This window comes from Ambystoma mexicanum, chromosome 2q (assembly GCF_040938575.1).
Source record: "Ambystoma mexicanum isolate Mex_15411 chromosome 2q, UKY_AmexF1_1, whole genome shotgun sequence".
In the NCBI taxonomy this organism is placed as follows: Eukaryota; Metazoa; Chordata; class Amphibia; order Caudata; family Ambystomatidae; genus Ambystoma; species Ambystoma mexicanum.
Genome location: NC_090924.1, coordinates 165,114,342 through 165,258,520, shown reverse-complemented (window position 1 = coordinate 165,258,520; position 144,179 = coordinate 165,114,342).

Here is a 144,179-nt window from a genome sequence, read left to right as displayed (position 1 = left end):
ACACCTTGCAAACACTACAGAAAGAAAGACTGAACTCAATCAAAGAGGAGATTAACCACTCTATAGAATAGGAATGTTCTAGACCTCCTTACCACTATGGAAGTAGGTGTCTATGCCTTCGTACCAGAAAAGGATTCACATACCGACAGCGTAACAAATGCTATTGCCGCCCTGCATACATTGCACACTACTGGTATCGTGTAATGTTTTCCTGGGTGCTCTCTCAGCTGAACCGACATTTTAAAATTGTGTTTCCCATCCTTGTTGTTTTACACGTAAGCCTCTGAATTCTACAAGTAGTTTTAGGATATTTAAAGGGGGTTGGGAGGAAGAAAGCACAAGCACTCATGTTGTCACATACACTAGGATCTTACAATGCCACTGTCCTCTCGATACATGCTTATGCACAAACACACCTGTGGAATGGCGAGAAATAAATACATATGGTTGCAATGGGTAGACCCATTGGCCCCCCGGTACCTGTTGTACCCCTATTCTGACCCTTCAAATAATACCCAACACTGGGTAGATTGTAATGCAGATGGAGAGTGCAGTTTTATGACATGTATTCCAGAGGAATATGCAGCACGTGGAGGATGCTTGAAGGGAGTGTGCCAGGTATGGATGCCAAAATATGCCTATAGAATGATGGCTGCAGGCTTATTGGTTAGTAAACTAACCAGAGGGGGGAATGTGATGATGCAAATGGGGCAAATGTCACAACATGCAATGCCCCCCACATTCTCAAAACGCAAACGTAAAAACAAGATAACCAAGCTCACTTAAATGAATGATTTTAGGCCTTTTTTTCTGAACGGGGTTCAATAGGCCTGAGTACAAGCAACACACTCAGACAAGTACAGTAGGGACACGTGTATGTTGTTTTTAAAATTTAAACACAAGTAGAAAATAATTAGTTTGCAACATTATAGGTAGTTGTAATGTGACTAATTAGGCAATATGGGCTGGATCATATTTTAGTAAACTAAACATTTTTTTTTCATTGAAATTTAGCAGAAATCAATCTACTTTTTTCAATTTATAAAAATACATTTCATAAATTCATACTATGATACAGAAAGGAAACATCTAAATTATTTACAAACATAAAACCTTTAACTATTTACACAAATAAAATAAAATAAATTAAATAATATCAGTAACATCAGATCTATCAAAAAAGTGGGGAAAGTCAAATTCACTACACGCTCAGTCACTCGCTGTGAAATAGTTAACTGATGTACATTATATCTCGGTTAAAAGTTTATCAGAATTCTGTAACAGATGTTTTTTTTTTTTTGACATTTCATAACCAGATCGCACACTATCCATTTCCATCTTCTAAAAAAAGAGTAGTAAGAAAATTCACTGAGGCTATAGTTAGGCTCATATTGGCAGAGTTAAGAAGGAAAACCCATCTAAGTTCAGGCTGCACATTTGCAACTACAGCCATTTGCTTCTCATACAATTTGTTTCTCTGGGGAATCAGTGAAGCACATTCTATAATTAGATGTTTTAACTTTTCTTTTTGTGCTAGATCACTGCAGAATCTACAGAAATTCTCTGTCACACCAATTTGTTTATGTTGGGCCAAGACATCTCGGGTGAGCCATAAGTTAAATCGCATTCTAACAATTGCCATGCGTATTTATGGTGAGGGGGCTTAGTCAGATAAGATTCAACAACCCCCATTCTCTTTTCAACATAGCATTTGTTATTAAAGTGCTTATATTGCAGGCATAATGAACGAGTGTGAATCCAATCTTGGAGGAAGATTTTCTTTTTAGCTCTTACAGGATTCATTATAAGGGTTTCCAAGTTAACATCTGCCATAGCCAGAACTTGATAAACATATTTAGTCCATTTCTGGATGAACACATGATTCGAAGTAAACAAATAGGACGCTAACACAGAAAGAATTGACACTTCATTGGTATTTACAAAACATTTACGCAGTAGAGCACAAAGTTGCCAATGGTATTTCGCCCTTAGGGATATAAGACCCAACTCATATCTCAAACATGAACCAGGAGTGGATTGTGGTACATTGAGAATCTGTCTCCAGAATTTAGCTTCTAGTTTATTCAAACATTGCGTAGAAGTGATGGCTCTTGACTCTAACCCATACAACAATGAAGGAGAAACTTTTTTTTGCCAAAAGATGAGCGCCGGATGAATGGAGAATTTGCCATATTTATAAAGTATTATTTTAGTTTGAGATATGGCTGATGTTAATTTGTCTTGCAAAGTGTGTATATGCATTGAGGCAGAAGTGTTGCCTTCAGCTGGTAAACCCAGGTATCTATAATGAGATACAACATCTAAGGTGATGTCTTTGACCCTCCACACACATTTATTTCTATGAGTTAGTTTGGGGGTGTATACTGCTATTTGTGACTTTTTTTAACATTCATTGACAGTTTGTTTTCATCAAAATAAACAGTAAGTACAGATAGTAGCTTTTGAAACCTTATCGGGGTCTTAGAGATAAGAACAAGATCCTCAGCATAACATAATACTTGTATTGCAATCAAATTCATTTTTGGAGAGTCTGATGCAATAAGGGAGAAGATGTCTCTTACATCAAGAATGAAGAAATTAAAGAGGGCCGAAGCCAGGATACAACCCTGCTTCAGCACTCTTGAAGTTCCTATTACAGCAGACAACAATCCCATAAAGGTCAAACGAACCTGTATGGAGGTTGAGCAATGCAACATGAAGATGATGGTCCTCATTACGACCCTGGCGGAGAGGGTTTACGCCAGCGTAAATCATGGCGTACCCTTCCGCCTTACTACGAGATTCCGTAGCGCCATGGAGCCTTTTACGCCTGATTTTTCCGGGCGGAAAAATCCATGGCGCTACGGGACCTTGTTGTTAATTACGCCACCGTAATTTACGGTGGCGTAATTAACTCCTTCCCCACTCCCATTATACCCTATGGGGCAAAAATGGGAATGGGGAAGGGCAAAATGGGGATTGGGGATTTACCGCCCCGCCAAGGTCGGAATGGGGCGGTAAATCCGCCAACCCCCATGGCGGTGCTGGCAGCTTTCCGCCATGCTCCATGGTGCAAATTGCACCATGATCTCCGTCAGGGTCGTAATGAGGGCCAGATGTCAATCAGACCCTAGGGACATTGGGCTTTGATCAATTTCTCAATTAGTTTCACTCTTGAGACAGAGTCAAATGCTGCATTTAAATCAATACATGCAAAGAACAATGATGTATTTGTATTTTTTGCTTGTTCTTTTAAAGCATTAAGTATCATTAGCAGTCTCAAGACCTGGAACAAAGCCTTCTGATTTTGATCGCGAGAGTTGGATGATTGTGTCCATTTATTAAAATCTCTTAAGACTAAACAATTAAAGATTTTGCCCGGAGAGTCCAAAAGAGCTATCGGTCGATAATTTGATGGTGTTCCACTATCGCCCTTTTTAAAGATTGGTACTATAAGTGAAGTACGCCATGTGTCTGGAATTTTCTGTGAGGTAAGGATTTGTTGAAAAATATTATTGAGTATGGTTGCCCAATGTTTGTGATGCTGTTTTAGCATGTGATTTGTGATTCCGTCGGGTCCTGCAGCCCGTGAGGAAGATGATTTCATAATGAGTTCCTCTTTTATGGTCTCCGAGCATTCCAAGTTCCACGAGGATGTAGATTGGGCTTTGTAGTGAAACAAATCAAAGGATTTGTCCCTATATAAAGCTGTAAAGTGTGTAATCCACTCATTTTCAGATACTCCGTTTAATTGTGACTGGAATTGTTTATGATTTGAATTTGCATTTAACAATTGCCAGATTTGAGTAGCTTTTTTAATAGATGTTGCCACCAAGAAAGCTTCACCATCTTGCTGGAACAGTTTACCTTTATAAGATCTAGCCCAAGTTCTAAAACGAGATTTGTTGACCTTACACGCTTTGACCCTCTGAATCAATGGTAGATGGTTAATAGCTCACAATTCTCTACAATATGCTTTCTTTGCCTGTTGCATATGCAGGTCAAATGTATGATTGTGTTTACTCCAAGTGATTGTTATACAATGACAATGCATCTACATAGGATTGTGATTTGACATGATCTTAACTGCTTATTCAATGTTTCGTTTAAAGATAGCAGAGACTTCGGAGTCCACTTGAAGCGAGTTGTAGCATTGTTTATACTTAGAGCTTGAGACATCCACAAGCGCTTTTGTGGATCATCAGGGCTATTCCTAGGCCAAGTTTGTATTAACATGTGGTGATCACTTAAAGACTGCGTTATTATTTTGAAACTTGTTGACTGCATGAATTGCGCATCAGATACATAAATGTAATCAATCGTACTTGATGATACACCTCTCTGCCAGGTAACATGAGATGGTATGTCACCAGGTAGAGAGCCATTGGCCATTCTCATGCCAAGATGGTTCATGAAGCTGTTCCATTTATTTATTTCTTGGGTTTTCTTCCCACTGGTTGTTTTAATGCAATGGAGATTAAGATCTCCAGCTAGGATGATGGATGTAATTCCATTCGTTTTTGCAATCAATTCAAATAACATAGACAAGTGTCTTAAGAAAAGGCCATCTGAAATTGCTGCAGGGTTTCTATATAAATTAATAAAAGCCAGGTCTTGGGCGTCAAGTGTGATTTTAACGAGTTGGATATAGCTGTTCGGACTAATCCATGGATGTAATTTAATAGCTGAACTAGATTTAACAGATACTAAGAGGCCCGCCATAGGGCGACCCTTCTACGCTAATATCGCTGGAATGAAGGCTATGGGCCTCATTACACGGATGGCGGTATTAGCACATGGACCAAGGTGCTAATAGCACCTAATAGCTAATAGCACCTTGGTCCATGCCGGTAAAATACCGGCACCGCCTTGGTGGAAGGGGGAATTACCGCCCCATTCCAAGGTTGGCGGGGCGGTAATTCCCCCTTCCACCACTGCCCTTCCCCATTCCCATTTTTGCCCCATAGGGTGTAATTGGAATGGGGAAGGTGCTAATTACGGCACCGCAATTTTGCGGTGCCATATTTACCACCAAGGTCCCTTAGCGGGTTGGTTTTTAACGCCTGCAAAAAGCAGGCGTTAAAGCACCAACCCGCTAAGGGACCTCGTAGTAAGGCGGTAATGGTTAACGGTCACCGTTACCATTAACGGTGACCGTTAACCATTGCCGCCATCCGTGTAATGAGGCCCTATGTCATGATTATCCCATGTAGGAGGAGTGGTCATCCGAGTTTCCTGAAGGATTAATATGTCCGCTTCAGAGAGATTGATGTTTTGTTCCCATTGTAAATGGCTATTACCCCTCGTATTCCAGCTTACAAGTGTAAGAGAACTTGATTGTTTTTCGGAAACTCCTTGCTGCAATGATGGTTATGCTTGGGCATTGATAGGATGACCATTGATCATTTTTTGGTCCAAGGCGAAGTAAGTGCAATGACACTCAGTTATGCAGCAATTTTTAGACATTTGTGTCTCAGACGATGTTTCATAGTTCTTTCTTTTGGGATCTTGAGCCGAAAGGAAGCCCATTCTAAAAAATTTCATTTTTGCTCACCATAACGTGTTCATCACTAGACCAGATTCCATCCATAACCGAACTATGGATAAATTCACATCACAAATGAATTCCACTTGGTCAATGTCCGCTGATGTCAGGTCTTCTAGTTCAGGGATATCATAAAAAATATTGAGAACACTGCTCTTGATAGTTCATATTGTTGTTGAGGGGCTGCTCGACATTTCAATATTAGCGTATGGTGATTGGCAAAGACATTTTTTAGGATCTGGATTCTGCTGTTTACTATTGGAGCCTTCTGTCGTACGTTGGCTTTTGTGTTGAGGGTTTTTTGCAAATTGGGGGTTATTTGTCTTAATGCAAAATCATTGGACGAGACATTGCTGTTTGTATGTGTAATTCTGGGCTCTAGATTTCTTAATTGAGCGCTCTGATTCAGCGCCAGGTTATGCTGCGCGAAGTAATTTTCAATAGCTGTCTTCATGATCTTGTTTTGTTCATTCGTCGTGTGCGATGACTTTCCTTCGTTAAGTATAACTTGCTGGGAGTTTGTTGAAGAAAATTGACTCGGTTGTTCCATGATCACCTGCCGCTTTAATTTCGGCTGCATTTCACTTACTTTAGAATCTTGTGGAATTGCAAAAGAAGCTTTCGGACCAGTCTCATTTACAGGAACTGCTGCATTTATTTCAATTGCGCGTTTTAAAAGATATGCATCAACCACAGCTTTGATTGCATCATTCTGGGTATGCATTTGTTTTGGGTTCAATGCTTGCTGCGGAATCCCCGGCTGAGGCACGATGGCCACTGCATTTGAGGATTTCTCGCAGGGACCTTGTGGATTTGATTGATTGCAGGGATCAGGTATATCGTCTTCCAATGCGATAACAAGTTGGTTCAGAGGAGAGTGGTTCGTCGGGAGACAGGACAGGTTTTCAGTTTGTTTTGGGGGAACTTGATTTTTATGCAATTGTCCATCCACCTCAGTTTGTTTACAAGTTTTTTTCATGGATTTGGTTAAATCAATTGCGAGAGGACGAGATGGAGGATTATTAGCCTTCGCTGTTTTGTTACTTGGTTGATAGGGTTTGGTGATGAGGTGCCTTGCTTTACCTTTAGCACGCGGGCGTTTACTAAAGACGTCATGGGCGACCTTATTTACTTGCTGCTTAACCATTGTTGGATTATTGTCCACACTTAACCACGATGAGTTAGGATATGGTCAAAAGAAGGTAGAATTTGCACTGGTCTTGTTAAGATCGCTGATGGTATCAACACATTTGGAATTGCCCTAGTGATTTCATTTCCCACTGATACATCCTGTAAGGGCAAAAATCTTTGATGAGGATGTATTTTTATCCATGTTGTAATTTGATCAATCTTTTCCGATTGTATATTGATTTTTAACTCAAGCGACTCAGTAAAAGTAAACTTTGGATTGTTGAGTTTACCGCCACCAATGTATTTCAAGTAGACCAATATTTGAAGTTGTTGTCACTTTTTCTCTAGAGGAGGCTCGATGTCTGGGAGTTGGAAGAATAAATGAAGCTGCTAGAGAAATAGAGGAGTCTATTGAACATTGTTGATGGTAGTGCAGGTTGTAGAGTGCAAAATTATTCCTCGAGTGCTTGCATGAATTGAGACCGCAGAGAACACTTCTTCATTGCTCTCGGAATCTGAAATGTCCTCAATTTGATCTAATTGCGGTCGCAATTGTTTGTCTTTTTCAGAGATCTTAAGAACTTGTAACATTATGTTATCAGATACTGGAAGCTCCTCACGATTTTGGGATTCTTCGTGATTTGTTGGCAAGCTCTTGGGGGAGCTAGACTGTGCTAGAGTATCAATAGATCCTTGAGCTGTGGCTTTTGATGAATTTTTTAATTCTTCTTGGCTCGTTAAAGCTGCTTTGGCGGAGCCAGACAGAAGTATGGAAGGGTGACGGCTTGAGCCGAATAGTTTGGTGAATTTTCAAACCCTTCCTGATTCATTGTTGTTGCGTAAAGAGAGCCGATCTGTAAGGCAGAAAGAGTGGTTTCCTGAGGCGTAATTTTCAGTGGAGGACATAACTGTCTAATGTCCTTGCTCGAGGTAGGTGTTTTCACTCGATTTTTGACTTGAGGCATGAGTGTGATAGATGTACATGAAGACATTCTTTTTGATTTATCTTTTGCTTTGCTCAAGTCAACACGCAACGGGGTGCCTATTTGAATAACTGAATTAGGCATATTTGACTTAAGGGTATACGGTTGATGAGCAACAAAAAGAACCCTCAAATAATTAAGCTAAACTTCTACCTTAATAATTGAATGAGGCAAACACAGAACAATAATGCAACAGAGATAGAGATAACTTACAACTGTAAGAGCATATAACTATCACCCCTAGAGGACATCACATGGTACGTTAATTATCTAAGAGCAAGAGTTCTCAGCCTCAGTTCTAAGCGGCAAAGCGGGACTTGAGGGACATGCTCCAGGTTAAATAGGTACCGCCTCCAAATACAGGTGAACAAGCCTTGTGGGCAATGAAGTTCGCTTTCAAAGGGAGTCCAAACGTCCCTGGAGATTCAAATCAATCAGTTAGGAAAATATCCTGTGTTTATTTCAGTTTAGGTTGCATATAATATTTATTTATGAAATGATACTCATCACAAGATACCCTTGTACCATATGTGATTATGCCAAAGTGCCAACAACAATCTATTTGGGCACATGCATATGTGTCACCCAATTAAAGGCTTTCTCAAGGCAAATATCCCATGATCATCCCAAAATAATATTACATAAATGAATTTAAACATATGTCATCAAATATGTTGTTTTAGAATCCAATAAGCATTTTCACATACCTAATCAATATGTAATTGTCCAATGTCAATCATTCCCCATATTTGTATCGGGCTGAGAAACACAGGTGTCCAGGTGTGTTATAAAGGCCATATATCATATCATATCCACAAGAAGGAGCAAGGGGAAAAAATAAGGAAGACAAAAGGAGCCCACATTAAAATTGGATCTACAATCATAGATTTAGTAGAATAGATATTGTATCAGAATAAATATTGACTGACTTATCAATGAAACTGTTTTCGTCCTCAGGAAGCAAACAATGACTGCTGCATATCTGTTCAATTACATCTAAAAGCAAAAGGAATGTATTGATTATACTGCTATCTCACCCAAATTACTCCTGTTAGAATTTCTTGGTGGTTGAAAAGAAATTACGAAAATTGTACCTTTGTGGTCATCATATTCCATAGCTTTAAAATATTTTTTATAATTATCCTGCAGAACAAAGTTGTATACATAGATATGCATATCTAAGTGGGGCCATTGTAATGAGTATCACCTGGGTGTTATTTCATTTAAGTTGAAGAAATAACCTAATAATAATGCATTTATTACTGACCTTTCATGATAATTTAGCATTGCTTCTGCTCTTTTAAGATTGCAACATTTCCACAAGAGCTCAGAACCACCGACATTGTGAAAGCATATTAATACCTATTATGCAATGACATCACATGTTGTTAACCTTGTGACATCACAGTAAACAAAAACTGTACTGATTACATTGAGCGCTATGATTACTCATTCTTTCACATAAAGTCCTGGGTTTTCATTATGACTTTATTTTTGGGTGAAATCCGTTGTAATGGATGGCGGTGCCTGAATTAGGTCTTTCAAGGGTGCCTAATTATTTGATAACTTTACCATATTTTGAGATTATCAATCTTACCTATCATAAAGTACTGTTCAATTCCAAATGGATATTTATTCCAATGGATAACAAAAACATCTCTGACATTCAATATCATACATATGCCTCTTAGCTATTTTCACGTTGGCTAATTCTCTTACCTATTGGCTTCTACATAGGTGTATTATGTATGGGTCTATCAACATCACTCATAGATGAGGTTACAATTAGAGGGAAATCCAAGTTATCCATTAAAAGGATTCCCTTTGTGTACATTGAACACTTTACAGTCATTTTCATAGTTATTGAAATATATACATAGTAGTTAAAAGTTTGCAAATTCAAGACAAAAAGACATTTCATAATCCCAAATGAATCCCTCTGTGGTTGTTCATAATCACTCCTGTTCAATGATGTACATATATGTTTTGATTATTTGTCAGCACAATTGATTATATCATCCTGTTACAGTTTACATGAAACCCTGATGTGTATGTATATTCATCTACATATATAAATGCCAATGGTGGATCACATTCCTTTCAGTGAAATCCATAGATTTTATACAATAGTTCACTTTGTGTGCATTATATACTTCTTTAGTAATTTAGCATGCTGTGATGACATGAATAAAATATTCATCTTTATATTTGTAAAGAAGGAGTTGAATCTCATGAGCTCAATTGAGTCCCTCTGTGGTAGTTCTTAGATTACAAATAGTGTTGGCTCCCTCCTGGCGCAGAATGTTTTCTCGATCTCCCAACCGCAAAACCATCTGGATGTGCTTGATTCCAAAGAATTTCAGATGCATCATCTTGTCCATCGAGTGTTCTTTAAAGCAATGTTTAGCCAGAGGTGTTTTCCAGTTTAATGTGATTAGACTGTTGAGGTGGTAATTCTCACTTTGAGTTCTCTAATGCTGCTACCCACATATAATGTATTGCAAATGCATACAATAATCTAAATGACAAATGTAGTTCAACAGTTTATGAACTGATGAATATTAAGCATTTTGCCATTCTTGGTGACATACGACTGTATATGCACATTTCTAAAAACCTTTTATAGGAGGACCAGTGATGCTATTAGTTTGTACTATTGTTTTCTTATTATCCATAAACCTCAGACTAAATTGAGTTCTATGCGTAAACTTTGGTTTACACAAAAGTTGCATGGTCCAAAATATATTGTTGCAAATCAGAATCTAGTTGCAAAAGGTGCCAATGTTTTCTAAATGATTTCTTGGATTACTTGATTGCCACTGGTGTGCTGTGTGATCATTCTGACCTTGTCTGAATTGGAATCCGTTTTGTGGTTTTTTTTCGCTATGCATAGCTCTATTCATTTTTTACTTGCAACTTTCCCCATGGCTTCTTTAATTGATTGCATTGGATACCCTCGTGCAGCAAATCTGTACTGTATACTCTCACATTCCTGCATTAACATAGAACTGTTGCTACAGATTCTTCTTGCCCTTCTGAAATCACCAATCAGGAGGTTTTTAATAGTACTCTTAAGATGACAAATTTCAGCATTCAAGGTAGTATTGACCTTTTTGCGACATATTTGAGTGTGTATCTTATTGTTTTCAATGTAAATTCAAAGATCCCATTCTTTACTTTTTTCTAGAGTGAATTGTAACCCAAACATATTGCCATTCACGTAACTGTAATATTCATCTAATTCAGTTTCATTCCTTTTCCAAATAATGCCCCCATGGTTTGCCTCTAATTTGTTGGTACAGCTTGTCAATAAAAACAAATACATTATGTTTCAAAATAAATGCTAAACATTGCTTCAGCATTTCAACAAGCAAATAAAAAGAAGCCAAGACATTTTAATAAATGCAATCAATGGTTTTAAGTGCCAAATCATGTTGGATGGACATTGATAAAGCCTAAGTGCTCAAATCATGGAAAAAGACCTATCAATCCCCGCAAATTCTGCCTCAAAGGTTTTTCTGTGCGATCTGCGCATTCATGGAATTGTTCACGGAAAGTAACCATATACGCAATACGTGACCGGACTGTCCACAACACGTCCCCACACAAACCACACAGCCTTTGCGCTTACCTATACCCAACCATCCAACACATTGATGCCCCATTAATTTGTGTGCACTTAAGTTACGATCAGCACCACTCAACATACTATCAGCATCACTCAATTTACGATCAGCATGATGCAACTTGCATGCCTTCTGTAAATTACAATCAGTATCACTCAAGTTACGATCAGCATCACTCGACTTTCACTCAGCATTACTCAACGTGCATGCCCTCTGTAAGTTATGATCAGTTCCAATCGGTGCTGATCATAACTCAAAGAGGGCATGCAAGTTCAGTGATGCTGAGTGTAAATCGAGTGATGCTGATTATAAGTTGAGTGATGCTGATCATAATTTACAGAGGGCAAGCAAGTTAAGAGTGCTCGTAACTTGCATGCACCCCTGCAATTGTACGTACCGTCAACCGTATGACCTGCGTTTTGCATGCTCGTTTTTTCCTATGGGCCTTTAGACTTTATGCCTAATATCATGTGGCGCATGGATCCTGGGGTTTGCATGTAATTTTTCACAATGCAACATTCGGGGTTCAAATCCAAAAATACGGTTGTATTTGTGTTGGCATGAGAGTCTGATTGCTTGCCCGTGCACCGTCCCTCAACATGCCCACATTTATGTGTGTTCTTCCGGCCTACACTCTGCTTGGAGTCTCACGCAAGGCGCTCGTCCACTTGCAGAGAAGTCCCTGGTCTGCGTGAAATCCACACAAGTCCTAGAAAAGTCCCATGCATTTGGAGCCATGAAATAGGGATTTACGCGCAGATTCGCATGCACATCACTTATTTTCCACTCAAATATGTCCATGAATCACAGCCTTAATTTCCATAGTTGCTAGTATGTAGTCAATAAGCCACTCAGTTTTGTTCAGACTTTCTAGGACATGCATCGTGTGCCGGATGGTTCTGTTTGTAAATTGCCAGCCTTAAAACTATGTCAATATATTTGGATAGGTTTCCATGGCCCACACAATCCCGTTAACTATCGGTCTCACTTCAGGTAAGTCCGTATAGTCCTTAGTGTATCTTGGGCAAAAAGTAGATTTTTGGTACTCTCGGTTTTTCATTGATTAAGAAGGATTTCTCTTAATCAGTCATTCATTGTTTGCTATGCCATTTGCAAATAATACATGTCAAATTCTTAATTGTGTCAAAAATGAAATGCTGTTTAAACTCTTTATAAAAGCCTGGGGGTAAAAAGATTTTCAGTAGCCATTCCAACGTAGTCTATTTTATTCATAACAACAATATTGCCAACCGTATCTGCTTCCTCGATTATAATGTCATTATAGGACGATATCCTCTTAATGGCCTGTTGTTCCTGAATTGAAACATTTGTATGTCTTCTCTCATGAAGTAGAGATTCAGAGTCCATAGTTTTTTTCAATGTCTTTTTTCACAGCTTTATGAAAGGCATCAATACAATTGCCCTGTTGAATCTGACACTGTAGGTAGTTGTGCCACATTCAGGGAGTCAGGTTGCAGTGTACACCGAGAAGATCATTAGGTTGTATCATATACTCAGAAGATCACCCAGAAATAAAGGTTACTGAATGCACTGAGAAGATAACTCAGTGATAAATACATGAAGATATAGTATACCTGTTGAATTATAAGTGTAGCATTGAACACTGGTTCTGACATGTTGCAGCAAATGTCTTATGTGAAATGTCCCAAAATGTTATTTTAGAGCTGCCGCACCACAGTGCTAACATTTGTTCAACTTTTATCAAAATCCTTTTCTCATTGAAAGTATGAGGCAGCAAAGGTTACAATAGAAGGGAGTACAAGATAGTGCTCCACGGAGAATCCAGGAGATATCGTTCCCATGACACAAGAACAGGTATATAGCAAATATTTGTGATCCAAACAGTAATTGAATAAACACATAGAAGCCTTGACCGCCAGCTGCATGTGCCCTAAAACAAAATATTGCCAAAACACCAAAATAAGTTGTATACACAGTAGCTCCTATGGCCAATCACTTCCACTACACTGTGTGTTAAATACAGCAAAAGAGAAAGAAATATCCCTGGCATACAGAGCCCCACAGAGACTGTTATTCATCCCGTGACCCTATTAAAAGATCACGCACCTGTGTTGGCAGCGAGTATTAAGATAACAGTTGCAAATTAGAATATTCAAGGTTAGGGAAGCTGTCTGGAACAAATGAGACCCTGGCATGGGAAATGAGATTGGAGTAACTTTTGTTTGTGGAAACAGAGGTTTGATCGCTCTATTCACAGCAACAGTACATTAAATAATAATTAGACTGTCTAGGATGATTGCAACATTCAAGGCCACCTTAATTCTTATCACTGCCAGTATGAAGTGTGTCAACCAACCAGATTGTGTGGTAGAGAAATTATGTAATGATGACTATGTTTGAGGCGTTGAACGAGGGTGGGGTTGTAGATAATGGCGTAGCCAATAGTAGACTCCAATTTATAGGGATCTATAATGGACCTTATTAGCGCAGCCAATTGTTATGTTAGAAAATGTCACGTGTGTTATTTTTATAACTATGCAAAAAGTGAGTTTTCACATTTTATAACCCTCTGCCCAATGTGGGCTTGTTGAGATTTTTTGTACATTGCTTATCTCCCGGCCGAGACTTTGTTTTTTAATAAAGTGAATAACAGTGTTTTTTGTTGTTGCACTTAGCACGCTTCCTTATTGTTGTTCATAGACTGGTTTGGCCTGCATTAATGCAGGTGCATGACAAGAGAAGGACTGTTTACTGGTTCTCTCTTTGCTAACGAGTTGTGATTCAAGCCAGTTGGTTGATTTGCTGCGAGAGGAGCGTGTGTCACCAGAATGTGGAGCTTAGCCGTCAGGTACGCTGATGTGCTACTTCTGACTGCTTTATAGATGATACATGCAGTCTTGAACAATATCCTGGCTTGGAGTGGAAGCCAATGTAGTTCGTGTAGGATGGGGGCAATTCGGTCACATTTTTGTGTTTCCATAATGTGATGTGCTGCAGCATGGTGGACTGCTTTTAGGGAAGCCAAGTGAGCAGCTGGGAGCCCTGTCAGGAGAACATTTCCCTCATCAATGTGCAAGACCACATGGGCATGCACTATGGTTCAGAATTCATGTGGCAGAATGATGGGTTTCATTTTTTGAAGGGTAGGGATTCTGTGCCAGGCTATTTGGGCCTTCTTGGCTATGTGTTTCTGGAAGGACAGAATGCTGTCAATGATGAACCTTAAGGATTTTGCTATGTCGTGCATCAAATCCTTCTAGGTGCATATCATTGAGCCATTGTTGGACACATTGTTTTTTAGCGGGCAGACCAATGAGAACAAATTCAGTCTTGGATGTGTTTAGTTTGAGGTAGGCAGTCGACATCCAGGACTGGCTGCTGGCTATGTAATCACAGAGACAAGTGATGTCCTGCATACTATTTACTCTCATGTACTGAGTATCGTCTGCATATTGGTGGATGGCTATATTGGGATCTATGAGGAGAGTGCCCAGAGGCTGCATGTAAAGGTTAAAAAATACTGGTGAGAGGATGGAACCTTGGGTGATTCTGCAGTAGACCTGGAGTCAGTTAGAATGCAACAAGTTCATCTGGACAACCTGATGCCTGCCTTAGAGGTAGGAGGTAAACCAATTCAGTACAGAACCAGAGAAGCCTATCCTGTCAGCAATGAGGGAGAGAAGGATGTGGTGGTCAAAGGTGTTGAATACAGCTGATAGGTAAAGGAGGACGAGGAGGAACGAGTCACCCTTATTCATGATTTGGAGAGCAGCATCCACAATCCTGGATGGTGGCTGTCTCTATGCAACACTTTGGGCGGGATCCTAACTGCTACACATTTATGACTGAGCTGTTCAATGATTTTGGGGAATAGTTGTGTAGCAAGTTCCAAGATTTTGCCAACAAATGGGAGGTTCATAATGGGCCTATAGTTGGCCAGGTCGTCTGGATATAGGGTTGTTTTTTTTTTTCAAAATAGGTTGTATGAGGCCGGTCTTGAGGGTGTCTGGGAATGATCCATCTGTGAGAGAGGCATAAAGGATGCTGAGGAGCGCATTGAGCACCAGGCCCATCAATTGTTTGATGATGGAGGCCAGAATCATATCATCAGAGTAAGAAGTAGTTTGGAGGGAGGCCATTATTTTTAAGAAAAATCCAAAAAGCAAGCTAGGCAGAAAAGGTAGGCATAGCTTGTATTTCCAGCCAGCTTGGAGGAATTCAAGAGGGAAACTGGCATAATACTCCTTTCCCAAAAATGTGGCACCCCAAAAAAATAAACCTTAGGGTTTTTGTTGGATTTTACAAAAAGAGTTTTACACGAAAAGGGCCAGTGCCATAAATGTAGTTAGTTACATTAAAACTGATTTTCCGAATGGGGCATCCTCCAACCTTGGACTGCATGGGTTTAAAGCACAGTTCAGGACAATCCTGCGGTCTAACCCACATCACACTAACCACCACTGCTTGCAGATGTTTCCTTATGTGCAATACAACCTGATCAGGCACCTAGTGTCCACCTGAACCATATTCAATTTCTCAAGCAGCTAAGCATGGCTTTGGTTGACAATCAGGAAGATGATACTGGGTGGACTTGCGCCTCAGAAAGCGTCTTACATAATTCCAGCATGACCTTTCGGGCCCTCATTTGTGTGACAACAAATCAAAATGTTCACTGCGCCACACTCCCTAAAACTTGGCTTCATTCACTACATTATTACTCAGTAATGGCTGCAATGTCTACTCTGGCTGTTCCATGCGTATGTCTGCAGCTGATCATAAATTAAATATCATCAACTATGACAATAATACCGGTTTCCCCAAACTGTCCTTCCTTTCCTTCGCTCTCTGATGCAGTAAATAAATGCAATTTACAGAGCAACAAAATTTCAAATAAAATAAAATAAAAATTCTGATGCTTTGTCTACCTCATTATTGCTCTTTAAATGTCATACACGGCATTGTCAATTCAAAGGAGGAAAGTAGTTGCGTGAACTGTTATTGTGAATGCGATGTTCTTTCGGCATTAGCATAGGCTCTGACAATTCATGAGAGCTGAAGCCTTTCATCCCCGACACAAAAAGGTTGGGATGCTAGCGGCCATGACTTTAGCTGCTCTATGAGGTAGGCTATGACTGTTGAATTTCCCAATCCTCATAGTAAAAACACATCAATACATTTCCTATGTTAAGTTAAATTTTTACAGAACATTTGATAGAACTTTGCTTGCCAGATAGCATATTCCTAGCATGCTTTGTTCCCAAATATATATTACTAAAGATTGCTCTCATCTACAGACCAAACTATTGCATGGTTTAACACCAAAGTTTCTCACGCCTAAGTCTCATTACAAGTTGGGCGGTGTGTGTCAAATGCAGTGGTATTACTGTATACCGCTGCAATACCACAACACCCAACTATACGTTTGGGGGAAAGTTAGAGGATTCACCACCAGATACGAGCTGGAGATAAATCCACCAACTTTCCGCCCAATTTCAGAGGAAAAACCGTTGCAGAATTATAGCTGTGGTAATTCATCCAAAATCCCCCTTTGAGTCCAATAGACTCAAATAAATGGGAACTAACACTGCCTAACGCCACTTGTAATTCAGTAGTAATAGCGCCGGACCACGTGGCAGCAATGGTAATACCATTTGGTGGTTAGCTGGGCGGATTTACTGTCCAGATACCATCAAACTCGTAATGAGACCCACTCGTGTCTCATCCGACAGGTGTGCTTTAACACATTTTGTGAAAATGGGTCTAGTAGTTTCTGTAAAAGTACTCTGAAGTGGCCAAACATAGTAACCATATCTATGCTGAAGCTCAAACAGGGCTGAAAAATGGTTGTTTTGCCTATATTTTGGATTCAGATAATGGGAGGAAAACAGTTTGCTAATCATCATATAGTAGTCCTTTGGATTATGTCCAGACCCCCTGTAGAACAAGCACATGACTCAGAAGGTTAAATCAGGCCCTTTTCAAGAAGATACAATTGCAAAGAGTGCCCAAGGTATTCCGTTAGCAGGGTACATCAAGTTCATATGGACCCGGGGGGATGGGGCTGTGCACATTTTTGCACCCCTCAATACATTTAGAGTAATATTTGATCAATAAAAAAAAAAAGTTTAGAGATACACTTATTAGATACACCCTATCTGACTAGGCCAAAGAAAGACTTACTAAGAGGTGGATACAATGTAAAGTTATATTCTGAAGTGACTTGAAGGTTTATAACAAGACTGGCTGAGCTCTGCAGGTCTGCAGCGGCTTAAACTGAAACTGGATTTAAAATTACCAAAAATCGAAATGTGTAAATAAACTGAGGGACAGACTTGTGACTGCCACATAGCTTGTCACTGTTAAAATGTCATAGTTTTGAACTTAGAATAAGCATTCTAGCTGCATATGTAAAAATTGTCTTGATTTAAACTGGGGAACAAAAAGTGACATTTTATCTGAAACCTGGCTTAATGAAACTGAATTCTGCCCACCAGCTACCCCCGACAGGAGTTGAGACTTGCACAACAGCTGTGTTCCCAGGCCTAGCTGCCTTTTGCTGCTCCCACCAAAAGGGATATGACACTTCTCTGATTGAATTACCTGGGCTCTGCAGGAAATTGAACAAAGCCCTGTCCTGACTCAGGCAAATGTTTTATTGGGGGTGTCATAAAAATGGCTTCCTCTTGGCAGAAACTGGGAGGGGGAGAAACTGGAGCCAGAGGATGAGCTTGAAGAAAGTGGACAGACTGTTTTCTGTACCATGTGACCTGAAAAGACACACCCCTGTAGCCAGAATATGGTTTTAGAAAAAGATGAATAACTCATAGTACGGACTTGTCATAATTATTTAAATGATACCATAATTCTTGTGATTTTTCTGCCCACATTTTAAGAGGTTATTAGAACCGGTGGCATGATCTGGGGGCAAACTAGCAGTTAAGAGGGTATTACTTAAAATGTCTGCATGTGAAAAGTCTGATACTTCATCAATTAATGCCTGCATGCCTTGCACACATTTGGGTAAATTTGAGTAAGAATATGATATTGGTAACCCGACCAAAAGCGCAAAAAGTTTCCATTTCTCAATGCAAGCTCTCAGGAAGAGCAGATTTGGGACAGAGACTACCTCATGTGATAAGTAATATGTACATGCAATGAAAAACCACTATGTATTTGAGAAATGTGCATTTTGAATCAAATATAGATTTGTGGGCAAACTGACCAGGGGAGGATCCTCTGACCATAAAACCTACAGCATCACTCTGACTCACAGTTCCTTCCCCAATCATGGGAGAGGGGAGAATTGGGCCAATGACAAGTTGAAAGAGGGGCTGGCTAGTGATGCTGCACACACACCCACTTTCAAAACACATAAAAGCAGACAGTCAGGACAGATAGAGAGATTCAATTCCATTTGCTGCAACGCGCTCTGCCGGACCACACAACATCCAGAAGATACTAGATTCAACACTTAGACTTTAAAACTCCAAAGAACTTGATTCAGAACTCAAAGCAAGGGCCTAAACCCACAAACTGAGAACTCTTCTCAGTGGGTTAGGGTTCCTGGGATCCGGCTAAAGGCCATGACCACCTTCAAAGTACACCAAAGTACACTAATAGCCAAAATCAAAAGCTGTCACCCATTAATATACACACAATATGTGTTGTCGGGTGTCCTGACCCACGTTTGAGCTATCATGCTGCAACATTTGGTGCTGTGGGCTTAGAAAATCCAAGATGGCCAAAAAGCCCACAAGTGCGCCAGAATCCAGGAGAACCACGCAGTTTGTGCGCACACCAAAATGGTTACCTCACTTGCCACCCACCAGTGTAAAGAAAGATCTTTGTTAACAAAATCCACTGTTATTGATGTCAAAAAGTTGCTGAAATCGTGGCTCACCGGACCACTTTAAAGATTCAACCCTTTTGTGGGGTTCCACATAACCATTTTACTGTAAGGAGCCCCATCAAAACAATGTTAAGCAAGGATTTACTACCATGTAAGAACCATTCCTGTTTGGAATGCATTAATCCAAGAAAAATCCCAAAAATGGTTGCATTACCAGTACTCACCACTATCAGAAAGCCGGCGTTTTAAAACAACACCAGACATTTGTGTAAAACTGAATAAATGAACCCAAAGCATGCCAAATAAAGACTTACTAAGAGGTGGATATAATGTAAAGTTATATTCTGAAGTGACTTGAAGGTTTATAACAAGACTGGCTGAGCTCTGTGAGACTACCTCATGTGATAGGTAATATGTACATGCAATGACAAACCACTATGTATTTGAGAAATGTGCATTTTGAATCAAATATAGATTTGTGGGCAACTGACCAGGGGAGGATCCTCTGACCCATAAAACCTACAGCATCACTCTGACTCACAGTTCCTGCCCCAATCATGGGAGAGGGGAGAATTGGGCCAATGACAAGTTGAAAGAGGGGCTGGCTAGTGATGCTGCACACACACCCACTTTCAAAACACATAAAAGCAGACAGTCAGGACAGATAGAGAGATTCAATTCCATTTGCTGCAACGCGCTCTGTCGGACCACACAACATCCAGAAGATACTAGATTCAACATTTAGACTTTAAAACTCCAAAGAACTTGATTCAGAACTCAAAGCAAGGGCCTAAACCCACAAACTGAGAACTCTTCTCAGTGGGCCTCAGCATCCAGCAAACCTAACAGCGATAGCAGCATCCAGGAGCCATGCAGATCAGCGCTGGGTTCAGTGATCATTAAACAATCATGGGGTGGTGATTCGTTGTCACATTGAACTTTTAAAATTTCAAATCTGAAAAACGACCTTTACCATATCGCTCATATCTCCGTGACCGTTTGTCTTAGAAACTTGGTTTAACTTTCCACTGAAAGCTTATAATCTCATCTTTTCAACAAGCCTAGAACCGACTTCCTACTCCCTATACTTTCTCCGTAATCACGATTCTCGCACTCGCGAATTTTACTGCGATTTGCGATTTGGTTAAAAACCCAGCCACGTGTGAAAACAGCAGCTTCCTTGCTTTCCTTGCTAAAAATTTGTTTGCCTCTTAAGAACCATCCCTGAATCATTGCTAGAGTGAGCCTGGACTAACATTAACTAGATACCACTCACCCTGAACCTCTAGAGGGAATTAAAAGCATTTTAGCATATTTTTCACTTCATTGCCAGCACATATAAAAGCATTTTAGCATATTTTTCACTTCATTGCCAGCACATATAAAAGCATTTTGGGCCTGTGTTTGAAACTTCTGTAGTCTAAGCTTGCTGGGGGGGGGGAATTGAACTGAATTCTATTTGATTGCATCCCTAAGAACTGTGTCATCTTCATCTCCTTACAATGCATAAAAGGGGGGGTGAATTGTCCAAGAAAGTGATTACATCGTTTTGTTGAAATCATATTGAGTATTTCTGTACTGCAATTTCATTCCACCTTGCATCCATTTGAAACCATAAAAGTATTGTTGCTATCTTATCCATCCTATAACCACTCATCATTGATTATAAAGAAGTGTGCTAGTGCCGGACTATCCATTATTGAGTACTGCTCAGATTAAGTGTGATATTCAATTATTAATTTATTATAAAGTGTGATATATATATCTATTGTTTAAATTATCAAATAAACCTTTTAAACTTGCAAAACAGAACTACTTCGTGGCTCAGTGGGGCCAGGGGGATTCCAAGAGAGGGGTGTTATATAGGGGTAGTCATCCAGAACGCATGAACTGGACGTAAAGATATATCAATAAGGGTTTCCATTCAGAATCCCAGACTAGGCATTGACTTAGCTGTAGTGTTGAATTGAATCCTCTTACAAATTGGGGGCTCGGGCCGGACGTTTGGGTTAGATCTATCACTTGTGCAGATTAATACAGTGTGCCAGCTGACCAGATACACATATCCGGTCGGATCACCACGCTGTGTTACGCTCCTCAAAGGAACGCTCTAAGAAAAAGGTCTGTTCTGCAAAAATAAAATACTAATTTCTGTAAGTCAGGACAGAGACCAATCTCTAGAATGACGACCTTAGTAGACATGAAAATAGCCAGAGAGCACTTCTTACATAAGTTATTTGTGAGAGGTGAGTGGACTCACCAGGACCGCATGGTCTGGTTGCAGGCCATCACGCAACAAGTCACTGAAACAGGATCAGATACATGGAGAGATCAGGGTCCCCTACATGTGGCCCTGAGTGAACTATACATGGCTCCTAAAGCTAAGGATGAACAAGACAAGATGGTTAGGATAGCGGCATACCTGTACCTATATATGGGAGACATGCAGGATAAATGTACGGAAAGCCAAGATCTGGCGAACAAGCGACAGATGGCCTTAGAGAAGGTCCAATCTGACCTGGTCTCTTCTGAGCAGAGGCTGCAGGGGAGCCAGGAGTCAGAAAATGATAGTAGGCAGTATATCATTAAAATAAAAGAGGACATGGATATACTGCAACAGGAAAAGACAGACCAGGATACCAGAATTCTGGCTTTGCAGAAGGAACGCCAAGACAGTTTGGACTCCCTACTGCAGAGCCAGAAAAAGATGGAGCAACAGATCAATTTCAACAGGGCATGCACAGAGCAGGTAGCCACCCTGCAAATCCAACTAGACAGAGAGAAAGAGGAGAGCAATAAACTGATCCTGAAAGACCTGGATACCCAGGCAGAGTTTGATCAGGAGCGCCAGAAAGCTGGTGCCTTCCAAAGGCAAAGGGACGACCTGGCGTCACAAATTCAAGCTCTTGGTCAGGAAAGGGACACCTTAGGCCAGGAAGTCTGCCACTTAAGGAGAAAAATGGAAGAAAATCACCTGGCCCACCAGGGACTGGGTGACCTCCAAAAAGAACACCAGGACTTGCTAGAGCACACCAGGAGGGTGGAGGAGGCTCTGGCAAGACAGGAGCAGGCCAATAGGGACACAGCTCAGGAGGTAACCCTCCTGCAGCAAAGACTGGCCCAGTGCTCCAGGACCAATCAGGAAACGCAGAGAGAGAATGAGGCTCTCTGCCAGCACAATGATAGGCTCCAACAACAGGTAGCGATACAGGAGAGACTGATAGAGTCTAGTAAGGCCTTAACTGAGGAACTGAAGGCGCAGGCTCTTGCATTGCAACAGGGAGCAGGGGCGGATAGAGACCAGGTTCGCTGGGAAAGGGAAACTCCTGAGCATAACCTCAGGAGCCCTAGTACCAGAGGCCTTTATCTCTCTCAGTCCCTGGACTCTGCCACCCCCATGTCCCCTGGCGCGCATGAGCACCGGGCCACAGGGATGGCAGATTACTATCCAGCCAGAAGCATGGGGCTCATAGGCCAGTACCTCCCAGGAATGGATGGGCGGGCATCCGGGTATGGGCACCTAAGCACAGTGCAATTTAGTGGGGAACCCCAGGAGAATAGGCCCATTAAGGGCATCCTGAAAACTTCTGCCCAGTTAGGTCAGTGGGGGGGTACCCATCAAATCCTGGCAGCAAAGAGGAATCTGAAGACTCCTCTGAACGGCGCAGGACACAGGAGACCAGGTCCCCACATTCTGCCAGCCATTCCCAGGCTCGCAGAATCCGGGAAAACCTGGAAGATCAGACAGGAACCTCTGGGAGCAGTGCCTCTGAGTCAGAGGATGAATGGACCAGAGTTACCCGAACCAAAAAGGCCAATAAGGCAAAAAGGGCCTTGCTTAAGGACCCATTGAAGCAAATAAAGGCAATAAGGAGTGTTATCACGCCTTATCATAAGAACGCCAAGTATTCCGTATGGGAACACTTGGAGCTCTATGAGCAAATGATGGAGACTTTCCATTTGAAGGACAGCAGTAGCCGCATCCAGTACGTCAAATGGACATTCTCACCAGAATACTCCAGTTTATTTGCGGGGCTGGAGGACCAAAATCATTTAAGATGGTCCACCTATAAGGCGGCCATCTTGAAACATTTTTCTGTTCACAGAAATCCTCAAGAGGCTCGCAAGGCAGCCTACAATTTGCAATGTGGGGAGGATCAGGCCCCACAAGAATTTGTGCAAGAACTGAAACGTGCCTTTGCGCAGACCACCAGAAGGGTGCGCACAGACAGCAGAGAATTTGTTAATACTTTTTTCCATGCCTTGTCCAAATACATAATGACCCAGCTCGTGAGAGATTTTCATGAGAAAAGATCTTTAGAATGGGTCATTGAACAAGCCACCCGCATCTACGAGGTGCAGAAACCGGTGGAAAACAAAAACCAGCCCAAAAACCCCAAAACCAACAGCACCCCTGCTGCTGCCAAGGTGGCAGAGGTAAAGGGAGCCCCCGTTTTGGATTTGGAGATCGGGGGGCCTAAAAACCTACCTGCACCTAATAATGCTAGGCCCAGAAGGTCCTCCGGCCAGTCACAGACAGGGAGCCAAGGAGGCAGCCCCACAAATGGGGTCCCTCGCTCTCCTGATTATGTAAGTCCCCGTTACAAAGGAAATCGACCCATTCTGGGTTATGTGTGGACTCCTCCAGCCCAAGGGGGGGGATCCAGCCAAGCACCTAACCCAGGGAACTTCCCTCCTAACTTCCCACCGGAGGGCAGAAATTCTCCAAATCCTGGGCAGAACTTTTTCCCCAGGTATCCACCCAATTTCCAGCCCCAAAATCATCCATCCTTCTTTCCCCAATTCCCTGAGCCCAGACAACCTAATCCGGGAGAGGGGAGGCCAAGGGTGGAGGGGTACCAAAATCTTCCCAACCCGGGGTACTACCAGAGAAGGGATAGCTACCCTTCCCGGGATCAGCCCAGGGGAGAAAATAGAGCCCCGTATCAGCCTGAGCGGGTTTCCCAGTTAGAGCGCCAGGTCCAAAATATGGCACGGGATCTGGGTCACATACTGAGGGCTCAACAGAACCCTCAGATGAGCGTGCCACCGCAGAATGCCCCAAACTCTGGACCTGGTACTCCAGAACAATGACGGGGGCAGCACCCCGATAACACACCGGTTCCTAGGGAGGAGGCACAAGGGGAAGGGGGGTGTAAAGCCTTGGAGGAAGCTTCCTTCCCAACTTGTAAACAGCCCCTGGAAAACCAGGAACCGGAAACAAAATCTCCTGCCCCTGAAAGCCTGCCTCCCAAGGAGCAGAGGGGGGGTAGGAGAAACAAAGGACCCAAACAGACCCACTTTGTGGAGGAGGTACAGGTCTTCCAATTTGAGGGAGAGGGATCCTCAGAGGATCCTGGGGAAAGGACCTCTCCTTCAGAGATGGGGGAACTCCTCCCAAGGAAATATGGGTCCCAAGGGATGCCAATTCAGACTGGGGAGATATGGAGACTGAGCTACCGCCGCCCATCATCTCATCCCAGAACCCACAATACCAAAATCCCCTGGTTCAAACCCATCCTGATGACTGCCTCCAAAAAGGGGGGGGCGGCCCAGAACCGGAACCAGGGGAACCCACAATGGCTCTGATCTCCAGTTGCCAACTTTTTCTTTAAGATTCCCAAGACTCTCCACAGAATTCTGCCCAAATCTCTTCTCTAGCAATGTCCAAAACCAGAAAGTTAGCCCACCAGTTGTCCAGAAATGTGCATTATCTGTGCCCCCTTGAGGAGAAGGAGGGAAGATATTATGCCCCGGTACAAGTACAGGGGCAGGGTACGATTTCAGCGCTGGTGGACACGGTATCTCAAGCTACCCTTCTGTCCAGAAGGGCCTTTGACGAACTGAATGCAGGAAGGGGAGAGAATTACCAAATTCCTCTCACCTCTCTTCCTGGACAACTGCAGAACTTTGACGGGAAGGAAATTCCCGTAGAGGGGACTGCAGACTTGGACATTAAGATCGGGCGACACAAGGTGAAACACCCGGTCATAGTAGTGACTCCAGAGGGCACCCCTTGTTTACTGGGGAATGACCTCCTGAGGAGGTTGTCACCCTTAATAGATTGCGGAAACAAGGTCCTCTGGACCCAGACTAGCCGACCAATAAAATTAAAACAGAGTGTCAACCATGTTAGTTTAAACGGCACATGCCACATGGTTGAACAAAAATCTGACCAAGTAAAATTTCACTTCCAGAACAACCAAACTCCCGACGTGACAGTAATAGCAGTAGGACAACAGACTGGTGATGGGGGGTCCTCTCTATTTCTGAAAATCAACCTTCCTTCCAGTTTAAAGAGGTACTCCACGCTGGAAGGAAACACTTTAAAATTCTTTACTAATCCACAATCAGAAACTCCCACTACTATAGTCCAGAAAGATGTGAAATCAGCTCAGAGCCTGGCTGATATTCAGCAAATTGGAGAGCAGTTGTTCATCCCTGTTCAGTTAAATGATTGGAAGGACTCTGTTCTCGCTCGAGTGTGTGTGAACAACGGTAAGAGCTTCATCAGCGAAGCCATGTTCCGCCAACTCCCAAAAGATCCAGCCATTCCCACATTCAAACTGATAGACAAATGGGAAATGGACCTGGAAGCACCCAATTCCAAACATCTCCTGCCAAGCAGGTGTATGCTCAAAATCTCCATTGGCAACAAGAGCATAGTCCACAATTGTTGGGTCGTGCGAGACGTCACTGCCGCTTTTTACTTAGGCAGTGACATTCTCAATCGCTTTGCCATTAGTTTGGACCTAATAAACTTCAAAGCTTGGTCCCGATTAGCGGATAATCCCATGGGCTTTGATGATCCAGAAAAAGCATTTAGGTCAGCTCAATTGCTACCTTATGCAGTTGAAATTCAGATCAAAGAGGAAGTCACCATCCCAGAAAGGACCCGACAATTCTCCCTGGAAGTGAAAGCTAAAAGAGGACAACATTTGCAAAACCCTGATGCTTACATTCATCTAAACGCTTCTCTCCAACAGCAAGGGTTGGGGGTAAACCCAACTCCATTAGTCAACATAGAACATGACACCATTCTAATAGAGGTGGATAACAGCGACTTAAAGAGTATTACTCTAGCCGCAGGCACCATTGTTGGAATGGCGGTTGATGACCGACATTTTTCCATCGATTTAGGTAATGAACTGTTAGGGCCAATCCCCAAGGACTGCTTTGACAGTGACAGTGATGACAATACAACAACAGACAGGATTTTTACCCGGCATGGGGGGAACTTCCTGGTGTACACTTCTTGCCCTTATGGTAAGGAAGATGTGACTTGTGACTTCAGGAGGGATGAGGTGATTTTCCAGGTCCATGAGGGCTGCCTTTCCCACCTGAAGCCTCCAGTCCAAATCAGCACTCTGACCAGGGACTTCTCCACCCAGCTGGAGGAGGCCGCTGAGATAGCCAAACCAGAAGTCTTTCCAGGCTTCAGGCCGATGGTGGAAGAGAGAGTCAACCTAGCTGATGCCTGTGTGACTCTGGAACAAAAGCAAAAGTTGAAACAAGTTTTCTTGGATTTCCAAGATCTCTTTGCGGTAGACTCATATGACTGTGGCCGCACCGACATCCACACAACAACAATCCCCACGGACCCTGGCATGACTCCAGTGTTTGTGAAGCAATATTGTTTGCCTCTCGCATCCATGGAGTCCCTTACTGAAATAATTAAGAACCTTGAGTCCCGGGGAATAATCCGTCCAGTTCACAGCACCTTCAATAATCCTGTGCTGGGAATATTGAAGCCAAACGGCCAGTGGAGACTCTGCACCGACCTCAGGGAGCTCAACAAACGGGTCCATACTTCCCGATGGCCTCTGCCCTACATTGACCAAGGGCTGGCTCAGATCCAGGGGTCACAGGTATTCACTGCAATAGACCTGACCAATGGATACTGGACTGTGCCTGTCAGTAGGGAGGACCAATACAAGCTGGCTTTTACCTTTGGGGGCCAGCAGTACACATGGACCCGGACTCCCTTCGGATACCTCAACTCCGGCAATGAATTCAACATTTTCCTACACAAGGCCATGCCCGACCTGGGTGCAGGGGTAACCTGGCTTATGTAGATGATGTCCTCATCAAAAGTTCATCTGTGGAGGAACACATAGCGGAGATCCGTTATGTTCTGACGCAGTTGAGGGCCGCCGGAGCAAAACTTTCCTTTCAGAAAGCACAGTGGTGTAGAACCCGTGTTAATTTCTTGGGGCATGAGATTACTCCTCAGGGTCTCTGTCCCCAGGAAAAGAAGGTGGAAGCACTCCAAAAACTGAAAGACCCCACAACTCTGCGGGAACTAAGGAGCCTCCTTGGACTGACTAATTACAGCAGAAAGTTCATTGAGGGCTACGCAGAGATCACCAGACCCCTGATTCATCTCCTGAAGGGGGGGGTCAAGTGGGAATGGGATCCAGAACAAGCCAAGGCGGTAAAACAACTCAAGAGAAGCCTCTCACAAGCGCCTTGCCTAGATTACCCTGTCAGAAACAAAGAGTTCTTCCTGGAGACAGGGTTCTCTAATACGTGCTTGACGGCAGTATTATACCAAAAGCATGACAAGGTCAATAAAGTAATCTCCTATGCGAGCAAAACTTTATCCTCTGTGGAGGAAAAATTCAACGATTGTGAGAAGGCACTCCTGGCAACGGTGTGGGCATTGAAGAATTACCGCCCGTTTATCCATGGGGAACACATCATAGTGGAGACTCCACACCAGCCTCTGCAATATCTCCAAAGTGACAGAATCCGAGCCGGGAATGTGAGTAATTCCCGAATTACTTCCTGGATTCTGTCAATGCAAGGCTTTCCTGTGGAGGTCAGATATGGCCAAAACAAGAAGAGTCCCCTCGCGCAAGGTCTGGCTGACTTGTATGATTGTGCCAGAGAAAACTGTCTCGAGGACGAAAGTCTAAAGATCAAGGACAACATGGAGGCATACCTTAATTCCCCACACAAAGTCTTTGAAGAAGACAAGTGTGAGGGAATGCCCACTGTCTATGTGGATGGATGCTCTTACCATGTTGACCACGACGGGGAGAAAGAACTGGTGGCTGGCGTAGGGAATGCATGGGTGAAGGAGTTTCCAGAACCCTCCGCTGGATACAAAATTGGTCCCCGAAGTAGTCAGGTGGCAGAATTGATGGCTGTGCATCAAGCCATCCTCACTGCTGTCCAACATCAACTCCACGAACTGGTCATAATCACAGATTCTGATTATGTACGGAACGGGTTCGTGGAGCACCTGGTTAATTGGAAAACCAGAGGCATGTTATGTGCTAACAACAAACCCTTGAAACATGGGAAGTTGATCCAAAACATTGACGATCTGGTCACCTCGAATGAGATGACCATCTATTGGAAAAAGATCAAGGGTCATTCCAAAGTAGAGGGACCAGACAAAACTGGGAATGACTTAGCTGATCAGCTGGCCAAAACCGGGGCCATCCAAGGGGATCTAATAGAAATAGAGTCCCTGTTGGGGGAAATCCAGGTCACTGCTATCACTAGGTCCCAGACAAATGCTCACAGTGATCTTTCAACTGCCCAATGGAGCAAGGAGACCCCTGATGCTGATTTGATTACAGCTCAGAAGGGGGATCCAATTATTGGTAAGTTTTACCAACACCTTGAGGACCCTGAGAACTTTTCCCTGACGGATACCGATTACATTGGGAAAGAGGACCTAAGAGTGTTGATGAAATGTCCAAAAATGTTCCGGATCCAAGACGGTTTGCTGGTAAGGAAATCCAAAGCTGGCCACGATCAGTGGGTGGTTCCTACCTCATTCCGAAGCCTGATGTTAAGTCACGCCCATGATGCGGCCACCGCCGGTCATAGGGGGTTTCACACAACACTGGAGATCTTAAGAGAGGTTGCCTACTGGCCACACATGGGCCAGGACCTCAACCAATATTTGAAGGGTTGTCTTGTGTGTGCACAATTTCAGCCAACATCCCTCACACACCGGGCGCCTCTCCAAAAGAGGGGGATGACACTGCCATGGTCAGATTTGCAAATCGACTTTGTAGGCCCTGTGATTCGCTCGACTAGAGGAAACAAGTACATGTTGACCGTTACATGCTTGTTTACCAAGTGGGTGGAATGTCTCCCAGCCCCAAATTGCAAGGCAGAAACAGCAGCTGCCCTGATGATTAACCACATCTTTTCCCGTTTTGGTCTACCTCAAAGGATTGAGTCAGACATGGTAGCCACTTCACCAGTGAAGTAATGACAAAGATGTGGGAGATACTGGGGGTCAAGAGAAAGCTACACATTGCTTACAGGCCAGCTTCTTCTGGGGCAGTAGAGAGATATAACCGAACCATTGTGAGCATATTAAAGAAGTTTGTGGCAGATTCTGGGCCAAGTTGGGATATCCGATTACCTCTGGTCCTAATGGCCATCAGATCAACCCCTTCATCTGCAACCAAAATGTCACCATTTGAGTTGATGACTGGACGCAAGATGGTGCTTCCTCAGCATTTGCTCTACAGAACCCAAGAGCAAACGTTGATAAATGCCTCCACAACTCATGAGTATGTGGAGAATTTAAGGAAACACCTTCAACATGCTTTTGCCTATGCTCAGCGGAATCTAGAAAGATCAGCTGAGAGTATGAAGACCCACTATAACCTGAAAACTTCCAGGAAGGAATATCAGGTGGGGGACCGGGTCTATTTATACAATTTCCAAAGGAACCAGGCCAAACAGCGAAAATTTTTGCCTACATGGAAGGGACCCTTTGAGATTATAGACAAAATCTCGCCTGTGGTCTACAAGATCCGCATCCCCAAAGGCGGTTTGGCAGAGGGGGAAGACAAGTGGGTCCACATTAACCAGTTGAAGTGTTGCCATCCCAGGCACACTCTGCAACAACTGGAGGAATCCTCTGGAATCCTAGAGGGTACTGTTTCAGATTAATTCAATTCCAACCCTAAAAAATCCTACATATAGCCTATCAAATTCTGTGTTTCTCAAGTTTATGTGTTCCTGTCTCTTAATTTAAAAAAAAAAAAAAAAATGTGCATGTTCATATCGGTTGAGTTCTAAAATATATATGCCACCCCACTATATCAATGGTGGGGGAGAAATGTCCATGAATAGGTATTGCCGCTCTTCCTTTGTCGTCCTAGGAGAAAGAAAACCTTGAGACTGGCCAAGGAAGAAGATCCGGAGACCAGGAGCAGAGACGCAAGGGGCCCAGGGTACCGCCCAATATTCCCATCAGGACCGGCGAGGAGAACCGATCGATCAGTACCGGATGGAGGAAAAGATGCTGAACTGTGCCATTTGCAGAATTGGAAGAAGATTATGCGGACAGACCAGTGCGTGGGTCAAAACCCTTGTGCACCCGACTCCCCATTGACTCAAATTCAAAGGGCAGTCACGTGGGGGGATTTGTCGGGTGTCCTGACCCACGTTTGAGCTATCATGCTGCAACATTTGGTGCTGTGGGCTTAGAAAATCCAAGATGGCCAAAAAGCCCACAAGTGCGCCAGAATCCAGGAGAACCACGCAGTTTGTGCGCACCCCAAAATGGTTACCTCACTTGCCACCCACCAGTGTAAAGAAAGATCTTTGTTAACAAAATCCACTGTTATTGATGTCAAAAAGTTGCTGAAATCGTGGCTCACCGGACCACTTTAAAGATTCAACCCTTTTGTGGGGTTCCACATAACCATTTTACTGTAAGGAGCCCCATCAAAACAATGTTAAGCAAGGATTTACTACCATGTAAGAACCATTCCTGTTTGGAATGCATTAATCCAAGAAAAATCCCAAAAATGGTTGCATTACCAGTACTCACCACTATCAGAAAGCCGGCGTTTTAAAACAACACCAGACATTTGTGTAAAACTGAATAAATGAACCCAAAGCAGGCCAAAGAAAGACTTACTAAGAGGTGGATACAATGTAAAGTTATATTCTGAAGTGACTTGAAGGTTTATAACAAGACTGGCTGAGCTCTGCAGGTCTGCAGCGGCTTAAACTGAAACTGGATTTAAAATTACCAAAAATCGAAATGTGTAAATAAACTGAGGGACAGACTTGTGACTGCCACATAGCTTGTCACTGTTAAAATGTCATAGTTGTGAACTTAGAATCAGCATTCTAGCTGCATATGTAAAAATTGTCTTGATTTAAACTAGGGAACAAAAAGTGACATTTTATCTGAAACCTGGCTTAATGAAACTGAATTCTGCCCACCAGCTACCCCCGACAGGAGTTGAGACTTGCACAACAGCTGTGTTCCCAGGCCTAGCTGCCTTTTGCTGCTCCCACCAAAAGGGATATGACACTTCTCTGATTGAATTACCTGGGCTCTGCAGGAAATTGAACAAAGCCCTGTCCTGACTCAGGCAAATGTTTTATTGGGGGTGTCATAAAAATGGCTTCCTCTTGGCAGAAACTGGGAGGGGGAGAAACTGGAGACAGAGGCTGAGCTTGAAGAAAGTGGAAAGACTGGTTTCTGTACCATGTGACCTGAAAAGACACACCCCTGTAGCCATAATATGGTTTTAGAAAAAGATGAATAACTCATAGTACGGACTTGTCATAATTATTTAAATGATACCATAATTCTTGTGATTTTTCTGCCCACATTTTAAGAGGTTTTTAGAACCGGTGGAATGATCTGGGGGCAAACTAGCAGTTAAGAGGGTATTACTTAAAATGTCTGCATGTGAAAATTCTGATACTTCATCAATTAATGCCTGCATGCCTTGCACACATTTGGGTAAATTTGAGTAAGAATACGATATTGGTAACCCGACCAAAAGCGCAAAAAGTTGCCATTTCTCAATGCAAGCTCTCAGGAAGAGCAGATTTGGGACAGAGACTACCTCATGTGATAGGTAATATGTACATGCAATGACAAACCACTATGTATTTGAGAAATGTGCATTTTGAATCAAATATAGATTTGTGGGCAAACTGACCAGGGGAGGATCCTCTGACCCATAAAACCTACAGCATCACTCTGACTCACAGTTCCTTCCCCAATCATGGGAGAGGGGAGAATTGGGCCAATGACAAGTTGAAAGAGGGGCTGGCTAGTGATGCTGCACACACACCCACTTTCAAAACACATAAAAGCAGACAGTCAGGACAGATAGAGAGATTCAATTCCATTTGCTGCAACGCGCTCTGCCGGACCACACAACATCCAGAAGATACTAGATTCAACATTTAGACTTTAAAACTCCAAAGAACTTGATTCAGAACTCAAAGCAAGGGCCTAAACCCACAAACTGAGAACTCTTCTCAGTGGGCCTCAGCATCCAGCAAACCTAACAGCGATAGCAGCATCCAGGAGCCGTGCAGATCAGCGCTGGGTCCAGAGAAAGCTGTGCAGAAAGATCCAGAAGCAGTGCTGTACCCAGAGAAAGCAGAGCAGTATCCAGAACCAGAGGCAGAGCAGAGCTGACCCAGACCGCTGTTCGCAGAACCAGAGAGCTGACCCAGACCGCTGTGCGCAGAAACCGTCCGTGGCGAGTGAAGAAAACCTGTTGACCAGATCCGTGGCGAGGCCCATTTATTTCAAAAATATATTGTGAGTACCTAGCAGAACTGTGCAGAACCAATCTCTTAGTTAAAATAATATAATTCAATCTATTTTAATCTAACCAGAACTGTCTCCTAACTGTCACCTGTCATTTGCAAAGCTGTCACCTGTCATTTCTAGTTGCTAGCTGTAACTTGTCACTTTGAACTTTTAAAATTTCAAATCTGAAATACGACCTTTACCATATCGCTCATATCTCCGTGACCGTTTGTCTTAGAAACTTGGTTTAACTTTCCTCTGAAAGCTTAGAATCTCATCTTTTCAACAAGCCTATATACTTTCTCCGTAATCACGATTCTCGCACTCGCGAATTTTACCGCGATTTGGTTAAAAACCCAGCCACGTGTGAAAACAGCAGCTTCCTTGCTTTCCTTGCTAAAAATTCGTTTCCTCTTAAGAACCATCCCTGAATCATTGCTAGAGTGAGCCTGGACTAATATTAACTAGATACCACTCACCCTGAACCTCTAGAGGGAATTAAAAGCATTTTAGCATATTTTTCACTTCATTGCCAGCACATATAAAAGCATTTTGGGCCTGTGTTTCAAACTTCTGTAGTCTAAGCTTGCTGGGGGGGGGGAATTGAACTGAATTCTATTTGATTGCATTCCTAAGAACTGTGTCATCTTCATCTCCTTACAGTGCATAAAAGGGGGGGTGAATTGTCCAAGAAAGTGATTACATCGTTTTGTTGAAATCATATTGAGTATTTCTGTACTGCAATTTCATTCCACCTTGCATCCATTTGAAACCATAAAAGTATTGTTGCTATCTTATCCATCCTATAACCACTCATCATTGATTATAAAGAAGTGTGCTAGTGCCGGACTATCCATTATTGAGTACTGCTCAGATTAAGTGTGATATTCAATTATTAATTTATTATAAAGTGTGATATATATATCTATTGTTTAAATTATCAAATAAACCTTTTAAACTTGCAAAACAGAACTACTTCGTGGCTCAGTGGGATCAGGGGGATTCCAAGAGAGGGGTGTTATATAGGGGTAGTCATCCAGAACGCATGAACTGGACGTAAAGATATATCAATAAGGGTTTCCATTCAGAATGCCAGACTAGGCATTGACTTAGCTGTAGTGTTGAATTGAATCCTCTTACAGTGTACATATGTCTTCAAGTGACATTTACAAATGCAGTTCATTTGACCTTCCCCATAGAAGAAAGTGTGCAAGACAAAATAGCATTGGACTTGAAAAAGTAATGACCACCAGCAAAATAACCTGAGATAGGAAATGTTTCCAATATATATGCTGGCAAAGAATACAAGGTGCTCACCTTTTAAACCCAGCAAACTCTCGTGAAATATTCCCTGGTAAACAAAATCCCAATACGAAACAAGTGCTTGTGGTCATGTGAGTAAGCGTCAGCACTGGGAACATGACAACCTGTGTAGATTCTGGTAGCCAAATACTTGAGCAAGCTTGCCAGCTTCAAAAAACCCCAAGAGGTTGTGTCTGCCCATTGAAGAAAAGTTACACTGTCCACCCACATGTGTCCTTTACTTGTGCCCTGAAAAGAAGTCACAATTAGGGGAACATAACTTCCCAGTGTCCAGAATTGTAAACTCTCTTGTCACATAGTGGCAAATACTCATGACTTACTTGCCCTCTCATCATTTCTGGTCCGCACCCCCATGCCTGGCTTTCAACAATACTCATCTTGAAAATTAAACAATCCATAGTGTTACTCAAATATATCCTTATAGAACTGTGTTAGGCAAAAAGTGTACAATTGTGGCATTATTCTGCCCATCTTGACTGGGAGACTACAATACCAGAATGCAGTTCAGAAAGCAACAAAATAAATTGTCTCTGCATGCAAAACCTTCAAGAACTGACAGTAGCATGGTTAAAAAAAATTGTATGCGGATGTCGTGTGTTATGAAATATTTAAACTAGGAAAATACATGGCATTCGGGGCAGTGGACTGTCTTCCATCCATGCAGTAACCGGGACCGTCCCTGCTTAACTTCAAAGCGAGGAAGGATCCAGCCCCCTCAGGCAATGCTGCTTTAAGGCGTCTTGTACGTTAGATACACGCTAGATACAGTTATTAGACGACATGGCATGAGTGGCCTGACCCTTTCCTTGCTTTGAAGCTAAGCAGGTTTGTTCTTGGTTAATGCATGGATGAGAAACCCACCCACTGAAGCTGTAAACATATCTTTTTTTCAAAATATGGATAAAAGATTGCAGGCTTTGAGAACTCACAATGTTTTTAGTCAATAAGCAGTGAGATTAAATTATTTGCTGAGGATCACACACTTTGGTTAAGCATCATGCTGCAAGCCCCTTGTTTTATGGCCGCTCTCTTGGTGAGTGTTAACTGCATTTAAGCAGCACATAAAAGGGAAAGAAATGACCAGCTGCAAAAATAACATATGCCCAGGTACCTTTGCCCCCATATTGAAATTCAAAAGCTGGCACCCATGAATATATGCACAGTAAGTGAACATGTATCTTAAAGTGAAATATACAAATATAGTAAAATAGACCCACACCTTAGACAAACGTGTGCAATACAAAATAGCATTTTAATTCTACAGAAGTAATGAACACCAGAAGAATAACTGTTTTGATACATCGTACAACCCCAACTAACCGCATTTAAGTATCACATAAAATGGAAAGAAAATGACCAGCTGCAAAAATAACATATTCCCAGGTACCTTTGCCACCATAGTGAAAATCAAAAGCTGACACCCATGAATATATGCGCAGTAAGTGAACATGTATCTTAAAGTGAAATATACAAATGTAGCAAAATAGACCTACTCCTTAGACAAACGCGTGCAAGACAAAATAGCATTGGAATACTAATAAAAGTAGTGAACACCAGAAAAATAACCTGAGAGAGGAAATTTTCCAATAAATATGCTGGCAAAGTATAAAAGGTGCTCACCTTTTAAACCCAGCAATTTGTGGTGAAATATTCCATGGGAAACAAAATCCCAATACGAAACAAGTGTTTTTGGTCTTGTGGGTAAGCATCTTAACGTGGAACATGACAACCTGAGTAAAATACTGGTATCCAAATACTTGATCATGCTTGTCACCATAAAAAAAAAACAAGGTGTTGCTTCTGCCCTCTGAAACAAAATGACCATGTTCACCCACATGTGTCCTATATTGGTGCCCTGAAAAGCAGACACAATCAGTTGAAAGTAACTACACCAGTGTCCAGAAAGTTAAGCTCTCTTGCCACATTGTGGGCAAATACTCATTACTTACCCATTTCTGGCTGTCGACAATACTGTGCTTTATAAAGATAACTTGAAAAATACACATACCATAGTGTCACTCACATATATAAATCCTTATCGAGCTACGTTAGGCAAAATGTGTAGAATTGTGGCATTATTCCCCTCATCTTGACTGTGAAAATACAAATACCATCATGCAATTCAGCAAAAGGCAAACAAATGGTCTTTGAGTGCAAAGCTTTCAAGGACTGACAGTAACACGGTTTTAAAAAAGTTAATGCATATACCATGTCTTATGAGATATTCAAAACTAAGAAAACACACGGCATTCGGGACTGTTGACTGTCTCCCATTCATTCAGTAACCGGGACTGGACCTGCTTAGTTTGAAATCGAGGAAGGATCCAGCCGCCTTAGGCAATGTTTCTCTATGTGGTGTTATAAGGTAGGCTCAATTATTAGGCAACATGGCCTTAGGGGCTGATCCCTTACTCATTTTGAATGTAAGCAGGGTCTGTTCCAGTGACTGAAGGGTTGGGAAACTCACTGTTGCTGTAAACATATTGATTGTTTTAATTATTGACTTAGAGACTACAAATACCAAAATGCAATTCAGCAAATGGCAAACAATTGGCTTTCAGTGCAAAACTTTCAATGACTAGCTGTAGCAAAATAAAGATTTAGATGCCCATTAGATTGCTCATCCATGCAAAGGCCAGCCACCTCAGGCCATGGTGTTTGATAAGTGAGGCAAAGTTACAAGACTGTTTATAGCAACACGGCCTGAGGGGGCGGACCTTTCCTCACATTGAAGCTAAGCAGAGTAAAGAGCACAAGCTGGCTGTATCTAGTCACCATGCAATTCATTTTTGAGACCGGCCCTGTGATTGGATACGCATTTGGACCTGAGTGAATGCAGCAACTGTGTGAACCATTCAATTGAAGTTTGATGAAACCCTCCTTGCTCCAAGCATGTTTTCTTCCAATATATTTGAATGGAACATTTTCGTTTTTTGTCGTTCGTAAAGTCGAGAGCAGATTAACATTATAAGGCACTTCAATCACAGTTAAGCACATGTGGAGAACTTTGCCCCAGCATTTTCTGCTTATCCGAGGCACTGGAAAAATTACCCTGTGGGACATTCACCCAGCTTTTACCAATATATCAGTTCAGCAACGTTATTAAGCCTTTAGTTGACTGCTTACTACTTAGCAGGAGATATGTGCTCATGTTTTATATATTTACTTATGCAAAGCATATTTAGGCATTTTAGTTTCTAGACTGCTGCAGCTACACACCATATGTCTCAAACCTTAGAATGATAATGCATTTGCCTGTGAGACACATTTTTGGTTTGGCGTTAGTGTGAAGACATTGTATAATTCATAATACTGGATGTTTTAACAGACTGCAAAATTTCTAATTTCAAATCTGAAACTGAGCAAAAAGGCTTGCTATTGTGTGAAGGATTTCCCCCTCACACTCTGCGCACAAAAATCCATACCGAATGAAATGTTATTGCATCCACTAATATTGCATGTGGGAATATATTGCTTTTCCTCATGGAGTCCTATTAGATACCAACATGGCAATAGCTGAAGGGTCCTTGTAACCCAGAATAATGTGAACCTTCTGCATTATCACATGCCTAACACATGCAGTAATGTTAGATGAGTTTGGCGCTTGGTCCCAGGTAAATACTGCCCAACTCATAATGATGCACACCATATTTTGATGCACAACCCCTTCAGATTATACCTGTGACCTCCTAAAGCCTGATACCTGTGCTGCCTTCATAGTTATTGCTCACATGTATGCATTCTCTTTGCAAGCCATTGGTTAGAAAGTGCAGCCAAGAGATATTGGAGCAGGGCTGATACAATGAGTTGTAGTTGAATTTGAACTTGGGACAGGATCATTGTCGTCCTGTACTCTCAGGAGAACACAGGAGAAACACATGCATTTACGTACTGTATTACAGAAAGTGGAATGGGTGGGAACCTTTTAAAAGACAAAGGGAGCCTCTCAATGCCAAACAGCAGTACACTAGGCAGGGGTACGGGTAGTAAAGAAAAAATTATTCTTGTGTATGCCTAGTCTTAACAATTCCAGCAGGCCTTTTTTCAAACATCCCATTTACTTTCTTTGAGAATGAGGATATAAGCGTTCTACTCATGGACTGGAGATGCATACTTTGATTGGCAAATAGTACTGTGCTTTAGCACCTTAAAGCGTCTCTTGTGCTAGCTAGAATTGCCATTAAAGATCTCAGACCAAATAACCAGACAGACTCATAGAATATGCCAAAGTACTACTTTATTCTCAATTAAATATAGCAGGGTCAACTGGCAGACATTGGATGGATGCTTATACACTCACACACAAACTCCATTACACAGAGGTCTTAAACCTCAATATGCATCATCTATGACGTCATCCTACTTGGCAAACCATAAAACATTTTTCCGGAAGGGATTGGGTAGGGGAACATGTATACTTGTAGAATGTATTCAAGTTAGTACTTCATTGGCTGTCTATTGTCTGTGAAGCACACCTCGAACTACCTATAAATATGTATAATACTGATTATAGTAAACAAAATAACAGCAGATTGGTCTATGCAACATTATAGCAGGTTGCCCCTTAGACCCACTCATTGGTTGGCATTCTCACCCAATTCTGGACTTTTGGACCGGCTAGCAGCAGGGAAGGAAACCGAAACCCAGGTGCTTGAATCACGTCAGATTTTCGTCACTTTCTCCATTAGTCCATCATCTCTTATCAGTCCGGCCATGAACCAAAGTTTCCCACCTGTACTTGACCTGCTCTCTATTCTGGGACATTCAAGGGAATGTGAGCACATCACTATATTCATCGAGGGCTTAATTAATAGCCCTTGTTTTCGATGTCTGAGTCACATGTGAAGAGACCACGAATATGTCAACTTCAGCCTTTTTTTTACTGCGAATTTATTTAATTATAATGAATGTCATTGCCCTTCTTGCAATCTAGAGACTTGCTCACTCTACCTTCTATAGACTTTATACACTTATAATTGTCCAATACTTGTCTCCTGCAGATGTTTTTGTCTTCTTTAATCTAAGAGAAATAGTTCTCATTTATGGATTATCTGCCTGCCAGCCTTTGTGCTTTGCAGATATTTCTTAAAAATAATATCCCTGGTCCAAAATCAACATAGAGTCCTCTTTGTTTTGCACAAAAAGCTGTTATTCCAGCATCTCCTGACTCTGCAACCCCGATCTGTTTCTAAGGAAGCTGTAATGTATCTTAATACAAACTGGCATCCATTTTCCATTTATGGCCATCCTAGCCATGTTATATCTTCCTCTATAGCAACCTTCTATGTATCTTGTGTACCTTGCATTACTGTGTATTTACACTTATTGGTCAGCAAGTAACTTTGTCTGCTTTTGCATTCATGATTACTTTATTGTTTTGTACATATTTCTCTTATCACTTTAGTTACAGCATCTTGCTTCTGTATTTTCAAATTGTTTCAGTATGTCCAGGTATACATTCTTTTGCCATCACTCTGCCCTCATCAGAGTTCACTCAGTGATCCATGATATGATATGGCATTTGTAACGCGCCTATACACAAGCGTTTCAAGTGTTTCAAGGCGTGTGCTGACATCCTTCCACATGGCATCGTTCCACACTTTCAGTGCAAGGTTACATTTGATACTGTTGTCTGAGTGCATATCGACTCTCGTACACTCAATGTAGTATAGCCATAACACATGGGATCCCCTACAGGGCCCTTCTCCTGCCATTACAGTATGATGATGGTGAGGGGCGGCGGGAAAATGCATCCAACTGATCCTCTACAGTACCATTTGTACTGTTCATCCGTGCTATGACAGAATGATGAGACAAGGCACAACTGCAGCCATTTCTCCAAAGACTCTCCTACCAGTAAGCATGAACAACTTAAGCAAGCCCTTTTCTTGCAGGCCCTGTATGTATCACCACAGTGATACCCTTGGATAGCTGCCATCTGAGAATTTCTCTGGCTGTCAATCACAGTACTCACCAATGTCATGTAGATCACTGTTATAAATCATGTCTTGTGCCAAAGCATCCATTGTGAGGTCTATCAAGCTGGACAGATGCAAAGCATTTGTATCATGCTTACATCTGTCACACCAGCATGATCTAATTGATTGGAGCACCTCGCTGACGTTCTCAAACAACACTCAAACTAAACCACATAGGACAATTTCCTGAAATGCACCCTTTGCTCCATGTATAGAGAGTCCAGGCAGTACATAACCTGAAGGCAAGGAACATTGCAAGGTCACACCAGTGGCAGATGTGAGTGATACAATGACAAGTAAAATGTCCACTGCCAAGACTAATAGGTAAACTAATTGGAGGAGGAAAGGAAAACACTAACACTGGATAACATCTGACATCTTCCCGAAATGCACACTTTGGTCCATGTACAGAGACTCGAGCCAGTAAAACAACAGGCAGGCAAAGAACATTGCAAGGTCACACCAGTGGCAGATGTGAGTGATACAGTGACAAGTTAAAAAGCCACTGCCAAAACAAATACGTAAAGTTATGCGAGCAGGAATGGAAAATAATAACACTGAACCAGCTATGTCACCTTCCCAAAATGCACTCTTTGGTACCATGCACCAGTAACACAACAGGCATACAAGGAACACTTTGAGGTAAAATGACCACTGCCAAGCGTATTACGTAAAGTTATTGGAGCAGGAAAGGAAAACACTAAAACTGAGACACACATGACACCATCCTGAAATGTACTCTTTGGTACTTGTACATCATCTCCAGCCATTAACACAAAAGGCAGCCAAGGAACATTTTGAGGTCACACCAGTGGCAGATGTGTGTGCTACAGTCACAAGTAAAATGGCCACTGTCAAAACAAATAGGTAAAGTTATGGGAGCAGAAAGGAAAACACTAAAATGGAACCACATATGGCACCTTCCCAAAATGCACTCTTTTGTCCAAGTACAGAGACTCCAGCCAGTAACACAACGGGCAGACAAGGAAAGCTTTAAGGTCACACCAGTGGCAGATGTGAGTGATACAGTGGCAATTAAAATGACCACTCCCAAAACGAATATGTAAATGCATGGAAGCAGGAAAGAAAAACAGTAAAACTGAACCACATATAACACCTTCCTGAAATGCACTCTTTGGTACTTGTACATAATCTCCGGCAAGTAACACAACAGGCAGCCAAGGAACAGTGCAAGGTCACACCAAGGGCGGATGTGAGGGATGCAGTGGCAAATAAAATAACCACTGCCAAAATTAATAGGTATAGTTATAGTTATGGAAGCAGGAAAGGAAAACACTAAAACTGAACAACACATGAGACCTTCCTGAAATGCCCTCTTTGGTACACCCACAGAATCTCCAGACAGTAACACAACAGGCAGGCAAGGAACACAGCAAGTTCACACCACTGGTGGATGTGAGAAATACAGTGGTAAGTCAAATGACCACTGCCAAAACTAATAAAGTTATGGGATCAGGAGAGGAAAACACTAAAACTGAACCGCATATACGACCTTCTCGAAATGCACTCTTTGGTACATGAACAGAATCTCCAGACAGTTACACAGCAGGCAGGCAAGAAACACTGCAAGATCATACCAGTGCCAGATGTGAGCAATACAGTGACAAATAAAATGTCCAATTCCAAAACGAATACGTAAATTAATTGGAGCAGCAAAGGAAAACACATCATCACATTTCCCAAGAAAACAATGGGCTTCATTACGAGTTTGGCAGTGGCGGGAAATATTGTTGGCAAAATGTCTGTAACAGATTTACTGTCAATGTATGTCCAGTTTATCGTACATTGGAATTATGTTTGGCAGTAAAGTGTAGGGATGATCTCCAGCATACGGGAGGCACCAGCTTCCCTGTCCTAGCCTCTAAACTAGGGAACACCCTCTCTGCTACCATCAGAGCCCAAGACTCTTTCAACACCTTTAAGACCAAAACCAAATCTTGGCTCTTTGACCAGCAATAAGACATGCTCGACATCTCTGTCCTACATACTCCTGTCCGCTTCCTTTGATACCATTTCTGGCCCACTACCTCTGTTACTAATTCAGCACACCCCAGGATACGTCCTCTGTTACTCCTAGATGCACTGTAAACTATGTAATATATGTAATTAGTATGACTGTAAATATGCTGTTACTGTAAATTCTGTAATGTAATCCCTCTGTCTGTATTTTTTTCTTGCAACCTTGTACAAATTGCACCCTGATGCCCCCGGGCCTGATGGATTGCGCGTTATAAATAAACAAATACAAATACAAATACAATTCTGTAATACTGCCAAACCCATTAACCGTTATGGAGTGTGGTAAGCATGCAGTAACCACGTGGTAACATAAAGGGGCCACATGATTCTGAATCATGCAGACTCTTCTATTATTCCCCATTTTGGAGTCCATAGGGCATTATTGCATTCTGCACGAGTACATGGGCCTTACATGGGTCTTACTGCTGCATGCTTTTACGAGGAGGACATTTCCTGCACATAAAGCAACCAACTAGAAAGAAGATTTGGTAATGCAACATGAAGTTTGGCTGAAGCATTCAGGAATGTTGCATAGGTCTACTTCCACACTTTCCAAAAATGTTGGCATTATTCATTTTATTTTTGCATTTATAGCACTGCACCAAATCGTCAGACATCAGGGCGCTAGCATCTGGCAGAGCCGCGTCTCATGGTACGGGGGCACTACATCAGATATACAGGAACAAAGAGGTTGCAGGTTGTAATATCAGGCAAACATTGGTAAGGGTGTATGTACACTCTGGAAAAGGCACGCCTCGTGGTGTGGGGGGCTACATACGGGGCACATGTAAGTATAATAGACAACATAGGTAAGGGTGCAAGCTCTGGAAAAGCCACGCCTCATGGTAGGGGGGGCGACATTAGGGGTACAGGTGAGCATAACAGACATCATTGGTACAGTGAGGAATCGTGTACAGCAGCACAAGGGTGCATAGTTAAAGTAGGTCCATTTAGACAAGTTAGGTATAGTGTACAGCTCAGGGCTGCAGAGTTAAAGCAGGAACATTTAGACACGTTAAGTAACAAGTCCAGGAACAATGCAAGGCAGAATTATTGGGGCCGTGGGAAGCAATGTGGGCAAAACAGATAAGGTGGTGTCAGCAGAATTTCAACCTGAGTGTGAGTATGCACCCAATCCAATAACATTACAGGGCAGGGCACTGGAGGCGAGTGAAACAGAAATGGGCAGCCCAGGTAAACTAGAGATAACAAACATCCTTACCGTGCTCCCATAGCATCGCAAGGAATGGCATTAGAAGTACGCAAGACCGCGATGGGCACAGACACGAACGCCAGCATTACAGTGAGCGGAAGCGCATACTTCAATACCATGGCAGGGTGCTGGGGCCTGAGGAGCAGCAGCGAGCAAGGCATACGGAATGCGGCCAGCAGTACTACATGACACTGCGAAGTTGTGAGCAACATATGCGAAAGCTGCCGATTTCGGGTACAGGCAAATGAGGAGAGCTGGCATTGATTTTATAGACAATACACGTGTCCGAAATGCCTAGCAGCGGGGTGTATAGCAGGCTTTACCCCGGCAGAATGACTGCTCTTGGGAAACACCAAAACATGCCCATGGAGTTCTCTGGACTCTAAAAGTGTGAAAGGCAGGCTGAAGACATATCTTTTTAACCTTCTGCCAGACTTATCCGCTCTCTGCCCTATCCTTCTGCTCCCTGTCTCCGATCTCTGCTCTGCTTGAATTGTCTGTTCGTCTCGTTCTTGTTTCCTGTGCATGTTCTGAGGCCTGCGGGCATGTGGCACGTCTTACACAAATGGTAAATAAATACATAATAAATACATAAATACATAGACAACTCTGCTGTTACCCCGCTTGTGAATGGCTCCCTGTCTCTGGCGTGTGGCACGGCTTACAAAAAGGGTAAATAAATAAATAATAAACAAATAAATACATAGTTAACTCTGCTGTTACCCCGCTGGTGATTTTGCAGTAATTCCTCCAGACTGAGTGGCATAGCGGTAAACACGTATGGTGGTAATTCATTCCCAATTACCAGCAAACTCATAATGAGGCCCATTGCTACTTTGTGCTTAAGGTCGAGCTCCTCTTGAAACTCATTTCATGCAGTTCTCAGACTGTACATACATACATATATCAGAGCATCTTTGCAATAAAGATGTTTTCTTTTGAAGAGAGTTGCCTTCGATTGTGAACGGCTGCTCCCATTCAGCTGCCCTCTCTCTTTCCCTGAAATGAGCCGTTTATTGCAGCTCTGATTGCTGTTTGCCACATGCTAGGCTCTCTGGGATGAAATTCACATGTCTTCTGCAGCTTGGTTTCGTTCCCATATCACCTCTGTCATGTTGTCTATTAACTACTTCAAACGCGGTGCAAGGGTTCTTGATGTTCCGTGCTCCTTTTAGATCTTCTGCGCGCACCCCTCCCCCACCCCACTGTTGATATACTCTTAATTCCCCTGTTTACAAATCTTGTATTCGTTCCATGCAGCATTTCTTAACTCAGATGCCTTTTATGCAGCGCACTTGCCTAAAGTGTTTGTTTATTTTCCAGTACTGTCCAGCTGTTCTTCCTCCAAATGACCTGCATACATTCTCTCAAATGGTAGTACCAAGTCTGCATTCCATTTTCTGATATTTTCTGGTCAGAGCGAGCCTTCCATTAGTTTGACATTTTGAATCCCAAATGTATCTATTCTGCAGGCTGCAGAGCCCAGGTAGAAGCAATGCCCCTTGCACTTCAATAACCCTTCCCTTATCACTGTGTTGTTGTAAGCTTGGACGCGGCAGGGGCGCTGCGTGCCCTGACCGCGCGCACATTGGCACACCACACTTGCAGACCGACATACATAGTGGGGTCTAGAAACATCACTGCACCAGATAAATGCGCGAGCTGACGCTACAAGCACCATCACACGCTTATCTCGACCCCTGAGTGTATATAGCTTGATGGGCTCCTGTTTGCCGACCGTGGACCGGTAGAGGGCCAGGACAAGCAGCCACTGCAGCTCTTCCCTGGTCCTATGCCCTCAGTAGCAATCCTAGGAGGCCACCCATCTCCTATCTCAGACAAGCTGGGGAAACTCCTGGTTGGAGCACCTTGAGCACCAGAAGATCAGGAGTGCCCAGAGCTGGCCCACCAAGGTAGGATACAACAATTACCATCTCTATAGGTGCAGTGACCACATTTGTGATACCATTAAGAGCAGTGCTTTGAGCGGTGTTGTAAATTGAGGGGTTGCTCTTTTTAGTGCTTGGGCCATGCCCCCAACAAGTACCCCCCACATCCCTTGCATTCAAGGTGCTGTGGTTAAAGAATTGCCTGCAGGGGTTGCTTCCCCACCCAGGCAACCCTTTAACCACACGGCTCCTTGAATGCAATGGGCTGCCTGCTGCTTGAAGTGGATTCCCAAAAGATCCACCACGCAGTTAATGGGCTTTCTGCTGCAGGTTAGCGCTCTATTCAGAAACAAAAGGAGGGGCTGGCCAACCCAGCACTCCTCCTGTTTCTGAATAAGAGACATCATGCAGCAGTTTTAGCCGAAGCACTGCTCAGTTACACGGCTGACTTCAGGTGTCAAAATTTTGGATTAGAAAAAAGAAAAGGTGATGCTTTTTCTTTTTTCTAATCCAAAATGGTTACACATGTAGGCAGCCGTGTAGCCATGCAGCGCTCGGCTAAACAACTGCCTGAGAGGTCAGTCTGGCTGAGGCTAGTTGGGGTGAGCCTCAGCAGCGCCCCTGCTCAGGAGCACATCTCAGAGACGGCCTGACTAGCCCCGGCCCACTTGATGCACTGATTAAGAGGTATCATGTTTGGGCAACATTGCAGAAAGCATGTATAGTGGACTCCTGTGGAATCCAGCTGCTTTTACCAGGTTGCAATTTCAAGTGGACCCCATAGTGATAAATTGGTTTTCTGCCAGCATACGTTTTCACGCTGGTGGAAAAACTGACTGATTTGTGAGGTTGAGCTGGAAAGGCAGGCGGGAATGTAAAACCCGGCCTGCTCCCAAGCTCTGCCTGACAAATGCATGAAAAGCATTCAGGCTATTGAATATTGCAGTAGCATTTTTGCTGGCATTTTTACTGATCTGCCGGACTTGGAACATGACCGCCATAGCTGTGCAGGTTGTCTCCCTTGACTACACGCAGTCACGCTTAGTTGGCAGACGGCTAGCCAGCCGCTCCAGAAAACCGTCAATCCGGGTGTTCACTGCTCTTGTCAGTGGCCCCGTCAGTACTTCTTTAGTATCTTAGTTGTCTGCACAGTTCCCTAATGGAGTACATTCATGGCATCAGCCTAAAAGTGTGCTACAGTGCATGCTTCTGTTGCTGTGACGTATTAGAGTAAAGGACATACCTCCCTACCCATCTGCCTGCTCTCTACTGAATGTCTGCTCTGTCCGGAATGGTAGGTGGGGAAGTGAATCATCCCTTGGTGAAATGTCGTGTCCCTTTGCTTCCTCTCTTAAATACCCCCAGGCCTCCTCCCTCTCTTCCCACTTCCTTGAAAGAGGAGGAGTTTGGCTTGGGGAGGCGAGTGCGGTTGAGATGACTTATTAAGGCATAGTGGTAGAGAGACTAAGGTTGGGATTTGAGAACATAGTCTACTGTGGCAGTCATATAGTTCTCGTGGGTGGGAGTGAGAAAACAACTACCAGGTCCCTTTCCCCTGACGAGATAGTGGCAGCACTGCATGCATTTGCCTTCAACCAGCTGATTGCACTGGCTAAATCTGCCAAGGTGTGCAGATCAGCATTTCACATGTTAGATGAAGATTTCTTTGCAGAAGACTCTGTCTATTTGTAGGTGCCCTTGGTCCCCTATTGAACCAGCGTCAGTGCTATGCTAGCCATGTCTGACTGCTTCTTTTGGGGGTTATATATTTTCTTCTTTTCGTCTTTCTTTGTGCTTGTTTTTCTTGCTGACAAACGATGCACTGTTGTTATTGTGGGAATCGTACCATAATGTCACCACGATTGTAGCATCATTACAAAAATTGCAGCGGAGTGCAGTGCGAAAATCCCAACCCGTATAACTGCGCACAAGCAGAGTGGAGGTTGTGGGGGTGTTCTCCGCTTAGAATTATGGTAAGTAGGGGGATAAGATATATTTTTTAAAAAGGACCCCGTGGTCGACAGCACCACCCCACCTAAGCGGGAAGAGCTGACGCCACAGGGGTATAAGGATGTCGGTGGCGCACACAGGAATGCGCCGCAGTAAAGGTAAGAAGGAAAGGGGGATTGTGGAAGGAGGAAGGCGCAGGTGGGCAGAAGTACTCTATCTGATCACTGCACTGCGCCTTAATTGCAGTCGCCATTTTTGTCATCGGAATTACGGGTGGCACAGTGATCACATAGATTCGTTATTTTGCATCATATCTATTGTACCCATCTCCCTACGTAACCACAAGTTTATGTACGCTGCTTGAGCTTACTTTACATAAGTAGCCATCTCACATGCGATTATAATGAATTAAATGACAGAGAATGCTTTAATAACAACACTTTTATAGCACAAAATATCACATTTTCTTTTGTTTTTTATTTTGTGGGATGCTCCTACCAAATTCCCTGTTTCCCTATGCTTTTACACCCACCCAAACCCACTCCCAAACCAATTTTAAACACTTACCCCACTAGTCATATACATTTTAAACTAACATTCGATATGTTTTCGTTGTTATTGTTTCTTTATTAAAGGTATTCTTTATTTTGTATTCGTTATAATCACTGCATACCGTATCCACCAATATTTTGATGACCTCTTTTTATGTTTCTTTCTTAATGTCACTGAAAACCTGACATTTATCATTTATCATTTGCACTTCAAAGTAGGATTTATTGTGTAGTAGTCCCACCCACTTGAATTGATTTAGACAGTTTTACTGTTGTTGTGTACCTAGTGTCCGGTTTTGTCTTCTATGTGCCACTTATGCCTCTATATGTTCCTCTTATATGTTTGACGTCCCTTCTTTTCTTCCAAGACCATTGTGTATGCCCCCCTGTTTTCCTATGCCCAAATTGAGTACATGTTACAGCCCTGTCACAATATGTTGCCTGATCCTTCGTGTTCAATGTACTATGAACCACGTAAATATACATGCAGTGTACTTTCTACCTTGTGCACATGCTTTGCTTAGGATGGCCTTCTGGAATGTAGAATATGCTATGCCCCTAAAGCCCACTTTCTCAATTAAAATATGAAGCATGTCCTTAGATGAACATTTGATATAGAGTATGCCACTGGTGTTTTCAGAATTTTACAAAACGTTTTATCTGCATATCGACACAGAAGCCATTTTGAAGACGTTGATAGGTTCTATGAGCTATTTATCGAGTATGTATGGTTAACCACTGCATTGGGGCTGGGCTTGGCCAATAACGGCAGACAGGCCCGAGCTGTCATAGGTCTGAGCGAAGCTTTGGAGCTGTTACTGGCCAAGCTAGCCCCCAATACAGTGATCAATGTTCTAAGCATCTCTGGGCCCCCTCCCAAGGGCTGATATTGTTTTCTTTTAAGGAAATCAGGCCTGCATCTACAGTGCAAGCCTGAATTCCCCTTTCAACATTTGTTTAAAAAAAAAAATAATAACATTCCTGTCACATAGCATGGAAAAGGAAGTAAGTCCCATTTCTATGTTTGTGATGGTCATTTCAGGAGGATGAGTGGGGCATAAGAGGAGAGTGGTATAAGAGGAGAGAGAGGAAGGGAGCACTGGGGGGGAGGAACAAATCGAGGATGAGGGAGGTTGGGCCAGAGCCGGCGAAGGGAAATGAGAGGAGGCGAGAGACAACATGGCAGATTGGGGAGAAGCGTTATAGGCCAGGGTGGAATGCAGGATTTTACCAGCTAATCCAGACTGTGTTCCAGCCAATGGGTTTGAGATGTCCCTCTCCTCATAGTGCTAATATAAATACACCAAATGATAACCAGGACACTTTCTTAGAAGAGTTAATTCAGAGAATATAAATCCTAATTTATGATCAGATTGTTATGCAGGAGACTTTAGCGTGTCCTGAGAAGCAAGCCTAGACAGATCCAAGACTAACATTGAAAAAAATTATGGCAAGTAGGTCCCTGTATTTTGCCATATGAGATAGCCTGGTTCACTTATCTGGTGACACAACAATCCACACTTGATAGTCAAGTAGACAACAGCACTCCCTTCCCCCTCCCCTCCTGTGTCCCACCTGTCATTAATGCATGAAATTGGATCCAATAGAGGGTTTCCTGGCATTTCATAGCACAGAGTCATTTGTTGACTAAGGAATAACTGAACCACACACCCAAATATCCTACACCATGTTGGTACTTAGATATTCTCCAGGGGGATGTTCTTACCCCTGATTCCTTGCTTTTGTGTTTCACCCCTAGGGGGCAGAAGTGCATCAGAGATCCATACATCAATCTCTCAAAGGAAGTTTTCCTTGGCAAAATACAGGTCCTGAAGAAGATGATCCAAGTCATTAGCATCATTGAAACCGGTCGACCACCTAGTACATGAGTTATCTCGTGCGCAAAGACAATGCCCATTATAATTAGTCTTGGACATGTCCAGCAACAATAATAGTGTGACTAGAGAGTCATATTAGCTGAGACAAAGGCTGCGCTCTCTGCTGAGAGACACTTTTATATCGCTGAACACACTAAATAGGCTTATATTGACTGATGTTGCCTCCCAATATTGGTAATTAAAATATAGGAAGAAATCCAGTTGTAAGGACAACACACAGCCACTAAGATCGAGGCAGATATAAGTACAACATGTCTCTTTTTAATTGCTTTTCATAGCCTATACAGCTGTGCATAGTTTTTACCTTCATTTTGGTATGTTTTATCTGTATGGTATGATTGAAGTTTAGATAGGGTCAGTCTCTCCCCTATCCACTGTTAGATAGGCGATACATCACTGTCAGTCTAGCGAGAAAAGGCGCTGGTTAAGCAGGGACTGGGTGTTCTTCTTATTAGGGAGAGCATGTATGTGTGTCAGATTGGTACTCAGATACCGTATGAATGAGAGTCTTCGTTTAATAATCTTTCCATGACCGTTCATCTGTGATAGCTAGTTCTCTATTTATACATTTATATAAGTAGAGATACAGATGTTTTTAAATATATAGAAGAAACTGAAAAACTATGCATGCTAAAAAAAGGGGAGTAAGTAGTAGTTATCGAATCACAGATTTTATAAAATTGGTCAATACTCACAATGCCTTGAATCAGATTTCATAATAGAAATACACATTTGTCATCCCAAGAATATCTGTACATTATTAAACATTATTGGGGGACTTCAGAAAATACATTGATGTTTGGCCAATAGAATGAATAAAAAAATGTCAAGTCTTCAGATTTCCTACATCAGCCAAGGGCAACATGGGATTGGTGCTGTTTAGAATGATGAAATAATTGCTACTTTTCATCACTTTCAGAAAAAGCTGTGATCAGATATTTTATAAATAGATAACTTTCTGGTACAAATACCCTTTTCACTATTAAGTGAAACATCGTTCACATCTCTCATAATTCCTTTTTATGTGGAGGAGATTTGATGTTCAGTGAAACAACAGCAAAGTCACATATTGATCTATGCACTTTTGCCTAAGGAATCAGGACTTGGTGAATGCATTATTATTTTGCTGCAAATGTTGTCCCCGTTCAAGTCTATGGACATTTCAAAAGGTGTTTGATTCCCCCTACAACTTTTCCCACCTTAGGCATAATTGCACCAAACTTTGCAAGAAAAATTAAAGTCAGGTCTATATTCTTTTCAGAATATTCATGCAGATCCATCGAACGGCGCCAAAATGATAAGCTGCACAAAATATGCTATTCAATGACAATGACCCCCCTACAACTTTGCCCCCCTTGATGAAACTAAACCAAACTTTAAAAACGTATTCTAAGTCAAGTATATGTTGTTTTTGCCAAGATTTGTGCAGATTGGTCAAACAACACCAAAGTTATATACCGCCCAAAAAATGTTCCTAAACTACACTGACTCCCCTACAACTTTGCCTCTACCATGATGAAATCACACCAAACGCAGCAACAAAAAAAAAAACCTCAAGGCTAGGTCTATATATTTTGTCACAACATTTTGTGTGGATTTGAAAAATGCCACCAAAGTAATACGCTCTTGCTGTCTCTGAAATGTATGAAGTATATTCACTGAAAACTCTTTTAGTTTAAAAACCGTTAAGATGAACAATACATTGCAACAAAACCTTTGAAATTCACTGAAAAAAGGTATTTAAAGAGAAGGTCAGGTGAATATTTACCGTAGCAAAACCCTTGAAATTCAGCAGACAATTCAGGCAAACCCACCAATGACAACACTGGAGAAATCACTAATTGCATCACATATAGTATCACTGATTACATTACAGACATGATATCACTCATTATGTATGTGAACATATGTTTGGGTCACTCTCTTGATACATATGTTATTTCATTATACCTAATAACTATAAGAACATGACATAAAACAGTAGACTGGTACACATGTATCACATGAGTAGTTGTGGAGCATTCATTTGTATTATTTATTAAAAGATGACGTTGAAAACATAAATATATAATATTTTAGAACTAGCTTTAATTTTGTTTAATATCAAGCAATTAAAATAGTCCATTCCATAGAATGTACCTGATTGTACTTCAGATATTTGTACGATAATGGAATATGCATATAGAGTAATACAAGAAATGATAATTAGAATAAATAGAAATAGAAAGATCTTGAATCCTGAGTATTAGGGAAATGCTAAATGTACAGATTTACATTTTCTTTACATACAAATAGTATATACACATATTGTTTTCTAAATGTGAACTGTCAAAAGCACACACGTGAAACAATGTACATGCACCTATGTTCTTATGGTGCCTGGAAACACTTTTTGATGTATTTAGCACTATACACATGCTCAATAAATACATGCAAATAAATTATGTGACATATTATAAGAATTCTAAGCATGGCAATTCCAAATACATATATACAAAAGTAACGAAGCTTAGAAATTGAAGATGTGCTTTCAGACATGTAATTGGATTTATATTACACTCAGTTATTTCTTTTCTAAATTAGTATGTTGTATTCCATTCTAACAGATGGCATGCCAAAGGACATGCATCTGTACATACTACACTGTTTATTGTCTACTCATTTTTGTATGTCCTGTGAGAAACCTGAGGGTATTCTCACTCCTCCACCCTGTGGATAAACTGCGCAGGTGGCCAGGGAAAGGCCGTCACTGTTGATCTCAACCCTGGGTGTGGAGAAACGAGGGAGGATACCATGGGTGGAGGGTCTTTGGGGACTGGGAGTGGGATAACCTTGGGCAAGACATAGTATCCCCTTTCCCTACTATCATTTATGGGACAATGTAAGCCAGTCCCCATCATTTCCCCACACTTTTGACCCTTGACAGTACTGGGAAGAAGAAGAGGCGACTAAGAGCAACGAAGACTGTGCTCTTTTACCACTCTAGTACTGGGATGGGAAAAGATGCCTGCTAAGAGGAGTGACGGTCAGGCAAGTCCTCTTAATGGTGGTCAGGCAAGGCTGATTGATCATTCACACCTGCAGCCTGTTAAAGTGCTGCAGGTGTATGAATGGAGCCCAACCCAGTGGAAAAGAGAGACAACAGGAGAAGGGCCTGGAGATCAGTGCATGCAATAGAGAACCCTACAGTGTGGTGAGGGAAGGTGGTACTCCCTGGAGCATAGTGAGACTTGTGAAAGGAGTCGTACTGGAAAGCTGTCCATTCCCTCTCTACTCAATATGCTCATTGACTTGTCATGGATGACCACCCCAGGAGTGTCTGAGGGGCAGGAAATGGAGCCGTGACACTAAAGGAGGAAGGCTGTGTGATACATGCTGCAACACACACTTTTAAAGTGACCAGTGAGTTTCTGGGTATTGAGAAACCCGGTGTGCGTGTGTGGGTGAACTTCAGCATTTCCTGACCTAAATACTTTGTATCGAAGTGGTCGTGTCTGGCAAGAAGCATGTTTGCTAAGGTCTCCGAACAACAAACTATTCAATCACAGTGAAACAACTTTATTTGTCAATTATCAAAGAAAGAGGAATACTTTGAATTGAGTGGTCACGTGTGGTTAGAAACACATTTTTACGAAAGTCTCTGATCATTCAATCAGTCAATTAAAGCGAAACAAACAATTACATTTGTGAATTATCAAGCAAAGGGGACTATCTTGTCTCAGAGTGGTCATCTGTGGCAAGAAACACGTTTTCGAAGGTCTCCGAGCAGTGAACCATTTAATTAAAACAAGGAACACTACTTTTGAATTATAAATCGGGGGAAAATTAACCCTAAGCAAGAGATATAATTATTGAATGCCGAACAGAAGTAACACTTTTTAACCATTACAGAATGAACACCTTTGGAACCAAAAGAGGGGAAAAGACACTTTAAATTTAAGCCAACCATTATATTAAACAATACACAGTATTCTGACATATAATGTGACTTTACAGATTACACAAACAAGAGATACTGAATCCTGATTAGCAGTGGAATGTTTATCTTATATGCAAGCTGCAAATTATCTGAACACATTTTCAAATCAACATTATCTGAACTATGCAGACAAAGATATTTTGTGTTTTTTTTTAACTGTGCCTCTTGAAACTTTGGGAAGGGAATGCTGAGTCCTAACAGAGAACATTTATTCGCAAGGTTGTTTGAAATGTGTTACTTGGAAATTGGGGAAGTGCACCCCGAGTCGTAACTTGGGGAAAGAAAACCCCGAGACCTGAATAGAACTATTGCATCTTAACTATAAGAAAGGGAGTTTTGAGACATTGCTTTTGGAGACTGTTTTATACTTGGGGAAGTGTGCTGGAAGAAAGCTGTGAGTAGGAAGAAGCTCAGGACTTTGTGCTAAACACTGTTTTCTTTTTGGTTGCTGACATCCCTACACATTGTATAATTAGTTGTGAGGGCAAGAATAGCGTTTGGACACAGACAGATTGAACTCTTTGACTGAGACTTTCCTTAGTTTTATTTGGTAGCGAAATCCCACCTTAGTATAGGGAAAGTTAGGCCTTCTTCCATCTTGACATTTAAGTTAATAAAACTGATTGTAAACCATATGCTAAATTTAAAGAAATAACAGCAGAATAAAATGTACTTTGAAAATATGTATATATTTTATGTAAAAGAAAATAGTCTTAAATTTGAAAATGGGGTTAGGGTAATCAGTGCTTCAATCAGTCAAGTCATATATGTTATGTCTGATGTCATCAGTGATGTCATCACTGATGCAATCAGTGATGTCATATATGATGAAGTAATGCCACCAGTGTTATCATCAGTGATGTAATCTCTGATGCCATTAGTGTGGTCATACGCTGCACAACAGGGAGCATGTATTTAAGGTGGATTTCCCTGAATTGGCTGATGAATTTTTAAGAGATTTGCCACAGTAAATGTTCACCTTAACATCTCTTTAAATACGTTTTTTTTCAGGAGAAATATAGTTTTATCTCTCTCTACCATTTAAAAGTAGGAATACCCATTTACATATCAGCTTCGGGTGACCAACCGCAACTTCCTTTTACATACAAAAAGAGGTCAGGGCGCCCCTCTGCAAGACAAAACACAGCATGATAACCTGTTCTGTGGGAATGGACCCACTCAGAGTCCGCAGCCACATGTTTTAGCTCACTGTACCTTTCACACAGAAGGAATATCTATTTGCCTATCAGTCTATTTTCCCACCCACTTGAGCAGTCCTGCACCAGAATGCTATGGCAATACTCCTTTGAACAAGACTAACAAAAGCAACCCAGACATGTTTCGGCCTAGTCAGGCCTCATCAGTGTGGTGGAGCTGTGTCTCTCTGAGCATAGTGAGCAAGGGGTCCACGTCTGGATAACCCTGGGTAACCTATGGTGACCAACCCGAAGTTCATTTCACATACAAAAAATGTGGTCATGGCACTCCTCTGAAAGAAAGAACAGGGCATGATAACCTGTTCTATGGGAATGTACCCACTCAGAGTCTGCAGCCACATGTTTTAGCTCACTGTACCTTTCACAAAGGAGGGATATAATTTGCATATCAGTCTTTAGCCCACCCACTTGAGCAGTCCAGCACCGAAATGCTATGGCAATCCTCCTTTGAACAAGAGTACCAACAGCAACCCCAGACACGTGTTTTGGCCTAGTCAGGCCTCATCAGCGAGGTGGAACTGAGCCTCTCCAAGAACAGTGAACGAGGGGTCCACGTCTGGATAACCCTAGGTAATTTAGGGTGACCAACCCCAAGATCCTTTTACATAAAAAAGTGATCAGGGCACCCCTCTGCAAGAAAGAACACGGCATGATAACCTGTTCCATGGGAATGTACCCACTCAGAGTCCATTTTAGCTCAGTGTACCTTTCACAAAGAAGGAATATCCATTTGCATATCAGTCTTTATCCCGCCCACTTGAGCAGTCCAGCACCAAAATGCTATAGCAATCCTCCTTTGAACAAGAGTAGGTGGCGTTGTGGAATGAGGGACTTGGCTCAAAAGGAATTACCTACTTTCACATTTTAGGTCAAACCTTTTTAAACCCACCATAACTTTCTTGGCGTTGTGAAAACATTGCCAAATGCTCCAACCACAAGACGGTTGGGACTATACTGCACTGATGATCCCTACAAAGGGTGACACCAGGTATGTAGTTAGCCTGGCAACCTTGCAAATGTCTGTTGTGGGTTGATGAAGCTATGTATGAAGTTGGACTTCTCTCTTAGACAAAGACAATTTCCTGGAGAAAAAGTCAATTTGAGCCAAGTCACACATTCCCCAATGCCACCTAGTAGCCATCGCTGGAAGTTCAAATCTAGTTCTGAGCCACAATGGCAAGGCATTGTGGTATGCAAATTAGCTCAATTGGACATATCTATGTATATATATATTCAGTAAAAACAACTTTGTTAAAGGGACGTTATGGTTAAGTTGCGCTACTAAAAACCTATGAAATTCAGTAAAAAAACTTTGTTAAAGGGACAGGGTCCCGATTGGCTGCACGATCCATTATGATGATGTTATGGTTCAAAGTAAAACCGAAAAAAAACCCCTGAAATTTCGCCAGTTATCGTAAGCTAAGCAACCATAACTCGCGCCACCGTGAACTGCTAACACTAACACCCAGGACATCAAAGATGACATCACAAATGTCATTGATGGGGGAGAAAGGGCGCGGGTGTTGGCGTCCCATTTTTTTTTTTTATTCCAATGCTCAGGAGGGCCAACGTACTCGGAGGGGAGGCCACGTCCCCTCCCTACTTCCACACCACATTATCCCCGCAGGGCAGGAAGCCCGCCGGGGAGAAAGGGCGCGGGTGTTGGTGTCCCGCAGAGGTGTTTGCGGACCCGCGGTGGTGCACTGGACTGTGATCTTGAGGCGGCGCAAGGTGAAGAGGGAGGCCCTGCCCGGTCTGGCTCGGCCTGTGGGAAGAGGGTGAAGTAAGTGCAGGCGAGGGACTGTATGAGCAGCTGTTTGCCTGTTGGTCTTGGACAAAAGGGGTGAAATACTGGTGTTTGCTAAGCCCGCAATGTCACTTCTCAAGTCCCTGAGAACTCTGAAAGCCCACGGCCCACCAAGGAAACCCCCCCTCCCTCACCAGTGATCGCGCCTTCCCCCTCCCTTCATTTTGTTCAGTGGTTGACCCAAACCCAAACGAAAAGTCCTGGTCGTGAACAGGTTTTGTCCCCAGGATCAGAAGGGAGCGCCAGTCAAAGCCCTCATCCCGGATATGCAAAAATCTGTCCTGGCACATGGGGGTGAGCCACTTTCATGTTCCCCCCAACTCCCACTAGAGAAGAAAGATGGGGGCTGTCGGCTGCCACAGGGGAACAGTATAGTCAAGGTAACAAGGGTCCATTACCCTCCAAACATGGCAGTTTGGCCGATCCTTGTGAAGGAGGGGGTTGCACCTCTAAGCCTCAGAAGACCCAGGCTATCATAGGCCACAACGGAAGAAGACATCTTGGCCCGTTGTCATATCCATCTACTGCAGCTGTGCTCGCTCCCCTTGTCCCCACCTTGAGTTTCAGTCCCCCCAAGGTGTTTTCTGTCCCGGGAAATCTCAGTCCTGGAACGGAGATGCCAGAGCCAAATGAGGGAGACAATGCAGGAATCAGAGCACTAGTCAGAAGCTATCCCTTAGTAAGCTCCACTTCTGCAAGCTACATCGCAGCTTCCACACGGTCATCAGGCTCTAACATTGGTGCCAGTCCGGGAAAGACTCTTTCTAGCTATGCTCTGGCCAGCCCAATTGTGTGGGGCAGCCCATTTATTGACGATGACCTTGTGTGCAATCTCCCCCTGGGCAACAGAAGTTTCGGGAGTGTGCCTATGCCCACACTGTGTCCACTGGCTAGCCCCTTCTCCACCTATCCCCACTTAGGGCTTCCAAGAAACCAAAATGTGAAACCTCCCCGGCTATAGGGCCGGTTGTTAACCCCCCAGTTGAGGTGGATCTGTCATTCAGAGGGTGTAAGTGCAACCAAGTCTTGGCGGAGTTCGCTGCTATTAGAAATGTGCTTACAGCCCTAATAGCCATTCAGGGGAGGGAGCAAAGTGTGGGGAGTCCTTTCCCATTCCGATTGTTTGTAAGAGTCACTCAGACTCTTCTTTGGCACACCCTAAGAACCAAGACCCTCTGAGTCCCGAGATTATAGCTCCAATATCTTCTTTGCCCTAGCCTGTTGTCTGGGATTGTACATTCGGCCATTGGAAAAGACCGCAGGGCAGAGGGCACCAAGCATAGTGATCTCAGTGGGGTGGCGGACTATGCCCCACGTCCAGTAGGTCTAAAAAGCCCCAATCTTGGGGGAAGATCGCCTGTGGTCCACGGCAGAGATGCAGTCCATCTCAGCCTCCAATTCAAGGCCAGCCTGGTCGAGCTACAGTGTATCTTCACGGGGTCCCAAAAATGGAAAGGAAAATGCTGGAGTCCAGGGAGTCTCTAGTAAACAAAAGTGTACACTGGCTACGATCCGTGAGAGGATGTTCCTTTGTGTCCAGGGAAACATTGGTGGGCTGTGGGAGATTGGCCAATTTGGGCAAGAGTTCGGAGGACACAGTGGAACTGGCCTTTTGGGACTGGAGTCTGGCAAGCAGCATCCTGGGTCAATGAGGGGGATGGGGGGACGACAGGGAGCGGAATCCTAATCAGTCCACACCGATATTTAGGTTCCAAATCCCCCTTGAGGCCAGTCAGGCGGACCTACTCCCTGTCTGGGGCAAACCTCATTCCCCTGGGCCGTGACCGGACAGACTTTTTGGGGGTCAAGCCCAGACAAGGGGAGTTACCCAGAGGGTGATGGGCTCTTTTGATGTATCCTTTTTCTTTCCCTAAGTAATTCTTTGCTGTACTATTCCACTATATGGTCTATTGATTGTAATTGCTTTTTGTGTGATGTTTTTGCTTTGTGTTTGATGGATTTTTTTTTTATCTGAATAAACTTGTTGACTGATATATATATTTATATATGTATATATATTACATGGCCACGGTAGTGGCCATGTAGTTATGGTTAAGTTGGTGTTTCCATAGGAAGAACACTTTTTGGGCGGCTTATAACTTTGCTCCCCCTGGACGAATCCTCACCAAACTTTGCAAAAAAAGTATAAGGCCCACTCTGAATTTTTTTGCAATGTTTGGTGAGGATTCGTCTAGGGGGGGAAAGTTATAGGGGGAGTCCCAAAACTTTGGTTTTTTCCCATAGACCTAATGGGAAAAAAACTTTGCTCACGCCTACAACCCAAACCGCTGGACGGATTTACACCAAATTTGCGGCAGGAGTGGTGGTTTGGTCCCGAAAGTGTGCTTTGCTTTATTTGGTGTAAGTCCGTCCAGTAGTTTTTTAAAAAATGACAAAAATGTAAGTGAAAAAAATTAGTGATATCTGTGTTCGCTTCACGGACACACTTCCCTGTGCGCTCCGCGGACAGGACGGTGATTGAGTAAGCAGCATGCGTGATGTCCGAGGACATCTGACGTGCTCTCTAATTGGATGCGGTGAAAGCGTGCAGGGCGTCTGGCTTCAGAGACGCCCGCCATCTTTGTTCCTCGCATGAGAGGCTTTGTCAGCAGGAGCGGGATCTGCCGCCTGCACAGTAAGTCTTTCGTGTCTGTCTCCTATTCCTCCCACCCCCGCTCATGCCCCGTGTGTCCTTCTTGTCCCCCCCACCCCCACTCATGCTCCGTGTCTCCCCTGTTCCTCCAGCCCCCCGCTCACGCCATCGGCACACGGTGGCCAGCGGAGGGCCGAGGAGCAAGATCTGCCACCTGCACACGAATGCCGTGTGTCTCTCTCCCCCCACCCCCCGCTCATGCCCCGTGTGTCTCTCTCCCTCCCCCACCCCCTGCCCCGTGTGTCTCTCTCCCTCCCACCCACACCCGCTCATGCCCCGTGTGTCTCGACCCCTCCCGCCCACCCCCCACTCATGCCCCATATGTCTCTCCCCCTTCCGCCCACCCCCCGCTCATGCCCCGTGTGTCTCTCTCCCTCCCCCCACACCCGCTCATGCACCGTGTGTCTCTCCCCTCCCGCACAACCCCGCGCTCATGCCCCGTGTGTCTCTCTCCCTCCCCCCCACCCCCCTCTCATGCCCCGTGTGTCTCTCTCCCTCCCCCCACCCCCCGCTCATGCCCCGTGTGTCTCTCTCCCTGCCAACCCCCGCTCATGCCCCGTGTGTCTCTCTCCCTCCCGCCACACCCCGCTCATGCCACGTGTGTCTCTCACCCTCCACCCCACCCCCAGCTCATGCCCCGTGTGTCTCTCCCCCTCCCGCCCACCCCCCGCTCATGCCCCATGTGTCTCTCACCCTCCCGCCCACCCCCCGCTCACGCCCCGTGTTTCTCTCCCCCTCCCACCCACCCCCGCTCATGCCCCGTGTGTCTCTCCCCCTCCCGCCCACCCCCTGCTCATGCCCCATGTGTCTCTCCCCCTCCCGCCCACCCCCGCTCATGCCCCGTGTGTCTCTCTCACTCCCCCCACCCCCGCTCATGCCCCGTGTGTCTCTCCCCTCCCGCCCAAACCCCCGCTCATGCCCCGTGTGTCTCTCTCCCTCCCCCCAACCCCCCGCTCATGCCCGTGTGTCTCTCTCCCTCCCCCCACCCCTGCTCATGCCCCGTGTGTCTCTCTCCCACCCCCCCACCCCTCCCGCTCATGCCCCGTGTGTCTCTCTCCCTCCCACCACCCCCCGCTCATGCCCCGTGTGTCTCTCTCCCTCCCCCCACCCCCACTCATGCCCCGTGTGTCTCTCTCCCTCCCCCCACCCCCTGCTCATGCCCCGTGTGTCTCTCTCCCCCCACCCCCAGCTCATGCCCCGTGTGTCTCTCCCCCTCCCTCCCACCCCCCGCTCATGCCCTGTGTGTCTCTCCCCCTCCTGCCCGCCCCCCGCTCATGCCCCATGCGTCTCTCCCCCTCCCGCCCACCCCCCGCTCATGCCCTGTGTGTCTCTTTCCCTCCCCCCCACCCCCGCTCATGCCCCGCGTGTGTCTCTCCCCTCCCCACACCCCCGCTCATGCCCTGTGTGTCTCTCCCCCTCCCGCCCACCCCCGCTCATGCCCCGTGTGTCTCTCCCCCTGCCGCCCACCCCCTGCTCAAGCCCCGTGTGTCTCTCTCCCTCCCACCACCCCCCGCTCATGCTTTGTGTGTCTCTCTCCCTCCCCCCACACCCACTCATGCCCCGTGTGTCACTCCCCCTCCTGCCCACCCACAGCTCATGCCCCGTCTGACTCTCCCCCTATCCCGCTGACCCCCCGCTTATGCCCCGTGTGTCTCTCTGCCTCCCCCCACACACGCTCATGCCCCGTGTGTCTCTCTCCCTCCCCCCACTCCTGCTCATGCCCCGTGTGTTTCTCCCCCTCCCGCCCACCCCTCGCTCATGCCCTGTGTGTCTCTCGACCTCCCCCCCAACCCTGCCACGCCCCGTGTGTCTCTCCCCCTCCCGCCCACCCCCACTCCTGCCCCGTGTGTCTCTCTCCCTCCCGCCACCCCCCGCTCATGCCCCGTGTGTCTCTCTCCCTCTTTCCCTCCCGCTCATGCCCCATGTGTCTATCCCTCCCTCCCGCCCACCCCCCGCTCATTCCCCATGTGTCTATCCTTCCCGCCGCCCACCCCCCCGCTCATGCCCTGTGTGTCCATCCCTCCCGCTGCCCACCCCCCGCTCATGCCCCGTGTCTCTATCCCTCCCCCCGCTCATGCCCCCTGTGTCTCTCCCCCTCCCGCCCACCCCCCGCTCATGCCCCATGTGTCTCTCTCCCTCCTGCCCCCTCCTGCTCATGCCCTGTGTCTCCCCTGTTCCCCTCCACCCCCGCTCATGACCTGTCTCCCCTGTCACCCCCACCCCCCACTCATGCCCTGTGTCTCCCTTGTGTGTACCCCCCACCCCCAGAACATGCCAAGTGTCTCCCATGTGTTAACCCCACACACCCTGCTCATGCCCCGTGTCTCCCTTGTGTTACCCCCCACCCATGCCCTGTCTCCCCTGTTACCCCCCACCACCCGCTCGGCCCTGTGTCTCCCTTGTGTTACCCCCCTTCCCCTGCTCATGCCCCGTTTCTCCCTCCTTTCCCCCCACCCCCGCTCATGCCCCATGTGTCTCTCCCCTACCCCCCACCCCCTGCTCATGCCCCGTGTCTCTCTCCCCTTCCTCCCACCCCCGCTCATGCCCCGTGTCTCTCTCCCCTTCCCCCCACCCTCCGCTCATGCCATGTGTCTCTCTCCCCTTCCCCCACCCCCTGCTCATGCCCTGTGTGTCTCTCCCCTTCCCCCACCCCGGCTCATGCCCTGTGTCTCCCTCCTTTTCCGCTCACTGCCCGCTCATGCCCCGTGTCTCTCCCCTTCCCCCCACCCCCTGCTCATGCCCCGTGTGTCTCTCTCCTTCCCCCCACCCCCGTACAAGCCCCATGTGTCTCCCCTGTTCCCCCCACCCCCCACTCATGCCCTGTGTGTGCACCCTGTTCCCCCACCCCTGCTCATGCCCTGTGTGTGCCCTGTTCCCCCACCCTCGCGCATGCCCCGGTGCGCCCTGTTCCCCCCACCCCCGCTCATGCCCTGTGTCTCCCTCGTGTTCCCCCCATCCCCCGCTCATTCCCCGTGTCTCCCTTGTGTACCCCATCACTCCCCGCTCATGCCCTGTGTGTCTCCTGTTGCCCCCACCCCCGCTCATGCCCCGTGTCTCCCTCGTGTTCCCCCAACCCCCACTCATGCCCTGTGTCTCCCTCGTGTTCCTCCCACCCCCGCTCATGTCCCGTGTCTCCCTCCTTTCCCCCCACCCTTGCTCATGCCCTGTGTCTCTCCCCTTCCCCCACCCCCCGCTCATGCCCTGTGTGTTTCTCCGCTTCCCCCACCCCCGCTCCTGCCCCGTGTGTCTCTCCCCTTCCCCCGCTCAAGCCCCGTGTCTAACTCCCCTTCCCCCCACCCCCGCTCATGCCCCGTGTCTCTCTCCCCTACCCCCCACCCCCCGCTCTTGCCCCGTGTCTCTCTCCCCTTCCCACCACCCCTGTTCATGCCCCGTGTCTCTCTCCCCCTATTTGGGAGGCTTATAACTTCGCTCCCCCTGGACGAATCCTCACCAAACTTTGCAGAAAAATATATGGCCCACTCTGATTTTTTTTGCAAAGTTTGGTGAGGATTCATCTAGGGGGGGAAAAGTTATAGGGGGGGGTCCCAAAACTTTTGTTTTTTCCCATAGACCTAATGGGAAAAAAACTTTGCTCACGCCTACAGCCCAAACCGCTGGACGGATTTACACCAAATTTGCAGCAGGAGTGGCGGTATGGTCCCGAAAGTGTGCTTTGCTTTATTTGGTGTAAGTCCGTCCAGTAGTTTTTAAAAAAATGACAAAAATGTAAGTGAAAAAAATTAGTGATATCTGTGTTCGCTTCACGGACACACTTCCCTGTTCGCTCCGCGGACAGGGCGGTGATTGTGCAAGCAGCTTGCGTGATGTCCGCTTCAGAAACGCCCGCCATCTTTGTTCCTCGCATGAGAGGCTTTGTCAGCAGGAGCGGGATCTGCCGCCTGCACAGTAAGTCTTTCGTGTCTGTCTCCTGTTCCTCCCACCCCCGCTCATGCCCCGTGTGTCCTTCTTGTCACCCCCACCCCCACTCATGCTCCGTGTCTCCTCTGTTCCTCCAGCCCCCCGCTCACGCCATCGGCACACGGTGGCCAGCGGAGTGCCGAGGAGCGAGATCTGCCACCTGCACACGAATGCCGTGTGTCTCTCTCCCCCCACCCCCCGCTCATGCCCCATGTGTCTCTCTCCCTCCCCCACCCCCTGCCCATGCCCCGTGTGTCTCTCTCGCCCTCCCACCCACCCCCGCTCATGCCCCGTGTGTCTCTCCCCCTCCCGCCCACCCCCCGCTCATGCCCCATGTGTCTCTCCCCCTTCCGCCCACCCCCCGCTCATGCCCCGTGTGTCTCGCTCCCTCTCCCCCACCACCGCTCATGCCCCGTGTGTCTCTCCCCTCCCGCCCAAACCCCCGCTCATGCCCTGTGTGTCTCTCTCCCTCCCCCCCACCTCCCGCTCATGCCCTGTGTGTCTCTCTCCCTCCCCCAACCACCCGCTCATGCCCCGTGTCTCTATCCCTCCCCCCGCTCATGCCCCCTGTGTCTCTCCCCCTCCCGCCCACCCCCAGCTCATGCCCCATGTGTCTCTCTCCCTCCCGCTCATGCCCCGTGTGTCTATCCCTCCCTCCCGCCCACCCCCGCTCATGCCCCGTGTCCCTATCCCTCCCGCCACACACCCCCTGCTCATGCCCCGTGTCCCTATCCCTCCCGCCGCCCACCACCCGCTCATGCCCCGTGTGTCTCTCTCCCCCCACTCATGTCCCGTGTGTCTCTCCCCCTCCCGTCAACCCCCGCTCATGCCCCATGTATCTCTCTCCCCCGCTCATGTCCCGTGTGTCTATCACTCCCTCCCGCAACCCCCCGCTCATGATGTCCCGTGTCTCTATCCCTCCCGCCGCCCACCTCCCGCTCATGCCCTCTGTCTCTATCACTCCCGCCACCCACCCCCGCTCATGCCCCGTGTCCCTATCCCTCCCGCCGCCCACCCCCCGCTCATTCCCTGTGTCTCTATCCCTCCCGCCGCACACCCCCCGGTCATGCCCCGTGTGTCTTTCCCTCCCGCCGCCCAACCCCCGCTCATACCCTGTGCCTCTATCCCTCCCGCCGCCCACCCCCACACATGCCCCATGTGTCTATCCCTCCCGCCGGCCACCCCCCACTCATGCCCTGTGTCTCTATCCCTCCTGCCGCCCACCCCCCGCTCATGCCCTGTGTCTCCCTACTGTTCCCCCCACCCCTCGCTCATGCCCCGTGTCTCTCTCCACTTCCCTCCCACCTCCCGCTCATGCCCCGTGTCTCCCCTGTTCCCCCCCACCCCCGCTCATGACCTGTCTCCCCTGTTACCCCCACCCCCGCTCATGCCCCGTGTCTTTCTCCCCTTCCCCCCACCCTCCGCTCATGCCCTGTGTCTCTCTCCCCTTCCCCCACCCCCTGCCCTGTGTGTCTCTCCCCTTCCCCCCACCCCAGCTCATGCCCCGTGTCTCCCTCCTTTTCCCCTCACCCCCCGCTCATGCCCCGTGTCTCTCCCCTTCCCCCCAACACCGCTCATGCCCCGTGTCTCTCTCCCCTTCCCCCCATCCCCCGCTCATGCCCGTGTGTCTCTCCCCTTCAACCTACCCCCCGCTCATGCCCTGTGTGTCTCTCCCCCTTCCCCCCACCCCCCGCTCATGCCCCGTGTGTCTCTCCCCTTCCCCCACCCTCGTACAAGCCCTGTGTGTCTCCCCTGTTTCCCCCCACCCCCCACTCATGCCCTATGTGTGCACCCTGTTCCCCCACCCCCGCTCATGCCCTGTGTGTGCCCTGTTCCCCCACCCTCGCTCATGCCCTGGTACGCCCTGTTTCCTCCCACCCCCGCTCATGCCCTGTGTCTCCCTCGTGTTCCCCCCACCCCCCACTCATTCCCCGTGTCTCCCTCATGTTCCCCCAACCCCCACTCATGCCCCGTGTCTCCCTCGTGTTCCCCCCACCCCCCGCTCATGTCCCATGTCTCCCTCCTTTTCCCCCTTCCCCGCTCATGCCCTGTGTCTCTCCCCTTCCCCCCACCCCCGTTCATGCCCCGTGTGTCTCTTCCCTTCCCCCCACCCCCCGCTCATGCCCCGTGTGTCTCTCCCCTTCCCCCGCTCATGCCCCGTGCCTCTCTCCCCTTCCCCCTTCCCCCGCTCATGCCCCGTGTCTCTCTCCCCTGCCCCCCACCCCCGCTCTTGCCCCGTGTCTCTCTCCCCTTCCCACCACCCCTGCCCATGCCCCGTGTCTCTCTCCCCTTCCCTGCCACCCCCCTCTCATACCCCATGTCTCTCTCACCTTCCCCCACCCCCGCTCATGCCCTGTGTGTCTCTCCACTTTACCCCCACCCCACGCTCATGCCCCGTGTCTCCCTCCTTTCCCCCCACCCCCTGCTCATGCCCCGTGTGTCTCTCCCCTCCCCACCCACCCCTGCTCAAGCCCTGTGTCTCTCTCCCCTTCCCCTCACCCCCCGCTCATGCCCCGTGTGTCTCTCCCCTTCCCCCCACCCCCGCTCATGCCCCGTGTGTCTCTCCCCTTCCCCCCACCCCCCGCTCATGCCCCGTGTGTCTCTCGCGTTCCCCCCTCCCCCCGCTCATGGCCTGTGTGTCTCTCCCCCTCCCAGCCACCCCCTGCTCATGCCCCATGTGTCTCTCTCCCTCCCGCTCATGCCCCGTGTGTCTATCCATCCCTCCCGCCCACCCCCCGATCATGTCCCGTGTCTCTATCGCTCCCGCCGCCCACCCCCAGCTCATGCCCCGTGTCTCTATCCCTCCCGCCACCCACCCCCGCTCATGCCCCGTGTCCCTATCCCTCCCGCCGCCCACCCCCCGCTCATGCCCCGTGTCTCTATCCCTCCCGCCGCACACCCCCCGCTCATGCCCCGTGTGTCTTTCACTCCCGCCGCCCACCCCCCGCTCATACCCTGTGGCTCCATCCCTCCCGCCGCCCACCCCCGCTCCTGCCCCGTGTGTCTTTCCCTCCCGGCGCCCACCCCCCACTCATGCCCCATGTCTCTATCCCTCCCGCCGCCCACCCCCGCTCATGCCCCATGTCTCTATCCCTCCCGCCGCCCACCCCCTGCTCATGCCCCGTGTCTCCCTACTGTTCCCCCCAACCCCTCGCTCATGCCCCGTGTGTCTCTCCCGTTCCCCTTTCCCCCCGCTCATGCCCTGTGTGTCTATCCATCCCGCCGCACACCCCCCGCTCATGCCCCGTGTGTCTTTCCCTCCCGCCGCCCACCCCCCGCTCATGCCCCGTCTCCCTACTGTTCCCCCCATCCCCCGCTCATGCCCCGTGTGTCTCTCCCGTTCCCCAGTCCCCCCGCTCATGCCCCGTGTGTCTCTCCCCCTCCCGCCCACCCCCTGCTCATGCCCCATGTGTCTCTCTCCCTCCCGCTCATGCCCCGTGTGTCTATCCCTGATTCCCGCCCACCCCCGATCATGCCCCGTGTCTCTATCGCACCGCCGCCTACCCCCGCTTGCTCCTTGTCCCTCCCCCCGCCCCCACCCCCCGCTCATGCCCCGTTCCCTATCCTCCCACCCGCCCACCCCCCGCTCATGCCCCTGACTCTATCCCTCCCGCCGCACACCCCCCGCTCATGCCCCGTGTGTCTTTCCCTCCCGCCGCCCACCCCCCGCTCATACCCTGTGTCTCTATCCTTCCCGCCGCCCACCCCTGCTCATGCCCCGTGTGTCTATCCCTCCCGCCGCCCACCCCCCACTCATGCCCCGTGTCTCTATCCCTCCCGCCGCCCACCCCCTGCTCATGCCCCGTGTCTCCCTACTGTTCCCCCCACCCTTCGCTCATGCCCCGTGTCTCTCTCCACTTCCCACCCACCCCCCGCTCATGCCCCGTGTCTCCCCTGTTCCCCTCCACCCCCACTCATGACCTGTCTCCCCTGTTACCCCCACCCCCCGCTCATGCCCCGTGTCTCCCTTGTGTGTACCCCCCACCCCAGCACATGCCCTGTGTCTCCCTTGTGTTCCTCCCCACCCCCCGCTCATGCCCCGTGTCTCCCTTGTGTTACCCCCCACCCATGCCCTGTCTCCCCTGTTACCCCCCACCACCCGCTCATGCCCTGTGTCTCCCTTGTGTTACCCCCTTCCCCTGCTCATGCCCTGTTTCTCTCTCCTTTCCCCCCACCCCCTGCTCATGCCCCATGTGTCTCTCCCCTACCCCCCACCCCCCGCTCATGCCCTGTGTCTCTCCCCTTCCCCCACCCCCTGCTCATGCCCCGTGTCTCTCTCCCCTTCCCCCCACCCTCTGCTCATGCCCTGTGTCTCTCTCCCCTTCCCCCACCCCCTGCTCATGCCCTGTGTGTCTCTCCCCTTCCCCCCACCCCGGCTCATGCCCTGTGTCTGCCTCCTTTCCCCCCACCCCCCGCTCATGCCCCGTGTCTCTCCCCTTCACCCCCAACCCCGCTCATGCCCCGTGTCTCTCTCCCCTTCCCCCCACCCCCCGCTCATGCCCCGTGTGTCTCTCCCCTTCCCCCCACCCTTGTACATGCCCCGTGTGGCTCCCCTGTTCCCCCCACCCCCCACTCATGCCCTGTGTGTGCGCCCTGTTCCCCCCACCCCCGCTCATTCTCTATGTCTCCCTCGTATTCCCCCCAGCCCCCGCTCATTCCCCATGTCTCCCTCATGTACCCCCTCACCCCCCGCTCATGCCCTGTGTGTCTCCTGTTGCCCCCACCCCGCTCATTCCCTGTGTCTCCCTCGTGTTCCCCCAACCCCCACTCATGCCCCGTGTCTCCCTCATGTTCCTCCCACCCCCCACTCATGCCTTGTCTCCATCGTGTACCCCCTCACCCCCCGCTCATGCCCCATGTGTCTCCTGTTGCCCCCACCCCCCGCTCATGTCCCGTGTGTCTCTTGTTGCCCCCACTCCCCGCTCATGCCGCGTGTCTCCCTTGTGTTGCCCCCACCCCCGCTCATGTCCCGTGTCTCCCTCCTTTCCCCCCACCCCCGCTCTTGCCCTGTGTCTCTCCCCTTCCCCCCCCACCCCGCTCATGCCCCGTGTGTCTCTCCCCTTCCCCCCACCCCCGTTCATGCCCCGTGTGTCTCTCCCCTTCCCCCGCTCATGCCCTGTGTCTCTCTCCCCTTCCCCCCACCCCTGCTCATGCCCCGTGTCTCTCTCCCCTACCCCCCACCCCCAGCTCTTACCCCGTGTCTCTCTCCCATTCCCCCCACCCCTGCTCATGCCCCGTGTCTCTCTCCCCTTCCCCCCACCCCCGCTCATGCCCCATGTCTCTCTCCCCTTCCCCCACCCCCGCTCATGCCCTGTGTGTCTCTACCCTTCCCCCCACCCCACGCTCATGCCCCGTGTCTCTCTCCCCTTACTCCCCGCTCATGCCCCGTGTGTCTCTCCCCTTCCCCCCACCCCCCGCTCATGCCCCGTGTGTCTCTCCCCTCCCCCCACCCCCCGCTCATGCCCCGTGTTTCTCTCTCCCCCCAACCCCTGCTCATGCCCACAGGGGTGGGGGAGAGGGAGAGAGACACACAGGGCACGTGTGTCCATCCCTCCCGCCGCCCACCCCCCCGCTCATTCCCCGTGTCTCTATCCCTCCCCCCGCTCATGCCCCCTGTGTCTCTCCCCCTCCCGCCCACCCCCTGCTCATGCCCCATGTGTCTCTCTCCCTCACGCTCATGCCCTGTGTGTCTATCCCTCCGTCCCGCCCACCCCCACTCATGCCCCGTGTCTCTATCCCTCCCGCCACCCACCCCCTGCTCATGCCCCGTGTCCCTATCTCTCCCGCCGCCCACCCCCCGCTCATGCCCCGTGTGTCTCTCTCCCCCCGCTCATGTCCCGTGTGTCTCTCCCAATCCCGCCAACACCCCGCTCATGCCCCATGTGTCTCTCTCCCCCCGCTCATGTCCCGTGTGTCTATCCCACCCTCCCGCCCACCCCCAATCATGTCCCGTGTCTCTATCCCTCCCGCCGCCCACCTCCCGCTCATGCCCCGTGTCTCTATCCCTCCCGCCACCCACCCCCCGCTCATGCCCCGTGTCCCTATCCCTCCCGCCGCCCACCCCCGCTCATGCCCTGTGTCTCTATCCCTCCCGCCGCACACCCCCCGGTCATGCCCCGTGTGTCTGTCCCTCCCGCCGCCCACCCCCCGCTCATACCCTGTGTCTCTATACCTCCCGCCGCCCACCCCCGCCAATGCCCCATGTGTCTATCCCTCCCGCCACCCACCCCCCGCTCATGCCCCGTGTCTCTATCCCTCCCGCCGCCCACACCCCGCTCATGCCCTGTGTATCTATCCCTCCCGCCGCCCACCCCCCGCTCATGCCCCGTGTCTCTCTCCCCTTCCCCCGACCCCCGCTCATGCCCCATGTCTCTCTCCCCTTCCCCCACCCCCGCTCATGCCCCGTGTGTCTCTCCCCTTCCCCCCACCCCCCGCTCATGCCCCATGTGTCTCTCCCCTCCCGCCCAACCCCCCGCTCATGCCCCGTGTGACTCTCTCCCTCCCCCCACCCCCCGCTCATGCCCCGTGTGTCTCTCTCCCCCCAACCCCTGCTCATGCCCACGGGGGTGGGGGAGAGGGAGAGAGACACACAGGGCACATGTGTCCATCCCTCCCGCCGCCCACCCCCCCGCTCATGCCCCGTGTCTCTATCCCTCCCCCGCTCATGCCCCCTGTGTCTCTCCCCCTCCCGCCCACCCCCCGCTCATGCCACATGTGTCTCTCTCCCTCCCGCTCATGCCCCGTGTGTCTATTCCTCCCTCCCGCCCACCCCCACTCATGCCCCGTGTCTCTATCCCTCCCGCCACCCACCCCCTGCTCATGCCCCGTGTCCCTATCCCTCCCGCTGCCCACCCCCCGCTCATGCCCCGTGTGTCTCTCTCCCCCCGCTCATGTCCCGTGTGTCTCTCCCCCTCCCGCCAACCCCCCGCTCATGCCCCATGTGTCTCTCTCCCCCCGCACATGTCCCGTGTGTCTATCCCTCCCTCCCGCCCACCCCCCCTCATGTCCCGTGTCTCTATCCCTCCCGCCGCCCTCCTCCCGCTCATGCCCCGTGTCTCTATCCCTCCCACCACCCACCCCCCGCTCATGCCCCGTGTCCCTATCCCTCTCGCCTCCCACCCCCCGCTCATGCCCTGTGTCTATATCCCTCCCGCCGCCCACCCCCGCCCATGCCCCATGTGTCTATCCCTCCCGCCACCCACCCCCCGCTCATGCCCCGTGTCTCTATCCCTCCCGCCGCCCACACCCCGCTCATGCCCTGTGTATCTATCCCTCCCGCCGCCCACCCCCCGCTCATGCCCCGTGTCTCTCTCCCCTTCCCCCGACCCCCGCTCATGCCCCATGTCTCTCTCCCCTTCCCCCACCCCCGCTCATGCCCCGTGTGTCTCTCCCCTTCCCCCCACCCCCCGCTCATGCCCCATGTGTCTCTCCCCTCCCGCCCAACCCCCCGCTCATGCCCCGTGTGACTCTCTCCCTCCCCCCACCCCCCGCTCATGCCCCGTGTGTCTCTCTCCCCCCAACCCCTGCTCATGCCCACGGGGGTGGGGGAGAGGGAGAGAGACACACAGGGCACATGTGTCCATCCCTCCCGCCGCCCACCCCCCCGCTCATGCCCCGTGTCTCTATCCCTCCCCCGCTCATGCCCCCTGTGTCTCTCCCCCTCCCGCCCACCCCCCGCTCATGCCACATGTGTCTCTCTCCCTCCCGCTCATGCCCCGTGTGTCTATTCCTCCCTCCCGCCCACCCCCACTCATGCCCCGTGTCTCTATCCCTCCCGCCACCCACCCCCTGCTCATGCCCCGTGTCCCTATCCCTCCCGCTGCCCACCCCCCGCTCATGCCCCGTGTGTCTCTCTCCCCCCGCTCATGTCCCGTGTGTCTCTCCCCCTCCCGCCAACCCCCCGCTCATGCCCCATGTGTCTCTCTCCCCCCGCACATGTCCCGTGTGTCTATCCCTCCCTCCCGCCCACCCCCCCTCATGTCCCGTGTCTCTATCCCTCCCGCCGCCCTCCTCCCGCTCATGCCCCGTGTCTCTATCCCTCCCACCACCCACCCCCCGCTCATGCCCCGTGTCCCTATCCCTCCCGCCTCCCACCCCCCGCTCATGCCCTGTGTCTATATCCCTCCCGCCGCACACCCCCCAGTCATGCCCCGTGTGTCTTTCCCTCCCGCCGCCCACCCCCCGCTCATACCCTGTGTCTCTATCCCTCCCGCCGCCCACCCCCGCCCATGCCCCATGTGTCTATCCCTCCCGCCGCCCACCCCCCGCTCATGCCCCGGGTCTCTATCCCTCCCGCCGCCCACCCCCCGCTCATGCCCTGTGTCTCTATCCCTCCCGCCGCCCACCCCCCACTCATGCCCCGTGTCTCCCTACTGTTCCCCCCACCCCTCGCTCATGCCCCCTGTCTCTCTCGACTTCCCTCCCACCCCCCGCTCATGCCCCGTGTCTCCTTTGTTCCCCCTCACCCCCGCTCATGACCTCTCTCCCCTTCCCCCCACCCTCCGCTCATGCCCTGTGTCTCTCTGCCCTTCCCCCACCCCCTGTCCTGTGTGTCTCTCCCCTTCCCCCCACCCCAGATCATGCCCCGTGTCTCCCTCCTTTTCCCCTCACCCCCCGCTCATGCCCTGTGTCTCTCCCCTTCCCCCCAACCCCGCTCATGCCCCGTGTCTCTCTCCCCTTCCCCCCATCCCCCGCTCATGCCCTGTGTGTCTCTCACCTTCCCCCCCACCCCCCGCTCATGCCCTGTGTGTCTCTCCCCTTCCCTCCACCCCCGTACAAGCCCCGTGTGTCTCCCCTGTTCCCCCCCACCCCCCACTCATGCCCTATGTGTGCGCCCTGTTCCCCCACCCCCCCTCATGCCCTGTGTGTCTCCTGTTCCCCCACCCTCGCTCATGCCCTGGTGTGCCCTGTTCCCCCCACCCCCGCACATGCCCTGTGTCTCCCTCGTGTTCCCCCCACCCCCGCTCATTCCCCGTGTCTCCCTTGTGTACCCCCTCACTCCTCGCTCATGCCCTGTGTGTCTCCTGTTGCCCCCACCCCCGCTCATGCCCCGTGTCTCCCTCATGTTCCCCCAACCCCCACTCATGCCCCGTGTCTCCCTCGTGTTCCCCCCAACCCCGCTCATGTCCCGTGTCTCCCTCCTTTCCCCCCACCCCCGCTCATGCCCTGTGTCTCTCCCCTTCCCCCCACCCCCCGTTCATGCCCCGTGTGTCTCTCCCCTTCCCCCCACCCCCGCTCATGCCCCGTGTGTCTCTCCCCTTCCCCCGCTCATGCCCCGTGTCTCTCTCCCCTTCCCCCACACCCCGCTCATGCCCCGTGTCTCTCTCCCCTACCCCCCACCCCCGCTCTTGCCCCGTGTCTCTCTCCCCTACCCCCCACCCCCGCTCTTGCCCCGTGTCTCTCTCCCCTTCCCACCACCCCTGCCCATGCCCCGTGTCTCTCTCCCCTTCCCTCCCACCCCCCTCTCATACCCCATGTCTCTCTCACCTTCCCCCACCCCCGCTCATGCCCTGTGTGTCTCTCCACTTTACCCCCACCCTATGCTCATGCCCCGTGTCTCCCTCCTTTCCCCCCACCCCCTGCTCATGCCCCGTGTGTCTCTCCCCTTCCCCCACACCCCCGCTCAAGCCCCGTGTCTCTCTCCCCTTCTCCCCACCCCCCGCTCATGCCCCGTGTGTCTCTCCCCTTCCCCCCACCCCCCGCTCAAGCCCCGTGTGTCTCTCCCCTTCCCCCCACCCCCCGCTCATGCCCCGTGTGTCTCTCCCATTCCCCCCTCCCCCCGCTCATGGCCTGTGTGTCTCTCCCCCTCACACCCACCCCCTGCTCATGCCCCATGTGTCTCTCCCTCCCGCTCATGCCCCGTGTGTCTATCCCTCCCTCCCGCCCACCCCCCGATCATGTCCCGTGTCTCTATCACTCCCGCCGCCCATCCCCCGCTCATGCCCTGTGTCTCTATCCCTCCCGCCGCCCACCCCCCGTTCATGCCCCGTGTCCCTATCCCTCCCGCCGCCCACCCCCGCTCATGCCCCGTGTGTCTATCCCTCCCGCCGCACACCCCCCGCTCATGCCCCGTGTGTCTTTCCCTCACGCCCCCCACCCCCCGCTCATACCCTGTGTCTCCATCCCTCCCGCCGCCCACCCCCGCTCATGCCCCGTGTGTCTTTCCCTCCCGGCGCCCACCCCCCACTCATGCCCCGTGTCTCCCTACTGTTCCCCCAACCCCTCGCTCATGCCCCGTGTGTCTCTCCCATTCCCCCTTCCTCCTGCTCATGCCCCGTGTGTCTATCCCTCCCGCCGCCCACCCCCGCTCATGCCCCATGTCTTTATCCCTCCTGCCGCCCACCCCCCGCTCATGCCCCGTGTCTCCATACTGTTCCCCCAACCCCTCGCTCATGTCCCGTGTGTCTCTCCCGTTCCCCCTTCCTCCCGCTCATGCCCTGTGTGTCTATCCCTCCCGCCGCACACCCCCCGCTCATGCCCCGTGTGTATTTCCCTCCCGCCGCCCACCCCCCGCTCATACCCTGTGTCTCTATCCCTCCCGCCACCCACCCCGCTAATGCCCCGTGTGTCTTTCCCTCCCGGCGCCCACCCCTCACTCATACCCTGTGTCTCCATCCCTCCCGCCGCCCACCCCCGCTCATGCCCAGTGTGTCTTTCCCTCCCGACGCCCATCCCCCACTCATGCCCCGTGTCTCTATCCCTCCCGCCGCCCACCCCCCGTTCATGCCCCGTGTCTCCCTACTGTTCCCCCCACCCCTCGCTCATGCCCCGTGTGTCTCTCCCGTTCCCCCTTCCCCCCGCTCATGCCCGTGTGTCTCTCCCCCTCCCGCCAACCCCCCGCTCATGCCCCGTGTCTCTATCCCTCCCGCCGCCCACCCCCCGCTCATGTCCCGTGTCTCCCTACTGTTCCCCCATCCCCCGCTCATGCCCCGTGTGTCTCTCCCGTTCCCCCGTCCCCCCGCTCATGCCCCGTGTGTCTCTCCCCCTCCCGCCCACCCCCTGCTCATGCCCCATGTGTCTCTCTCCCTCCCGCTCATGCCCCGTGTGTCTATCCCTGATTCACGCCCACCCCCCGATCATGTCCCGTGTCTCTATCGCTCCCGCCGCCCACCCCCCGCTCATGCCCCGTGTGTCTCTCCCCCCCCGCTCATGTCCCGTGTGTCTCTCCCCCTCCCGCCAACCCCCACTCATGCCCCATGTGTCTCTCTCCCCCCGCTAATGTCCCGTGTGTCTATCCCTCCCTCCCGCCCACCCCCCGCTCATGTCCGTGTCTCTATCCCTCCCGCCGCCCACCTCCCGCTCATGCCCCGTGTGTCTCTCTCCCCCCGCTCATGTCCCGTGTGTCTCACCCCCTCCCGCCCACCCCCCGCTCATGTCCCGTGTCTCTATCCCTCCCGCCGCCCACCTCCCGCTCATGCCCCGTGTCTCTATCCCTCCCGCCACCCACCCCCCGTGTCCCTATCCCTCCCGCCGCACCCCCCCGGTCATGCCCCGTGTGTCTCTCTCCCCCCCGCTCATGTCCCGTGTGTCTCTCCCCCTCCCGCCCACCCCCCGCTCATGTCCCGTGTCTCTATCCCTCCCGCCGCCCACCTCCCGCTCATGCCCCGTGTCTCTATCCCTCCCGCCACCCACCCCCCGCTCATGCCCCGTGTCCCTATCCCTCCCGCCGCACCCCCCCCGGTCATGCCCCGTGTGTCTTTCCCTCCCGCCGCCCACCCCCCGCTCATACCCTGTGTCTCTATCCCTCCCGCCGCCCATGCCCCATGTGTCTATCCCTCCCGCCGCCCACCACCCGCTCATGCCCCGTGTCTCTATCCCTCCCGCCGCCCAACCCCGCTCATGCCCCGTGTCTCTATCCCTCCCGCCGCCCACACCCCGCTCATGCCCCGTGTCTCCCTACTGTTCCCCCCACCCCTCGCTCATGCCCCGTGTCTCTCTCCACTTCCCTCCCACCCCCCGCTCATGCCCCGTGTCTCCCCTGTTCCCCCCCAACCCCGCTCATGCCCCGTGTCTCTCTCCCCTTCCCCCCATCCCCCGCTCATGCCCGGTGTGTCTCTCCCCTTCCCCTCCACCCCCCGCTCATGCCCTGTGTGTCTCTCCCCTTCCCCCCACCCCCCGCTCATGCCCCGTGACTCTCTCCCCTTCCCCCCACCCTCCGCTCATGCCCTGTGTCTCTCTGCCCTTCCCCCACCCCCTGCCCTGTGTGTCTCTCCCCTTCCCCCACCCCAGCTCATGCCCCGTGTCTCCCTCCTTTTCCCCTCACCCCCCGCTCATGCCCCGTGTCTCTCCCCTTCCCCCCCAACCCCGCTCATGCCCCGTGTCTCTCTCCCCTTCCCCCCATCCCCCGCTCATGCCCCGTGTGTCTCTCACCTTATCCCCCCACCCCCCGCTCATGCCCTGTGTGTCTCTCCCCTTCCCCCCACCCCCGTACAAGCCCCGTGTGTCTCCCCTGTTCCCCCCCACCCCCCACTCATGCCCTATGTGTGCGCCCTGTTCCCCCACCCCCGCTCATGCCCTGTGTGTGCCCTGTTCCCCCACCCTCGCTCATGCCCTGGTGCGCCCTGTTCCCCCCACCCCCGCTCATGCCCTGTGTCTCCCTCGTGTTTCCCCCCACCCCGCTCATTCCCCGTGTCTCCCTTGTGTACCCCCTCACTCCCCGCTCATGCCCTGTGTGTCTCCTGTTGCCCCCACCCCCGCTCATGCCCCGTGTCTCCCTCATGTTCCCCCAACCCCCACTCATGCCCCGTGTCTCCCTCGTGTTCCCCCCAACCCCGCTCATGTCCCGTGTCTCTCCCCTTCCCCCCACCCCCTGTTCATGCCCCGTGTGTCTCTCCCCTTCCCCCACCCCCGCTCATGCCCCGTGTGTCTCTCCCCTTCCCCCGCTCATGCCCCGTGTCTCTCTCCCCTTCCCCCGCACCCCCGCTCATGCCCCGTGTCTCTCTCCCCTACCCCCCACCCCCCGCTCTTGCCCCGTGTCTCTCTCCCCTTCCCACCACCCCAGCCCATGCCCCTTGTCTCTCTCCCCTTCCCTCCCACCCCCCTCTCATACCCCATGTCTCTCTCACCTTCCCCCACCCCCGCTCATGCCCTGTGTGTCTCTCCACTTTACCCCCACCCTATGCTCATGCCCCGTGTCTCCCTCCTTTCCCCCCACCCCCTGCTCATGCCCCGTGTGTCTCTCCACTTCCCCCACACCCCCGCTCAAGCCCCGTGTCTCTCTCCCCTTCCCCCCACCCCCCGCTCATGCCCCGTGTGTCTCTCCCCTTCCCCCCACCCCCCGCTCATGCCCCGTGTGTCTCTCCCCTTCCCCCCACTCCCTGCTCATGCCCCGTGTGTCTCTCCCGTTCCCCCCTCCCCCCGCTCATGGCCTGTGTGTCTCTCCCCCTCCCACCCACCCCCTGCTCATGCCCCATGTGTCTCTCTCCCTCCCGCTCATGCCCCGTGTGTCTATCCCTCCCTCCCGCCCACCCCCGATCATGTCCCGTGTCTCTATCGCTCCCGCCGCCCATCCCCCGCTCATGCCCTGTGTCTCTATCCCTCCCGCCGCCCACCCCCCATTCATGCCCTGTGTCCCTATCCCTCCCGCCGCCCACCCCCCGCTCATGCCCCGTGTGTCTATCCCTCCCGCCGCACACCCCCCGCTCATGCCCCGTGTGTCTTTCCCTCACGCCCCCCACCCCCCGCTCATACCCTGTGTCTCCATCCCTCCCGCCGCCCACCCCCGCTCATGCCCCGTGTGTCTTTCCCTCCCGGCGCCCACCCCCCACTCATGCCCCGTGTCTCCCTACTGTTCCCCCAACCCCTCGCTCATGCCCCGTGTGTCTCTCCCATTCCCCCTTCCTCCCGCTCATGCCCCGTGTGTCTATCCCTCCCGCCGCCCACCCCCACTCATGCCCCATGTCTTTATCCCTCCCGCCGCCCACCCCCCGCTCATGCCCCGTGTCTCCCTACTGTTCCCCCAACCCCTCGCTCATGTCCCGTGTGTCTCTCCCGTTCCCCCTTCCTCCCGCTCATGCCCCGTGTGTCTATCCCTCCCACCGCACACCCCCCGCTCATGCCCCGTGTGTATTTCCCTCCCGCCGCCCACCCCCCGCTCATAACCTGTGTCTCTATCCCTCCCGCCACCCACCCCCGCTAATGCCCCATGTGTCTTTCCCTCCCGGCGCCCATCGCCCACTCATGCCCCGTGTCTCTATCCCTCCCGCCGCCCACCCCCCGTTCATGCCCTGTGTCTCCCTACTGTTCCCCCCACCCCTCGCTCATGCCCCGTGTGTCTCTCCCGTTCCCCCTTCCCCCCGCTCATGCCCCGTGTGTCTCTCCCCCTCCCGCCAACCCCCCGCTCATGCCCCGTGTCCCTATCCCTCCCGCCGCCCACCCCCCGCTCATGTCCCGTGTCTCCCTACTGTTCCCCCATCCCCCGCTCATGCCCCGTGTGTCTCTCCCGTTCCCCCGTCCCCCCGCTCATGCCCCGTGTGTCTCTCCCCCTCCCGCCCATGCCCCGTGTGTCTATCCCTGATGCCCACCCACCCCCCGATCATGTCCCGTGTCTCTATCGCTCCCGCTGCCCACCCCCCGCTCATGCTCCGTGTGTCTCTCTCCCCCCGCTCATGTCCCGTGTGTCTCTCCCCCTCCCGCCAACCCCCCACTCATGCCCCATGTGTCTCTCTCCCCCCGCTAATGTCCCGTGTGTCTATCCCTCCCTCCCGCCCACCCCCCGCTCATGTCCCGTGTCTCTATCCCTCCCACCGCCCACCTCCCGCTCATGCCCCGTGTCTCTATCCCTCCCGCCACCCACCCCCCGCTCATGCCCCGTGTCCCTATCCCTCCCGCCGCACCCCCCCGGTCATGCCCCGTGTGTCTTTCCCTCCCGCCGCCCACCCCCCGCTCATACCCTGTGTCTCTATCCCTCCCGCCGCCCACCCCCGCCCATGCCCCATGTGTCTATCCCTCCCGCCGCCCACCCCCGCTCATGCCCCGTGTCTCTATCCCTCCCGCCGGCCACCCCCGCTCATGCCCCGTGTCTCTATCCCTCCCGCCGCCCACACCCCGTTCATGCCCCGTGTCTCCCTACTGTTCCCCCCACCCCTCGCTCATGCCCCGTGTCTCTCTCCACTTCCCTCCCACCCCCCGCTCATGCCCCGTGTCTCCCCTGTTCCCCCCCAACCCCGCTCATGCCCCGTGTCTCTCTCCCCTTCCCCCCATCCCCCGCTCATGCCCGGTGTGTCTCTCCCCTTCCCCTCCACCCCCCGCTCATGCCCTGTGTGTCGCTCCCCTTCCCCCACCCCCCGCTCATGCCCCGTGTGTCTCTCCCCTTCCCCCCACCCCCGTACAAGCCCCGTGTGTCTCCCCTGTTCCCCCCCACCCCCCACTCATGCCCTATGTGTGCGCCCTGTTCCCCCACCCCCGCTCATGCCCTGTGTGTGCCCTGTTCCCCCACCCTCGCTCATGCCCTGGTGCGCCCTGTTCCCCCCACCCCCGCTCATGCCCTGTGTCTCCCTCGTGTTCCCCCCACCCCCCGCTCATTCCCCGTGTCTCCCTTGTGTACCCCCTCACTCCCCGCTCATGCCCTGTGTGTCTCCTGTTGCCCCCACCCCCGCTCATGCCCCGTGTCTCCCTCATGTTCCCCCAACCCCCACTCATGCCCCGTGTCTCCCTCGTGTTCCTCCCACCCCCCGCTCATGTCCCGTGTCTCCCTCCTTTCCCCCCACCCCCGCTCATGCCCTGTGTCTCTCCCCTTCCCCCACCCCCCGTTCATGCCCCGTGTGTCTCTCCCCTTCCCCCCACCCCCTGCTCATGCCCCGTGTGTCTCTCCCCTTCCCCCGCTCATGCCCCGTGTCTCTCTCCCCTTCCCCCACACCCCCGCTCATGCCCCGTATCTCTCTCCCCTACCCCGCACCCCCCGCTCTTGCCCCGTGTCTCTTTCCCCTTCCCACCACCCCTGCCCATGCCCCGTGTCTCTCTCCCCTTCCCTCCCACCCCCTGCTCATGCCCCGTGAGTCTCTCCACTTCCCCCCCACCCCCGCTCAACCCCCGTGTCTCTCTCCCCTTCCCCCCACCCCCGCTCATGCCCCGTGTGTCTCTCCCCTTCCCCCACCCCCCGCTCATGCCCCGTGTGTCTCTCCCCTTCCCCCCACCCCCCGATCATGCCCCGTGTGTCTCTCCCGTTCCCCCCTCCCCCCGCTCATGGCCTGTGTGTCTCTCCCTCCCTCCCGCACACCCCCCGTGTCTCTATCGCTCCCGCCACCCATCCCCCGCTCATGCCCTGTGTCTCTATCCCTCCCGCCGCCCACCCCCCGCTCATGCCCCGTGTCCCTATCCCTCCCGCCGCCCACCCCCCGCTCATGCCCCGTGTCTCTATCCCTCCCGCTGCACACCCCCCGCTCATGCCCCGTGTGTCTTTCCCTCCCGCCGCCCACCCCCCGCTCATACCCTGTGTCACCATCCCTCCCGCCGCCCACCCCCGCTCATGCCCCGTGTGTCTTTCCCTCCCGGCGCCCACCCCCCACTCATACCCTGTGTCTCTATTCCTCCCGCCGCCCACCCCCGCTAATGCCCCGTGTGTCTTTCCCTCCCGGCGCCCATCCCCCACTCATACCCTGTGTCTCTATCCCTCCCGCCGCCCACCCCCGCTAATGCCCCGTGTGTCTTTCCCTCCCGGCGCCCATCCCCCACTCATACCCTGTGTCTCCATCCCTCCTGCCGCCCACCCCCGCTCATGCCCCGTGTGTCTTTCCCTCCCGGCGCCCATCCCCCACTCATGCCCCGTGTCTCTATCCCTCACGCCGCCCACCCCCGCTCATGCCCCATGTCTCTATCCCTCCCGCCGCCCACCCCCCGCTCATGCCCCGTGTCTCCCTACTGTTCCCCCCACCCCTCGCTCATGCCCCGTGTGTCTCTCCATTCCCCCTTCCTCCCGCTCATGCCCCGTGTGTCTCTCCCCCTAACGCCCACCCCCCGCTCATGCCCAGTGTCTCTATCCCTCCTGCCGCCCACCCCCGCTCATGTCTCGTGTCTCCCTACTGTTCCCCCATCCCCCGCTCATGCCCCGTGTGTCTCTCCCTTTCCCCCGTCCCCCCGCTCATGCCCCGTGTGTCTCTCCCCCTCCCGCCCACCCCCTGCTCATGCCCCATGTGTCTCTCTCCCTCCCGCTCATGCCCCGTGTGTCTATCCCTGATTCCCGCCCATCCCCCGATCATGTCCCGTGTCTCTATCGCTCCCGCCGCCCACCCCCGCTCATGCCCCGTGTCTCTATCCCTCCCGCTGCACACCCCCCGCTCATGCCCCGTGTGTCTTTCCCTCCCGCCGCCCACCCCCCGCTCATACCCCGTGTCTCTATCTTTCCCGCCGCCCACCCCCGCTCATGCCCTGTGTGTCTATCCCTCCCGCCGCCCAACCCCACTCATGCCCCTTGTCTCTATCCCTACCGCCGCCCACCCCCCGCTCATGCCCCGTGTCTCCCTACTGTTCCCCCCACCCCTCGCTCATGCCCCATGTGTCTCTCCCGTTCCCCCTTCCTCCCGCTCATGCCCCGTGTGTCTATCCCTCCCGCCGCACACCCCCCGCTCATGCCCCGTGTGTCTTTCCCTCCCGCCGCCCACCCCCCGCTCATACCCTGTGTCTCTATCCCTCCCGCCGCCCACCCCCGCTAATGCCCCGTGTGTCTTTCCCTCCCGGCGCCCATCCCCCACTCATACCCTGTGTCTCCATCCCTCCTGCCGCCCACCCCCGCTCATGCCCCGTGTGTCTTTCCCTCCCGGTGCCCATCCCCCACTCATGCCCCGTGTCTCTATCCCTCACGCCGCCCACCCCCGCTCATGCCGCATGTCTCTATCCCTCCCGCCGCCCACCCCCCGCTCATGCCCTGTGTCTCCCTACTGTTCCCCCCACCCCTCGCTCATGCCCCGTGTGTCTCTCCCGTTCCCCCTTCCCCCCGCTCATGCCCCGTGTGTCTCTCCCCCTCCCGCCCACACCCCACTCATGCCCCGTGTCTCTATCCCTCCCGCCGCCCACCCCCCGCTCATGTCCCGTGTCTCCCTACTGTTCCCCCATCCCCCGCTCATGCCCGTGTGTCTCTCCCGTTCCCCCGTCCCCCCGCTCATGCCCCGTGTGTCTCTCCCCCTCCTGCTCATGCCCCGTGTGTCTATCCCTGATTCCCGCCCCCCCCGATCATGTCCCGTGTCTCTATCGCTCCCGCCGCCCACCCCCGCTCATGCCCCGTGTCTCTATCCCTCCCGCTGCACACCCCCCGCTCATGCCCCATGTGTCTTTCCCTCCCGCCGCCCACCCCCCGCTCATACCCCGTGTCTCTATCCTTCCCGCCGCCCACCCCCGCTCATGCCCCGTGTGTCTATCCCTCATGCCGCCCACCCCCCACTCATGCCCCGTGTCTCTATCCCTACCGCCGCCCACCCCCCGCTCTTGCCCCGTGTCTCCTTACTGTTCCCCCCACCCCTCGCTCATGCCCCGTGTCTCTCTCCACTTCCCCCCCACCCCCCGCTCATGCCCCGTGTCTCCCCTGTTCCCCTCCACCCCCGCTCATGACCTGTCTCCCCTGTTACCCCCACCCCCCACTCATGCCCCGTGTCTCCCTTGTGTGTACCCCCCACCCCCAGCACATGCCCCGTGTCTCCCTTGTGTTACCCCCCACCCATGCCCCGTCTCCCCTGTTACCCCCACCACCCGCTCATGCCCTGTGTCTCCCTTGTGTTACCCCCTTCTCCTGCTCATGCCCCGTTTCTCCCTCCTTTCCCCCCACCCCCTGCTCATGCCCCATGTGTCTCTCCCCTACCCCCCACCCCCGCTCATGCCCCGCGTCTCTCTCCCCTTCCCCCCACCCCTGCTCATGCCCCGTGTCTCTCTCCCCTTCCCCCCACCCTCCGCTCATGCCCTGTGTCTCTCTCCCCTTCCCCCACCCCCTGCTCATGCCCTGTGTGTCTCTCCCCTTCCCCCCACCCCGGCTCATGCCCTGTCTGCCTCCTTTCCCCCCACCCCCCGCTCATGCCCCGTGTCTCTCCCCTTCACCCCCAACCCCGCTCATGCCCCGTGTCTCTCTCCCCTTCCCCCCACCCCCCGCTCAAGCCCCGTGTGTCTCTCCCCTTCCCCCCACCCTTGTACACGCCCCGTGTGTCTCCCCTGTTCACCCCCACCCCCCACTCATGCCCTGTGTGTGCGCCCTGTTCCCCCACCCCCGCTCATGCCCTGTGTCTCCCTCGTGTTCCCCTGACCCCCCTCTCATTCCCCGTGTCTCCCTCGTGTACCCCCTCACCTCCCGCTCATGCCCTGTGTGTCTCCTGTTGCCCCCACCCCCGCTCATGCCCCGTGTCTCCCTCATGTTCCCCCAACCCCCACTCATGCCCCGTGTCTCCCTCATGTTCCTCCCACCCCCCACTCATGCCTTGTCTCCATCGTGTACCCCCTCACCCTCCGCTCATGCCCCGTGTGTCTCCTGTTGCCCCCACCCCCCGCTCATGTCCCGTGTGTCTCTTGTTGCCCCCACTCCCCGCTCATGCCGCGTGTCTCCCTTGTGTTCCCCCTAGCCCCGCTCATGTCCCGTGTCTCCCTCCTTTCCCCCCACCCCCGCTCATGCCCTGTGTCTCTCCCCTTCCCCCCACCCCCCGCTCATGCCCCATGTGTCTCTCCCCTTCCCCCCACCCCTCATTCATGCCCCGTGTGTCTCGCCCCTTCCCCCGCTCATGCCCTGTGTCTCTCTCCCCTTCCCCCCCACCCCCGCTCATGCCCCGTGTCTCTCTCCCCTACCCCCCACCCCCAGCTCTTGCCCCGTGTCTCTCTCCCCTTCCCCCCACCGCTGCTCATGCCCTGTGTCTCTCTCCCCCCCACCCCTGCCCCATGTCTCTCTCCCCTTCCTCCACCCCCGCTCATGCCCTGTGTGTCTCTCCCCTTCCCCCCACCCCACGCTCATGCCCCGTGTCTCTCTCCCCTTCCCCCCACCCCCCGCTCATGCCCCGTGTGTCTCTCCCCTTCCCCCCACCACCCCTCATACCCCATGTGTCTCTCCCCTTCCCCCCAGCCCCCGCTCATGCCCGTGTGTCTTTCCCCTTCCCCCCCACACCCCGCTCATGCCGTGTCTCCCTCCTTTCCCCCCACCCCCCATTCATGCCCCATGTGTCTCCCATGTTCCCCCCCAGCCCCTGCTCATGCCCCGTGTGTGCACCCTGTTCCCCCACCCCCGCTCATGCCCTGTTCCCCCCACCCCCGCTCATGCCCCATGTGTGCCCTGTTCCCCCCACCCCCGCTCATGCCCTGTGTCTCCCTCGTGTTCCCCCCACCCCCTGCTCATGCCCTGTGTCTCCCTCGTGTACCCCCTCACCCCCCGCTCATGCCCTGTGTGTCTCCTGTTGCGCCCACCCCCGCTCATGCCCCGTGTCTCCCTTGTGTTCCCCCAACCCCCACTCATGCCCCGTGTCTCCCTCGTGTTCCTCCCACCCCCCCACTCATGCCCTGCCTCCATTGTGTACCCCCTCACCCCCTGCTCATGCCCCGTTTCTCCCTCCTTTCCCCCCACCCCCTGCTCATGCCCCATGTGTCTCTCCCCTACCCCCCACCCCCCGCTCATGCCCCGTGTCTCTCTCCCCTTCCCCCCACCCCTGCTCATGCCCCGTGTCTCTCTCCCCTTCCCCCCACCCTCCGCTCATGCCCTGTGTCTCTCTCCCCTTCCCCCACCCCCTGCTCACGCCCTGTGTGTCTCTTCCCTTCCCCCCACCCCGGCTCATGCCCTGTGTCTGCCTCCTTTCCCCCCACCCCCCGCTCATGCCCCGTGTCTCTCCCCTTCACCCCCAACCCCGCTCATGCCCCGTGTCTCTCTCCCCTTCACCCCACCCCCCGCTCAAGCCCCGTGTGTCTCTCCCCTTCCCCCCACCCTTGTACACGCCCCATGTGTCTCCCCTGTTCCCCCCACCCCCCATTCATGCCCTGTGTGTGCGCCCTGTTCCCCCCACCCCCGCTCATGCCCTGTGTCTCCCTCGTGTTCCCCCCACCCCCCGCTCATTCCCCGTGTCTCCCTCGTGTACCCCCTCACCCCCCGCTCATGCCCTGTGTGTCTCCTGTTGCCCCCACCCCCGCTCATGCCCCGTGTCTCCCTCGTGTTCCTGCAACCCCCACTCATGCCCCGTGTCTCCCTCATGTTCCTCCCATCCCCCACTCATGCCTTGTCTCCATCGTGTACCCCCTCATGCCCCGCTCATGCCCCATGTGTCTCCTGTTGCCCCCACCCCCCGCTCATGTCCCGTGTGTCTCTTGTTGCCCCCACTCCCCGCTCATGCCGCATGTCTCCCTTGTGTTCCCCCACCCCCGCTCATGCCCTGTGTCTCTCCCCTTCCCCCCATCCCCCGCTCATGCCCCGTGTGTCTCTCCCCTTCCCCCCCACCCCCCGTTCATGCCCCGTGTGTCTCTCCCCTTCCCCCGCTCATGCCCTGTGTCTCTCTCCCCTTCCCCCCCACCCCCGCTCATGCCCCGTGTCTCTTTCCCCTACCCCCCACCCCCAGCTTTTGCCCCGTGTCTCTCTCCCCTTCCTCCCACCCCTGCTCATGCCCCGTGTCTCTCTCCCCTTCCCCCCAACCCCCGCTCATGCCCCATGTCTCTCTCCCCTTCCCCCACCCCCGCTCATGCCCTGTGTGTCTCTCCCCTTCCCCCCACCCCACGCTCATGCCCCGTGTCTCTCTCCCCTTCCCCCCACCCCCCGCTCATGCCCAGTGTGTCTCTCCCCTTCCTCCCACCCCTCGCTCATGCCCCGTGTGTCTCTCCCCTTCCCCCCACCCCCGCTCATGCCCGTGTGTCTCTCCCCTTCCCCCCCACCCCCGCTCATGCCCTGTGTCTCCCTCCTTCCCCCCCACCCCCCATTCACGCCCCATGTGTCTCCCCTGTTCCCCCCAGCCCCTGCTCAAGCCCCGTGTGTGCACCCTGTTCCCCCACCCCCGCTCATGCCCTGTTCCCCCCACCCCCGCTCATGCCCTGTGTCTCCCTCGTGTTCCCCCCACCCCCCGCTCATGCCCTGTGTCTCCCTCGTGTACCCCCTCACCCCCGCTCATGCCCTGTGTGTCTCCTGTTGCGCCCACCCCCGCTCATGCCCCGTGTCTCCCTTGTGTTACCCCAACCGCACTCATGCCCCGTGTGTCTCTCCCCTTCACCCCCATCCCCCGCTCATGCCCTGTGTCTCCCTCCTTTCCCCCCACCCCCGCTCATGCCCTGTGTGTCTCTCCCCTTCCCCCCACCCCCATTCACGCCCCTTGTGTCTCCCCTGTTCCCCCCACCCCCGCTCATGCCGTGTGTGTGTGCCCTGTTCCCCCACCCCTGCCATGCCCTGTGTGTGCCCTGTTACCCCCACCCCCGCTCATGCCCCGTGTCTCCCTCGTGTTCCCCCCACCCCCCGCTCATGCCCCGTGTCTCCCTCATGTACCCCCTCACTACCGCTCATGCCCTGTGTGTCTCCTTTTATCCCCAACCCGGCTCATGCCCCATGTCTCCCTCGTGTTCCCCCCACCCCCCACTCATGCCCTGTCTCCATTGGGTAACCCCCGCTCAAGCCCTGCGTGTCTCCTGTTGCCCCCACCCCCCGCTCCTGCCCTGTGTGTCTCCTGTTGCCCCCTCCCCCTGCTCATGCCCAGTGTCTCCCTTGTGTTCCCCCCTCCCCCCGCTCATGCCCCGTGTCTCCCTCGTGTTCCCCCCACCCCGCGCTCATGCCCCTTGTCTCTCTCCTTCCCCCCCACCCCCGCTCATGTCCCATGTGTGCCCTGTATCCCCCCCGCTCATGCCCCGTGTCTCCCTCATGTTCCTCCCCACCCCCCGCTCATACCCCGTGTTCCCTCATGTTCCTCACCACCCGCTGCTCATGCCCCGTGTCTCTCTCATGTTCCCCCCACCCCCGCTCATGCCCCGTGTTTCCTTCCGTTTCCCCCCAACCCCTGCTCATGCCCCATTTGTACCCTGTTCCCTCTCACCCCCCGCTCATGCCCATGTGTCTCCCCTGTTCCCCCACACCCCCTGCTCATGCCCTGTTGTGTTCTCTTTATACCACCGTGCACTGCTAAGACTAACACCCAGGACATCAAAGATGACATCACAAATGTCATTGATGACATCACTGATGACATCACATGTCAGGCTCACTTCTTTTTTTTTTGCTGACATATCTAGGCCACATGGTTTTCTTCGGTAACAGTCAGAAACTAAAAATTGTATTTTATTTGTAGACGTATCCTTCAAGTAAGTTCTTACAGTAATTCCCTTAGAGTCCAGTCACATCATATGAAACATATACATAGGGGAAGACACAAGCTTGAAAGACAGCAATCCTTTTTGTGCATAAAGATAATCAATAGACTTATGAGCACTTTCTGATAGTTCTGTAGTTTTTTTTTTTTTTATGGTTGTACTTTCCCTGTATATGGTCATATTTGTATACATTGTACTCACACTACTTTCCTTAGGGTCCAATCACAACAAGTGATACATATACCTAGGGTAAATAGCAGCTTTGAAACAGAGCAATCATTTATTTGAATGAAAATAATCAGTTAAGTTATGAATTGTTTCTGCTACTACTTGTGCTTTTTTGCTAACTTTACTTTCCCTGTATATACCCATATTGGTATGTGTTCTTGTGTCTTTGTGGTTTGTCTATAGTAATGCAATTATGTGATACATGTGTTTTATTAGCTACTTATTACATATTTCACAGTACACAAAAATCTATTAAGAAAACAATTATCATTTCATTATTCAACATATTAACATTACGAATATTATACCTTCATCTTGTACACTGCACACAATGTTATGTTTCTGTATGAGTAGCTTAGTATACTAGATAGAACCCCATAATAGAATGCTATTTATATCAATGCATCGTTCAAAGTACTAATTATTTATTGCAATGATCCTTGACACTTGTTTCGCAACATTATAATAAGAATCCCTTGTACACATATTTCATGAAAAGTACATACATATGTGATGTCATCAGTGATGTCATCAATGACATTTGTGATGTCATCTTTGATGTCCTGGGTGTTAGTCTTAGCAGTGCACGGTGGTGGCGCGAGTTATGGTTGCTTAGCTTACCATAACTGGCGAATTTCAAGGGTTTTTCGGTTTTACTTGGAACCATAACGTCCCTTTGACAAAGCTTTTTCACTGAATATGTATATATATATATATATATATATATATATATATATATATATATATTACACAGCCACGGTAGTCCCGTGGCTGTGTAGTTATGGTTAAGTTGCTGTTTCCATAGGAAGAGCACTTTTTGGGCAGCTTATAACTTCGCTCCCCCTAGACGAATCGTCACCAAACTCTGCAAAAAAAGTATATGGACCACTCATATATGGGCCACTTTATGCAAAGTTTGGTGATGCTTGGTCCAGGGGGGAAAAGTTATAGGGGTGGTGCCAAAACGTATTTTTACCCAAAGACTGAATGGGGGAAAAACTTTGCCACAGCATATCACAGCAATAGATACACCCGTATTATCGCTTATCGATCAGGTGGTTGTGGGGAGGGCCTACAGTCTTGGGGCCGAATGCCATGCACCCAAGAACAAAGTTATACGCACTGGAGTTATAAGCCACCATGGGTTTTATATATCTATGGCCATACACCCAAGACTCTAGGCCCTGGCACAACCACCGCAGCATATAACAGCTATAGATACACCTGTAGTATCGAACATCAATCAGGTGGTTGTGGGGAGGGCATAGAGTCTTGGGTGCATGGCCAAAGGCCATGCTCCCAAGACCAGATTTATACATAGTGAAGTTACAAGCCAAATGGGTGTGATATGCTGTGGTGGTTGTGGCCAGGACCTGGAGTCTTGGGTGCATGGCCTATGGCCATGCACCCAAGAACAAAGTTATAAGCACTGAATTTATAAGCCAACATGGGTTTTATACTGCACACTCATAGATTTGAATGTCTATGGCCAGACATCCAAGACTCTAGGCCTTGGCCACAACCACCGCAGCATATCACAGCAATAGATACACCCTTAGGATCGAACATCGATCAGGTGGTTGTGGGGAGGCCCTAGAGTCTTGAGTGCATGGCCGAAAACCATGCACCCAAGAACAAAGTTATAAGCATTGCAGTTATAAGGCACCATGGGTTTTATATAGTGCAGTGGTTGTGGCAGGCTGTAGAGTTTTGGGTGCATGGCCGCAGGCCATAGGCTGTAGACCATACATCCAAGACTCTAGGCCCTGCCCACAACCACCGTAGCATATCACATTCATACATCACACCCATACAATCGAATATCTATCTGGTAGGTGAGGGCAGGGCCTAGAGTCCTGGGTGCAAATTGAGTGTATGCTCAGTTAAATGTGTCATTCTATGGGTGTGCTAATGATTTATAAGCCACCATGCGTGTAATATGCTATGGTGGTTGTGGCCAGGGCCTAGAGTCTTGGGTGCTTGGCCGTAGGCCGTAGGCTGTAGGCCATACTCCCAAGACTCTAGGCCCTGGCCACAACCACCGCAGGATATCATAGCAATAGATACACCCGTAGTATCACATATCAATCAGGTGGTTGTGGGGAGGGCCTAAGGCCATGCACCCAAGACCAAATGTATACGTAGTGAGGTTTTAGCCACAATGGGTGTGATATGCTGTGGTGGTTGTGGGCAGGACCTAGAGTCTTGGGTGCCTGGCCAAAGGTCATGCACCCAAGATTGAAGTTATAAGCACTGAAGCTCTAAGTCAACATGGGTGTGATGTGCTGCGGTAGTTGTGTGCACGACCTAGAGTCTTAGGTGCATGGCCGCAGGCCATGCACCCAAGACCAAAGTTATAAGCAGTGAAGTCATAAGCCACCATGGTTTTGATATGCTGTGATGGTTGTGGGTAGGACCTACAGCCTTGTTTGCTTGGCCGCAGTGTGTAGGTCGTAGGTTATACATCTAAGACTCTAGCCCTGCCTACAGCCTGTGCACCATATTACTGCCATAGATCAGACTTATAGATTTGAATACATATGAAATGTGTGAAATTATACTTACTGTTTACTTTGTTGAGATTCGATATATTTCTTACATGACTTTAGTACTTGGAGCAAATATCCTTTTTCAATTTCTATGATAAAAGAAAAAAGCATGTTAGTGTTTGCATTTTTTAAAGACTTATTACATTGTACAATAGACATTTTAGCTTTTTTTAACCCTCATATTTAGTTTGCAAACCAGTGTACTGTGCATTTTGCTCAGTTTCTGTGTTTGTTTTTCAAATCATTGGGTCTGGGGGAAAAAAATCCTTGTCGAATTAAAAAAAAAACTTTATTTGCTATGCTACAAACTATTTCTTTGTTTCCTTTGAGTGTTCACTTGTTGTTTCTGATTAATGTTATGTATGTTGGCTTGTTGCAGATTTTTTAAACAGTTAGATGATACCTGTTGGCGTATTCTAACTGTGTATTTTTTGTTACGAATCTGTGGTATTAATTTATCTGTGTGTTGTTATACAATCTTGGCCAGTTAGATACCTGTTGGCGTATCCTAACTGTTTATAGTCTTTTACTTGAATTTTTATTAATGTTGAAGTATACATTAGTTATTCAATTCTGGGTTTAAGAAGATTAAATACGCTTTTGTAAGATTTGCTGGTAATCTCTGCTTTAGAGTAATGCTACTATCATTACATTCGAACCATCCACATTTCTTTTTAATATATGCAGTGTAGTGACCTGCATTGGTTGTGGCTCCTGCATGGTAGATTATACCGATTGTTGTGAAGTTTTTCTTACCAAGTGACACTTGACCGTGTGTGAATCCAGTCAGCTTGCAGTTGTTTTTGGTACCATCTGCATTGTAACGTAGAAGCATTAGTATTACGTAGTTACTATGTGTTTGTATCAGGTGGAGCAGTTATCTGAATTGCAGATAGTACATAATCTGCCATCGTTTGCATTTTGTAGAAGTTGCTGAAATGGAATGGATTCACAATTAGGTATGGATACATACACAAATCGTTCATTTGGGATTTGTTCCTGTGTCACATTGTTACAGAGAGTGCATGTATGTTTCCACATGTATGAAATCTGGAAGATTTCATTCATAGGTATGTTTTTGTTTTCAAGTACTTGTAGTAACTACATAAGACATTCTTGTGGATCTTCTTGTGAGTTTATAGTGAATCTCACCATTCCAGCACAGTAGTCCAATTCTTGTCTTATTCCGTGAACACTATGAGGCCGATTCATGGAATCAATGTGCGCCGAAAATATCTGCGCAAGCGGACAAAAAACGTGTGAATCGCAGTGCAACTGCGAAAATCGCAGGGAAACCAGCGTACATCGATTCATGGAAGTCCGTGCGCGAGAAAAATATTGGATGTGCGCTGAAAAAGTGCGCAGCGCACGCCGGCGCACAGGTCATCTAACGGCGTGCCCCACAGCCACAGCGAAATCACACATAGCGTGGCGCACATAACAAAAGTAGGTGGAACACGGGGCGTAACACTCGGAATGGGGAACAACGCGTGAAAATATGGGCGTCACGGGGGAAGTACAGGAGGCAAGTGCGCGGAACACCCACACGCTCACCTACAACACGTATTCATGGAATCGAATAGGGCAAACCAGCGCATGGGCAAAGACGCGCACAGGCCCAAACACGTCCGCCACAAGAATGCAGGCGGTAGCGTCCCTGCGCCTGAAATAAATGTGCGCCAAAATGTGCGCAATCAAAAAGCACCTATATACAGCCATGATGAATGTCCCATACTGTGGCCCTCTAGGACAAATGATGTGCAAAGGGGTACGTGACAAACACGGACACCTGCTGCATGAAAAATAGCATGTGCGTGCATTTCGGGGTGTGTGGGAAGTACCACACGCGATTGGCATGGGTACGTGTATTTCGGGGTGCACGTGAAGTGTCACACATGAATACAGCAGGGTACGTGTATCTCAAGGTGCGCGTGAAGTGTCACATGCAAATGCAGCAGGGTACGTGTATCTCAAAGTGCGCGGGAAGTGTCACACGCGAATGCAGCAGGGTACGTGTATTTCAAGGTGTGGGAAGTTCCACGCGCGAATTCAGCAAGGTACGTGTATTTTGGGGTGCGCGTGAAGTTCCACACGCGATCACAGCAGGGTACGTGTACTTCGGGGTGTGTGTGAAGTTCCACACGCGATTACAGCAGGGTACGGGGTGCGCGTGAAGTTCAACATGCAATTACAGCAGGTTACGTGTACTTCGGGGTGCGCGGGAAGTTTCACATGCGATCACAGCAGGCTACATGTATTCCGGGGTGCGCGGGAAGTCCCATACTCGATTACAGCAGGCTACGTGTATTCCGAGGTGCGCAGGAAGTTCCACACGCGATTTCAGCAGGGTACGTGTATTTTGGGGGTGCCGGGGAGTACTACACGTGAATTGGCTGTGTGGGTCCTCCCAGGTGTACCCTCTACACCCTCCACTGCCCCTGCAGGCAGCCCACACCACAGGGGACTACCCTGCACCCCTGGTCATGTCCCGCAGGCAGCAAATCCACCATGGCCATGCCCCCCAGCCAACCCACATGTCACCTTGCACTACTGATCACCAACGCATGTCTCCCAGCACCCCCACCCCCCAGCATCCAGGGGCACCCTCCACCAGGCCTCCACTCATGTCTCCCTGCACCCCCACCCCCACCCCCCAGCAGTCAGGGACACCTGCCAGCAGGCCCCCACTCATGTCCCCCTGCACCCCCACCCCTCAGCAGTCAGGGGCACCCTCCACCAGGCCCCCACTCATGTCCCACACATGTCCCCCTGCACCCCAACCCCCAGCAGTGCAGGGCACCTGCCAGCAGGCCCCCAGTTATGTCCCACACATGTCACCCTGCACCCCCACCCCCCAGCAGTGCAGGGCACCTGCCAGCAGGCCCTTACCCATGTCCCCTGCACCCCCACCCCCAGCAGTCAGGGACACCTGCCAGCAGGCCCCCACACATGTCCCCCTGCACCCCCACCCCCCAGCAGTGCAGGGCACCTGCCAGCAGGCCCCCACTCATGTCCCCAAGCACCCCACCCCCCCAGCAGTCAGGGGCACCCTCTACCAGGCCCCCACTCATGTCCCACACATGTCCCCCTGCACCCCCACCCCCAGCAGTCAGGGACACCTGCCAGCAGGCCCCCACTCATGTCCCCCTGCACCCCCACCCCCCCAGCAGTCAGGGGCACCCTCCACCAGGCCCCCACTCATGCCCCACATATGTCCCCCTGCACCCCCACCCCCCAGCAGTGCAGGGCACCTGTCAGCAGGCCCCCACTCATGTCCCCCTACACCCCCACCCCCAGCAGTGCAGGGCACCTGCCAGCAGGCCCCCACTCATGTCCCACACATGTCCCCCTGCAACCCCACCCCCAGCAGTGCAGGGCACCTGCCAGCAGGCCCCCACTCATGTCCCACACATGTCCCCCTGCACCCTCACCCCCCCAGCAGTACAGGGCACCTGCCAGCAGGCCCCCACACATGTCCCCCCAACACCTCATGGCGATCCACCATCATGGTCCCCCTGCCCCCTCAATATCCCCCCCACGCCACCCCAGTCCGAACACACCACCAGGTATGACATCCACCCGACAAAGAAATCACCACCACATGATGCATCCCAAATGGCTAGTCTGCACATCAACATATACCCGTCAAACCCACACAATGAGAGCATGTGAATGATAAGACACACATTGTGACATGCTTGAAACCAAAGAGAGAATACCACACATTGAAGTACCAAATGAAAATGTATTAAACAGAAAAGCAAGGGAATGAAATGGAACAGAAGAAAATGGAAATAAGAAATGAAATCCTGCATGTCCAATAAATGAAAAAGATGCATGAAAACCAAATGAAAAGCAATCCAAAAGGAAGTCTCCAAAGTGTTAGTCTGAGAAAATAAATCCAAGGTGCAAAAATATTAAAAAACCATTGATCCATGAAAAAAAAAAAATTAATAATCCAAATCCATTGTCAAACTATTTACAAAGTGAGCATCCAGGGTCCATGTGCACAATCCTTTAAATGAAACCTATGAAATAAAACCCTACCTAATGAAGAACTATATACAAGAAGTTGGGGCATTGTCCAACCGCCCCGAAAAAAAAAAACAAAGGAAACTTAACACTAAAGAACTATTTACAAGGGCAGCGGGCTAGTCCGACAGCTCACTTCTGGATGTTCCGGGCCAGGGCATCATCGAACTCTTGCTCAATGTCCCAGAGGCGGTCCTCTTCCATGGCCCCGAGGGTCCACAGGGATGACGACATGTTCTCCTCCAACTCACTGCGGATTGCCCGCCTCAGGGCCCTCCGCATGGAGTTCTCCGCCCTGACCATCATGAGCCGTGCCTCTTCCGCCCGCTGCCGCTCCGCATCTATGGCGTGGCCCAACCGCTGCCACACGGAAGACACTTCCCGTCCTGGGTCCTCCTGCCCTCTGGCCGATGCCTGCCCCTCCGATGTCGAAGGCCCCGAGCCATCATGGCTCCCACCTCGTTGCTGCTGTGCCTGTGCCCGTGCTACTGCTGTCTGCACATCCTCCTCGGCTGGGGTGTAGTCGTTGATGTGGCCACCCCTGCTGGACGTCCGACTCCCGACTGTGGCAGGGATGTGTCCTCCACCAGCCTGGCCGCACTGTCAGAGGCAGCTCCACAGGGCACCCAGGTGACAAATGGGTGGAAAGATGGCACGGAGGACGACTGGTGCATAGGGGATTCAGTTGAGGAGGGGGTCAGAACAAGCTCCAGCAAACGGAGGAATCTGGCCTGGGTGACCCATCCCAGTGGGCCAACGCGGTCAACGAGCCATTCGAGATGACGTGCAGTCTCCTCACGAAAAGACTGCAGGTCACCTCGCATGGCCCGTTGACACAACACCACACCAGTCAGGACAGGCTCAACCCGTACCTGGATAGCCACGTTCGCAGGCAGAGGAAGGCCAGTTGTTGTAAGCTCATCCCCTGCCTGAAAACAGGTCTGGACGTAGGCATCCCTGCTGGTGCAAGATGATGCAGTGACAGGATCAGGGACAGGACTGCACACAGGCACCTCTGCGGCAGCCTGTGCTGCCTCCTGTCCCTGGTCCTGCACTGCATCACTAGCACCAGTGGAATCCCCACCTCCAGACCCCGTCTCTGTCGCTTGCACGGCCTCCTCCTCCACCAAACCCCCTCACCAACCTGGATGACTCCGTGCCATCTTCCCCTGTCGGGCCCTGTGGGGTCCCAGCTGCCCCTTCTGCTGCAGAGGAGTCCAACTCTGACCTCCGTCTCTTGGACCTCCCCTCAGCAGCTGCGGCTTGGGACGCGGCACCGGCCTCCTCACTCCCCGACGAGATGACAAACTGGGAGGGGAGCCGGGCCTTACATCTCTGGCTGGTGGTGCGATCCCTGCCACTGTGCTCCACAGCACCTTCTATGCCCTCTTCATCAGTTGTCTCTGCAGAAAGGGAGAAATAAAACACAGGCATCAGGGCACTGTACAATGGACTCATACACACATGACAGTTGTAGATGAGTGGCATTGGCAAACCTCAGACATGGCATAAAAATACCCAACACACATGTAATTTCAACTCGCACACATGAGCTATACCACAGCCATATCGCAACAGCCAGCACCATCCATACACATACAACAGCATGAGCAGGCAAAGGTGAGCCAGACATCACACGCAACACAGGGATTGGACTACACATGCACACACACCACCACACTTGCATGCATGTGTACACCTCTGCCAACTGTCGCAGTGTTGAGATCGGCATCCATGTCACATCTGCCAATCAGTCTTCCGCATCCTGGTGTCACATGCATCTATGTAGCATCACTGTTGCACCCTTGTCAAATACACACACATGCACATGTACACGGTACAGATACATGCAGCTGAAACCAACATCCATGTGTGACATCACGACCATGCCTACTTACATACACATTCATTCAAACATGTGTGCACACACATCTGCATTTGGCATGCAAGCCTACACACAGAAGCACCATCCATGTCTCACACATGAGAGCCCTCGCATGTGTTAGCCTCACGGCCCTGTACACACACCCCCATACTTGGCAAAATAAAACCACATGTGAAAAGAGCGCTGGGGATATGCGTTCCAGGACCCTCATATGATGTTCTGACAAGTGGCCCCGGCGCCCCTTAGCATCCGCTGCCTTCAAGAGGCGCCGGGCCTTGTTCAGGGTCCTGGAACTGAAGTCCTCCCAGCGCTTCTTGACATGATGGAATTGTCGGACTGCCACCCCCTCTGCGTTGATGGCAGTCACGATGTCCGTCCAGATCCGAGTCCGTCCTTCATTGTCGGCGCACAAACTTCTGAAGAGGGCATCATACTGCCCCAGGACTAGCTCCACCAGGACACCAACTTCGGTGGCAGTGAAGCTGGTGCCCCTCTGCCTCTCTGGCTGGGGGTTGCCAGTGGTGCCAGATGGTGTAGTGCCCAACATGGCAACCTCAGTGGCAGGAGTGGGTGGGCAACTGGGTCCTGGGGCTGGGCTGTGGAGCGATGGAATCCCAGTAGGGAGTCTTCCGTTCCAGCAGGGGTGGTCACAGCAACAGCACCCCTGGCTGATGTGCAGGCAGCAAATGGCAGGGCACATGGGCAGCAGGCAGTCAGGCAGCAGCAGATGGCAGGTGGGAGCGTGCTCGGGGCTCTGGGGGGCAGTGATTCGGCCTTCTGGGCAGGAGCGTGGTCTTCCGTGTGCTTACGCGTGACCAGCTTGATACGGAGTGATTTGGCACGTGAAACTCCTAATTCGAGGAAAGGCCCTCAGCGCGTATGCGCGTCTGTGATGTGCGTGCGCGGGCATTACCCTGTACACGGGTGCATGTTACACGTCCAATGACTGCACGTCAGAGTGTCAGCTCATGTAATTGGAGGATAGGGCCTTAGCGCGTACACGCGGAAGTGACGCTGGACGTGTGGGCATGTTTAAAAGGCACATGTAGAATGCCATTTCCTTGTACGTGCTGCTCGTGGAGAGCGAGTGGGTGAAATCTGTACTTCTTGTCGATTCACACGCAATTTACTTCACAGCGTTTCAAGTTCGTACTCCCTGTTACCTCTGACAGCTTTTTCTCTTTTTGTCTTTTTTCTGGGCCTTTTTCCTCAAACAGCGTACACTTCTTCTGTTGTCCTGTCTCCTCAGACAGCGTACAATTCTTCTTTTGGCGGGGGTGTTGCCAGCATGCACACGTGCATCTTTTTCACGCTATTTTTCCAGGCAGACGGTGAGTCGCACACGTATTTAACATCTATGCTTGCCCCGTGTGTCTCGTACCCCTTCAGAGGTCATTCTAGGCTGCGTGTGACACGCATACATTCATTTTTGTGTTTCTGGGTGCCACAGCGTAATGCAGGTTTATTTTTCCACGCACGTGGTCTAGGAGGGGTTGCGTGCATGTTATCTCCCTTTTTTGGGGTGCCTGTGCATTCCGTGACCCGTCATCTTTCCCCAGGGGTCACATACAGCCTTGCTAGAGCACTAGGGTACGAATTCCATCTAGTACCCTACCCCTTTGACCCCCAATTGCCCAGGACAATAGTTTTCTGCAACTCCCATACGCACAACAGCATCAGTGCCATGGTTGGGAGGCGAGCTAGCGGTAAGGGTGGCAAAGGTGGCCGAGCCTCAAGAGATGGGCGTGGTGGATACGGTAGGGGACGTGGCTGGGACTTGCAGGGTGCCCCTAGCCTCCCATGTGTGAAGGCCCAGTCAGGGACACCCATGCCCCCCCACTGGTTGAGGGTAACGTGGCTGACACCATCCCTGCTCAGCCCTTGTTGGACCAGCCCATTGTGGCACCAGACCTGGCACAGGGTGACTCCCAGGCTGACTTCCAGGTCAGCAGGTCTAGGCCACGTGTGGCGGTGCACGTTGGTGTCACCAGGCCACGTGGATCAGGGGCAGCTCTGTCATCTGCTGCCCCAAGTAGGCAGGGTATGGAGGATGCAGGGGCAGCTGCAGCTCCATCCACCCCAGCTCTCACTCACCCAGCCAGGACAGTGTCGGTCCCAGTCCATCCTGCTGACGTTCCCCCTGACTACATCACACTTCAGCTAATGCCGGCACCAAGTCCCATGCTCAGTGTTCATTCCCACACTCCTAGTACACTCCTGCCCCTAGTGTCCAGAGTGGCGTAGGACACTCAGGATCCCCACCACCTTCCAAGCGGAAGAAGAAGAGTGCTCGTCCAGTACAGGCTGATGCCCCAGAAACGGCTACACAGTCCGGCACCTCGAGGAAGCCTAGCTTCAGTGAGGCCGAACGTGATGCACTTGTGGAGCATGTGTCCGCACATGACCGGGAAATGATGATTACTGCAGGGTGCAAGACGACACCTGCTCAACGTCAGGCACACTGGCAGACGATCGCGGACATCATAAGTGCCCTTGGAATCATGAGGCGCACAGCTAATGATTGCTAGAAGCGTTGGAATGACCTGAAGCGCAGGGCAAAGAAAAAGCTGGCCTCAAGTCATGCTGCTACTCTAGTGACTAGATGTGGGTCTCCAGCAGAGGACATTGAACTCACTCCACATGAGTATGTTGCTGGGACCTACGTCACGGAGGAACAGATCCAAGGCATGGGAGACCTGCCAGATTACGAGGCATTGTCCGGTGAGTGCACATGCATGTGTGTGTCATCCATGTGCATGGTGTGTGTGTGAGGGCTTCTGATTGAGTGCCAGGTGAGGGTGTGTGTGCCTGAGTGGTTTGGGTCACCCATGTGCTTCATCCAATACATTCTGCGCACCAGGATTTGGGTATTACAGTATCCCTTCTGGCAACAGTAGACATTTAGCCCAACATTACGCCAGTTGCCCTTGAAGTGTCATCTTGCCACAACATTGTTGCATATTTTTCTGTGTACATTCAGGCTGATTGTTTGCATTCCACCACTTTCACTAGGCATTTCTCAGTCCTATTGTCACATGTGTGACATGGCTATGGTACATGTCATCTGTGTGATGGCATGTGTCATGTATGTGTATTGGACATGCCAATCACATGCCAATGTGTGATGGCACTGCTAGCCAGCATGCAGCAAATGTGTTGATCTTCCATCTTGGTGTCATCAATGTGTGCCATTTGCCTCCCCTTCATACGCAGTGACGGTGCATGCATGGGAGGGTTATAGTCATGTGGGACATGTTTCAATGAAGTACTGGTTCTGTTGCTTCTCAGCCCTACTTGTGTGCCATGGTGCTAATGCCTGTTCCCATTTCTTTTCTTTCATGTCTTTGCAGGGGATGATGCACTTGATACTGATGGGGTTGTGGAGATGGTGCAGACCCAGGAGGGGTCTCAGGGCCGACCGGGCACCAGTGAGGGACGTGGTGTGGTGGTGGGTGAGAACCCACACTTGCTGCAGACCATTCTCTCAAGGGGTGACTCTGGGTGCACCTCCCCCAAGCTCTATTCAGGTGTCGATTCAGATGATGAGACCTATGTGCGGTCGCAGATAAGTGTTTCTGGGAGGGATTCTATTCTGTCCGACCCACCTGCACCAGGGGTAGAACCCTCAATGGGGATGTCAGTGTGGGTACGTCCGCCTTTGGTGGTTACGGATGCAGGGTCACACTCCACAACATCTGATCCTGTTCCTGGGCCAGCAGATCAGAGGGGGAATGCAGTCATGCAGCCTCAGGCAGTGCTGGCACAGCAAGGCACAGTTCGCCTTGCCCCAGACAGGTGTGGTGCCCGCTGACGCGGTGGCCGTATGCCACCTGGCAATACTGCATGGGAGCAATCCACATACGGTATGGCAAACCAACAGGCAGTATCAGCTGAGATGATGGCTCAGGCCATGGATAGGGTGGCCACTTCCATTGTCCCCCAAGAAAGCTGATGGAGCAACTACAGCAGGCAACAGACTCCATTTGCCAGTCACACAGGGAGGACATGTTGGCGTCCAACAGGGACAGACGGGCAGCACTGGAGACTCTGCGGGAAGCCATTTCTATAGAGTCCCAGGGCCACAGGGAAGCCCTGAGGGTGGAACTCTGTCACCTCAGGGTGACTCTTGTTTAGCTTGAGGCTTCAACTGACACGAGGACAGAACAGCAGCTGGGGCGTCTCACACATGCACTCTCAGCTGAGATGCAGGCAACTCGGGAGGAGTTCTGGGCATCCTGTGAGTTGTTGCATGGGGACCTCCGCACTATTATCCTCCAGAACCAGACCTTCCACACCCGCATGCTTGCTGCCATGGAAGACCAGACTAGGGCTTTGCCTGGGCTGCCTCCCATAGTGCCACCATCTCCTGATGCAGCTGCAGAGGGTGGGGAGAGCGACAGCAGTGATTCTCCCACAATAGGGTAGCCGTGCAGGCCATGAGCCCATGGAGGTGTTTTTTTTTTTCCGCAGAATCCACACAGGTGGGTTTTGGTGTACACCATGTCCTCGGACCTCCTGGGTGGCCTCCCCGACCCCCCCCGGCCCATACATGACCATTTTAGATTTTTGATTTTTGATTCAGTGTGTTGCCTTGTGTGGCTCCCGTGGGCATCCGCTGTATTGTGGCTGGGCACATGCAGGCTTGTCCTGAATTTGGGTTAGATGCTTGGGTTTGTGAGACACACACCCCTCCTGCTTCCCATTTCTATGGGCTTGCAAAGGGTGTTCCCAAGTGACATTGACTTACACAGTGACGTTGGACTCCCATGTGCTGTGTAGGCAGTCTGTAGTCAATACTGTGTATACATTCCTAGTGCATATTGTTGATGTATTGTACACTGCATGGTGTATTGATATGTGCCTCTGCATCCATCTCATCCTCCTGATTTGCAGGTCCATTCCTCATTTCTGCACAAGGCCGTCTACTTTGGAGATGGAGTCCATGTTGTAAGCAGTGCAACTACACTTTTGCGTGGCTCCAACAATGTACAGTTGGAAGTGGTCGAAGTGCTGGCATTATCAGGTAGTGAGACTACCAATTTTTTATAATTCGTACTGTCATGTTTATGGTAGGTTTGTGGTTGTGTAGCTGATTTGTATTGTTGCTGAATATTTGCTCATGTGCGTTGTTGGTCCTGCATTACTGTGGGCATTTCATATGTGGCCAGTTTCCATTAGGGACACTGAACTTTGTGTCATGTTGTGGGGGTTACTTTGTTTGCTCTCACATTGCATGACATGCCATGGTGTGTTGTGTGGCGGTGCCGGGGAGGGGTTGGGTGACATAGCACTGTTCTCATGTTGTATTTTGCAAGTGGGTATTCATTTTTGCTGCATAGAAGTGTGTCTTTTGATGACACTGCATTGGTGGTGTTTGTGTAGGTGGGGATGCACACATTGTAACACTTCCAGGTGAACAATCTCAGGCTGCTATGGTTGTGACAGTTCACTGTCCCTTCATTCATCATCATTGTCTGATTGAGGCATCATTGATTGTCAGATGGTATGTACCAGGGCTGTGTGCACTCCATAGGGGTGAGATTTCTACGTGAAGTAATTAGCCACCAGCTGCGTACGGGCTGCCTCACCCCGTGCCCTTTCCCCTCCCATGCGCAGCAGGCGTGCATGTGGTTGGGGATGAGGGGGCACCACCATGTCCACAGCCAGGCCCCGGCGTGTTGCAACATTGTGCAGGACACATGCTGCCACTATGATCCTACACACTACTGTGGGAGCGTATAACAGCTGCCCGCCAGAACAGTCAAGGGAGCGAAAGCGTGACTTGAGTACTCCGAATGTGCGCTCCACTATGCCCCGGGTTGCAATATGGGCTGTGTTGTATCTTACCTCGGGAGGCGTGATGGGGTTCCGAATTGTCGTCATCATGTGGGTGCTCAGAGGGTAGGCACTGTCCCCTGGGGAGGTGGTGATGGGTATCATTAGTGGGGTAGTGACATTACTCTGTATCTGAAATGCATGCATGTGCCGTGGCATTTATACTCACCAAGCAGCCTTGCATCGCCATGCTGCCCCGCTTCCATGTCCCGGCTTAGGGTTGACATTCTGTAAAGGAAGCTGTCGTGGGTGGACCCTGGATAGTTGGCATATACTGAGGTGATGATTCCCTTGGCATCACATACTACCTGGACGTTGATGGAATGCCAGTGCTTGCGGTTTCTATAGATGTGCTCAGATGCCGTGGGGGGACATAGAGCCACATGGGTGCAATCAATGGCACTTAGCACTTTGGGGAATTGCGCCACCCCATAGAAATCCTGGGCGGCAGCCTGCCTTTCTGCAGGTGTTCTGGGGAGGTATATGTGCCTGCGGACTGATGGGTGTGCAGTGATGATGGCCAACACCTGGTGTAGGCACCGTGACTGTGTGGCCTGTGACACCCCCCCACTATGGCACTTGCCCGCTGAAATGATCCGGTAGCCAAGAAGTGCAGTACTTTGAGGACCTTCTCCAGGGGGGTGAGTGCTTGGGAGCAGAGGGTGGGTGATGTGAGGTCATCCTCCCACTCACTGACCAGGTCGAGTATTATGTGAGGTGGAAACCTGTACCTCCCATACACCTGGTCATCAGGCATCCCAAAAAGGCTGGTTCTGGGTGTGAAGATTCTGGCCCTGACTATCCTCCTCCTCCTCCTCCTGCGGTATCCCACGGCCACTGCTGCTAGGAACGGTATATTCATCCGGGTGTATGAGCTTGTTTGTTGTTTGCACGCACTTTTATGCTGTGCGTGTCGACGTACGCCTGCTTCCATCGAGTCGGCATACGCTGGCTTCATGCTGGCGTACGTGTTTCCGGATTGGACCGTCTTTTTTGGTGCGTTGTAGACGACCGTGTAAATCTTCCCGCCTACCCCTGAAATACACGTACCCCACACGCACATGGCGTATCGCGTGTGAAACTTCCTGAGCACCCCTGAAATACACGTACCCAGCCCAATCGTGTGTGAAACTTCCCATGCACCTCTGAAACACACTTACCCTGCTGGAATCGCGTGTGAAACTTCCCGCGCACCCCTGAAATACACGTACCCAGCCCAATCGCATGTGAAACTTCCCGCGCACCCCTGAAATACACGTACCCAGCACAATCGCGTATGAAACTTCCCGCGCACCCCTGAAATACACTTACCCTGCTGGAATCGCGTGTGAAACTTCCCGCGCAGCCCTGAAATACACATACCCGGCACAATCACGTGTGAAAGTTCCCGCGCACCCTGTAATACACGTACCCTGCTGGAATCACATGTGAAACTTCCCGCGCACCCCTGTAATACAAGTACCCGGCACAATCGCGTGTGAAACTTCCTGCGCACCCTGAAATACACGTACCCAGCTGGAATCGCGTGTGAAACTTCCCGCGCACCCCTGAAATACACATACCCAGCCCAATCGCGTGTGAAACTTCCCGCGCACCCCTGAAATACACTTATCCTGCTGGAATCGCGTGTGAAACTTCCCGCGCACCCCTGAAATACACGTACCTGGCACAATCGCTTGTGAAACTTCCCGCGCACCCCGTAATAAAGGTACCCTGCTGGAATCGCATGTGAAACTTCCTGCGCACCCCTGAAATACACGTACCCGGGACAATCGCGTGTGAAACTTCCCGCACACCCCGAAATACATGTACCCTGCTGGAATCCCGTGTGAAACTTCCCTTGCACCCCTGAAATACACAAACCCAGCAGAATCGCGTGCGAAACTTCCTGCGCACCCCTGAAATACACGTACCCAGCCCAATCGCGTGTGAAACTTCCCGCGCACCCCGAAATACACCTACCCTGCTGGAATCGCATCTGAAACTTCCTGCGCACCCCTGAAATACACGTACCTGGCACAATCGCGTGTGAAACTTCCCGCGCACCCTGAAATACACGTACCCTGCTGGAATCCCATGTGAAACTTCCCGCGCACCCCTGAAATACACGTACCCAGCACAATCGCATGTGAAACTTCCCGCGCACCCCTGAAATACACGTACCCAGCCCAATCGCGTGTGAAACTTCCCGCGCACCCCGAAATATATTTACCCTGTTGGAATCACGTGTGAAACTTCCTGCGCACCCCTGAAATACACGTACCCGGCACAATCGCGTGTGAAATTTCCTGCGCACCCTGTAATACACGTACCCTGCTGGAATCGCGTGTGAAACTTCCCACGCACCCCTGAAATACACATACCCGGCACAATCGCATGTGAAACTTCCAGCACACCCCAAAATACACGTACCCTGCTGGAATTGCGTGTGAAACTTCCCGCGCACCCCTGAAATACACGTACCCGGCACAATCGCATGTGAAAATTCCCGCGCTCCCCGAAATACACGTACCCTGCTGGAATCGCGTGTGAAACTTCCCGCACACCCCTGAAATACACATACCCGGCACAATCACGTGTGAAACTTCCCGCGCACCCTGTAATACACGTACCCTGCTGGAATCACATGTGAAACTTCCCGCGCACCCCTGTAATACAAGTACCCGGCACAATCGCGTGTGAAACTTCCTGCGCACCCCGAAATACACGTACCCAGCTGGAATCGCGTGTGAAACTTCCCGCGCACCCCTGAAATACACGTACCCAGCCCAATCGCGTGTGAAACTTCCCGCGCACCCCTGAAATACACTTACCCTGCTGGAATCGCGTGTGAAACTTCCCGCGCACCCCTGAAATACACATACCTGGCACAATCGCGTGTGAAACTTCCCACGCACCCCGTAATAAAGGTACCCTGCTGGAATCACGTGTGAAACTTCCCTCGCACCCCTTAAATACACAAACCCAGCAGAATCGCGTGTGAAACTTCCTGCGCACCCCTGAAATACACGTACCCAGCCCAATCGCGTGTGAAACTTCCCGCGCATCCCGAAATACACCTACCCTGCTGGAATCGCATCTGAAACTTCCTGCGCACCCCTGAAATACACGTACCTGGCACAATCGCGTGTGAAACTTCCCGCGTACCCTGTAATACACGTACCCTGCTGGAATCGCGTGTGAAACTTCCCGCACACCCCTGAAATACACGTACCCGGCACAATCGTGTGTGAAACTTCCCGCGCACCCTGAAATACACGTACCCTGCTGGAATCCCGTGTGAAACTTCCCGCGCACCCCTGAAATACACGTACCCAGCACAATCGCGTGTGAAACTTCCCGCGCACCCCTGAAATACACGTACCTAGCCCAATTGCATGTGAAACTTCCCCCGCACCCTGAAATACACGTACCCTGCTGGAATCGCGTGTGAAACTTCCCGCACACCCCTGGAATACACAGACCCAGCCCAATCGCGTGTGGAACTTCCTGTGCACCCCTGAAATACACGTTCCCCACTTGGCGTTTGCTGTTTGGCAGCCCTGTAAACTGGTCCAGGGTTAGCGCAGCCCTTTGCGCTGAATTGGGACTTTTGATGGATTTTCCTTGCGCGAGGGCGTTCTTGGGGCGTAACTGGCGCTGCTGCAGGGTCGCCTCGCCATGGCTGGTTTTGGAGGCTAAAATCCATGAATACGCTGTGCGATTAAATGGATTTAATCGCACGCGGCTGGCGCAGTCTATCGCACGGGAACACTGTGCGCCAGCTGCGTGCGCCACTTTTGTGCAAAATTACATGAATTACCCCGTATATGTGTTTCCAGGATTGTTTGTTGCGTTTCTAAGAAGGACTAACATTTGCAAACACAATTGGTCTGTGTTAGGGCACAAGGACTAAGTCCAGATAGTGGTGGCTTGACACGTCATGATGCAATTGAGTCTTTCTGAGAACAAAAGGACAGATTGACGTGAGTATTGCCCAAAAATAATTGGTACACCCTGGTACCCAGACAGCTGGCTGCAAGAGAAAGTAATCAAGTATTAATATGTATGGTGTGTGACAATGAAATAACTTAGACAATATACGAGCAGATACTCACAAGCAAGAATGGTGATGGAACTGATAAGCTCCAAGCTAGATGGGTGAGTATCCTGAAACAAGAAAGGTAGCTATTACTATTAGTACTATGTAGCATAAACAAAAGGTAGAACTAGGTAGTAGTGGCTTACCAATGACAAGGTGTTGAATGTTCTGGAGTTATTCTGAAGAGTAGATTGCTGTAATTTATAAGGAAGTCCTGTGAACACAATGTCTTGATTCCTATTCCCGGCGGCACGATGACGCCTGAGATTTTGATCCTTGCGCCGATGCGCTAATGTCCTTGAAGTTCTAGGAATCTTCCGGTATGGCAGCAAACAGGTAAGACATGAAGAATGAAGTGAAAAAAGTCCAAGTAACGTTCCGGTTTAGCAACAAGCAGGTAAGATTGAAGGATCAGGCAAATGCAGTCCAAGTAACGTTCTGGTTTGGCAGCGTGCAGGTAAGATGTGAGGAGTTGAGGCTATAGCAGTCCGTGGACTTTCCGAGTCGACAACAGATAACCAGCAAAAAAAGACAGTGGGCGTGGCAAGGGAATGCCAAGAACAGATTTGGGCGGTAAAAGAACAAAGGAACAAGGTACAATATAAGAAGCTTAGGAAATTACAAATTCAGAAGCAGCACCGTGCAGTGGGAGCGGGGTGACTGCAAACACAACACGCCGCCGTAGACCTGAAAGTCTCTGCGTATGCAACGAGCGCCAACATTTCCAGGGCAACCAATAATGTTCGCTAAAAGAATGCATACTCTTGGACAAACAAGGGTTCCGATGATTTAATGTAAGTCCTGAATTCATACTGAGAGTGTTAAAACTATTGGGGAATTTGGACCGTTTCCTCATGTGTGTACCTGATCCATGACATGAACGTGAGGAATCAAATGGGACCCTGACAGTCTGTACTGTGTAAGTAAATGTTGTTAACAATTGGTGGCAGTTGAAATAGAATATTCATTGCTACATTTGCATAGCAACTTACACCGGTTTCATTTGAAAATTTGAATGGACCAGATAGTTCTACCTCTGAGTGATTTTTTTGGAGTTTCTGTTCCTTCTTTGAAGAAGTACCTGATTTACTTTCCCTAATAGGTTCTTCTTTGCTTGTGGTAATTGATGAAGTATTAGCTTCTTTTGTTTTCTTTGAAGGATTTGCAGTCGCATTCTGTTGTATGTCTGTTTGAATTAGTTTTATTTTACAACATTTTCCTTTTTCTGGAACAGGATATGATTTCAGATGGGGGTGTACAGTGAACGCAGTCTATTGTATTCTAAAATGCAAGGAATAGCAGCTTTCACTTTACTTGCATCAAAGTTGACTACAAATAGACCGTCAAGTGTACGTAAGCGTGATAGTGCTACGTAGCTCATGCCTTCTTTAAAGACTGTGTTTCCTATATCTATCAATGCTTTGTCTAGGGTAAGACCTTGGGATTTATGAATGGTGACTGCATATGCAAGAGTTAGAGAAAATTGTTCTCTATGTACATACATGCCTTTGAAGAGAAGGAAACGAGCTGTTGAGCACCCTATCCTTTTTACTTCTGAAAGTTTGTCAAAGCGAATATTGACAAACTGAATGTTGTTGTCACGTGGGTATGTTTGAAAGCCAACAACTGTACCCAGTGCCCCATTAACTAGCCCTTGCTCCACGTCAAGGTTACGTTTAAGCATTACTCTAAAATTTAAGGATAATTTTAATATTTTTTCCAGCCCAGCTGTGTTGGAGATTGAATTTTCTAAGGTATTTAGTCTAGTTGTGGCTTGCTGACACATGGGTAGTGTCATACCATGTATGTCCAGATTGTCTGTGGAGCAAATTTCAATTATTGGTTGCATTTCTTTTTCAAACATTGTTTCATTGAATTTGAAACAGCTTGCAAGAGTTGGCATTAAGGCCATACAATTGACATTTTTGTGTTCTAATTGTTCCATAACATCAGTAGCACATGTGTTATTGCCATAAAGTGCATGAATGTGCCGGTTTTTTAATATTGCTTATGCTTCTTGAGATAGTACACCAATTCTAATACGTTTTAAAATGTTGGCGTAAGTGAGGTCTGCAGATTGACACATGTTTTCTGTTAATTCTCTGTATTGGAAATGTTGCCAAAGGTTGACATTTCCTATGCTGCCAAAAGTTTTACGGCAGAGTTTGTGTTGTGAGTTTGTGAGTTTGCCTAAGGTTTTAAAAATAGGTTCACCTTTCACTGGTGTCAATTGTAGAAGATCTCCGAAAACGATAATGTGTTTTCCTGCAAAGAGTTCTTCGTAGTTTGTTTTAAGTACGTCTTGCAATCTGAGGTGATTTGTCTAATTTGTTTTGGTGTTCTACTGGAAGGAGTAGTAATCTGTGAAAAGTGACACCGCCTATGTTGTAGGCAGCTAAACCGGTGGGGGCAGTTAATACAGCTGACAGTTTGTTGTTTGTCAATGGTTGAAGGAACTTGCTGATGATTTTGATTAAGAATGTTTTTCCTGACCCAGCTTCACCACTGACGTACAGCAGTATAGGTTTGTAATTTTGTGTACATTCTTTATTTTCGTGTTGTACACCATGTGCAATTTCTTTTGTTACTTCTTCAAAAATGGTGTGCTGATCTTTGTTAAGTTTTGATTGTAGTACAATTAAGTCTTCTATATCTTCTTCATAGTGACACATGGTGTTTTCCACTTCTGTCATACCTAATTCTGCCTCATTTGCTATTAGTGGCTGTCCTAGTGGTTCTTGACTTCCTGTTACAGAAGGTTGACTACTGTCGGAAGTGTCCTTATCTAGTTGGGCCTGAAGTTCTTCTTCGTGTTGCTGTTTATTGTGCAACATTGTTTTGTACTGCGTAAAGTTCACATCGGTGATAGCGCTTTCATTTGCTTTGAAAGCATCTTCATAGCAGTCATAGCTATCTAGTATCTCTTCCTCTTTTCTCCATGGTTTAAAAAGTTGTAGCAAGGACATGTAATATAGTTCTTTCTGTTGAGAAGTTTTTAATGACAATTTGACATGATTAATTAAGCTTCGTTTGGTAAGTTACACTAATCTGCCTTCACAAACTGTCACTCTATATCTACCTTTGCTTTCATGGGTTTTATATTATTTTTGTATGCAAAGTTTTGAGCTATGTGGTATAGACACATGGTTTCCAAAGTGGTACTCCTGTTCGGGTAGTATGTGTCTAGTATGTTGTTTTTTAAAATGTCTTGGCTGTTGGGATCATTTTTTCCAATTTTTTCTATGTTCTCATATGATTTGAGAACTCTTTTTCTAGATTTAGCAGGACCAAGACTTAGCCATACTATATTTTCTGATTTTCCATACAAAGCAGTATCGGTTAAACGATCTGCAGCTTTATAGGCACCACATTCTCTATGAGAGAGCATTTTTATGCCTAGGCTGTACAATTTCTCAGATAGTGTTTTGTCTGATGATAGGTCATTCCAGAGGTCTTGAAGCTCTGTTCTTTCTGCTTTTGTTAAGTAGGCTGCAACATATCGTGCAACTGCAGTAGGATTGTCTGCAATGTACTGCACATCTATGTTTGCATTTCATAAGAGGGCAATGATTGATTGTAATCATTGATATATTTTGATTCTTCTGGTTCTTTTTATGTAATACGTGTTCTTAGGTGATTTAAATTTAACACTATGCTGAACTGAAGACATGAATTTGTTCACTTCACCTGTTTCTGTAACTGGTCTAGGGAAACCAAAGCGGCATTTGGTGTAGTATTTCCATTTGCTTTTGTATTTGCGATGACAATATTTGCCACATGTGTGTCTTTGAAATTGTACAATCTGTCCATGAAGGTTACTATGTGTCCTTTGTGAAGGGATTTCACAAGTGACATATTTTTGGATGAACTGCAAAACAGTGGCATCACTGTCCTGAATAAATTTAGGTGCGCCTTTGATCCATAAAAGCATGTGGATATGTGGTGCTCCTCTGGCTTGGTATTCTTTTCTCCAAAAGAAGTGTTGCACTTCTACGAGGGGAGGAACAGTTTTATTACAAATAAAGCGTAGCATAGCAATGAAACAATGGTGGAAATATCTTGAAACATTAACAGGATCTAGAGAGCAAAGTTCTCCAGGTGTTAGTATATCTATGTTGGTTTTGTTGTTGTTTGATATGCGCAGGAAATCATGCAAATAATCCCATGCATATTCTGCACAACTTAATGTAACAAACCAAGTGGGTAGTCCAAGGTTTCTGATCATACAACGTACATCTCGTGCCATCAGAACCAGTATTCTTTTGTACCACGCATGTTTGCAAACAGATTAGTTATACTTGATTGTAAAACCTCATCTTTCTCTTGCACTTTTTGTATTAATTCAATAAGTGTGCAACTGCGTAACATAGGGTTGCAAGTTCACTTTCAAAAAGTATGTGGAATATGTTTGTCTAAATCTGGGATCTTCAGAATACATTCGTAATGAGTGGTATTCTGGTGCTGTTATCTGAGTTGGTCTATCATCGTATCTTCCTCCTTTGCCAGTAGGACATAGCAGTAGAAAAGCACGTTCTTCTATACTTTTTCCCCATATGCTCATTGGTGACACTTTGGTTTGTCGCATTTGGTAAGTTTCTAGTGCATCATCTATGCTCTCATTAGAGTACAATGGATGAATTGTGTAATGGTCCAAAAGAGTGGATAGTGCAGCAGGATCCAGATGTTCAAATTGACCAGTTTCTGATGACTCTTGAATTATTTCAGTTGTTTCCCTTAAGCTTCCTTCAATATTTATTTCTTTGTAGTATTCATTATTGTCTTTCAGATATTGCAAGCCTTGTCTAACTTTATGTAAGTCCACAAGTTGTCGCCAAATTATTTTGTCTTTTGTTGGTACAACATTTACTAAGACAATTAAAGAATGCTCTATTGGACGTTGCACTACTAGAGTGTGTACATTTTCTGTCAGATCTAATGGCAAATAAACTACTTTGCCACTAATGCCTTTCACCAATTCAGAGGGAGGTAATTTTGCTGTTTTTGGTTGAAGGCGTATTATTGCTTGAAATGGGTGAACTGTTTGAATTATGATGCTCTCATACAAATTGAGTTGTTGCAGGCGTTTTGGTAGTGGGAATAATTCCAAATTATTTGTAATAGCACTTGAAGGAGTTTGGTTGTTGTCAAGTTTTGTAGTGTAGTAACTGCACTATATTAGGGGTTCACTTATTTCGTATTTGTTTTCTGATAAAAGGTAGAGAGCTAATTCAAACCATTTGGAATCCTCATTGGGCCTCATTACGACCCAGGCGGTAAGTTACCGCCTGGGCCGTGACTTTACCACCATGGCGTAAACTACGTTTACGCCATGGTGGTTGGCGGACTTACCGCCCCATTCCGACCTTGGCGGGGCGGTAAGTCCCCAATCCCCATTTACCCTTCCCCATTCCCATTTTTGCCCCATAGGGCATAATGGGAGTGGGGAAGGCGTTAATTACGCCACCGTAAATTACGGTGGCGTAATTAACTCCATGGTCCCTTAGCGCCATGGATTTTAACACCTGCTAAAAGCAGGTGTTAAAAGCACCATGGCGCTAGGGGACCTCGTAATTGGCGGTAAGGGGTCGGCGCAGCTAACGCTGGCGTAAACCCCTTACCGCCAGGGTCGTAATGAGGCCCATTGTCTTCTATTTTGTATGTTAAGTCTATAGTTTTTGTGTTACTTTTGTAAAACGTTCTGCGGCAACACACACACACATGGTTTGGTACTTCAGCGGATGCACTTTTAAATTTTAGTATTTCTTTTTTGTATGTGTGTAATAGAAGGTTGCTATGTGCAGAATTGTTGCTAGTCTGTTCTAAAACTATTGCATTTTTTAAGTGGCTTTCACTTCCAAAATATTTTCTCTGGATACGGTCGATTTCTTCTTGTAGGTATTTGGGTGTACCATGCAGAAGAGTGTTATTTAAATTGGCTAGCTAATTCTAAAGTTGGACTTTTAACATAGTACAGTTTATACACTAGATTTCTTACATTTGAATGATGTGTTGATATCATTTTGATATCATGGAAGGTGCTTTTGCAAATAGGTCCTGAAATGCAGGCTAATGAATGTCCTTATAGTCCTGTGTATTTGCGCACTGGACAGGTATCCATATTTTGCAGCACTTTCATTTTGATTTTGTCTTTACATTTCACATACTGATTGAGGAACTGGTGTAAAGATTTGAAAGATTTGTTAGGAATGTTACACATTGACGTGCACTGCCATTTGTATACTGGACGGTCTGGTTCAGTCGAATGGAGAGGTAATTTTAAGTTTTTTGGGGATACTTTTATAAGCAGTGTTTCTTGTTCCATGATGGTATTTTTGATTTTTTCATATCCTCGTCCACTGCTATGGATGGCAATTGTGTGTGTTTGATTTTGTTTGTATGCTTCTTCATTAAAATATGGTTCTGTGGTCGTTGTGTGACTCCATTCACCTCCACAAATATTTAAGAAGTTATTTTTGTTGACATTCCGTTTATTGAGAAGTTTCTTTTGTAGTTTAGTACTAAGTTTTGTTGGTGGTTTCATCCTATTTAACACTAAAATAAATTACTTCCTTTTGAGAAGGATTGCACTGTCTACGAGAGCTTGTAGGATTAATTTTCTACTGTAGTTTTTAAGGATTGAGGATGACTTCACTCCTCTTCTTATTAGATTCTGAAGGATTCTGTGGTGGAACATTTTTGCTAAAATACTTTTTTTTTACTATGGGTTCTTGCTAGTATATCATGATTTATAGGAGCATTGTTAGCATTAGTGGTAGCCGAATTCTTGTAAAGCATTTTCTGTTTCGTGCCACATTTTGATAGAGGAGCCAAAGTTTCTGTAGTTGAAGCGTCCTTTGTTTCGCTAAATGACTGTATTAGCTGTTTTGTTTCAACGTTCTGTACAAACTCTGCTAAAGATGGATGTTTACTTTGGATAGTTTTATTTTCATTTGCTCTATTTCTGCATTCCTTTCTATGGACTTGCTTTTTGGTAGGCATTCTTTGGGGTCTGTTGAAAAAAAAGAAGGCATGGGTTGTTCTGTTTTACAATGTATGTGTGCTGTGTGCATGCGTGCATGAGTTTGATGGGGACGATGTTTGTGGTGGTGTGTGAGTGTTCATTGGGCAGTTACAATGAGCTAGGAAGGCTATTTTTCTGTTTGTATATTACCACACTGTGCTTCAGATTAGAGTAGAAAGTGAGCTAGTGGTGAGGAGAAGCATTAATAGTAAACATAATGGTATAAAATTTAAACAGCTATTTGTTTTGTAGTACTAACATTCTAAGGCTTGCGTATGTTATTTGTGTTCCAAAAACACAGGGATTTGTGTGCCATTCTGCCTGTTATACTTTGTTTAATAAATGGGGATCTGTGGGCAGAATGGTTCAGAAATCAATGTTTTTTTTGGTGCGCAAATTACATAAATAACCCACACAGTTTCTTTGAGGAACAGTAAGAATATAAAGCTAGTACTGAACTTACTTTTTTTAGTGGAATGACCAGGTTTCTTAGGATATGTTGTTTGCAGTGTAGATGCTGTTGATTTTCAGGAGAGTAGTCTTCACTGCAATTGTAAAAGGAAGAAGTTAGTAATTTTGTGTGTTTAAGGCAGTGATGTTAATGTACACGTTCATTTTGCAGCTTTCGTGGGAGTATTCTCGTTTGATATCTCAACACAATGTATGTGTTCATTTTATTTCACTATGTGCAGCCTTTATATGTTATTTGTAGTATGTTAGTTGAACCTGCTTTGCAAATTAGTACAATTTTCAGTTCATGAAATTCACTTATTTTTTTTAAGCTGTATTGTCCATAGCAGAGAGATTTGGAAGTGATAGGTCGTTATAGAAGATGGGAAAAATTTGAATACTTTCATATAAGTAGGAATGTGAAAAATCAGGAGCACCTCAGAGGGAGATGTCACCACAGCAATCGGGAACGTTTATTTTTCTCCTATGATCGCATTGGAAAATCGAGTTTCGCGCATAAATCGTGAGGGTTCGTACGTATGTATAGGTTATGCGGGAGACAGCAAGAAGTAGTGTGATTTCTCAATGTAAAATCGGAAGTCTTGCACTTAAAGTGGGAGCGTTGGCATGTATTGGCTATGCAGATTTAGTCGCATTCATTTGTTTAAATGGAATCCTAAGAGTTGCACATGTTCTCTGAATAAAATATGCATACCTGTAGTTTGTACTCATGCATGTGGGTATGCATGGAGCTGTAAGTACAAATCCGCGATACTTGCACAGTAGTTTTTGAAGTAGGTGCTTTGTAATGATATGCGACTTTTATTCAGAGTGATCAACAGTACATTTGAAGTGCGGAACACTGATGACGGAGTTAGATGTAGAGGTCTTGAATGTGATTGGTGATTGGTGGATGGTTGTGTGACTGCTTTGCTGTGTCCAATGAGGGAATGGATTTGCGAGTGATGTGGAAAGGGTAGAAGGACTGGCTAAGAGTTACGTGCCGCACGGACACCACGCTTGTCCGTGGGTAGGGCGTGCCACATATAGGGTTCTACAGCATAGAAAGGGAACTGTTGGCATCAGCCAATCAGATGTTCACATTGTTGATTTGTGTCGAAACAGAGTGTGTGTGTAGTGAAGATGGCAGAGGTAAGGACAGTCAGGGTGTTGGTGCTCGGAGATATTTTTCTCCATGGTTTACAGCACTATTCCGAATGTAGGCATGTGGCAAACAATTTCGATGTCAGAGGAGTGGAGGTAGTGTGGAGTGCTGCATCTGATTGCAATGTAGCGGCAATTCTCCAAGTTTGCAGAGATATGCGTAGGATGACCAGTCCCCATGTGCCAGTTTTACACTACGGTGCTTGCCATTTGGGCCACGTAAGTTCACCTACTTTGTTGGGAGATTCGGAACAGTTGGTTCAAGCAGTCATTAACATCTTTCCAACTGCGAAATTAATTTTTTCTGGCTTACTCCCTAGAGTAAAATGGAACAACAGTTCTGTTTTTTGTCCTGATCAAAGTATTGGTAGGTGTACCATAAATCGTGGCATACATGCTTTCATGTTACAAGCTGGTATGTTTTTCTGCAGCCACGAGAACATTGTTTCCAGTAATGCAGCTTATTTTGAAGCAGTTGGTGTTTCTTTATCTTTTTTGGGAAATGTCATGTTCTTTTGGAATGTAAGGCTTGCTTTGGAGAAGTTTCTGTGATGATTGTAGTAGTAAACTAAGAAGAAAAAAAATTAAAAAAATACAAAATAACACGTGTCTTTCAGGCATCAGCCAAAAAACAAAAAAAACTGCTCTTTTCAGAGCCCACCTTAAAGGGGAAAAGGGGAATACTATTTAAATGTACAGTTGTCACGCTCAGATCCTCTACATGTTCACAGACATGGCGGTAGTCTGCAGGCAGCACGTATTACCAACAGGGATTCTGGGGTGGAGACGCATGCAAATGAGAATGAGCGGAGCTAGGGATTGGGGTTGGTCAGTGGGTGTGTTCTGAATGGTGAGATTTCGTGAGAACGTCTTTTTCCTGAGAGGAGAACAGACAACTATGGCTCTGTGTGCTTGAAAACAGATTATCTGGATTCTGGGAGACTCATGGATACATTGGTTGAAGGTGCATGCAGAACGCTGCGGTATATCTGCAGATCTTGGATTTTCTCATGTGGAAGTGCACTGGCATGCAGTGCGTGGAATGAAGTGGCTGGACTTGGTACCTCTCTGTGCTACTTTACAGACAGAGCGTCATCCTGATATAATTATCAATCATTGTGGAGGAAACAGTTTAGGGCATGTCTCTGGAATTGCTTTGCAATTTGCAATGAAGGAAGGACTTGCGAAAGTCATGGACATGTTTCCAAATTGCCAAGTAATTTTTTCCCGTATTGCACAAAGACAAATGTGGCTGCGTTCTTCTTCATTTGGTCCACAAATGGAGAAAGCGAGGCGCAATGTCAATAAGGCTGTTTGTGCCTTTCTAAGAGATGTTGGCATGTCCTCTTTCCACAATGAAAATATTTTGTTTCGTAGCACATTCATTTTTCGCAGAGATGGAGTCTATCTTACATATGCTGGCAATCAGATTTTTCTTCGAAATGTACAACATGCATTGCAACCTTTTTTGGATTCATAGTCACCTATTTTGCATTGCTTTTTTTTCGAAACCAAGTTTTTCAAACACACAAAACACCACCAAAAGTATCTTTTCAGAGCCACCACTTACTCCCAGAGAAAAGTGCATTGGTTTTGCTACGCTTGCACCCTATTTTTTTTTCCATCCTATGACTGTCCGCAGACTTTCTGAAAAATGCCCTGGGGCCTACACTGGTCACTTGATAGTTCCATTGTTAAACTGAGAAAGGCGCCTCTGAAAAGAGCCATTTTTTAAATTTTTGTTGTTTTATAGTTTTTTGATTTTTTTACACATGACACACTAGGAGAGGCAGGTAAAGGAGGGTAAGGAAGGGACACCAACCACTGGGATACGAAAGGGCAGGTGGAGAGAGAAATTTGTAGGGTGGGCCTTATTTAGGTAGGAAGTAGTTCTTCTGGTGCTCCGTGACCATAGTCTTGAAAGCACTTCGAAGACTCTCCCCCCTGCAGAGCACTGCGTCGCAGTACGTACACAATATTGTGACCCTCGAAAGGTAAGGGTCAACAGCATTGTGAATGGCCTGTGAGGCAGCTGGAGGGATGCGCTCTCCTACAGGAGTGTCTCTTGTGATGAGAGGATCGAACACAGAGGATGCTGTGGAGGAACTCACCCTACTACGTTCTTTACATGGTACCACCTTGCGAATGTCCGCACTATGGAAAAAAGTTAGGTGTCACTTCATGGTTGTCGTACCAAAGCTGTACGCACCAGGTCTCCCACGACTCAGCACCAACTTGCACTGTTTACAGGTGACCAGGTTTGCACGTGCTTTTGGTACGTTACCAAAAATGGTAAACAACCGCCACACCCACGACTCCTGGCGAGTGCTGGTAGTACGGAGTTCCTCCACCTCATTCTCTTCATCCTCTTCTTCCTCGCTCTCTACATCCTCACGTGTATTTCCCTCTGCAGGCCCTTAGGGAGGAGAAGAGGCTGATGAAGCAACAGCAGTCATGGATGCCATTAGGGTTGGTCAGATAATCTTCGCTACAGCACTAAAAGCAGCAAAACTCAATCTGCTATAGCCAGAAGTACAATGCAGATGAGCTTGGGCGTGTGACCTTTTGTAGGGGTGGAGGGGTGTGACTCGTGACCATATCGATCACTCAAAAGCATTGAAAAAATTCTAAACAATATGTTGAAAGCTAGGGCCATTGTATGTAACATGTGAAATGGTGATTTTGTATTGTAAAATAATTTGCCATGTCTGCATTAGTTCTTTTGAAATGTTGCGGAAGCGGACAAAGTGCTCAAATTAGGACACCCGCTCAGCGTGGGTGCGGTCACATGATGATGTCGTGAACACATCCGCGAAGGAAATGGGTGCCCGCAGGACACCAAATGCACAGTAACGGTCGTGCGCATGTGCCCGGTTGTTCTACGGACAGTGTTCGGACAGTGTTCGGGTCCTGAAATTACTTAAAGGTGCGACACAAGTGAGATGGACAGTTACGGACAAGTGCGATGTTCGCAAGACTTACGGGTGTGGTGCACAAGTGCGTAGATGATCTGCTGAATGTACGGCCAGGTAGACCTGGTGTGTTCTAAGAACAGTTTCATCTTGGTAGTGAACAGTACGGAGAGATATAATGTCCTTAGGATGCCCCCCTTCTGTTCATTTATGGACAACTTGGACAGCTGGTGTGTTCTAAGAACAGTTCCATCTTGGTTCGAATGGTAAGGGTAGGTGTATTGTCCTTAGAACATCCATATTTTATTGATTACGGACTGGCTGAACAGGCGTGCTGTCCGCGGACATTTTAACACTTGAAAAAAAAAATAGATCCAAACGTTTTTTTTATTAAACACACATACATCAATTAAGAGAGAGGGGGAAGCAGACACGAAATCAAATATAGGGAAATTAGGGTTTACCGCAGGCTGGTTGTGAGGGGATGAAGGGAAAAGTATTGTCAAAACATTTATGTTGTACTTGAGGGTTTGGGGAAGGTTCACTAGGAAATGGAGAAGGGGGATAGGTACAAGTGGGACAGTGATATCTGATTTTTCCTTTTACGTATTCCTCCATAAATTGCCTTAACCCCTTAAAATTCTCTTTTAGCATGTCCACTTTGTCTTCTATCCGTTTCAGGCTGTCTTGCATTGTGTCCTTTGGTGGAATTTCTTCATTTTTTACCTGGTCTGTTAAAAATAAATATATATATGTTAAGTGCCCATAAAATACAGACTATTAATTTTCTTATGCAGAGAAGTGTGTAACATTATTATTGCTGTCTTCCGACATTTCACCATGCGGAAAATTCTCCTCCAGCCACTCCAAAGTACTGCACATTTCTGTGTCAAAACAACAGAAATACATTATTTGTTCTGCACCTCATACAAAAAGTATACCACATATAAGAAAAATGAAGTTCACTTACTACTTTCTTGTAATTTGTCTTTGTTGTGTTGTGTTTGTCTACTGTCGCTCCTAGCTGCACAGTTTCTGTGAGGTAATTACATTGGAGGCATATCTTTTTTTGTTATGGTATAATCCATTCAATTCTACATGGTAATTAAATGCATGGGTAATGTGTGAGACGTGTAGGTTCGATTGGTTACTTATTACTACTTATAATGTGTTTATGTGCTCTTTTTTAAACTTGTGCATTTTTCATATGGCACAATAGAACAATTTCAGATACCCCCTGACTGTTTGGGTAGTGTTGATCTCGTCCGCGCCCGTCCTCAGACAGACGCTCAGTCCATGCCCTTCAAATATCATTAGCAAGGGGGTTCAGTATGTTCTATGTTACATGTATATAAAGTTAGGGAATTATAGTACATATCTCCCAAATTCACATGATAAAAGTGTATATTCAGTAAAAAAAACTTTGTTAAAGGGATGTTATGATTAAGTTGCCCTACTAAAAAACTATGAAATTCAGTAAAAAAAAACGTTGTTAAAAGGACATTATGGTTAAGTTGCCCTATTAAAAACCTGTCAAATTCAGTAAAAAAAACTTTGTTAAAGGGACGTTATGGTTAAGTTGCCCTAATAAAAACCTGTGAAATTCACAAAAAAACTTTATAAACAGGACGTTATGGTTCGAAGTAAAACCGAAAAACCCCTGAAATTCGCCAGTTATGGTAGGCTAAGCAACCATAACTCACCCCACCCCTGTGCACTGCTAACACTAACACACAGGACATCAAAGATGACATCACAAATGTCATTGATATATATATATATATATATATATATATATATATATATATATATATATATATATATCAATGAAACCACAGTCACAGCATTGCATGTCATGGAATGCTTTAGTTACACTTTTCTGATCAGGGATAGGAACATATAAAAAAGACTTTTGGACTATCTGGTATACTGTAGCCGTAACCTCAGTGTACAATTCCCTAACTCCTTTGCTAGAGAAGAAATGTTCACTGGGAACTTACCAGTGGTGATTAACTTTCCCTGTAAGCTGCCAGAATCCTGAAATGTCCACAACTAAGCAAAAGACAATGGCAAAATCATAACCAAGTTAGCATTGATTAGGTGCACTCAATCAGAGGAATTTTCAAATGTAAGGCCACCTTCAAACACTTCCACATCTCTGACACAATAGGAAGTTACTAATATAGGGGGTCATTATGAGGTTGGAGGTAAGGAGTTAACGGCGCCGGTAAAGGACCAGCATGCTTACCTCCGCATTACGAGGCCCTTTAGCGGGTCCCGCTAAGGGCGGCTGGTTTTACCAGGGGCCTTAGTGGGAGCCGCTAAAGGACCAGCATGCTAACAACGGGCCCATTATTAACGGGCCCGTTGTTAGCATGGTCCCCATTCCCATTGAGCTCTATGGGGGCTCGAATGGGAATGGGTTGCCTGAATGGGAAAATGCCGGGTCCTCCAAGGTTGGAATGGCCCGGTAATTCCCCATTCAGGGAACCTGGACCCGGTATGCGGTAAGGGGATACCTCCAACCTCATAATGACACCCATAGGGTCACAGGGAAGAGTGTGCTCTTCATCTACCAAGCAAATACACATCTGCAATATTTTTCAAGGGTAGAGGTATGCTGCTTGATTGATGCATTTCACTTGATTGATTCATTTCACTTCTTCCTATGTCTGTGCATTGCGTAACAGCATATGTGATCCCATAGTATGCTACCCAAGGGGGTCCCTGCCCTACCAAAGTAAACCATTTCCAAGCAGATTGTGAAAATACCAAATATGTTTGCTGTTTATTATTTATGAAGTACTACCAACATGTTATGCTGTCTAGTACACACTTGTGCTCATATGCATGCAATGGTGCTGTAAATTATGGTACCCGAACTGTTCTGGATGCAATGCAGTGATGCAATGCACTTTCAAATCTGTGACAGAAATGCTACTCTCAATTTCACATATATTCTTAGTGAGGAAACTCTAAATAGCTAAGGTACTCAGAAAAAAACCCTATTTATTTAAACTAAAATCCATTTTCTTCCATAACAAATAACTTCTATGAGTTCTGATCACATATTTCTTAAATACAGACAAACAGCACATAATTTATTAGGAAATAAGATAAAACAAAAAATTCCCAAAGCCACAATATCATCAAATTATCAAATACATCATTCAACACAATTGTGAGAAAGAACCTTAAATTGAAAATATATTTTACTCACACATAACCATAGCATAACTTGTAATACTGTCAGAACACTCTTCTGAAAATACTGAAATACAATATGGAAAACCCTAATGTCCAAGTAATACCTATAAAATGTACTAAATTACAAACTTAAACATACTTATTACATTTTATATACACAACACTTCATATTATACATGAAATATATTACAAAAACACAATCACTGACCTTCCGCTGCTCCAAAGAATGAATAGATCTTTACAATAGTCAAACACAGAACATCTGCAAAGTCTGAGTTCTGCAATCAGAATGTCAATAGTTCACAAAAAGGTCACTTTCATAGCTTTCAGAAACCAATAGCACAAAAATAGGACTGTAAAAAGAAAAGAAGTAACATTTTTTTTACAACATATAACAGTCAATGAACCCCAAAACAATCCTTCTAAAGACTTCTTTGTTGAACATGTTTAAAGACAATTAATTAAAACCAATGTTTTTTTAATAGACAAATTACATAGCCAAGGTTATAACCCAGGTTACACTGAGGAGAAAACTCATATCCATGGGTAAATGATTTTCCACGCAATAAAAAACACATATTGCAAAGGTTGAAGATTTGAATCGCACATGCCTTGAGATGGGATCATACAAACAGAAAGATATGTAAAAATCTGTGGTGAAACATCCTTGAAATACTATAATCACTGCACCAAAATAGAAACAACTGTAATGCAGGTAGAGCTAGCGGGTTCATCCCCGAGTTTACAAAAGTCTGCCATTATGCACAATGTCCAATCGGAGCATTGATAGCCGTGGGACCGGGAAACCTTTTTGAGGATTCAATAAGACATATCAACAAGGTTTAAAATGTAAATAACACAAAAGTACACACCATGGCATAGAATCAGAAACACATGTAAACCTGTGTATTGTAAAATCCTATTGGTTTACGGGTACCCACGGCTATAGTGCCCTCTGACTGGGCACAATGTTTCATTGGCTGCGACAGTAAACATGTCTATTTTTAAAAAAAGGCATCAAAAGTATTTTTCCTTTTCAACATACTTAAACACTTCTCTGGGTGTCTCTTAAAAGAGCCTTTTTGTTCTTTTACCAAAATATAACCAACAGCAATAAAACATAAATCAAAGAAATTCTCTTAATCTCTATTACAATCCAAAAAATCTTGGAAAATGGCTCTGTGCTCTTTCCTTAGATGACTAATTAATGTTCTTTTCTCAAAGAGGAAAAAAAACTGTGCTCCTTAAAAATATTTCTCCACAACTTGAGCATAAACCTCTCATTTCAAAAACGTTATCTGAAATAATATGATTGAACCAGAACAATGCTTGGAGCCAGTGCTTTGAAAGCAGATCATCAATGTCCTAAACATCGCTATTACTCCCATTCTCAAAATTCTTTAAATCTCCACAGTCTTCTGAACAATGTGATTCCTCACCTCCAGAATTGGCTCAATTTTTCAAATATCCAATGAAACAATACAATATCGTAACACCACACCTCACTCTCAAATAATACAAAGGTACTATATAGAAAAACTCTTGATATTATGATGCAATATAATCTACAGTTTTATTGGCACATATATTAACAACCCTCAAAAAAGTACATTGTATGATAGGTTCAACAGTAGAACAGCATCTGAGGTACTTGACATCCTATTGGCAGCTGCCCGCCACACAATCAATAAACAACCAATCAGAAAGTAAGTACACAGAATTCCACCTTCTATCCTCATGTAAGTGTCCTCCATTGCTTATTCTAATATCTGAGGTGATAAGTAGTATTTTTTTTCTATCACAATACAATGGAAAACTACATGGAATGGCTGGAGGAAAAGTAAACTACAGAGGAAGAAATTAAAAAAGAAGATGCTCAAGAGAAGGAACCAGAAGGAAATACACAATATTCCAGATTTTGTAGGTCCATTCTTTATATTTTTGCAAAATGAGACTAACAATAATATGTTATGGAACAAATATCAGTCACCAGACAAATATATTGTATCTAACTACTTTTAAATGTCTGAAACCAACAAAAATATTTGTTAAGTCTATTATTTCTTCAATTGTTTAAAAATACTTCAAATATTTTCAAATGGATGAAGTCATTCAAGAATCACAAAGAATTAAACAAGAAATACCACACAAACTACTTATTAAACTAATCATGGATACATACACAAATAAACCCACTATTCATTAATGTTAAAAAAGTACAATCAATGCAAAAGAATATTGAAAATTTAAGACAAATCGTGGATCATAATAATCCACATAATTGGGCTAAGGAAGAAGATGTATCATGTGTTCAAAGTAAAAGAAAAAGAAAACCCACAACCACATTCCTCCCAAATAAACCTGTGTTAATAAACTATGTTTGCATACTTATTTAACTTTTAAATTATGTGCACCTATATGTATTATTAATGAATAAAAGTATTAGAAATGTTACAATAGCTGTTTACAAAAAACTACACTCAATATATCTTAAAAAAACCTTTACAAGACGACCGCCCACACATATATGTACATATATTTGTAAATAATGTTTTATAGCTGCAGCTAGACACCACTCGCTGCTTCTTAACCACAGCTTCTCAGAGTGCCATATATACCCGCAGATAGCAGTGCTGCACACCAGGTGGGTGTGGGATAGCCGTGGGTTGCTGTTGCTAGGCGTGATCCTCAATACACCAGTTACACCCCTAGCCACTGCTAGAAGATCTGTATTTGTTTGTATTTTTTTTAAACTGAGCATGCAAAACAATTGACGAAAGAGACAGTAGTGATACAAAGGTAATTTAAAAGAGTTATGTAAGGTACATGATGATAAAGACAGCATTCTAAATCTGCTAAAATACTACAGTGTACCCCAAAATAGTCCTTTTAAGGACTACTTATAACATACAATACACAAATACAATGAAATAACATCCACAAAAAAACATGTTTTAAATAAATCTTTGGTCATAGTCACAGCTAGAGTTAATTGGTATTTTTTAGCCATAGTTCCAATGATACTTAAGGGAGTAAGTCACATAGGTTTTTATACATATGTACATATTTACATAATAGATCATTCTTAAAAATGACTCTTTTGGGTGCAAAGAGTATACTATTCAGCACATTGAGGCCTATAGCCGTGGGTGAGTTCCAGTGAATACATGGCTACAACCCTCCCCAATCGTTTCTGCAGTTCACCATGCCTCCAAACTTCAACATCCTATTGTACGATACAGTAGCCGCGGTTATAAATTTATATGTTTTAAAATAAAATGTAAAATACATATATATATGTAAGTCAATGAGAATAAATAGGTGGGAGTCTGGTTAATCTCTGAGGTACAGAAGCTGTGCATAGATTCACTAGATATAGAAAAGGGAAGATACAATAATATCCCTCTATCTGTAAAAAAACATAATTAGTTAGAGAACACACACACTTTAAAAACAATGTAATAGTCACATATTTGTATGACCCTAACGTCTTGTATGTAGTGCCTCACAGGCACTCTATAAAATACAACAGTTGTGCATACAACACTGTTGTTCTCTTCACACATATTAATCATTGGGTCGTTGGGGAAAAATACAAGGTGGATTAAAACATCCATATTGGCAGCGCACCACTAAATTTCAGTTCTGCGACTGCTGTCACATCCTCCCAACCTCATTCCATCTTTCCTGCACCCGATCTACAAGACTGCCAAGAAATATGTTAAAAATAAGAAAAGAACCATTCGGTTATTGGGGGAAAAACCATGGTGGATTGAAAGACAACAACTATCTGAAAACATGGTTTGGGTGTCTTCTGCTTAACCTCCACTCAAAAAACAATCCACAAAATTTGAGAACCCTGAACATTAATTCAACCTCTTGTCAGTGTACTTTGGAATGAAATGGTTGAATTGTATAGGAAGGCTCATGTGAAACATAAAGTCAAAGCGCATGGAGCAAATTCAGCACACAAGTATTTGTCGTTTGCCCAAAGTGTTCCAATATGATGACTACTTATTTTCCACCAACTAACACCCTACCCCAGTCCATGCTGTCTGCACTAATCTTTCAAACTGTTGTACAGGTCAATTGGTATGTTGTGGAGGAGCCCTATAGGAAGATTGATGTTCTATACAAAGTGAGAGTGCATGGTCCACAATCAACAGACTATTGGACAAATACAGAAAAGTAAACCTTTACCCTCAAAAACCTGCATACAAAAAAGGAAATAGATGAATAAAATACTATTGAATTTAAACAACATATAAGTAAATAAAACAAATACATATTAATTGTCATTTAATCTGAGTATATGAAACATAGCACCAATGTTTACCATCTGACAATAGTAATTAATATAACTGACACACATTTTATTAAGCAGCGTTAAAGTCAAAAGTAAAAAAAGAATACATGAAAAATAAACTACCACTTAATCTAACTAGGCCCAAAATAGTGTTAACATATACCATCGGATATCAGTGGTAATTTAGCTGACACATAAGGCGCCGAACAAACATTTAAATGTTTTTAATCTATATTGGTACTTATTTCCACAACAGTCACACACTCAGCATACTTTACCGTGGGAGTTCTGCAATCAAAATGAGAATACTGCAAACAAAGGCGGCTTTTATACTATCCAAACGCAATAATACAAAATGAAGACTATGGGGGTAATTCATAGAATTTTGCGCACAAGTGGCGCACGCGGCTGGCGCACAGTGTGCGCATGCGTATGTCTGCGCCAGCCGCGTGCGCTAAAATCGATTTCTGCGCACAGCGTATTATGGATTTAGCCTCCAAAACCAGCCGTGGCGCAGAGTGGCGCAGCGACCCTGCAGCAGTGCCAGTTACGCCCCCAAGAACACCCTCACGCAAGGAAAAGCCATCAAAATCCCCAATCCAGCGCAAAGGGCTGCGCTAACCCTGGACCAGTTTACAGGGCTGCCAAACAGCAAATGCCAAGCGGGGAGCATGTATTACTGGGGTTCGCGTGAAGTTTCACACGCGAAAGGGCCTGTGCGAGTGGGGTATGTGTATAACTGGGGTTTGCGTGAAGTTTCACACGCGATTGGAGCAGGGTACGTGTATAATGGGGTTTGCGCAAAGTTTCACACGTGAAAATCCTGTGCGAGTGGGGTACGTGTATAACTGGGGTTCGCAGGAAGTTTCACACATGATTGGAGCAGGGTACGTGTATTATGTGGGTTCACGGGAAGTCTCACACGCAATTGGAGCAGGGTACGTGTATTACGGGGGTTCGCGGGAAGTCTCACACGCGATTGGATCCGGGTAAGTGTATTTCGGGGGTGCGCGGGAAGTTTAAAATGCAAAAGGGCCTGTGCGAGTGGGATATGTGTATAACTGGTGTTCGCGGGAAGTTTCACACGCGATTGGAGCAGGGTACATGTATTACGGGGTTTGCGGGAAGTTTCACACGCGATCGGCCCTGTGCGAGCGGGGTACATGTATTACTGGGGTTTGCGGGAAGTTTCACACGCGATTGGAGCAGGGTACATGTATTACGGGGTTTGCGGGAAGTTTCACATGCGAAAGGGCCTGTGCGAGTGGGTACGTGTTTAACTGGGGTTCGCGGGAAGTTTCACACGCGATTGGAGCAGGGTACGTGTATTACGGGGGTTCACGGGAAGTCTCACACGCGATTGGATCCGGGTATGTTTATTTTGGGGGTGCGCGGGAAGTCTCACACGCGATTGGATCCGGGTACGTGTATTTCGGGGGTGCGCAGGAAGTTTCACACGCAAAAGGGCCTGTGTGAGTTGGGTATGTGTATAACTGGGGTTCGCAGGAAGTTTCACACGCGAAAATCCTGTGCGAGTGGGGTACATGTATAACTGGGGTTCGCAGGAAGTTTCAAATGCGATTGGAGCAGGGTACGTGTATTACGTGGGTTCACGGGAAGTCTCACATGCGATTGGAGCAGGGTACGTGTATTACGGGGGTTCGCGGGAAGTCTCACACGCGATTGGATCCGGGTATGTGTATTTCGGGGGTGCGCAGGAAGTTTCACACGCAAAAGGGCCTGTGCGAGTGGGGTCTGTGTATAACTAGGGTTCACCGGAAGTTTCACACACGATCGGCCCTGTGCGAGCGGGGTACGTGTATTACCTGGGTTCGCGGGAAGTTTCACACGTGAAAGGGCCTGTGCGAGTGGGGTACGTGTTTAACTGGGGTTCGCGGGAAGTTTCACACGCGATTGGAGCAGGCTACGTGTATTACGGGGGTTCGCGGGAAGTCTCACACGTGAAAGGGCCTGTGCGAGTGGGGTACGTGTTTAACTGGGGTTCGCGGGAAGTTTCACACGCGATTGGAGCAGGCTACGTGTATTACGGGGGTTCGCGGGAAGTCTCACACGCGATTGGATCCGGGTACGTGTATTTTGGGGGTGCGCGGGAATTTTCACATGCGAAAGGGTCTGTATGAACCCCAGGTATGTGTATAACTGGGGTTCCGGGGAGGGTTTCACACTTGATAGGCCCTGTGCGACCGGGGTACGTGTATTACTGGCGTTCGCAGGAAGTTTCACACGTGATTGGAGCAGGGTACGTATATTATGGGGTTTGCGGGAAGGTTCACACGCAAAAGGGCCTGTGCGAGTGGGGTACATGTATAACTGGGGTTCGCGGGAAGTCTCACACGTGATTTCAGCAGGGAACGTGTATTACGGGGTGTGCGGGAAGTTTCACACGCGAAAGGGCCTGTGTGAGTGGGGTATGTGTATTCCTGGGGTTCGCGTGAAGTTTTACACGCGAAAGGGAAACGCCCATGCGCGATACGTCACAGACGCGCTTACGCGCTAAGGGCCTTTGGTCCAATGAAATCGCATACGTGTGCTGACCCGCTTACGCGCTAAGAGCCTTTCCTCGAATTACACGCTGACGTGCAATTTTTTCACGTGCCAAATCACTCCATATCAAGCTGGCCACGCATACACACATGGATGACCACGCTCCTGCCCTGAAGGCCATTTTCCTGCCCCCCAGAGCCCCGAGCACGCTCCCACCTGCCATCTGCTGCTGCCTGACTGTCTGCTGCCCACATGCCCTGCTATTTGGTGCCTGCACATCAGCCATCTGCAGGGGTCCAGTTGCTGTGTCCACCCCTGCTGGGATAGAAGACTCCCGACTGGGATACCATCGCTCCACAGCCCTGCCACAGGACCCAGTTGCCCACCTACTCCTGCCTCTGGGGTTGCCATGTCGGGCACATCTCCATCTGGCACCACTGGCAACCCCCAGCCAGAGAGGCAGAGGGCCACCAGCTTCACTGCCACCGAAGTTGGTGTCCTGGTGGAGCATGTCCTGGGGCATTATGATGCCCTCTTCGGAACATCACGCACCAACAAGGAAGGACGGGAGAGGATCTGGGAAGACATAGTGGTTGCCATGAACGCGGAGGGGGTAGCAACCCGCGACATCAATCACGTCAAGAAGCGCTGGGAGGACTTCAGGTCCAGGACCCTCCACAAGGCCCGGCGCCTCAAGGAGGGGGGGCCGGGCACGCATGAGTAACATCCAGATGAGGGTCCTGGAACACGTAGGCCCATCGCTCCACGCCCAGATCCTTCGGAGGCAGACCCATCTGGAGTTGAGCAGTAAGTGGCCAAGCATTGCTGTATGAGGCAGGGCATGTTGCAGTGTGCTGGTAGTCTGATGCTTGCCTGTATGTGTGACATAGGCCATGTATGGATGTGTCGGTGCAGGGACATCATGGTCATGCATGTGAGACCAGTTATGTGTGAACCACATGGTTGGTGCATGTGTTTTAATGCAACATGGGGAGCTCTATGTGGAATGCACACATGAAAGCATGGCTGTCTCTGTTCCTGGACATGAAGGGGGGTGAGGAATGGGTGCTGATGTCATGTACATGTATGGTGCACATGTGTGTGTGTGTGACTTTGAAATGCCATGGATGCATGTGACTTTGAAGGCAACATCTTGGTTTACAGGGGCCCTTCTACATGGATGTTGATGTTGATTGCAGGCGCCAGGACTGTTTCTGCATGTGTGTTGTTTGCATTCACCCATGTGTTGTGGAATGACTGGATGGAAGTGACATTTGACAGTGCCACTCATATGTTATTGCTTCCTGTCTAGGGTATTTTGTACTGTACCCTGATGCTTGTGTTCTATGTCTCCCTCTACGCAGCATCATGTGAAGAAGAGGGCGGAGACGATGCTGTGGAGCCAAGCGGCGGGATGCCTCCACAGGGCGGTGATGCAAGGCCCAGCCACCCTCCCAGGAATTACCATCTTCCGGGAGCGAGGGGGCTGGTGCTGCGTCTGCCACAACGGCTGTGGCGGAAGGGCCGGGTGAGTCCCCACAGGGGATTCCAATGGCAGAAAACGGTGTGGAGACATCCAGGTTGGTGGTCTCCAGAGAGGAGGAGTAGCCCGCTACAGAGCCGCACATGGGGCCTGGTGGGAGTAGTACCACTGGTGTAAGTGGTGCAGTCCAGGGCCAGGGTCAGGAGGCAGCACAGGTCACTGCGGAGGGGCCTGTGCATGTCGCTGTCCCTGACCCTTTGACTGTACCACCATGCACCAGCAGGGAGACCCCGTCCCAGACCCGTCTGCAGGTAGGGGAGAGTGCCATGTCATCGGCCTCTCCACTACCTGTGGACGAGGGGTCCCACGAACATATGGGCTCCGTCCTGGTTGGTGGGTTCCTACATGTGTCGCGCACTCTGGCGGACCTCTCCTCCTCTGTGGAGACTATGCGCCAGTCTTTCTCCACACCGTCTTCTAGCCCAGATTCCACCAGGACCTGGCCCGACCAACACAGCTAGCTTGGTGGAGCTCACATCCCTGCCACAGTCGGGAGTCAGTGGCCCAGCAGGGGTGGACACCACAACTGGAGACCAGCTGATGGAGGATGTGCAGGCACCATCAGACACGGCACATGGACAGCAGCAGCAGGAGCAGGCTCTAGGTGGGAGCAATGATGGCTCGGGCCATCAACATCGGAGGGACAGGCATCGGCCAGAGGGCAGGAGGACCCAGGAATGGGTGTGTCTTTGGTGTGGCACCGGTTGTGCCAGCAGATAGGGGTGGAGCGGCGGCGGGCGGAAGAGGCGTGGCTCACCGTGGTCAGGGCGGAGTTCTCCATGCGTCGGGCTTTGAGGCGGGCAGAGTGCCTCGAGGCAACTCGCAGGGAGTTGGAACAGGCCATGAGTGCCTCCCTGCGAGACCTCGGGGCCAGGACAAAGGCCCGCCTCCAGCAAATAGACATGGGGTTCGATGATGCCCTGGCCCGGGACACCACAGAGTGAGCCGCTGGACTTGCCTGCCGCCATTGTATATAGTTAGATAGTGTTAGGTTTCCTTTTGTTTTTTCTTTATTTTGGTTGCGTTTGGACAATGCACCACATTTTTGTATATAGTTTTTTATTAGGTAGTATTTTTGATAGGTTTCATTTCATCAGTTGGGCTCATGGACTCTGGATTGTTCAACTGTACATAGTTCACCATTGGATTGTTCTCTTTTTTTTTTCACCATGGAGCAATGGTTTTCACTTTCTTTTTTCCCTTGGATTTGCTTTGTTTTACTGTGACTTTGGACACCATTTCTTTTGGATTTCTTTGGATTATGATTTCTTGTTTTTTATTCTTTTACGGACATGCAGCTATTCTTTTATTATTCCCATTGTTGTGTGTTGGATTTAGATTACATTCATGTTGTGTTTAATACATTTTTTCTTCATACTTCGATGTGTGGTATTATCTCATTGGTTTAATGCATGTCATGATATGGGTTTTCACATTCACTTGCACCCACTGTGTGTGTGTGACGGACATGTGTTCATTTACATACTCGCCATTGGGGTTGTATCGTGTAGTTACCTTTTCTATGTGGGTGGATGCAATACTTGGTTGGGTCTTTGGGCTGGGGAGGCTGGCCATAAGGGCCATGATTGAGGATCGTCATGACCTGGGGGCAGGGGGACATGAGTGGGGGCCTGCTGGCAGGTGCCCTGCACTGCTGGGGGTGGGGGTGCAGGGGGACATGAGTGGGACATGAGTGGGGGCATGCTGGCATGTGTCCTGCACTGCTGGGGGGTGCGGTGCAGGGGGACATGAGTGGATCATGAGTGGGGGCCTGCTGGCAGGTGCCCTGCACTGCTGGGGGGTGGGGGTGCAAAGGGACATGAGTGGGGGCCTGCTGGCAGGTGCCCTGCACTGCTGGGGGGTGGGAGTGAAAGGGGAAATGAGTGGGACATGAGTGGGGGCCTACTGGCAGGTGCCCTGCACTGCTGGGGGTGGGGGTGCAGGAGGTCATGCGTTGGTGATCAGTAGTGCAAGCTGACATGTGGCTTGACTTGGGGCAATGCCCATGGTGGATGGGCTGACTGCGGGACATGACCAGGGGTGCAGGGTAGTCCACTATGGTGTGGGCTGCCTGCAGGGGCCTTGGAGGGTTTTGAGGGAACACCTTGGAGGACCCACACTGCCAATTCACGTGTAGGACAATCTATGAGTCATTGTCCTGGAATCAGAAAGACTGCAGATATCATGGCTGTTTTAAAACTGTGTGGATGACCAGAGGTATTTGGCTATTTAGGTTGTTGACTTTGTTTAAGAAACTAAATATGAACTTGGACCTACGTTTGAGTGATTTTACAATTAAAATGGTTTGTATTGTGGGGAATGCGTTGGCACCAAGTATTTCCAAAGTATATCATCCAAATTCACTGTGGAGGCAATGATTTGAGTAATGTGCGAGATGTGATATGATGGGGCACACAAAACCGATAAAGGAAATGCAATGTTCCTTCATAACCTCAAAACAGTAATCCACATATAATAAAATACTACACTCAGTTTACCCCCAAACAGTCCTTTTAATTACTACTTATCGCGTATGCATACACAAGTAGAATAAAATTATATCCAAACATTTTTTTATTATACCCGCAGCTACAGATCATTGACTTTTATTATAACTTTATAACTACGGTTACAAATTCTAAGTGAAAGAGGGGGCTCACTTCAAGTTTTACACTATAATTTACTTTAAAAGATCAATACAGTATAACACTACTCATGTACTTAGTAAAGTCGCTGAAGATATACAAAGCAGAGTATAATGCATAACAGTAAATTGGGTAGGCAAACATTTCACAGCCACAAAATTACTGAGAATACACACGCTAAAATACAGTGTATGGAGCATCTAAAACTAGAGTATGATTGCTCCTTTTTATATTCATTTTGTTAAACTATGTTCTTCTGTTTTTATCCAAATACTCACATGTACGAAAGTCTGAAAACACACAGCCAACATAAAAAAAGACTCCCAAATACCTACTGTGTCACTTACCATGGCCTTTGACAATCACCAATGATTTTTCATCCCCAACATCAATATACCTATACAAATAACTTTAAAAAAGAAATAAAACACTGACACCCCAATATATATATAGCCGCAGGCACAAAACTACTCAAACCCGTGATTATCTGTAGTCTTCTCATATCTGCAGATATAGTTGCAAATACCGGAAACACGTACGTAAAAAAACAATACTATCCTGGACACCCTTATCTGTGCCAGCTCCCCCCACTCCCAGATAGTCTCCTCACCTCCCACAATTATTTTAACCTAAAAAATAGCTTTTTAACTAATTTTATTTTCCTGTAGCTATAGGGTGGTTATCACTCGAATTGACAGAAAAACATGATAGCGGTCGTTTCATTTCTAAAAATCCCTGGTTTTAAGTAATTCCCTGAGATATCTCTATCGATTTTTGGGAAGGGGCACCCCGTCTCCATCAAATATTTTAAAAAATACTCTAGGGAATAACTCGAAACCATGCATGTATCGCGAGTCAACGATTTGTGCCCAAGTTGTTTAAGACTTGGTTCAAATTTGTCCAGTGGTTTTGGCTATGCACTTTCGCAAACATTGACCCTGTTTGCTTATGGGGAAATGAATGGGAAGTAGGCTGCACTTTTTGAGAAAAAAATGATGATGCTTAATAAAGTTTTTATTTTTTAACAAATCTTTATAAAACCTTGCAGTCTGGGCTGGGCCCATGGGTGTTTAATCACTTACGAAATTTCGGCCAAAACCATTACTCGAATCAAAAGTTATTAACAATAGAATTTTGAGGGGTTCCTATGGGTGCCCGACTCACTTTAACTATAAGGCAGTTGTCACCGCCCTATAATATATATATATATAGTTGTTTAACAATATGGAACATTTGATAACCTAATAATGTCTCTTTTACGGTCTAACTGGCTGTGTTTTTCTCTCCCTTTTGCTTATTGAAAGGTCTGGCACAATCTCATGCAGGTTTACGCCGAGTAGCATTTTTAGAGCACGCATGGACACGTGCACGTGCATACAGACACACACACACAAACTCCCCTAGCAAAGTGTGTTTGCTCTGTTCTTTCTTTCAATTAATCTGCCAATCGTGTCAGGGATTCAAAGACGACAGTTTTGTCATATTTTCCCATATTTACAAGGAGTGAAGTGGCTTATATTTCCAGACACATGTCTAGAATTGTTTTATTTTTCTTGTCTATCATATTTTTATCATTTGTGAGATTCCTGTATGTTCAGTTTGTTGCTTTTGTCATGGAAAATAAACGTCTCATTTGGCAGCCAAATGCTTCTCATATATTCCAGGTGGCTTATGATTTGAGTATGGTGGCCTTTTTTCATTGATTGAGAAATCCTTACGTACATGTGTGTTAGGTTATTGTAAAGTGCTTGACTCCTCTCGTAGGTAATTTCGAAGCACTTGAAACAAACATGGGAGGAAAGACTGGCCACTAAAATCAATCCAGCCACTTACAGACACTTGATATAATTACCCCTACCGACCAAGAAATATGAGAGTTACTCTGAAACTAATATTTGGTCTGATGAATAAACAATGGCGGCACAGTCATGTTGAACCACTGAATATAATTGCCGGCAGCCTATCGAGAAATACTTTTTTTCTCTGCAACTAGAGTTTGGTATGGCCACTGAAAGCCAACAAATTCCAGCAAAGCCATACTCAAAGGAATACATATATTTGTAACATACAACTACACAAGCAACTTAGATTTGTTATTGACACTAAAATAAGGAACTGTCACTTACAGCCGTTGAATGTAATCATATAACACCACTAATATTTTTAATGCATGATACAGGGCCCACAGAGCTACACGGGCCGGCATTTTCATTCTACATATTGGGAGACTACTAGCGTCCTTGCTATCATTTGTTGTATTTAATATGTTTGGTATATTTACCACACTGAATGCTCTTTTATACACTCTTCTGAGCTCACTCCCCCACGTCTCAGTGACTTCCCCTGAATCTCTTTATTTATTGTATGACGTTGATCGTAATGTTAGTATACTGTACAACTTCTTCCAAAAACATATTTGCAGGTGTGACCGATCAGATAATGCATCCCTTCCGCCGGCCGCAAATGCCAAACTGAGGCAAGAGGCTTTAACCTAAAAAATCAGATAATAGAATAACATTGGCCTATTTATCCTTTTACTGTCATTATTTAGAGTATGTGTCAGTATCGGAGTCGGTTTTAGGACGTGGGCCTTCTCTTTAATGCAGGCTACACCCTCTTACCCATCTATGTTGCTATCCCACTAACGTGAGTGTGCGGATCCATGTTTAGGTTTGTGACCACTAGTGCCACAAAAAAGGTCAGTCATTGTATGTCTAATAGTCATTAGACACGTAGAACTCTGGGGCGTGTAAATATAATAGTAAATGAACACATCCACTCCTTTCCTGTAGCTGTCTTCACTGATGAGGCTTATTGATCTCCCGTGCCCTGTTAGTATTTTGTGTGCCAATGTTCTTACTTCTTGAATTATATTTTGCACCTTGTAAAGCACTTATATCATGGAAGAATGAAACAGGCACATGTTGGAAAAGTGAGAAATAATGTAAATTAATTCTGTACTGTAACCGTTGATATTAAGAATGCACCCAGATACCTGTGGGTTAGGTGCGCTATATAAATACATAAATAAATAAATATACAAATAAATAAATACATTAAGTGCTTCTTACCAAGCTCAGACCCCATGTCCGTGATTACGTTTGTATGACAGGCGGCTTAGTTCCATATGTGTTCTGCCCAGTAGTTAACAGCTTGCACACAGTGGCCCTCATTACGACCCTGGCGGAATCCGCGGTGCTAAATGCACCGCGGAGCATGGCGGAAAGCCGCCGATAGCGCCATGGGGGTTGGCGGATTTACCACCCCATGCCGACCTTGGCGGAGCGGTAAATCCCCAATCCCCATTTTACCCTTCCCCATTCCCATTCTTGCCCCATAGGGTATAATGGGAGTGGGGAAGGAGTTAATTACGCCGCCGTAAAGTACGGCGGCGTAATTAACAACGAGGTCCCTTAGCGCCATGGTTTTCTCCGCCCGGTAAAACCAGGCGGAGAAAACCTCCATGGCGCTAAGGGAACTCGTAGTACGGCGGACGGGTCCGCTGCGATTACCGCTGGCGGAAACCCACTCCGCCAGGATCCTAATGAGGCCCAGTGACCAGAGAGCTCAGCTGGATGACCTCGAAGGGGAACCCTTCCCTGCTCCTTCCCAGCCACTTGGACCACTCGGACTGGAGAAACCACTCACTTCAACCCGCTTCATGCAGCACTTAGCATTGCCTCGGGACGTTAAAGCAGTTCCCACTTCTATCGTTCCAATGCACTGCAGAGTGTGCAGAAATAACTCCTCCTCCTAAGTGCACAAGTGTTTTTGACCGCAGCGACGCCTGACTTCACCTCATGCCACGTCATTCTTTACGAGGCCTGAAATCTTTGAAGCACGTCCATCTTCTGCTGTTCCAATGCACTGTAGAGCATCTTGCAACACATCCGACACATCTGACTCCAAGGTGCACAAGAGTGTCCGACTGGAGGATCTGCTCACTTCACCTCGCTTTTCCTACAAAGAATTCTAAGCCTTGTTCTCCATATCCCCACGACCAGAATGTGTTCTGATCACTTACAGCTAATGATATAATCTCCTCCTTTCTAAAAAGAAATATAAGTCCTTTTTCCGTAACTAATATTTGTTGTGGCCACGAAAGGAGATTGCCTAAGTTACCGACTGAATATAAAAATGACCTGGCTACCAAGACATAAAAGCCATTTTCTCTAAAGCTAGAATTGTATATGATCACTAAAAGGCAACACACTCAATTTTAGATACTCAATATAATTTTCTCTTGCCTACTAATCATTTTTGACATGCTATTTGCAACTTGTATTTGTTATTGTAACTGGTTTTTTATAGCATGCTTAATACCCAGAGGTTTCTAAGCACGGACTCGGGGATCAAACGTGTGTTACTCCACGTTGTCTTGCTTCCAAGACGAGCACGTTGCCCCTGGGTTATCCTTCCCAGTGCAAATAAAATGCAACATGGTCATTTGAATATAATCACCTCATGGATGCAGACAAGACAAGAAACACATTACATTTTTTGCAACGTTCGTTTGGTTTGGCCTATAGCATCTGAAACACTCAGTTACAGATCCAAAATGTACCCTCTTGCCTCACAAGTATAAAAGAATTGTTGTTTGCAACTTAGGAAGCAACTAGTGTTTGGTCTGGCAACAAACCAAAAGTTGACACACCCATTAAAGCCAATTAATATAATCTAATCCTTCTGGCTCCACACAATTAACTGGTGTTCTCCTTAAACTGACAAGACATCTCTCTGATGCTTATGCTTTGCAAGGAAGCCATTATGAGGTACTATAGGGTGCATTAATGACAAAAAAGGGCCCATGTTATTTCAGTTTCCCTCACCTAAATCCTACTTCCATTTATGTCTGGCCATCGATTATATCTGATTTTGTCTACCTCGCCCTCATCTACAGTCTATTCCCTGAACTGACCTAGCATTCTCCTGCATCTGATGTTGCCTAACTTGTCTGATCCAAGAAATCGAATCCTGCACGTCCTATTAATAATACTATTGTAGATTGAAACACTCAACTTGATTTGTCAACCATATGGAGGAATATTCAGACATTTTGATTCATGTTCAGCCCCTTTCACACAGACTAGGTTTCAAGCACTAGCGAACATGACAATTATGTGGACACAACTAGCAGAAATTACACTGTGTGGCGCAATTAGAAAGTGTGCCCTCAGCAAATCAAGAACAGTGAAAATATCGTAAAACACATGCCTACGAGTTTCTAAGCATATCTATCAAGAGCAACCTCCAAGCATAGCTTCATCATTTAATAGCAACAAACAGAGACCACTTTAAGTGAAGGTGCAGGCAAGCAATGCAGGCGTAGATAAGGTCACCAGACATGGAAACATCAGCAGTAGGCACTGGACTATTAGACCAGATCAGGCAGGAAAGCAATATTAACACCAAACTGGACATCCTTGTAGAAGATCTGATGAAGGATACAGGTTAGCCTTTGCGTGGAACATCACCCATGTTCACAGATGTTACAAAGAAACCACACTTTACCACAGGAATGAATGACATGGCTGTCACAAACACACTATTAATGAGGTCAATAAATGCTGCTAAACATCAAAAGACATCCCAAGAAGAAGCTGAGCAAAAGCAAATGGAAATCCCCTGCCACTTTTGCAGGAAAAAAAAACATTGCACTTTGCACTTTAATCTATGTGAGATCCTTATGGGCAATACAATATCCTGTTTGCAGTGGTTGTACTGACGGCTGGGGGCAGCTCTTCACCTATACCATCAGAGACAGAGAGAGTGAAAGGTTAGTAGATCATGAATGACATGATGCACAGGTCACAAAGCAGAAACATCCCTAACTATTAAACCAAGGCATTATGTGATACCCCCCTAGCAGCAATTACGCAAACATGAAGCCAGGAAAATATTTTGTTATCAACAACAAAACTTTATTTTGGAAATGCATACAGCAGATACAAACATATTAAAGATCATAATAATAATACCAATAGTAAAAATGAATAAATCCTAGGAGCAGTATAAAAATCACAACTTACTTTACATGCATTTAACAATAAAACTCCCGTACCAAAACAAATTGGAACTAAATGCATTTATTCAGAGAAGATAATGCTACTCCACTGCTTTTCTTTCATCCCTCCTCTCACCTGCTGCCATTTTCCATTCGTTAGTAGACTAAGGTCCGACGAGGACACAATGCACCACTTTCTGGACAAGCACTGGTGCAGTTAGAAAACGTTGTTAGTGACTGTTGCTGGTATAAATAATTGTTAATATGACGTTACACAGGTAAACTGCAGAAAAGTATGTTACCCCCTCAACAGTTTCTTGGTGCTTGGTTTCAACTCCTGGCCTAATTTCTGTCCTTTTCTACTGAGCATGTTGAACTGACCGGCCTCAGGTCATTCCGACAGTTAGACGCCCACAACTAAAATGACGTCCCAATCGTTCTTCTTACAAAAAGGGCATAGCACATTTAAAATAAATGGTGAAAGCTTTGCCTCTGATGCTATGCAGGCCTATGTTGTATTGTGTCTCTATGTGTGGAGGAGTGAGGGAGAAAGGGAAGGGGTCATTTTAATCCGTGTCTGCCTTCTCCATACACCAAACACAAAAAAGTATGTGCGCTCAACCACACTGCTATACCAGGGCTAGTTCTTGGTTGCCTTCTTGAGGTAGTGCATGAGAAACCCCCAACTGGACTTCTTGCTCGAGACATGGTCATGGTACAATTCCTCACAAGATAATTTCCCACAGCACATCCCAATATTTCCGATTGCGATTGTGGTGATTGTATCACAACCACTTCGAGTGTGATTTTCCTGTGTTCTCGTACATGACTGGTGTAGTGATAAGGGCTGCATTTCAGTTGGTGGTGGGAATCCGGAGTCATGATTGGCGTATGATGCTGAGTGTGGTCCTGGCCGGTGTGATAACGACCACCACTGTCAGGTTCTGCAAGGTCGCATCTGCCACGAATATGGCCGGCAACACCTGGTGGTGAGTGTTCCTCTATTCGAAATTGGGAATTGGGAGGTTTAGGGAGGGTTTCAGGATAATGCAGCTAATAGCCAGGTTTTTAGGACTTTATTTATATGTTCTCTGGGTGGGAAGGCAAGGAGCAGTCTGGCTGCTGAGTTTTGGATTTGTTGCAGTTTCCTGAGCAGGCGTGCCGGGATACCGAGGTAGAGGGAGTTGGCATAGCCTAGACGGGAGATGATAATGTACAGTTTTGCAGAGACTCTGTAAGAATAGGAAAGGTAGGGAAATATTAGTCTTAGGATGCATAGGTGGAAGTGGCAGGTTCTGGCTATGGAGTTGATGTGTTTTGAGCAAGATAGGTCTGCGTTCATGGTGCATCCAAGATATTTAACAGAGGTGGAGGCGGCAGGAGGGGCTCCCAGGGCTATTGGCCATTGTAAAGGTTGGGGAATCAAAGCCATTTTGTGGCATAGTAGGATTTCTGATTTGCCCGGGTTCGGATTAGGTGGTTGGCATCATCCATAGGTCGATATCCGAGAGGCAAGGAGTGAGGTCGGGAAGTGGGAGGCTGGATTCTTGGCAATTTTGAAAATGTTCTGGGTGTGGTCTGCATAATTGTGCAGGTAAGGTTGTGAGAGCAGATGAGAGCTGGCAGTGGGCAAAGTTAGAGGTTGGAGAGGAGTGGTAAAAGGGAGGCTCCTTGTGATACCCCTTTTGTGACGGGGTGAGGGGTGGAGGAGAAAGGTGGGAGGAGAATGATTTGTGAGCGATTGGAAATAAAAGAGGTGATTTAAGTAAGAACAGAATATTTGATGCCTAGGGTGAGGCTCCTGTTCTTAAGTATTGTGTGGTTGATGGTATCAAAGGCTGTTGATAGATCCAGAAGGAAGAGTGCAGCACACCCTTCTGAATCAGCAGTTCCTTTTAGGTCATCCCAGATAGAGACCAGAGAGGATTCTGTTCCACAGTGGGGTTGGAACCCTGATTGGGCTGGGTCGAGGAGTCTAATGCTTTCTGTGAAGAGGACAACATTGCTTATATGCAACACTGCCAATTAGTTGAGCAATGTAGCAGGTGTTGGTGATTGGGCAGTAGCTTGATGAGGAGAGTGGGTCAAGGCGGGGTATTTTGAGAAGTGGTTAGACATGAGAGGTTTGGAAATCCTCTGGGAAGGTGCCAAATGAGAGGGATTTATACATGATGGAGCAGGCTACGTTGCCAGCACAGGTGGAGGTAAGTATCTTTTTTAGAAAGGGTGGTGGGCAAACATCTCCAGGTGAGGCTGAGAGTCAGCAAAGTGCTAGTAGGTTGCAGGAATCAGCATGGGAAAGAGGTCGGTATGAAGAGAACGTTGAATGGGAAGGTGAGGAAACGTCCGGGGTTGAGAGGGGACTGGATGTGAACGGCAGAATCCAAGCTAATTTTGTGGTGATGGTACGATGTCTTTCAAGCGCAACGTTATGAAAGTGTTTGGTAACTTAATCACAGAGAGCTTGTGAGTTAGGGGTTGGTGGCTAGGCAACTATTGTAATTGAATTCCTCCAGGATTTTGTGGAGTTTCCTGCATGGACTTTTAGAGTTGGAGATTCTGTTTCCATGGTTTTGTTTTTTGGCTTACTTGATTTTTTACAAATAAGCATTGTTCAGTCTTACGAGAACCATTTAAGTTGTGTGGGATAGGGTTGGCCCTCCAGGTTTGCTCTAGGTTATGCTTGAGGGTTTTGAGAGCTTTGAGGGAAGGGGTGTACCACCTTTGGTATGGGGCTGATCATCGGGAGGGGAGACAGGTTGGTGTGATTGTGGTCATAGATTTGGAGAGCTATTGGTTGAAGAGGTCGATTGAGGGGTGTCCTTACTTGCGAGAGAGATCGGTAGTGTGTGAAGTAGGGAATTGACCAGGTGTGTGTTAATGATGATTTTATTCCAGAGAGGGTGGGTGGCTGGGGGTGGGGGTTGAGGAGATGTATGCTGGAAGTGGTGGGAAGGGGGAGTGGTGTTGAAGTGAGAAAGATATAGTGTGGTGATGAGTCCAGATGAGGGGGTGAGGCGGTAGTCAGGAGACACCTGATGTGTAGAATAGTGCATCAAGGGAATGTCCTACAGTGTGCGTCGGGTAGGAAATCAGTTGTGTTAGGCTGAAAGCTTCGAGATTTTCAGTTAGGGAGTGGGTCACCAGGTTGGCAGGAACATTAAAACAGATGTTGAAGTCTCCTAGCATGTGTGAGGTGCTGGATCAGTGTGCTTGAGAGGGAGTCACAGACAGAGTGAGCAAAATTTTGGTCATAACCGGGTAGCCTATATGGGAGAATAATGCTGTGGGTGATGGAAGGGCTTAAGTGGAACCTAGCAAGAATAGATTTGCATTTAATGTTCCAAGGAAGATTCTCTGTGGATATTACTGAAAGGTGTTGTTTGTGGAGGATGGCTAGACCCCCCGCTCTGCTGGGCCTCCTATGTATGAGCAGGGAGCAGTCCTCAAGTCATCAGTAAACCAGGTTTCCGTGATGAATAGGAAGTCTGTGTTTTCAGTGGCTGTGAGGTTTAAAGATGTTGTGTTTATTTTTGGTGACCGATCTGGTGTTGATGAGTACACAGGATAGTGTGAGAGAATTCTGATGAATGTTCGGCATCAGGGGTGTTGGCGGGTTGGGCGTCGTGAGAAGGCACTGGGATGTCTGAGGGCATGGTGGGAAGTTCAGAAGGAGTGAGGTTTAGAGGGATATTGGTCTGGGAAGGCTGTTTTGGAGGGGAGGTGAAAAGGGTTAGGACTGGGTTGGTGGTGGGCGGGTAAGGCCAGGGAGTGTAGGGCGGTGGGAGCACAGGTGCACTGAGAGGTAGAAGGGGAGAACAATGCATTGGTGGTCGTCTGCAATGAGCACGGGCTGTGCAATTTGTGGGGTACTTGAGGGGCACAGGAATGTGTGAGAGTGTAGGAGGGTTTTCTGACGGTGCTGTGTTGGCTAGAGTGGTTTGTGCTGCACTGAGGGAGGAGAATTGTGAGTTAGGTGTTGAAGGGGGTGGGATGGATGGCAGTGAGACAGTAGCCCAGGGGCTGTGCAACATATGCACTGGGGTGTAAAGATGGGGTTTTGAGGGTTGCGTGCCAGTGAGCTGCCCAAGCTGCCTTATTTCTGTGCTTGTGTGGGGAGTGTGTGGGAGGGGTCAAGGGTAGAGTTGGAGGGGCGGGTTGAGTTGTGGCAGACGTGGCTAGTGGGTACTGAAGGGGTTCTGGAAGTGACACGCCAGAGAGCTGCCCAAGTCAACATTAGTATAGTGAAACGTCAGCTAGGTCGGGGGAAGTGCGGGGGGGCTGCTGAAGAAATCCAAGGGGCATGGGAAGTCCAACAGTATGGGAGGACAGGAAGAAGGAAAGGTCCTAGATGCAGAGAGAATGTAAAGAAATAATGTATGATTCAACAATGCATCGCTCCACACATCATCTGATTGTAATTCTACTGCTGCAAATAGAGGTAAAGAAAGGAGCATGTGTAAAAAATTGACTTATGCAAAACAAAAGCGCTGATGGCTGGAAGGTTTCAAATTAATCCTAACCTCCGCATTGCTCTGGGCAACCCTTCAGACCATTGTTCTTTGCCTGCCAAGCCAGTACAAAAGGGGAACAACCATATCCAAAGCAAACTTGACCCCACCCCTACAGAGGTAGACCAGCCCTCACACTTTTACAAACCAAGAGCCAACATAATCATAAAGGTAAAGCAGGCACATTTACGAGATATACCTCCTTTCCCCTTTGCAGTAACATGGTCTGAGGGAAGGCTATCCTCTTCAGAGGGTTGTGAATGTGGTGCAGTAGAAACCCAAACAGCAGAGTATAACAGTCCACAATTCTGGAATGTCCAAACAAGGTTCTATAAAAATATATACTTTATTCAAACACACCATGGACAAAAATAGCTACCTAGAAAACCAAACCCTGTAAAAATAATGCAAAATATGCAAAGATAGAAACAATGCAGCACTGTTGGTAATGAGGCAGGGGGAGAAAAGGCAAACAAAATTCCACAATGTTAAAAAAATATTTCTTGAGGTTGCAAAAGGGACGGAAATACCTGCAGGTCTCAAAGGTCCAAAGGTCGGGCAAGGAGGCATTAAGCAGTCAATAGTACCATTGTGCAGTTCTTGGTGGTAGAGCAGTGCCAAACCAGACTTTGTGGCATTGTGCATAGATTGAGAGAGAGCAAAATGCAGCAACAGACGGTCTTGAAACATGGTTGTTCAATGGTGAAAAGCACTAGGATCCTGTCTGTCTTTGCTCTGAGGGTACTGTGATTCCCAATCTAGAGGCCCATGGACAAGATGAGCCATTTGTTCCTGCTCCCAAACACAGGAGATGCTGGCACACAACTGCAGGGTTCCTGTAACACAATGAGGTCCTGGGTACCTCTGCAGCTGGCAGAGAGTCAAGTCTTGCTTCACCAGAAGGTCCTAGTCAAGTGAGTTAGGCACAAGATGGGTCCTTGTTCTCAGGTTGCCAAACATGGGAGAGGATGGCACACAAAAGCAGGGGTTATTCAACACAGTGAGGTCTTGGATACTGCTTTGGCTGGCAGAGTGGCAGGTCTTGTTTCTCAGCAGCAGGTTCACCCCCAATGGTCCCTGATTCCAAGGAGTGGTGTGAGACGTATTCTTTTAAAGGTAAATTCCTGCAGGTGATTTGACTAATGCTTGCCTAATTTAGGGGTCCAATGCCTACTCTTGAAATGAGAGGACTTGGCCCTTCTGACATCACATCTAAAGTGCTTTTTGCTACAGGAAGTGGAAGGAACAGTTATGAGAAAGAGAGACAGAGAGAAACAATATGGCATAAGTTTCCAAAACGTGTGCAGATCTACCTCTGGCTACACTAACCCTGCCAGCTTTCATTCTCAATAGAATCAAAGGCACTTTAGAAATCCAGCACCATGGGGTGAGGCCTTGCCGTTGGTGAATGGGTATGCCCTTTGAGTCCTGTTCCTAGGCTGGCATCCTATAGAGTGTCTGTCTCTGGTGAAAGGGTGTTACCTGCCCTTACAACGGAACAAAGAGAGTCAATCCTCTAAGGAGAATGGACAGCGGGGGCCTTGTCTGGAATGAATACACATAACCCTTTCAGAGCTTAACTGGGCCCACAGGACTGACACATATAGGATATCAACTTGAATATGGCTGCAATGTTTACATGTAGTGCCATGCAAAATGCCTTAACACAGGCATAGCTTTATTTTAGAGTTTATCCTGCCACCATCATGGGTTACTTATGATCATCATTGTTTTTGTACAAGGGTGCATATCTTTAATGTAGCCCCTGCACTGCAGAGTGTTGGCTGTCACCACAGTTGTCAAGTAGGCAGCTGCAACCTCTGAACCTGCTGTGTGCCAGCGGCAGAACAGGCAAAGCAATTCAGGATACTGATGCAGCAGGACACAGATACACTTTATGCTTTTGGCATGGAGTTTATGAAAGTGTTATTGGATCATCAGGTTTCCCTTTCAGAGATGGAATTTTCCACATCATTTTATTATTTAATACAAATGTAAAGAAAACAGGTATTTCACAGAGAAGAAACAGGGAATGACTCTGCAGCAACGTGTTTGTCTTGGAAGCAAGACAACGTAGCGCAACACAGGTTTGATCCTGATTCCACACTTAGAAACCACTTGTTGGTATTAAACGTGCTATGAAAGAACAATTATAATTTAAAAAAATTGTGGTGGGTTATGGCACACTGAAACAATCATTGGTTCTTGCACAGCTGAAGCAAAGGTATTTTAGCATACAGACATATTTACTTCCATCAGTGTTCTTTGTTAGGTTAAGCAAGTCTAATCTTCATTTCTTTAACATAATTAATATGAATTTACATTTTTTAAGTAATTCACTTCTCTTAAACATCTAATTGCTTTCGTTCTGTGTTCCTCAATAATAATGTAAGAACCATTGCTGTGAATCATAGCAAATTGACAAACATCTTAATTTGTTATGTTGCCCCTCTAGAGCCTAACACTGGACCAGCTTGTGCTTATTCAATTATTATCCCTATGTTGTGCCCAATATATGTAATGTCCTCAACATAGATAAATCTTTGTGATGGAGTTGCAGCCACCTGTTTCTGCTCATTTAACCTAACTCCATGCTCTGACCAATATGTATATTGCACACAACCTGGATGCACTTGGACCCCCCACTCCCAGGTCTTGTTCCCCCAGCCCACCACCTCCCTCTCCCCTGTCACCATCTGTGCACTTGCACAATCCGAATGCACCTTGTCTAAAGATCGTCTGTTTCCCCCTGTCTTCACTCCTTAATTGGACTTGGAAAAACTGCAGAATCGTCATCAGATCTATTTGCTGTTATCTAAACTGTTAATTGTATTATATACACTTATTCTGCTTGTGCAGACTATTATTATTTCAGAATTTCTTAGGGCTCTGAACGATTGTTGTTTTTACCCATGTTCCCTCCCTCCTTGAGCGCTTTGAAACACTTCCTTTTGTATAGGTACTATACAAATAATAATTTACCATACACACATT